Source organism: Pongo abelii, chromosome 3, assembly GCF_028885655.2.
Source record: "Pongo abelii isolate AG06213 chromosome 3, NHGRI_mPonAbe1-v2.0_pri, whole genome shotgun sequence".
Lineage (NCBI taxonomy): Eukaryota > Metazoa > Chordata > Mammalia > Primates > Hominidae > Pongo > Pongo abelii.
Genome location: NC_071988.2, coordinates 155,344,858 through 155,489,036, shown reverse-complemented (window position 1 = coordinate 155,489,036; position 144,179 = coordinate 155,344,858). Strand labels below are relative to the sequence as shown.

The 144,179-nt window shown below is 34.3% G+C and overlaps 1 long non-coding RNA gene across 1 annotated transcript; it reads right to left on the bottom strand.

Moving 5' to 3' along the window:
* Window positions 1-30,629: 30,629 nt before the first annotated feature.
* LOC129059081 (uncharacterized) lies at window positions 30,630-131,840 on the bottom strand. The gene is made up of 6 exons (XR_008524768.1): window positions 131,601-131,840; window positions 128,653-128,801; window positions 125,202-125,300; window positions 68,487-68,587; window positions 35,111-35,347; window positions 30,630-31,243 (listed from the first exon to the last, which is right to left on the bottom strand). It is a non-coding gene; the product is annotated as an uncharacterized LOC129059081 (long non-coding RNA).
* Between the last annotated feature and the right edge of the window lie 12,339 nt (window positions 131,841-144,179).

The window sequence follows — 144,179 nt, the reverse complement described above, 5'->3', positions numbered from 1 at the left end:
TTTTTAACAGTGTTAAATAAAATATTGTGCTGAAAATCTTAATTTCTAATTTAAGATCTAGTTTTCTGTCACAGCCAGATTTACTTTATTCTCATAAATGAATGGTGATTTAAATGTAAGCAGAAATGATGATATAATTATGGTAATTCCAAATCTATACAATGTATGACATAAAATTATATGTGATGTTTCCATATTCATTACTTTGCAAAAATATTTGTTTCTATCCATAAATTTGTACGTGATTTGGTGATGATTGCAGCAAATACTTGCTTTAGCTTTGAAGAATGTATTTTGGCTTATTCACATGCAGACAATTGGTACCACATACAAAATGATGGATATGATCTGTTACTGGAGTTAAATGTAGGTTAATGGAGAAATGATGAGAAAATGAAGCAGAGGGCTCAATAAAGCTAAAAAAAGAAGAAGAGAGAAAAGAAAAAGAAGGGAATTAAAATGTTGCTGGCCAAGCCGGCACTTGTACAAATGAACACAGTGAACTATATGGTGTGCAAACATATTCCAAGTGGGTTGTAACAATTCTTAATGCTAGTCATAGAAAGGATAAAATTGGAATAAATAACAAATCAAATAAGTTAAAATGAAAGTCTTTCATTAACAATGTGCTAGTTTTAGAATATTACATAAATATAAATTAAAAGTTCAAAAAGTTTTAAATAAAATCCCATTATGGAAAAAGTAAACCCAGAAATGTCAGAAATAATTACAGATGAATTTTTAATGTATGCAAATACATATTTTTCTGTATTAGTGACAGGTGCACTGTTATTTTTTAATGGAGTAAAACATTGTTTATTAGAACTTGTCAGGTGCTCCCAGCTGACAAACATGCTTAAGGAACATGTTTCAGCACAGCATACTCAGTAAGGTTCTCTGCTCACATTTTCATTTTAATCCATTCTTAAGTCAAGCAAATCTGAAAATATTCACCTGAAAAATTAATAAAGTTTCATGCAGAAGACAAAAGCTTTCAAGTAGTCCTGCATCTGCTTTTTAAAAAACAAGTGAGAAAGCATTACACTATTAAAAATACAACATGTCTATGGTGTTATATACACATTATGGCTCCTATTAATGTGGTTCATCTGTTTCAAAGTTGGTACATCAAATTGCTTAGTATCACTTGACCTGTGAATAAATGCTTACATGACATAATTAGTTTCGTTACTTGAAATATTTAACCCTACTGTTTCAAACAAATACTAAATAGAAAAGGTAGAACCATCTCTTAGAAATTAAAAAAACTTTCTGTTTAAACATATGATATCGAATATATAAACTATGTGAATAAGAGAATGAAAATTATCTCATAAAAAGAACAAAAAATAAATTTACAATAATGACCAATTAAAACTGGAAATGTCTGTAATAGCATACTTTAAATTGCATTCCAAGGTATCAAAAATCAGAGTGACAATACAAATGATAAAGAGTTTGCTAATGCCTTTTCTTATAAAAATACAGGTAAACACAATTCAGAAATAGTAATTCAATGCATTCATCATGAACCTAGCCATCTGTTCTGTAAGTGTGTGTTTATTATTACACATTAATTTATCTCAAAGTTGAAATAAATGTTGATAAATAGCAAAGGAATAAAATAAAATTTTATCTGTACCTGAAAAGACTTTAAAAAATTCATTGTCACAAAAATGATACAAGGCACAATAACACTGTAGTTGAAATGGAGTATTCTATTTTTTCAAAGTTGATTTAAAGAATTTGGGTAGAAATTACTTCATTTTATATTAATTCAGAGTTGTTTTCTGTTGGATTTGAGCTCAGACAATAGTGGAACTTTCTTAGTGATATTTTTGTATTTTTTGTATGTCTGTATTGCCTTATGTGATTAATTGAAAAATTAGAAAAGACAACCTTATATGCACTTAGGCTAGTACCATTTTAAACTAGAAGTCCTATTAAAGGAGGAATAGCAAGGGGGAAATAAAATTTGATGATGTCTCATGAGGATCACTCTGCCGTGCAGCAAAATTAATAATAATTTTTATAGATTAAGTTAAAAATAAAACAAAAAGAAGAAAAAGATCTAAAACTAGAAAGAGTCAAAACCAACAAAAGGCTGTTGAGACAGCTCCTGGTTTATTCCATGGAGTATGAATATAATAAAATAAAAACAACTTTATATAACAAAATATCAGGAAGAAAATTAAGATGCACTTTGAGAAATATTTACTATAAATATAATTAAAATGGTTAATGTTAAATAATTCTTCATAAAGAAGAGGAAACAGTTATAACCAAAAAATGACAAAATATTTTCATACAAAATTTCCAAATGTTTGAGAATAGGCTTAGTTATGAATATTAAAATATAATTTAAAACTGTATCGTTTTGTTGTTGTTTTGCTTATCACTTTGACTTTCTAGCTTGTTCCATTGTTCTATATGTCTTCCCTCATTTCAATGTCACACTGGCTTGATTGGTGCAAATCTATATTCACCTTGAGATATAAGTCCTCAATTTTGTTTTAGTTTTTTTCTCACCAAGATTGAGTTATCTAGAACCTTTACATTTGCACGGAAATTTTGGAAATAGCTTGTTGATTACTACCAAAAAAAGAATGAAAGGTCCTGGAATTGTGACCGGGATTTTATTGAATCTGTGGTTCACTAGTGAGAATTGATTTTTCAACATTATTAGATCTTCTTAACCATTTATATGGAATGACTCATCATTGTTTTAGATTTTCTTTGATTTCTCATATTTATGGGATTTTTTTTCATTATACAGATTTTTCTCACCTTGTGCTTAATTTATGGCTAACAGAATTATGAGTTTTGGCACAATTGTATATAAAATGTTTTTTAATTTAATTTTATTTTTTCTGTTTTATGTTAATATTTGAAAAGAAAATTATTATATATTAAGCTTGTATTCCGCAATTATGCTGAGTTGTTATTTCTAGTTGCTGTTGGTATATTTCTTAGATTTAATATGTAAACAGGCATGCTTTTAGCAAACAGAGACATCTTTACTTTTTTCTTCCTGATCTAGGGCCAGAAGAAAATGATAAAATGAAATGGGAGTATGTATCCTTAAGAGCAAATGTTCAATATTTCACCATCAATTATGATGTTAGCTGTAGATTTTTTATAAGTTATTCATTAGATTGAGGAAGTTCCTTGATATTTTCAGTTTACTGAAAGTTTTTAACAGAGATTGGTGTTGATTTTTTAAAAATTATTTTTCTGTGTTAAAAACAAGCTTGTGTTACTGAGATAAGACTTCCTTAGTCATGGCGCAATATTTTTAAAATATGTTTTTGGGTTCAGTTACCAATATTTTAAAGTATTTTTGTACCTACATCCATAGCAGTAGTAGACCATAATTTTCTTCATTTTATTGTCTGTGAAGTCAGAGGATTATGACTTTGCTATCCTCATAAAGCAAGCCAAAAGGTATACTTCTTTCTTTGTTTTCTGAAGAAGTGTAAGATAGGTATTATTTTTTCTTCAATATTTGTTAAAATTCACCAGTGAAATCTGAATCTGAAATTGTCTCTGTGGCAAAGTTTTTGATCACGAATTCAACTACTTTAGTAAATACAGGTCTATCAAAATTTTCTGTTTTATCTTATATAAATTTTACTCCATTGCAATTTTTAAGGAATTTGTTTATTTTATCAGAGTTTTCTAAGATTCCCTGACATTCTGGCTTCCAGAAGTTCTGGAACATTGTAATGCTCCCTTATGTTTCCTCCTTCTAAGACAATGTACCTTGCCTCCCTTTCTCTAGAGATCTGTTTCCCAACAATCCTTGCTAAGTTTCACATGTTCCACCTTGGGCACACACACATGCAACAGCTTTGACCCCTGATCTTAGTCACAGTCAGTTTAGTCTCTGCTCTAAACTGCTTCTGATTCAGCTCTCCCTTATTATTTAGTTGTCTTTTTGGGGTTCTGTGAGAATTATTCTGTCTCCTGTAGTGTGTATTATCTGTAGTCTATTAGCTGCAGAGCAAGAACTACAATTAAGAGCTCCTAGTTACTTATGGTGCTGGAGTTTATCCTAACAACATGCACTCCTAGTCAAGACTAAATGCCGGTTTAATGAGTCAATGATTAGAATAACGTTTATATTAAGTGTATGATCTATAAATCTCAAACTTTTGAAAACAGTCACATAAAAAACCGTTGTATATAAAATAACATAGAACTAGAAGGGGTAGAACAAAAATGGGGAAGCTAGGCCTTTTTTTTTCAGAAACATACAGGCAAAGATGAATATCAAATTAATTAGAACTAACTCTAAAACTGTTATTTCTTGGGTAGGAAATCTTGAGCTCATCATTACTCTTTGAAACGTCATACCTTATTAAAATGTGAGCTTAAAAATAATACCCATTTATAGATTCATGAAAATTAATTTAAAAAATATATAGAAGTCTTATGAACTTCTATATAAAATTAATAAAAATAACAGTAATTATTTGTTGAGGGTTGTGGATTGTGTAATGCTTCATAAAAACATAGAATTTGAATTTAATCTTGAAGAAGTGATACAATTTTTAGCAGATGACGTTATAATTGCACATTCAAAGATAACATAATAAAAAGAGGGGCTCCAGTTTAGGATTTGAGGACCTAATAATCTCATTATATCTAAAGAAGAAAAGTAGGAACTTATATCTGGATAGCTATGTTGAGAACTGGGCGTTTATCTAGCTTATTAATAGCCTTTCTCATCGATTTATTGTAAATTCTATGAAAAATTTATATTTTTGTGTTTTTAATACCTATGACAGAGGTACTACATTTTGAAAACAATAATTCAGTAATTAAATAGAACTAATAAGTAACTGCAAATCTTAAAAGTCAAGTAAGGTATTGAATTTGATAGTTAATGGGGTGATAGTTGAAAGGATTTTTTTTTTTTTTGAGACGGAGTTTCGCTTTTGTTGCCCAGGCTGCAGTGCAATGGCACGATCTCGGCTCACAGCAACCTCTGCCTCCTGAGTTCAAGCAATTCTCCTGCCTTAGCCTCCCCAGTAGCTGGGATTACAGGCATGTGCCACCACGCTTGGCTAATTTTGTATTTTTTTTTTTTTTTTAGTAGAGACAGGGTTTCACCATGTTGGTCAGGCTGGTCTCAAACTCCCAACCCCAGGCGATCCACGCCCGCCTCAGCCTCCCAAAGTGCTGAGATTACAGGCGTGAGCCACCGCGCTGGCCCGGGTTTTTTTGTTTTTGTTTTTGTTTTAATAGGAGTGAGTATTTATGACAAAGCTGTGTAACTTCAATTTATCTGTTTTTTGTTTGTTTGTTTTTTTCACAATAAACTGTGTCCTTCCAGTTTTAAGAGCAAGGTAAAATTTAAGAATGCAGTTACTATCAGGAAATTGCTTTATTCATATGGTCAAATGCATTATTGTCACTAAAACATTTTATAGAGATTGTTATTTTGACAGAAATTATAACAGTATGACAAATAAGAGATTCTAATTATTAAATTACCAATTTACAAAACTAATATCATTGTAGAATCTTTGGAAACTGATATATCTAATTAAATAATAATTTAACCCCTAATTGCTATGGCCACTGTAAAGGAATCTTACATCCAATGTAGCCTAGATTAAAATGTAAAATATTTTTATAACATAAAAATAACATTGGTAATCAACAATTTGTAAAGTGTTTGTCCTTGATTACGTGAACAGGTAGTTTCCCTATATCTATACCAAAATAATGTATTCATATTTATTACTGAATTATCACATAATTACTAACATATATCTTCACTTTCTTAGAGAGGTCCTAATTTATGGCAACAGAAGACCAGCAAACTTAAAAATCACTAAACATTTAAATAGTTGCTACTTAATCTGCTGGTAATTTGGTATAACGGAATCAACAAATATGAATGTACACATCCAAAACCTATCAATTATCTCATTCATGAAGTGTTGTTTTGATATAAATGTAAAAATTTTAAAAATAATGTTTTGACTTTAAACAAATATTTGAAGTATACCTTTTTACATTTATATAATGTCAAAATATTCCAAACTGAAAAAAACGAAAAAGAGAAGGGAAAAGGGGCCACAAAGCCCTGTTTAGTCTATTTATTGTGCTTTCAAGTAAGACATTTATTATTTTAATAAATCAAAAGTTTATATTTTTCTGGAGTAATAGAGCACACATTTTCCTTACCTAATACAGATCTCCCACAAATTGCTTCCCTTTAATGCTTTTCTTTGCTGCTGACAAGAGATGGGTCTATTTATATTCCATTTAATTCATTTTTCAAAAGAATACTCTACCATCTTAATTCACAGAAAATAAAACCATACACGTTCCCAGCATATGGTTTAAACCACACACACACACACAAACACACACACGCACACACATGGAGATTACTTTGAACAAAACGAAAGAACACTTGAATAAGCCATGAATAGGGAATTTCAGAAGACAGCACAATGCTCAATCTATCAACAAAAGTACATTCTGCCTCTGGCAAAGCTGAGGGCAGACATATTTCATATACACTTAACAGTTTTGAATACTGGTTAGATGAAAATTTTATTACATTAAATGTCAGCAGAATAAACAAAAAAATCCTATTTCAGATTGTGTTCATTACTAGTATAGCATATCTACTAAGAATATAGACATCTCTGAATTTAGTCATTAAAATGCGGTCAGATCATTCAATTTAATAAGCCATATTTGTGTTCTAAAATATTAATATTTTAAATAATTTTTATATATGATTCTCATATAAAACATGGCTTAAAATCATTTCTTTTATTTTTCGTGATATACATAGCAGATTGTTTATTTGGCTTATAGTTCATAGAAAATATTGAAGCTCCTGGCTCATAGCACACATAGAAAACTGCAATTCCCTCCTGTTTGGCATCACTGCCTCTCCCAGATGCCTTCCCATCAACTAGTCACACTGAAATAAAAATGATCTTTCAACATGCAAACATAATCGTATACATTTTATACCTCTCACAACTTTCTAAGTTGTTAATGTGCCATTGGCCTTGGAATATTACACATATCTTAGGAAAGGATCTCTACATGAACTAGCATTTGCATTCTCCAGCTTCAAACCTGATCACTCAACTACCACCCACCTTCACCATCTTCATGATTTTTACTCTAGGTAGACTAAGTTTTTTACTCCAGGTAGACTAACTTATTTTGCATTCTGCAGTTTCGTGATCTTTCTCCCTTGTTTGGGGTCCATTTATATGTACTGTATTTTCTTCTGCAATACTCCTTTTTGTATATATCTCTTTCACTTGAAAATTTTTTACTTATATTTTATTTCTTATTTTATACGTCATTTCATCGAATAAGACTTTTCTATTTAAAAGTTACTATTTCTTTTCTCATTACAGCATTTATTATACCATACCTCTGTCCGTGTACTTGTTTGTACTCCTTTCTGAATTTAGGTGTTTCTCAAGAAATACTTAAGACGCTTAACGATTATATATCTATTACCTAGAAGAGTAACTTGCCGAAAGTTACTGAATGTGTACATGTTGAATTCAGTAGAGCTCATAAAGTGTCACCTTACATTCTAAATGTAATTTCTACATGGTTTTAATATATACTGTGCATAGAAACACAGCGTCTTTGCTATTCATTTATTCAAAATATCTGATTTTAAAAAAGATTGTTATTTTCTATGTTAAATGTCCATACCATTGAAGTAAGATCTTCTGATATGCTCATCTGTATTAATTTTTAAATATTCACTTTTATTTTACCTAAGTTCTCCTATAGAAATATCTACCTAGACATGAGAACACAGACATATGTTTTAAATAAATTTTCTAAATAAGATTTTTATCATTTTATTAATCAATTTATCTTAAAGACAATTTTTTAAACTTTGAATTTTATTCATGTATAGTACCAGCAATAGGTACGATCTATAGATCTGAACATGCTGTTCCATTTCTAATGAGAAGGATTCCTATGGCAACAACAAACACATCATCAGTAGGACAAAACTGTCCTGTATCACCATTGCCTAATCACAGCTCACATTCTTATTAATGGGTGAACAATCCCACCCTTAGTGAAGTCTGCTTCACAATGAAGAACCAATATTTTACAACAAAGTGCTAATATCTAAGGACCAAACAAACAGTGGCATTGCCATGAATACTTAGCCACCACATTGCAGTGATCTCTGTGATACATTTTCTGACACCTCCTGCTTAAGATCCCAGTGGTCAGAAGGATCATGAAGATCATTGAGCCTCACTTTCACCATCTGTATCCATAAAGAAAAGTCAAAATCCATCAGAAGTTCTGCCTTTCTGCTCATGAGATGTTTCTGTCTCCCTATGCTTACCTTAAAATTCCTGCATTACCATTTGGAAGATAACATCCCAGTTTCCTAGGCTGAGGTGACTAATCCAGCTATATTTAGCCCAATAGTTAGTGTGGCCAGAATATGATATCTATGGCCTTCCATGGAAAAAAAAAAATAGGGCCACCTGGAATTGTTCCCTTGGGAATTTTATCTAAGAATTTTTAATGAGCTGATTTTCAGGATTGATAAATTGATGCAACTAAATGAGCCTTATGTACAAAAATTCCAGAGAAACCATGATAACCAACCCTATGACTAAGAAAATTTAAATTTGGTAGACAGAAAAATAGATGAGATTGCAGAGTGGGCTATGAAGGTCACATAAAAATGAAAATAATTCATATACACAGAAAGGGAAGATAATTCTTTACCTATAGGCATGTTATTGGATAAATTCAGTATTTTCAAGGTACAGAAACAAACTATGTGTAACAAAATTAGGAAATAATTTATTGAAGTAGAGCACCAAATTGAGAAAGAGGCTGAAAGAAATAATTAAAATATGGAAATTAACATTTTATTTGTTAAGATTTAACATCTAGTTCTTGGAAGAAATCACAAACTAAATTGATATATAATAAATATAATGGTAAAAATAAGAATAAAACAACCTGTAAAAAAGTAGAATTGAACATGGGAAGAACAAATTATGTACATTTTTACTTTTCCTACAATGCTTCTGTGCACTGGACTGGAAAATATGCAGGTGAATTTGGTTATCAAGCAAAAGAAACATACAGATAATCTTTGAAGATGATATAAAGAAATACATCAGCACCTAACCTATCACAGGAAATGAGCTACCTAGCACCAGTGGTCATGATTTTAAGAAAACTGAAACCTGAGTTTCCTAGAAAGCTAGAAAATTACTTTCACATTGTTCATAACAGTAGCCCTATGTGTACCATTGTCCCTTGAATAACACTGGTTTGCATAGCACTGGTTCACTTATATTGAGATTTTCTTCCTCCTTTGTCACCCCAAGACAGCAAGACTAACCCCTCCACTGCGCTCCTCCTCTGCCTATTCAATGAGAAGAAAATGAGGATAAAGACCTTTATGATGACCCACTTTCACGTAATGAATGGTAAATATACTTTCTCTGCTTTATGGTTTTCTTAACAACATTTTCTTTTCTCTAGCTTACTTTATTATAAGACTACAGTATATAACACATGCCACATACAAAATGTGTGTTAATTGACTGCTTGTGTTATTGCTAAGGTTTCTGATCAACAGCAGGCTATTAGCAGTAAGTTCTGGGGGAGTCACAGATTATGAGTGGATTTTCATCTGTGTAGGGTCAGCACCCACAGCCTCTGTGCTCTGTGTTGTTCAATGGTCAACTATAGACTCTCTCTCTCTTTCTCTCTCGCTTTCTTTCTTCTTTCTTTTCTTTTCTTTCTTTTTTTCTTTCTTTCCTTCCCTCCCTCCCCCCCTTCCTCCCTTCCTCCCTTCCTTTCTTCTTTCCTCCCTCCCTCCCTTTATTCCTGTAGCTTTCTTTCTCTTTCTTTCTTTCTTTCTTTCTGTTTCTCTTTCTTTCTTCTTTCTTTTCTTTCTTTCTTTTTTTTCTTTCTTCTTTCTTTTCTTTCTTTCTTTTTTTTCTTTCTTCTTTTCTTTCTTTTTTTTCTTTCTTCTTTCTTTTCTTTCTTTCTTTTTTTTCTTTCTTCTTTTCTTTCTTTCTTTTTCTTTCTTTCTTCTTTCTTTTCTTTCTTTCTTTTTCTTTCTTTCTTTCATTCTTTCTCTCTTTCTCTTCCTCTCTCTTTCTCTTTCTTTTCTTCTTTCTTTCTTTCAAGCTAACACAAAGTCCCCAAAAGTAGTTTTTATATTCAGTTTGATTTCCCTGACTATCGAATACCTTTGTTGGCAAAATATATGCCAGTATATTCAGCTCTGGGTTACCAAATAACATCTGTAAAAATAAATGTATACCTAGATACAATGAAGTAAAACCATAGCTCAAGAAGCACATTATTTTTAAAATGAGAGAGAAAAGGCTGATTATTGCCTATAAATATATGATTTCTCGGTACAATTCCTCATTAGCAAACATACACATACCAGAAAAGCATGTAGTAATAGTTTCCAATTGTTGGGGTTTGGGTGGGGGGAATAACACTCAGTTAAGATTTTTACATCTAAATTAGCCATCATTTAAGAATGAAGTCAAAATATACTTAATTTTTTTCTTTTTGAGACAGTCTGACACCCAGGCTGGAGTGAAGTGGCACGATCTCAGCTCACTGCGGCTCAACCTCCTAGGCGCAAGCAATTCTCCTACCTCAGCCTCCCCTATAGCGGGGATTACAGGCACGTGCCACCACGCCTGGCTACTTTTTATTATTTTTATTATTTTTAATAGATAACAAGGTTTTGCCACGTTGGTCAGGCTGGTCTTGAACTCCCGGCCCCAGGTGATCCACCTGCCTCAGCCTCCCAAAGTGTTGGGATTACGGGCGTGAACCACCACACCAGGCCAGAATATACTTAATTATTAATGTGAAAAAAAAATTAGAGAATTTACCACTTAGGGAACCTCACTAAGAAAACTATCATAGAAAATCCTTTACAGAGAAGAAAAATAACCCAAAGGAAAAATGGGTGGCTTCTAGCTAGCGTACTGGAATTCCTCATTAAATCTGCTACAAATGAGAAACAGAGGTGATTTTACAAAAAAAAAAAAATTACACTTCTTTTAACAGATGGCAAAAATTTGAGAATTCATGGATTCCTCCTTTGCCTAACAAGTACAGCAGACATGATTTAATGACAATCCTACACAACTTCTCAGAATTTTAGAATTTTGAAAAAAAGTAAAAGTTTATATATCCAGAAACAAAACAAGAATTTCTGATTATAGATCTTAATACTTTCTCTTGTACTATGCTGCTATTTATGAAGAAAAGATTGTATCTTACCACCCACTAGAGGTTGTCCTAGGATGAATAAATTATCTGAAAATATTTAAGATAAGTTTGATTCTGCTGTATTATTTCTAAAGCATGAGTGATAACTAAATGATGAGTTATGTTAACAAAAACTTTGCCAAAATTAAAGCAAATAAGTTATTTCTCATGAGCAAACAAAATCACAGTTGCTTTACTGATATCAAGTTGTTATTTTTAAACTGAAATGATTCAAAATCGTTTGTCTAAATGGGCACAGCCCTATTGCGATGTAGCACACAGAATTGGGGAAAAAACTGAATTAAAAAAAAGTATTTCTTCACCACCAGAAAAAAAATACATACATACATATATATATATATATATATATATATAAAGTTGAAATTAGAATGGTGTCAGCACGAACTACATGTCTGTTAAACAATTCTGTCTGTAGAAATCGAAATATATTATTTGAAAGTGTTGTCTCAATGGGCAAGACTTATTGTTTAATTTCTTTAAGCTTTTAGCAATAAAGTGGAGTAGAATACACGCCTGTGAAGGTCATAATGGGAAACCAGAAGTTACAATACAAAGCCACTCATTTCACTGTGTTTTATTAACATGTAATAAAACTCAGCATAGGGCACGTGGCAATTACAGACACATGTGCACTGATAGCTATTTTAACACAAGCTGAAGAATTGAACTTATATTAAAAATGAATTAGTTATAAGAGTCAATCTTCAGTTATATTTAAAGGAGTTAATTTAGAGCAGATTAATCATAAATGTCAGAATCAATATCATTAATTAAAGAAAAAACAAGTTGCTAAATGTGTTATAGAACATTAGAGACTATTGCAAATAGAAATAGGAAAAAATAGGGAATCTATGGGTATTTATTGAAATATATATTATGTAGTTAACAAAATTAATAGTGTTGAACTACATAGGCATATAGTCAGAAATAGTAAAATACAGTAATATAATAACCTCTCAATTCTGTTGCTAACCCAAGTCACAAGGTGTGATTTTGTAATATATTTTAAAGATTGTTTTAGTTTTGCACAATTGAAAAGGAAGCATAAAAATGTAATTTACTGAAGTGCCATCAAAAACTGTCTCTCAATTTTAAGTCATGAAATTTGAGATTGGTCCATTTCACCTTGGAGCATTCAGAGAGTTAACTCATTTTTATTTTCTGAAGACTATTGTTTTAAATTAGAAAGTCTTACCTGCTTGTCTGGTTGAAATGTACTTTAATATTTGAATTAAATGTACAAAAATTTTTCCTAAACGTTCCTTTTACCACATTTATTAAAAAATAAATAGGCTGGGCACGGTGGCTCACGCCTGTAATCCCAACACTTTGGGAGGCCAAGGAAGGCGGATCACGAGGTCAGGAGTTCAAGACCAGCCTGACAAACATGGCGAAACCCTGTCTTTAATAAAAATGCAAAAATTAGCCGGCCATGGTGGCACACGCCTGTAATCACAGCTACTCAGGAGGCTGAGGCAGGAGAATCATTTGAACCTGGGAGACGGAGGTTGCAGTGAGCCAAGATCGTGCCACTGCACTCCAGCCTGGGCAACAGAGCAAGACTCTGTCTCAAAAACATAAAAAATAAATAAATAAACTATTGGATTATATATATATATATATATATATATATATATATATATCTACACTGTCATTTCATTTAGAAAGGAATCCATATGATAATTTGGACTGTTTGTCATCTGAGAAATCTTTAAATCTTTAGATTGTTTTATGTTGTGTTTTTTTTCCATCATTGCCTGTAGATGTTTCAACAGTGTTTTCATTAGGGCTTTTGTTTTCTCTTCCCTTTACTTTTTACTCCATTTTCAAAGTATCTCTCTTATGAGCTAACTTGGTTTCTGTGCAATCTGTCTGGTATAACCTATACTATGCAGTGCCCTCAGCAAATTTCCTTCCTGAGTCCTTTGAAAAAGCAGCAAGATTGGTAACAAGAACTTCATTGTTTACTCTTTTTTTCCCTGCTACTTAAAATTTGGAGAAAATATCATGCACAAAACATTTTGTGTGACCACCTTCACTATGCCCCTTGGTGTATTTTAGGAACTTATTCTCAAAGCCTTCATATGGCCTGAAATTTTGCTAACATATCGAATAAAGGCTTGAAAGTTCTTTGCTGTGTGTCCCCAGTCTCTAAGACAAAATTTGTGGATTGCTTTTAAAAGTCAATTTTAAAACTTTAGCCCTTGGTAAAGACTAAATTAAACACAGCTTGAAAAGAGTTGAACATGACAAAATAATAGTTCAAGGAGATTTAGAGATACTGTCAGAAGTTATGCTGAAGTTAGAAGAAACAATTTAAAGGTTATTCCGAGGAACTTTCAATTCTCATTTTAATGCTAATGAACCAAGAAATATTAGGCTAAGGGAGTTAATCTTTATTCAGAGCATTCTAATAAATTAAATGAAAAAGGTGCAGATTTGATGCAACTTGCAAATGCTGGTTTCAATAATTGTCACAACAGCTGAGTACTGTATTTATCCCATCAGCACTACTAAATTTACCTTTCTCACTAATATTGATTTTCTTTTTATCACATCATTTTAACAGCATTTTAGTCAAAATGAGGATTTCCTCCGAAGCACTTGGGGAAAATAGTATAATGTCTTTATTTATAGAGCAATATACTAAATGATAGAAACTATTGAGGAGTCATTTTAAAATGCACTGAACTTACGCTTCTATAATCAAGAATTATCCCTTTGAAATACTTATGAATGTTAGTCTTCTTAATTTTCTTCATTCTAGAATGTTGGTTTTTCAAACAGTGTTTGCAAAATTATTACTAGTCAACAACAATATGTATTCTATTGCATTGTACCTAAGTAAAATAATTTCTATAGTACCTTCTTTTCTGTATTTCACTCTGAACTCCCTACCAATTTCCCATGAATCCTCTTCTTTGCATCCAAGGGGTCATTAATTTTTTTCTTGAATTTGCATAATGATAAAACTATACATCCAAATATTAGAATATGGAACAATTTCTCTGAACATTTTTCAAATGTTTTACTCAAAATATCTGTATAATACTTGAGTATAAATATGAGATTTCTTCTGATGTGAGGCAACCAGCCCATGCCTCCAGTAAACCCAGGCCCTCAGAACAAAGTTATCCATATGTTGGCACAGATGTAACTCACTTTAGGCATACCAGAAATCAAATGTAATAAACAAGTATTTATAGTCTTTTCTGGGGTAGCTTAAATTTTTACTTCAACTTGAGCTTCTTAAGCCTTCTCTGCATATTGTCTCACTTTCTTTCATAAGAAGGAAAAGAAATACTTCAGTTTGTCATTGGTTGATTTATTTATAGTACTTACAATGTATTTGTAAAAGACATCACATTAATGTTATAATCCCCTATGTGACATGTTTCAATGAAACCTTCTTGGAAAGGTTCTTAATGCAAAAGAAATTTCACAGAGAATACTGAGGATAATAAATATGAAAAAGGAAGCCATTTTAGGTTTAGGGATAAGTGTGAAAGTGGGACAGGGCCTGCTTATATTACTAGAAAATAATTTTCAATTTGGAGGTTATAATGAACTATCATTTTTTATAAAAGTGACCTTTATAAAAAATGAAGAGGCGTGCCTTCTCCTTTAGCAAGAATATTGCATTAATAATTGTCATCCTGCAATTAAAAGAAGAGTAGGCTTTCAATTCTTATAACTTTTCTCTAAAAGGTTGGCACATGAAAAGAAGTGCCCTGGACAGATGTCATAAAAATCTATAATAGATAGGCTGTTGCTGTCAATCTTATGAAGCTAATTACATCACAATGAATTTTTCTGCAAATTACCATGAACTTACAAGGGAAAATATTATGCTTATGGCAAACAATAGAAATATTTTCTTTCAATATAATTTTTTAAATATTTTTAATTATTTGCTAGAATAGAGATGTGTTTATTACTACTGTATGATAATGTGATATAATTTTTTTTCAAGACGAAGATGTGTGTATGAAGGCAAGAGTATTTAACCACTACCCTGCCTAAAGGTCACTCTTTAGTTGATACTTAGCTACCACTCGGGCCAAATGGAAAAGCCTGACTTCCACATTACCACTTCCCTGAAATGTATTCACTGTCCTGGGTCGCTGAAACATGGATAGCCTATATAGGGTGCATTTGGTAAGACAACAAATTATGGATCAAAAGGAGGCATCAGAACTCCTTGGACAATTAGTGGTCAACACGCTTGTTGCCATCAAGGAGAAATCCTTAATAGTTTGCAAAAAGCAGGCAACTAATGTATATTAATAGCATAGATTATGTTTGGTACTCACAAGAATGGCAAACAGACTCAGTTCCTGAAGGCATCCCTGATCCTGGGAGTGCATTCTTAGATAAGACTTGTTGATCTCATGCTATTGCCTCTTCTGTCATATTAATGATGTTCCTCTCTCTTCCCTTTCTCTAGTCTAGCATTTGCCAATCTCAACACTATTGTTATTTTGGATCAGATCATTCTGTGTTGTGGAACTGTCCTTTGCATTGTAGATGTTTAACAGCAGATCTGACCTCCACTAGCCAGATGCCAATATAACTCCCCACTCTCAGTTGTGACAATCAAAAATGACTCCAGACATTGCCAAATGTTCCCTAGCAGGGGGTGGGGGGCGGTTTCTGCAGTTGATATTCACTATCTAGCTCATGGAATTTTTTTCTGTCTGCATGCAATATAAAGATTTTCATCTTATATCTATATTGTATTTGCTTCCAGAGTGACAATAGTCCCCTTGAGGAAATGGTAATTTGGCCTAGCTGCCTGAATTTGGGTGAAGAATAGAGCTGTGAGAATTCAAGTGGAAAAATGCAATTAAAACAATGAGTTAATGCTTAAAGCTTCCTGCCCACAATCCATGCATGCTTCCATATGAAAATACTGTGTTCACTACAATTTAAATGTAGAATCCATCCATTGAACTACAAAAATAGATTTGATATATAAAGTCTGTTTTGATACATACTGTTTTTTGAGCACTGTGACCTTTTTAGTAACTAAAACCTTTTTTATAGCTCAAAAGTAAATGATAAGCTACTCAGTCAACTGCAGCTTGAAAGTATTAAATTAAAAATTCCAAAAATAAACAATGTATAAGTTTCAAATCACATTATCTTCTGAGTAGCGTAATGAAACTCATGCCATCTCTGTTTGTCCCATCCGGGATCTGAATCATCCTTTTGTCCAGCGCATCCACACTGTCTACACTACCTGCTCATTAGTCTCTTAGCTTTCTTGGTTATCAGATTGATTGTCACAGTATGGCAGTGCCTGTCTTCAAGGAAGCTTTAGTTTACTTAATAATGGCTCGAAAGTGAAAGGGTAATCATGCTGGCAATTCAGATATTCCAAAGAGAAGCCATAAAGTGCTTCCTTTAAGTGAAAAATTGAAAGTTCTCTGGTTAATAAGGAAAGAAAAAAAATCTTATGCTGAGATCGATAAGATCTACAGTAAGAATGAATCTTCTATACAGGAAATCGTGGAAAAGAAAGAAGAAATTTGGGTATAGTGTACATATAATTTTTTACCATCCATGGTTTCAGCTGTCCAGTAGGGGCCTTGGCCACAGAGAATGGATGACTACTGTATGCTCAGTGTAATACATACTAGTTAATTAGCAATCTCTTCAATATAGTTTTGAAAAAATATAAATACAACTGTATGTGTTCTATATGTATTTATGCACATCTGTATACATGTATTTATGTATGCATATATACATGTCTATATTACATATATAATTTTCAAACATTCGACTTTTTACATTTTAATGACAATAATATTAATAAAATCGCTAAGACTGAGATGTTCTGTTTTGTGTAAAACCACTTCAAATATCATCTGAAATCATATCCACAGTACACCTAACAAAATAGATGTCACAAGATGATGTTATCTGTGCTTATACATCATATACTTATCCAGTATTATTAACTTTATAGCATCTACCTATACCAAAGAATATTTCACTTCTCACTCCTAGATCCTCTGTTAATATATGTGTCAAATATGTGCTTTGAAGTTCATTAAAAGTAGTTAGAATCCTATTCACTAATCGAGATTACATATGCAACAGTGTCTGTCATGTAAGATGTTCCTCATGCTGATAGTATCTTCAAACATATGTATGTATAGTAAATGGACTCAACAGATTTTTAACAAAGAATTTACTATCTATGAAATAAATTTCTTGCAAAATTAAACAAGATAGCTGATATGTATTTATTCTGCAATAATTATAAGAAAAGTATGCATTCATATTCATGTATATTCTATGGGCATAATGTTCTATTTAAAAGAAAACATTTTAAACAGCTTATAATAAATATGACATTTTTTGATATCTTTAACACACGTTGTCTCCACAGAAGTAAAAGGAATTTTATAAAATCATTATGATCACTGCAAGGAAATTCCCACTTCTTATTTAAGTTTGAGCTTCCATATGTCCCTTTTACAGCATCTCAGAGAGTGTTGATGGAGTGAAGCACCATGTTCCTCACTCATTTTCACGTTTCACATTTTCATATTATCTCCCTGCCATTTGAATCACTCTATCTTGGGCTCCCAGGACCTCCTCTTCTCCTCATGTTTTCAAAGGCATATTTAAGGACTTTTTTTTTTTTTTTTTTTTACTACTGAACATATGGGAAAGTTTTTAGTTTGAATTTTCTTGTTCACTCAATATTAACTTCTGAAACTTTAGCTTATTGATTTTTATGAATAGCTTAGTTTTATTTTTAATTAATGATAAGTTAAAAAGAAATAAAGCTTTTTCAGGAAACAATTCCTATCTACTAGAGTTAAGAGTAAATATATATATATATATATACATGCACATATATATCTGTGTGTGTGTATATATATATGGAGAGATACATATATGCAAATATATATAAAATGAATGTTAGATAAATGAATAAATATGTATACATACATATGTGTATATATATTTCATATGTGTACATATATTCATATATTTTGTCAAACATTTATTAAAAATATGCAATATGCAAGATACAAATTAGGCTTATAAGTAAAATCTTCCCTGAAATTATAGTCATGCACTGCATAATGACTTCAGTCAACAACAAACCACATATATGATGATTTTTCATAAGATTACAGTGGAGTTAAAAAATTCCTATTGCTTAGTGACATCACAGGCATCATTAAGTCACAGCACAATTCAATACTCATGTGTTTGTGGTGAAGCTGGTATAAACAAACCTACTGCACTGCCAGTCCTATAAAAGTATAACACATACAATTATGTACAGCACATACTTGACAATGAATGACTATTGTTGCTGGTTTATGTATTTACTATGCTGTCGTTTTAACCATTATTTTATGGTATACTCCTGCTTATCAAAGAAAAAAGTTAAATGTAAAACAGCCTTAAGTAAGTCCCTCAGACGGCATTTTATAAGAAGGCATTGTTATCATAGGAGATGACAGCCTCATGTATATTATTGTCCCTGAAGACCTTCTATATTGGTCAGTTTTCATGATGCTGATATAAACATACCCAAGACTGGGCAATTTAAAAAAGAAAGAGGTTTAACTGCACTTACAGTTTCATATGGCTAGAGAAGCCTCACAATCACGGCTGAAGGCAAGGAGGAGCAAGTCACATCTTACATGGATGGCAGAAGGCAAATTGAGAGAGCTTGTGCAGGGAAACTCCTCTTTTTAAATCCATCAGATCTTGTGATACTTATTCATTATCACAAGAACAGTAAGGGAAAGACCTGCCCCCCCATGATTCAATTACCTCCCACCAGGCTCCTCCCACAACACGTGGGAATTCAAGATGAGATTTGGATGGGGACACAGCCAAACCATATCACCGTCCCATTGGACAAGATGTGGAGGTGGAAGATAGTGATATTGATGATCCTGAAACTGTCTAGGTCTAGGCTAATGTGTTTGTTTGTGTCTCAGTTTTTAACAAAAAGTTTAAAACATTTTTTGAAAATTTAAAATTTACAAAATAGAAAATAGCTTATTGAATAAATATAGAAAGAAAGAAAATATTTTTGTACAGTTGTACAACGTATTTGTGTTTTAAGCTGTGTTATCACAAAAGACTCAAAAAGTTTAAATAATTAAAAAGTTTGTAAAGTAAAAAATTATACTCATTTAAGATTAATTTATTATTGAAAAATTATAAATTTAGTGTAGCCTGAATATACAGTGTTTATAAGGTCTATCATAGTGTACAGTAATGCCCTAGGCTTTCACATTCACTCACCACTCACTCACTGACTCATCCAGAGCAACTTCCAGTCCTGCAAGCTCTATTCATAGTAAGTGTTCTGTGTAGGTGTACCATTTTTATCTTTTATAACTGTATTTTTACTGCACCTTTTCTATGTTTAGATACTCAAATACTTACCATTGTGTTACAATTACCTACAATATCCAGGACAGTAACCTGCTATATGGGATTGTGGCCTAGGAGCAATAGCCCTTACCACACAGCCTAGCCCTTACCATATAGCCTAGGTTATAAAATTTAGGTTTGTGTAAGTACACCCTATGATGTTCCTACGATGAAATTGCTTAATGACACACTTCTTGGAATGTATTTCAATATTTAATAAACAATGTATGACTATATTTGAGAAAGATTTTAAAGTATCTTAATGGGCCAAAGTTTTTTAAATGCCTTAAATGCTGACCTAGGTACTTTTTTTAGGTCTCCTGAAAATATGTTTTTTACATTGCATCAAAGTAAGTCTGCCACTGGCTTGTGGTTAGTTGTTCAAAATATCATTTCTAACATTCTGATAGGGAGGATGGAGTTAACTCTGAAAAGACATTTATTTAAAAATTAGAATAATCACAGTTAACTCTTTCTGAAGAGTATTAAGCTGACTATAAAGACAAAAATCTATAAATTATGTAAATTAAACTAATTAATTATATACATATTATGTATGTGTTTAAACACTCTGCATATTATATAGATATGCACAGGCATGCAGATATTATTTCAGATTCATTAAAGCAAAACATAAAATTTACTGTATGTTTCATTGCTTCATGGCATTACTATCTAGATATGTTTTCAGTTAAATCCCAATTTTATACAAAAGCTTACTTTTCATATTCTGTTTTATTTCTAGACACTTAAATTGATAGAATGGGCCAAGTTAAGGGCATATTTGCAATTTTCTTTTGAAGAAAATGATGTTAAACTATGAACATATTAAAGGAATTTAGTAAAGCAGTGTAACTGCTTTCATTTAGTAAGGCTCAGCTAATTAAGGATGTTGTGAAGGTCACCAAAACAGATTTTGAGCTGATATGAAAATGCATATATTCAGTGCTGATAATGTTCACAGTTTCTTTAGAAAGATGAAATGTAAACCTATAAAACCTCCACAGCCAGTAATGAATAATCGGCACTTTGGAAAAACCAGCTTTTCCAAAAACACTTTCCCATTGTTTTCTTGACTAAATAAGGTTAATTTGCTAGATCCCCTCCATAAAGAGAACATAATCACATGTACTAAAGTCATATTTTAGCACATGATTTCAAAATATTTAAACTGCTAAAGATAATAACAGCCACTGGTTTGTTAATGTAATAGTGTAGTCATGAGAGATACATTAGTTTTGTATAATTTTCTTCCTAAATTAGAAATTTAGTCTTTATGATTTTTAGATTCAATGAAGGGAAATTTTTTTTGTTACTACACACTAACCCCTAAGTAGTTGTCAGTTCCCCTTGTCAATTTTACTTAGACAATGAGAAATTTCATCTTGTGTTGGTTTGACACATACCTTCCAGGTGACTCCAGAAAAGCTGAAGCCAACCCTTGCTGCAATGCTGGGCTCTGAGTCAGTCCTAGTGATCTTAACCCTTTCAGGAGTTTTGCATTTGGGTCAGGAAATACATAATCTAGTTAATACATGGCATTAAATTAATGGCATTATGGGTTAGATGTAATAGACAACCTGAGATTGTCTTAAAAATTCAAGGAAAAATATTTTATTGTTAGAGTTCTTTTCTCTTTCCAGGTAGATGTGAACATATACCTCTCTAACTTCAGTAGCATCTGCTGCCCCATGAAACCTTGAGGGAAATCATCCTGGGGCTGAAACTCATATAGAGGGAGGCAGAGCTGAAATAATCCCACAGAAATCGTTCAGAATTGATTTTTTTCCTGAAATTCCACTTTTTGCAGCTGAAAAAAATTCTGACAGTGATAGATTATCATATTGTTTTTATTACCCCCAGGGGATTGATTAGGGAGAATGCAGCTAATAAGGTGGTTTATTTTCTTTTATCAGAATGGGTAAGAAAGCAGTATCCACATTCTTCAGAGGACATTCCCAGTGTTGGAAGCTCCGAAATAACTTTGGACTGGATTGGATGTGTGTTTGTCATAAATGAATAGTTGTTATTAAGAAAAGAATATACATTTTTTAGAATTCTGCAACTTGGGAGGAAAACTACAGAACATAAAAGTCTTGCATTTCTCCAACTATGAAAGTGAACATGGCTTCTTTTGATTAAAAATAAAAAGTGAGACAAGTTTATTAGGTAAATTTAGAATGTTTATTGTGTCCTGGTGAATTGAAACCTTTGTCATTATATAATGGCCCTTTCTAAACCTGGTAATACTATTTTTACTTTCAAGTCTATGTTGAAGACTAAAATTTAACCACAGAGGATTTCTTTTCAATTATCTTTTCCCAGTATAACTTTTTACAGTTCTTATACTGTACTGTTCACATTATCAAATATGATATCATATTTTAAAATGTCAAAGTTGAATTCTGCTGTTAATAGCTTCTAATGTCTTTAATGATGTATTCCGCATTTTTTTCCACTTTTTGTTAGTTGATATTTAACTGACTTAAATGTTTAACAATCATGAGGGCTATATTTTCAGGCTGAGTTTCTCCAGATATAAATTGTATTTACATCTTCTGAAGGACCTTGGACACTATCAATTTGATTTTATTTTAGCTTAATCTCTACCTTTTAGCTTTTCTGTATTTTACATGAATGTATATTTGGATCCCAAGCCTGCATGATAGCAAAACTACAGATTGACAGGTGGATGAAAATCTCTTCCTTCCTTTCTTCCTTCCCTCCCTTTCCTTCCTTCCTTCCTGCCTGCCTCCCTTCCTTCCCTTTTCTCCCTTCCTCTTTCTTTTTTTTCTCTCTCTTTTTAAAAATATTTTCTTCTTGAGTGGATGCCTAGTTACTATAGACCCCTGATAATCACCCTGTGCTTCTATTTAATTTTATTTTCTCTTGCCCGTTGTTATACTGGGCAAGCTAAGTTTTTGAGAAACCTGGGTTTATATAGTGTTATGGTTTGGCTCTCTGTCCCAACCCAAATCTCATCTTGCGGCTCTCATTATTCCCATGTGTTGCAGGAGGGACCCAGAGGGAGATAATTGAATCATGAAGGTGGCTCTTTCCTGTGCTGTTCTCGTGATAGTGAATAAGTCTCATGAGATCTGATGGTTTTAAAAATGGGATTTCTCCTACACAAGCACTCTCTCTGTGCCTGACACCACCCATGTAAGATGTGACTTGCTCCTCATTGCCTTCCACCATGATTGTGAGGCCTCCCCATCCTTGTGTAACTGTAGATCCATTAAACCTCTTTTTCTTCCCAGTCTCTTGTATGCCTTTAGCAGCAGCGTGAAAATGGACTAACACAATAAATTGGTACCAGGAGTAGGTGCTGCTGAAAAGATACCCGAAAATGTAGATGCAACTTTGGAACTAGGTAACAGGCAGAGGTTGGAACTGCTTGGAGGGCTCAGAAGAAGACAGGAAAATGTGTGAAAGTTTGGAACTTCATAGAGTCTTGTTGAATGGCTTTGCCAAAAATGTTGATAGTGTTACAGACAATAAAGTCTTGGCTAAGATGGTCTCAGATGGAAATGAAAAACTTGTTGGGAACTGGAGCAAAGGTGACTCTTGTTATGTTTTAGCAAAGGGATTGGAGGCATTTGCCCCTGTCTTACAGATTTGTGGAACTTTGAAGTTGAGAGAGATGATTTAAGGTATCTGGTAGAAGAAATTTCTAAGTAGCAAAGCATTCAAGAGGTGACTTGTGTGCTATTAAAGGCTTTCAGTTTTAAAAGGGAAACAGAGCATAAAATTTCAAAAAATTCACAGCCTGACAATGCAATAGATAATAAAATCCCATTTTCTGAGGAGAAATCCAAGCCAGCTGCAGAAATTTACATAAGTAATGGGAAGCTGAATGTTAATCACTAAGACAATGGGGAAAATGTCTCCAAGGCATGTAAGAGACCTTTGCAGCAGCCTCTCCCATAACAGACCCAGGGGCCTAGGAGGAAAAAATGGTTTCATGGTCTGGGCCCAGGGTCCCCATACTGTATGCAGCCTTGGAACTTGGTGCCCTGAATTCCAGCCTCTCCAGCCATGGCTGAAAGGGACCAACAGAGAGCTTAGGCCATTACTTCAGTGGGTGAAAGCCCCAATCCTTGGCAGCTTCCACATGGTGTTGAGCTTGCAAGTATACAAAAGTCAAGAATTGGTGTCTGAGAACCTCCACCTAGATTTCAGAGGATGTATGGAAACACCTGGATGCCCAGGTAAACATTTGCTGCAGGGGTGGGGCCCTCATGGAGAACCTCTGCTAAGGCAGTGAGGAAGGGAAATGTGGGGTTGTGCCCACAGAGTCCCTACTGGGACATCATGTAGTGAAGCTGTGAGAAGAGGGCCACCATTCTCCAGACCCCAAAATGATAGATCCACCAAGAGATTGCACTGTTCACCTGGAAAAGCCGCCGACACTCAACCCCAGCCCATGAAAGCAGTAAGGAGGGAGACTGTACCCTGTAAAGACACAGGGGTGGAGCTGTCCAAGACCATGAGAGCTCACCTCTTGCATCAGCATGACCTGGATGTGAGACCTGGAGTCAAAGATCATTTTGGGGCTTTAAGATTGACTTCCCTGCTGGATTTTGGACTTGCATGGGGCCTGTATCTCCCTTATTTTGGCCAACTTCTCCCATTTGGGATGACTGTATTTTCCCAATGCCTGTACCCCCATTGTATCTAGGAAGTAACTAATGTGCTTTTGATTTTCCAGGCTCATAGGTGGAAGGGACTTGCCTTGTCTCAGATGAGACATTAGACTGTAGACTTTTGAGTTAATGCTGAAATGAGTTAAGACTTGGGGGACTGTTGGGAAAGCATGATTGGTTTTGAAACGTGAAAACATGATATTTGGGAGGGGCCAGGGTGGAATAATGTGGTTTGGCTGTGTGTCCCTACCCATACCTCATCTTGAATTGTAGCTCCCATAATTCTCACATGTTGTGGGAGGGACCTGGTAGGAAATAATTGAATCATAGAGGAGGGATTTTCCTGTGCTGTTCTTGTGATAGTGAAAAAGTCTCATGAGATCTGATGGTTTTAAAAATGAGAACTTCCCTGCACAAGCTCTCACTCTTTGCCTGCTGCCATCCATGTAAGATGTGACTTGCTCCTTCTTGCCTTTCACCATGACTGTGAGGCCTCGCCAGCCTTGTGTAACTAGAAGTCCATTAAACTTCTCTTTCTTCCAAGTATCAAATATGCCTTTATCAGCAGCATGAAAATGAATGAATACATATAATTTTTTCATCTCCAACATCTCATTTGAGTGAGTACAAGACCTCAACTTCTTAACTCTATATGACCATTAAAACTAAGTGTGCTTTTTCACCCGTGGTGATGAAGAGGTATCTCTCCTTGTAGATCACATTCTCTCTTTTAGTTCCCTGGAGGGTAATAACACAAATATTGGAATCCATGCTTGTCAACGTATTTAATGCAGTCCCAGACTTTTTTCTTACTTTTTCTTCTGGATGTCTTATTTTCTGTGTCTATTAATTTAAAACTGTAACATCAAATTTAATTAAATTATTTCCAATCTTTTCAGTTTACACTTAATGTCATAATTTATGTAGCCATAGTGTGGAAGCAGAGCACAGTATTTTTATTGTCTCTTTCTTCATCTTTCCCACTCATTCTTTTCTTTCTGCATCTATTTTCCTTCTCTGGTATAAGCCTAGGAGGAGGGATTAGGGTAGAGCTAGTGTGCTGCTTGTAATCTATAGCTCAAAAAATTTATTTAATTTTGCAGTCTAGTATAAAGAATTGGGAAAATACATTAATCAAGCCTTAATAAAATGCATATTTCAGGGTTATAACATACATTATAGTACTCAAAGGAAAGATGATGTACAAATAACATCCATAGAATACTGTACATAAAATCAATTTATTGGCTGCAGCAAGTTAAAAAAATACAAAAATGGAAATAAAATTTTGAATTTTTGAATGTGTCTAGATGGTTAAAAACCTTAGAGAAGTAAATGAACTTTATTCCTAATGTTATTTCCTATTAAAAAGAAAATTTAGATTAGTTGATCTCTAATACTCTATAAACATATAATCATAATTTTGTCATAAATTACATTTATTCTTAAAGTGCAAATATTTCCATTATATTCTATAATAGTATAAAAATGAGATCTGCACCTCTTAATAACCAACCAGTAATGTGAATAGCTAGCAGACAAACCATATAAATATGCACTAGATAATGATTTGAGATTATTTTTTCCTTTCCTCTCTAGTTTAGATAATTAGAACTGCTACAGATGGCCCAAGACTTATAACGGTTCAACTTATCATTTTTTATTTTATGATAGTGCAAAAGTGATATGCATTTAGTAGAAACCATACAACCATTCTGTTTTTCACATTCATGCAAGATTCAATAAATTACATGAGATATCCAACACTTTATTATAAAATAGCCTCCATGTTAGATGATTTTTCCCAACTGCAGGCTTATGTAAGTGTTCTGAGCATGTTTAAGGTAGGACAGGCTAAGCTATGATGTTCAGTAGATTAGATATATTAAATGTATTTTTGAATTATAATATTTTCAATTTACAATGGTTTTATCAGGATGTAATATCATTGTAAGTTGAAGCACATCTGTATATGCCTATCCATCAAGGGAAAAGCAAATTGGATCCTCCCTTCCAAAAAAAAATAATCTGAGAGTCTTGTTATTCTTTTGAAATTGGCAGGATTGCTTCTTCTTTCAATATTAAAATACTCAGCAAATGCTGAATCAATTTAAGCACTTTTATTAAAATTAAATGAAAGACTAAGGCTAAAATTATGCAACTAAAGAAATTATTTCAAATGTTTTAACTCTCTGAATCCAGGTGAAAAACCATGTTAAGCTCATAGGAAATATTCTTAATGGTTCTAATATAATTGTCAATTATCAGGGTAAAGCAAATTGGATGCCAACAATCTTGTCCTATCTTTTGTTAAAAAAAACTTCAGAGGCCAAAGTTGGAAATAATTAAGAAAAAAAATGAATTCAACTAGGCATATGTGTGTGTATATATATACATATATTATGTGTGTATATATATATACACACACACACACATATATATGCATACACATATATATATGCTTGCTTTATTTTCCACTTAGATATTTACCTCAGCTTCATCATCAAAGAATATTTTCAAACATTGTTTAAAATATTCTTGATACATAAATACTCTCATGTACTTTGTTTTTTATGAGTTTCAAAATAGCTCAAATTCCATGTTATTGTGACTTAGGTTGGGAACGTGTTAAAAGTTTGTAGTTATTCTATGAGGCCAGCACTATTCTTACACCAAAACCTTGCAGAGACACAATAAAAAAGAAAACTTCAAGCAAACATCCTTGAAAAACATCAATGCAAAAATCCTTAATAAAATACTTGCAAACTAAAACTAGCAGCACGTCAAAAAACTAATTCACCACAATCAAGTATAGGCTTCATCTCTGAGATGCAAGGCTGGTTCATCATATGCAAATCAATAAATGTGATTCATCACATACACAGAATTAAAGGCAAACACCATATAATTATCTCAATAGATGCAGAAAAGGCTTTTGATAGAATTTAACACCCATTCATGTTAAAAATTCTTAATTAACGAGGTATTGAATAAACTTAGCTCAAAATAATAAGAGCCATCTAGGACAAACCGACAGTTAATATCATGCTGAATGGGCAAAAGCTGGAAGCATTCCCCTTGAAAACCAGCACAAGACAAGGATACCAAATCTCACCATTCCTATTCAACAAGTTATAGGAAATCCTAGCCAAAGTAATTAGGCAAGAGATAGAAATAAAGGACATTCAAATAAGAAAAGAGGAAGTCAAACTATCCCTATTTACAGACAACATGATTCTATATTTAGGAAACCCCATAGTCTCAGCAAAAAAACTCCTTCTACTGATAAACAACTTCAGTGAAGTTTCTGGATACAAAATCAATGTACAAAAATCAGTCTCATTCCTGTACAGAAAACAGCCAAATCAAGAGCCAAATCAGAAAGGCAATCCAATTCACAATTGCTACAAAAACAATAAAATACCTAGTAATACAGTGAACCAGCGAGGTGAAAGATCTCTACAATGAGAATTACAAAACACTTCTCAATGAAATCAGAGATGACACAAGTAAATGAAAAAAAAAATCACATGCTCATGGATAGGAAGAATTAATATCATTAAAATGACCATACTGACCAAAGCAATTTACAGATTCAATGCTATTCCTGTTAAACTAAAAATGACGTTCTTCATAGACCTAGAAAAAAATCTATTTGAAAATTCAAATAGAAACAAAAAAAGACTGAATAGCCAAGGCAATCCTAAGCAAAAAGAACAAAGCTGGAGGCATCACATTACTGCCCTTCAAACTATAATATAGGGCTACAGTAACCAAAAAAGCATGGTACTGGTACAAAAGCAGGCACATAGACCAATGGAACAGAACAGAGAGCCCAGAAATAAGGCCACACACCTATCACCATCTGATCTTCAATGAAGCTGACAAAAACAAGCAATGGGGAAAAGACTCCCTATTTGATAAATAGTGCTGGGATAACTGGTTAGTCATAACCAGAATATTGAAGCTGGACCCCTTCCTTGCACTTTATACAAAAATGAACTCAAAATGGATTAAAGATTTAAATGTAAACCCCAAAACTATAAAAACCCTGGAGACAACCTAGGCAATAACATCTGGGACAGAGGAATGGGCAAAAATTTCATGGCAAAGGCACTGAAAGCAATCACAACAAAAGCAAAAATTGACAAATGGGATCTAATTAAATTAAAGAGCTTCTGCACAGCAAAAGAAACTATCAACACAGTAAACAGACAACCTACAAAATAGAAGAAAATATTTGCAAACTGTTTCTGAGAAAGGTCTAATATCAAGCATCTATAAGGAACTTAAACAAAATTACAAGAAAAAAACAAACAGCCCCTTTGGAAAAGTGAGCAAAAAACATGAACAGACACTTTTCAAAAAAAGACATAATCCAAGATAATTACCTCATCTCAAGATCCTTAATTTAGTCACATCCATATAGTGCCTTTGCACATATAAGGTAGGTACATTCACAGAATCTGGGGATTAGGACAAGGGTATCTTGGGGCAGAACATTATCTGCCTACCACATCACTGCCTTTCTTTTTCTCTTTTACTCCTTTCTTTCTTTTCTTTCTTTCTTTCTTTCTTTCTTTCTTTCTTTCTTTCTTTCTTTCTTTCTTTCCTTCCTTCCTTCCTCGTTCCCTCCCTCCCACTCTCCCTCTCTCTCGATCTCTCTTCCTCCCTTTCCTTTCTTTCTTTCTCTTTTTCTTTCTTTCTTCCTTTCTTTCTTTCTTTCTTTCTTTCTTTCTTTCTTTCTTTCTTTCTTTCTTTCTTTCTCTTTCTCTCTCTCTCTTTCTTTCTTTTTCTTTTTTTCTAAAATCTTATAAATACCCCCCATGAAATTTAGGATATGGGAAGTAAATACAAAGACTCATCAGCTACATGTGATTTTTGTTCTATCTCATATTTTCATCTTTCCTATGAAAATGAACAATGAAAGAAAAACTAAGGAAAATAAGAGAGAAAAAATATAGATTGGTACTCAAAATATCGTAGAGAAACATATGTTAATATTCAGAAAAGCTAAGAATAATTGCTGTAAGAAACTAAAATTACGTAACACTGAAACATCAAAATCTATAACACAGATAATTGTAACATCTTAATTATGTTAAAATGATGTCTCCATTAGTTAAAGCAGAATTGAAAGTAGAGCACTTCACAAATGCAGATAATGAATATGGGTAATCAAATCCCTTAAATAAATTTACCTTATTACACAAATTATTCACTTAATTATCAGTTTCGCCTATTGTCTTTAGATGATTACTCATTTCTCATGTGTGCAATTTTCCTCAGTTAGAACATGTAACTAATATGATAGAGATGGAGTTTTCTAAATGTTGGTGTATTGGAATTAGTGCCCAGTGCTAATTCTTTTTGGCACATCATGTTGTTTCATAATTTTTTTAAGGATAAATTGTTTCCTCTGCCTGAAATCACCTATTGTTGTTATGGGAACTCATTCCCAGAACCTAGCCCAGTGCTAGCACAAACTAAATCTCCAAACTTATTGAACTAAATAATTTGAAGAAACCTAATAAATAATGTATATAAATGGTCAAAACTATGAAATGACTATACAATTATATTAGAATAACTGATACTTTAAGAGAGCCAATCAAATACTCTTTCTTCATTTTATTCAAAACTGAAATATTTTGCATTTAGCTTTAAGGTCATATTACTCAAGAAGTGCTACGGGAGTTTTCAAATTTTTATGAATGAAATTTACTACTTTGCAGTTAATCCTAGAATATCTCCCTCAAAATACATCTCTTTCCTGTAGAAATGCATTGTACACAAGAAGCCACCAAAAAGTGAGCTTATCCCATTGGAGAATGCAGAGCAATTGAAAATTTGTGAACTCTGTATAATAAAAGATGTGGGAATGTTCTATTTCTTAATAAGAACATTTTGTATGCCTACATATAGCATTCTTAGTTAAAAACAAGGTCTTTAAATCACTTCAAAATATCTCTACATTAAAGTTATTTTGTCAAATGCATATTAAAATATATGTTTATGTACTACACTGGACAATGAAGAACAGTAATAAAAATGTAAACCCAGGCACAATCCGTACTAAAATGGTATTTTGTCATTTAAATTTATTTATATCCTAAACTACTCATGTAAGATATTTGAAACAAAGCTACAGCTATGAAAAGAGTAGTTGAAGGCAAAGACTAAGGAAGCATTTTGCTTTTCTGAGGCTATTTTCCATTTTTTTATATACGCCCTTATGTAATATGTAGACTCCTTTCTCACTTCAGACCATTTGCCCCTTTGTCAAACAAACTTGAAATTGTTAAAAGAATTTAAGTGATTTAGTATGATAATCCTTCTGAAATGAACTTTAATATTAGTTTCACAGAAACATGATTTAAAAAATATAATGTGAAATGTTTTACTGTCATTTAATGTGAAATCTAAAGTGGAAAAATGTAACAGAGATTTATTTTATCTATCACCCTACCTGTGACTTTAAAAAATATATATAGATAGATAGTGGTAGGCTGGAGTGGTGTCCTCTGAAGAGTAATTTTCCCCCTATCTTCTCAACTCTGTATTCTATGAAATCACATGAACAGGCTGGGCGTGGTGGTGCATGCCTGAATCCCAGCACTTTGGGAGGCCAAGGTAGGCAGATCACCTAAGATCGGGAGTTTGAGACCAGCCTGGCCAACAGGGTGTAACCCTGTCTCTACTAAAAATACAAAAATTAGCTGGGCGTGGTGGCACACATCTGTAGTCCCAGATACTCAGGAGGCTAAGGCAGGAGAATTGCTTGAACCTGGAAGACAGAGGTTGCAGTGAGCTGAGACTATGCGACTGTACTCTAGCCTGGGTAACAGAGCAAGATTCTGTCAAAAAAAGAAAAAAAAAAAAGCAATCACACGAACAGCTTTAAATCAGCAACTTTGGGGGTAGTTTATAAAGCAGCAGATGCTATGAATCTCCCACTGGAGAACTGATTGTTAACCATTTATCACCACACCGCTTAAGTATACAAGTGATCTCTGTATTGCCTTAGTCCCTAGACTATACGCCAAGATGAAATGTTTCAAACGGACAGTGCAGCCTCTCGTATTTTTTGAATTAATATAATTTAATGATTGTGAGCAGGTAACTTCTTTTGTGATAAAAGATGATGGAGTTAATAGAAAAATGCTGATTACATACCTTTTCTATTCCATTATTGAACTTGTCAATTTGAACGTATTTTCCTAAAAAAGTCTAATTAATGGAACAAACGGGAGAGACCTTAAACTTAAATTTCTTATCAGTAAAACTGAATAGTGAGAGAATCAACAAGACCCTGGATGAAAATGAAGTCAAATAGAATATTTTTTATTGGATGTTTATTTTACAAATTTTTGTTGAATACAAATGAAAAATATACACTATGCTATTCATGGTGGTTAATGAAATGTTACTAAGCTGAAGAGACCAACCCCTAAACCAATATTTATAGAACGTTGTACTAACTACTTTTATAAATGCCTAGAGTGTTCTGGAAAATCTAAGAAAGTGGCACTTAGGTTTTAGTAGGTTTTAGGAGTATTTGATAAGGGGAACAATATGGCTTTTAAAATAATTCCCCAAATAACTTAAATTCTCCCATTTGACTTTACATTTGTAAAAGTATCCAAGACAAAGCATCATCTTGAACTATCATGATAAGTAATTTTTTTCTTTTCTTTTCTTTTTTTGAGACAGAGTCTCAAAAGGCTGTTGTGCAGTGGCACCATCTCTGCTCACTGCAACCTCCGCCTTCTGGGTTCAAGCGATTCTCCTGCCTCAGCCTCCCGAGTAGTTGTGACTACAGGCATGTGCCAACACACCTGGCTAAGTTTTGTATTTTTGGTAGAGACAGGGTTTCACCATGTTGGCCGGGCTGGCCTCGAACTCCTGATCTCAAGTAATCTTCCCGCCTTGGTCTTCCAAATGATCAGTGACTGCGCCCAACCAATCATTAAATTCTTAAATTAAGTAGTTTGTCAGTTTTATTCTGTTTATGAAGCAAGTTACTTACAATGTTCGTTCAAGTTCATTGCAAAACAAACAAGCAGACAAAAATGCAATCTCTCCTTAAAATGACTTAATGACTGCATTTATCTTACACTTAAAACCTAAATTTCTCTAAAAATTACCAGTGTGTACATAGCCGAATCAGTTATGCTAACTTGTATTCTGCTGTCTCTGAGCTTTTTGCCCCCCATGCATTTAGAAGTTCTTTATCCATTAATTTCCCCTCAGCTATATGTGAGGTCTCCATAATGTATCTTATAGACCCATAAATCACTGGACTTATGAAAAGGATTAAAATGCACTGTCATCTGCTATGAAATTTTTCCTTTTGCATTTTTAAAAGTGATTTTTAAATGAGTGTCTCATCTTATTGTTTGAAGGTTAAAACATATGCAGAAAAGCACACAATACTGAAATAGACAGTTTTATATATTGTCACAATATTGACATACAGTTTATCCACCAATTAGATCAAGGAATACAACCCTGACAGGATCTCAACAGACACCCTGTGCCTACTTTCTATCATTGTGCTCCTCCTCATCCCCTACCTTAGTTATCATTTGCATTTCTATCCTTCAGGTTTTTTTTTTATATTTTTAAAAACTTTACATACATGGAATATTACAGAATGTATTATTTCATGACTGTTTTACTTTGTTAAATGTTACATTTGTAAGATTAACCCGTATCTATAGTTTTTTTTTCCATTTTCATTATTATACAACATCACATTCTATAGCTATGTCAGGATTTGTTTATTAATTTTACAGTTTATAGGCATTTAGTCTCCTTTTATATTCTAGATATTAGAAGCTATGTTGTTTTGAACCTTCTTTGAAGTCTTCTGATGTACATGTACACTATTTTTTATGTATGAATGCATAGGAGAGTTGTCATATGATTTATTAATACTATGTAGATATTTATTGCTATAGATCGATAGATGATGAATTTTTTTATGAATTTAAATTTCCACCAACAGTATTTCAAAATTTCAATTGTTTTTTTTGTCCTTGGCAATGCTTGATACTGTCAGTTTTGTTTGTTTGTTTGTTTTGGAGACAGAGTCTTGCACTGTCACCCAGGTTGAAGTGCAGTGGTGCAATCTCAGCTCACTGCAACCTCCGCCTCACGGGTTCAAGTGATTCTTCTGCCTCAGCCTCCCGAGTAGCTGGGACTACAGGCACTTGCCACCACACCCAGCTAATTTTTGTATTTTTAGTAGAAATAGGGTTTCTCCGTATTGGCCAGACTGGTCTTGAACTCCTGACCTCTTGGTCCACCCGCCTCGGCCTCCCAAAGTGCTGGGATTACAGGCATAAGCCACCGTGCCCGGCCCAGTTTTATAAATTATAAATTTACTAGTGAATATATATTATATTTTAGTGATATTAAACCTTTTATTAAAATAACGTATACTCAAAAGCTCCCAACTACTAAATATACAGCTCCACAAATTATCACGAAGTAAACATATAAGAAATGATAACTTTTTTTTTTGTTACAGCTCCAACATTTAAAGAGTTGTAAGGCCTCAATGTTATCTTGACAACAAGAAAAAAAAGCTGAAAAACTGAAAATTAATAACTTTTTTTAGACTCATTTGAGATTTTATGTAACAGAACAAATCTGAAAGATACACAAACAAAGAAAATCACAGCCTAGATCATCTTACATGGGGCAGGAGCTACTGAAGCTTTAAACTGGTAGTAACACTTACATTACAATTTTGAGGAATTACTGGAAAACCAGTGTGCTTTACCTTAAAAGTGAGAAACTCCTTTTAGACCAGTTTTAGGAGATATCATCACATTTGTGGGTTTTACTTTCAGGACCTGACCAGGTTATTAAGGTGAAGACCTGAAAAAGACTGCTCCATGTTTCTGGCACAGGAGCAGAGAAGTAACTACTTTGAAATATATTCAGAGAATCGTCCATAAAAACAGTCTGCTCTGCATAAGGAAAGACATTAGCAGAGCCTTATCTGGCCTGAGGAAAAGAAGGCTGCCCTGTAGTCTTCCTGATTCACTGAACGAATTTGGAGGAACTAAGAAAGACTTATCAAAGTCACAGCCCAGGGATGCAGGCTCATTAAAAGACTAAAATTTAATATAAGATTATAGAATGTGCCCCCTTTTCCATACCTTGATACTTCAGAGACTTAAGCAACAGGTCTCTAGTAAAATAAATGTGGATTGAAACTGGGATTGCTGCACAACACAAACTGTTTAAAATGGAATTCTTAGGGAAATCCAAAGACAACAGAGGAAGCAAAATCAAGGACCCTAGAGGAATTTGAAGCCTCTGACACATACAACTACAGAAAATATTAAACAAAAGCCTAATTATAGCCAGAAACACACAAAACCTTTCACTAAAGCCTGACTTACCTAGGTTCCTATTACCAAATACATCATGTCTAGCTTTCTACAAAAAAATCACAAGGTATGATAAAAGACAGGAAAAGATAGTATGATGAGACAAAGTAATCATCAGTATCTGATTCAGGCATGACACAGATTTTGCAATTAGCAGACATTAAAGTTTTAAAATAACAATGATTAATATATTAAGGACTCTAATGGAAAAAGCAGACATGTGAAATCATATGGGCAATGTAAACACAGCAATTACAACTCTAAAAAATAATCAGTAAAAATGCTAATAATCAAAAATATAAAATAAGTAAAGAATACCTTTAATGGCCTCTTCAGTAGACTGGATGTTATGGTTTGAATGTTCGTATCAAGACTTATGTTCAAATTCTATTGTAATTGTAACAGTATTAAGAGGTGGGGTGCCAAGATGGCCAACTAGAAACAGCTGTGGTGGGAAACTCCCACCAAGAAGAACGAAAATGGCAAGTGAATGCTGCATCCGCAAGTGAGGTACCTAGGTTCTCTCATTAGGGTTGACTAGGCATTTGGCGTGACCTGTGGAGAGCAAAGAAAAATAAGGTGATACGATAGCCCACCTGGGAGCCCCACAGAGCAAGGGGAGCTCCCACCCACAGCAAAGAGAGGCGGTGAGTGATGATGCTACCATGCCCAGGAAACCACATTTTTTCCACAGATCTGTGCAACCCGTGGATCAGGAGATCCCCCTCATGAGCGCATGCCACCAAGGCCTTGGGTCCCAAGCACAGAGCTGTGCAGATTCTCAGCGACCACACATCTGGAGATTGCCTAAGACTACGAAGTTCCTAGGAGGAGGGGCAGCAGCCATCACTGCAGCTCCAATCTGCTGTTTCCCCTGCCGGTGCTAAGGAGACTAGTTGGTTTGCACCCAGGAGGAATTGCCAACAGTGCATCACAGTGGCTATGGCAGATCATGGCCAGACTGCCTTTTTTTTTGTGGTGGGGGGACGGAGTCTTGCGCCCAGGCTGGAGTGCAGTGGTGCGATCTCGGCTCACTGCGAGCTCTGCCTCCCAGGTTCACACCATTCTCCTGCCTCAACCTCCCGAGTAGCTGGGACTACAGGCGCCCACCTCCATGCCCGGCTAATATTTTTTATTTTTAGTAGAGACGGGGTTTCACCGTGTTAGCCAGGATGGTCTTGATCCTGACCTCGTGATCCACCCGCCTCGGCCTCCCAAAGTGTTGGGATTACAGACGTGAGCCACCACGCCCAGCCTGCCAGACCGCCTCTTCAGACAGGACGCTGACCCATTCCTCGTCACTGGGTGAGGCCTCCCTGCAGGAATTTTAGCAACTCTAGCCATGGATTAGGGAGTAATTCTGATCTCCCTGGGACTGAGCCCTTGCGGGGAGGAGTGGCTGTGGTCTCTGCAAACAAGCAGACTTAGTCTTTTGTCCTGCTGACTCTGAGGAATCTGGGCAGTCCAGACGAGGGGGATTCCCCCCAGTGCAGCACACTCCCTCCACCAAGGGGGAGGCAAAGCGCTTTATTAAGTGGGTCCCAGATCCCATGCCTCCTGACGGGGTGAGACACCTCAAAAGGGGTACAAGACACCTTGTACGGAAGCATTTCCACTGGCATCAGGTCAGAGTCCCTCTGGGATAGAGATCCCAGAAGAAGAGGCAGTCATCTTTTCTCTTCTGCAGCCTCCACTGGTGACATCTCCAGGTGTGGGAGAGACCCGGGAAATTCAGGTCTGGAGTGCACCCCAGCAAACTGCAGCAACCCTACTGAAGAAGGGCCTGACTGTTAAAAGAAAAACAAACAAACAAAAAGGAACAACAACACAGCATCAACAAAAACTTCCCACGAAAACCCCATCCAAAGGTCAGCAGCCTCAAAGATTGAAGCTAAATAAACTCACAAAGATAAGAAAGAATCCATGAAAAAAATGCTAAAATTCAAAAAGCCAGAGTGCCTTTTCTCCTCCAAAGGATCAAACACCTTTCCAGCAAGGGCACAGAACTGGGCAGAGGCTGAGATGCATGGCTAGACAGAAGTAGGCTTCAGAAGGTAAGTAATAACAGACTTTGCTGAACTGAAGGAGTATGTTCTAACTCAATGCAAAGAAGCTAAGAACCATGATAAAACATTGCAGAAGCTATTATTCATAATAACCAGTTTAGAGTGGAACATAAATGACTGGAAGGAGCTGAAAAACACAAAATGAGAACTTCACAATGCAACCACAAATATCTATAACCAAATAGACCAAACAGGGGAAAGAATTCCAGAGCTTAAACACTATCTTGCTAAAGTAAGACAGGCAGACAAGATTAAAGAAAAAAGAATGAAAAGGAATAAACAAAACCTCCGAGAACTATGGGATTATGCAAAAAAGACTAAACCCATGACTGATTGGGATACCTGAAAGAGAAAGGGAGAACAGAACCAAGTTAAAAGATATACTTTAGGATATTATCCAGGAGAACTTCCCCAACCTAACAAGACAGGCCAACATTCAAATTCAGGAAATTCAGAGAACCTCAGTAAGATACTCCATGAGAAGATTAACACCAACACACATAATCATCAGATTCTCCAAAGTCAAAAAGAAGGAAAAAATTGTAAGGGCAGCCAGAAAGAAAGAAAGGGTCACCTACAAAAAGAAGCCCATCAGACTAACAGCAGACCTCTGGGAGGAAACCCTGCAAGTCAGGAGAGATTGGGAGCCAATATCAACATTCTTAAAAAAAAGAATTTCCAACTAGAATTTCATATCCAGCCAACCTAAACTTCATAAGCAAAGGAGAAATAAAATACTTTCCAGACAAGCAAATGCTGAGGAAATTTGTGACCCTATGACTTGTAAGAGCTCCTGAAGAAAACACTAAATGTGGAAAAGGAAAACCATTATCAGCCACTGCAAAAACACACTGAAGTACACAGAACAACAACACTACAAAACAGCTACATCAACAAGCCTGCAAAATAATCAGCTAAAATCATGATGACATGATCACATTCACACATAACAATATTAACCTTAAATGTAAATGAGATAAATGTCCCAATTAAAAGACACAGAATGGCAAACTGCATAATAGTCAAGACCCATTTCTGTGCTGTATTCAAGAGACCCACCTCTCATGCAAAGACATACATAGGCTCAAAATAAAGGGATGGAGAAAAATTTACTAAGCAAATGGAAAGCAGACATTGACAGGGGTTGCAATACTAGTTTCTGACAAAACAGACTTCAAACAAAGATCAAAAAAGACAAAAAGGGCATTACATAATGGTAAAGAGATCAATTCAATAAGAAGAACTAACTACCCTAAATAGATATTCATGCAAAACAGAAGCACCCAGATTCATAAAACAAGTTCTTAGAGACCTACAAAATACCAAAACAGCATGGTTCTGGTACAAAAACAGACACATACACCAATGGAACAGAATAGAGATACCAGAAATAAGACCACACATCTACAATCATCTGATCTTCAACAAACCTGACAAAAACAAGCAATGGAGAAAGGATTCCCTATTTAATAAATGGTGGTGGGAAAACTGGCTAATCATATACAGAAAATTGAAACTGCACCCCTTCCTTACACCTTGTACAAAAATTATCTCAAGTTGAATTAAAGACTTAAATGTAAAACCAAAACTATAAAAACCCTAGAAGAAAATCTAGGCACTACCATTCAGGACATAGGCATGGGCAAAGATTTCATGATAAAAACACCAAAAGCAATTACAACAAAAGCAAAAATTGACAAATGGGATCTAATTAAACTAAAGAGCTTCTGCACAGCAAAAGAAACTATCATTAGAGTGAATAGACAACCTACAGAATGGGAGGAAATTTTTTCAATCTATCCATCCGTCAATGGTCTAATATCTAGAATCTACAAAGAACTTAAACAAATTTATGAGCCAAAAAAAAAATCCCATTAAAAAGTGGGCAAGGCCAGGCTCACACCTGTAATCCCAGCACTTTGGGAGGGTGAGGTGGGTAGATCACAAGGTCAGGAGTTCAAGACCAACCTGACCAGTATGGTGAAACTCTGTCACTACTAAAAAGTACAAAAATTAGCTGGGCATAGTGGCATGCACCTGCTACCATGTCCCAGCTACTCAGGAGGTTGAGGCAGGAGAATCACTTGAACCCAGGAGGCGGAGGCTGCCATGAGCCAAGATTGTGCTGCTGCACTCCAGCCTGGGCAACAGAGTGAGACTCTGTCTGAAAAAAAAAAAAAAAAAAAGAAAAGAAAAGAAAAGAAAAGAAAAAACGTGGGCCAAGTGCATGAATAGACACTTCTCAAAAAGACATTTATGCAGCCAAGAAATACATTTAAAAAGCTCAACATCACTTATCATTAGAGAAATGCAAATCAAAACCACAATGAGATATCATCTCATACCAGTCAGAATGGCAATTATCACAAAGTCTAGAAACAACAGATGCTGGCAAGGCTGTGAAGAAATAGGAACACTTTTACACTGTTGGTTGGAGTGTAAATTAGTTCAACCATCGTGGAAGACAATGTGGTGATTCCTCAAAGACCTTGAGGCAGAAATACCACTTGACCCAGCTATCCCATTACTGGGTATGTACCCCAAAAAACATAAATAATTCTATTATAAAGATACATGCACATGTATGTTCATTGCAGCACTATTAACAATAGCAAAGACATGGAATCAACTCAGTTGCCCACCAATGATAGACTGGATAGAAAAAATGTGGTTCATATACACCACGGAATACTAGGAAGCCATTAAAAGAAATGGCATAATATCCTTTGCAGGGATATGAATAGAGCTGGAACTCATTATCCCCAGCAAATTAATACAGAAACAGAAAACCTAACACTACATATTCTCACTTATAAGTGGGAGTTAAACAATGAGAAGACCTGGACAGAAGGAGGGGGAACAATGCACCCTGGAAACTGTTGGGAGGTGTGGGAAAAGGGATCAGGATAAATAGCAATGCATGTGGTGCCTAATACCTGGGTGATTGGCTGACAGGTGCAGCAAACCACCATGGCACATGTTTACCTATGTAACGAACCTACACGTCCTCCACATGTATCCCAGATCATAAAATAAAATAAAATAAAATTTAGAGTATGATCTTTTACCAAAAAAAAAAAAGGCATGGCTTTTACAAAGTGTTTAGGTCATGAGGGCTCTGCTCTTATGAACAGATTAATGTCATTATTGTGGGAATTGTTTAGTTATACTAACAGCAAATTGTTCTAAAATAAAGTTCACTCCTTTTTCTCTCTCTGTGTATATTTTCCCTCCACCATGCTATAATGTAGCAAAAAGACTCTCCCCAGATGTCTACATCATGCTTTTAGAATTCCCAGCCTCCAGGACTATGTGACACAAATTTTTTTTCTTTATAAATTACCCAGTTCATGGTATTCTGTTGTAGCTGCATAAAGTGAACTAAAACACTGCACAAAGCTGAGAGAATAATTAGGGATCATGATGACATGTAAACAGAAACTTTCTAAACTGAAATGCAAAAAACAAATAAAAAAATAATAGTATCCAAGAACTGCAGGACAATTTCAAAAGGCAGAGCATGCATGTAATTGGAACATCAGAGAGAAAAAACATAAAGAACCTTGATGAAAAATATTTGAAGTATTAATAATAATGGCCAAGAATCTTTAAAAACTAATTACAGACACAAAATCACAGATCCAAGAAGTTCAGATAATACCAAATATAATAATTACAAAGCATTTCTACCTAGGTGTAACATATTCAGAATGCAGCAAACTAAAGACAAAGACAAACCTGGTTAAAAAGAACCAGGGTAAGCAGGATACCTTTCCAATAGAAGAATAAGAATAATAATTACATTGAGCTCAATTTCAGAAACTATAAAGCAAGAAGAGCACAGGTTGAGATATCTAAAATGTTCCAAAAAATACCTGGAATCCTAGAGTAAAATAAATTGTTCTTCAAAAATGAAATAGGCCTAAAGACTCTCAGATAAACAAAAACTGAAAGACATTTTTGCCAGGAGGTTTGCCCCAAAATAAATGTTAAAGAAGTTCTTTAGAGGAAAGGAAAATTATATAGATCTGTAACTTGGGTCTACATAAAGAAAGAGCAAGTGTCAAAGAAGGAATAAGTTAAAGTAAAATACAATATTTTATTTTTGTATTCTTAACTGATTTAAAAAAACTCTTGTTCTAAATAATTACTGTAACAATGAAGTCCTTGATTATAGCATATGGTTAAGTGAAAATGAATGACAGTAATATTATTAGAAGTAGGAGTGAGAAACTGAAACTATGAGGCTGGGGTTGCCCAGAGCCTTAGGGGCCCATCCCCAACCTACAGTGTATCCAGAAGGCAGGACATAGACTGAAAGATTATTTTTATGCCTCAAGATTTAATGTTTGCTTTGGGTTTTAGACTTACTTGGGAGATGTTACCCCTTTATTCTTTCCTAGTTTTCCCTTTTGGAATGGGAATGCCCACACTATACCTGTCCTACCATTGTATTTTGGAAACACGTAACTTGTTTGATTTCACAGTTCACAGGTGGAGAGCAATTTGCCTCAGAATTAATCATACTTCGAATCTTACCCATATATACTTTAGATGATGCTCAGATGACATTTTTGAACTTAGACTTTAAAATGAATGCAGGAATGAATTAAAACTTTGATGCTATTGAGATTGAATAAACGTACTCTGCATGTGATGTAAGAAGAACATGAATTTGGGGAGGCAGGGGTAGAATGCTGTGTTCTGAACATGTTCCCTAAAACTCTTAAGTTGAAAGTTAATCACTAATGTGATAGTACTAAGAGGCGGGGCCTTGAAGACATCATTAACTCATGAGGGCAGAATCCTCATGAATGGGATTAATGACCTTATAATTCCTTTTAATTCCTTCCAACATGTGAGGCCACAGTAAGAAGTGCCAACCTAAAGCAGATAGCAGCCTTCACCAGACAGTGAATCTGCTAGTGTCTTACACTTGATCTTAGACTTCCCAGCCTCCAGAACCATAAGAAACACATGTATGTCCTTTATAAATTACTCAGTTTCTGGCATTATATTACAGCAGCACAGATGAACCTAAGACAACATATTTGAATGTTGGCATTGATTGGAGGTATATATTATAAACTCTAGTAAAACCACTAAAATAAGATTTTTTTAAATTAAATAATTTAAATAATTAACCAATAAATTAGATAAAGTGGAATTATAAAAATCTCCCATTTACACGAGAAGGTAGAATGATTAAAAAAAAGTATGACAGAAAAAGCTAAAAATAGCTAACAAGAGGGTGCATTATAATTCAGTCATAACAATAATCATTTTAAATGTAAGTGGTCTAAACAGAACAGTTAAAAACATAGGTTTAAAAAATTACGTAAGAAAAGAAGTTTCAAGTGTATATATCTGCGAGAAACCCACTTTAATATAATAACATAGAGTGGCTAGAAGTAAAAAGATGAGAAAATATTTCTTGCAAACACTAACCAAAAGAAAGTTGGCATATTTATACCACTATCGAAAAATTAGACTTAAAAACAAGAAATATTATTATGAACAAAGAATATTATTATGCATAATGAAAAAAGAGTCAATTTTTCAAGAAGTTGTTAATGTCCTAAATATGTATGTACCTAAAAACGGAGCCTGAAAGTACATGAGGCAAAAACGAATGAAATTGAAAACAGAAATAGATAAATATAGAATTTTAGTTGGAGCCCCAAACATTCCTCTAAGTAATTTTTAGCACAAATAAATATAAAAACAGTAGGGATATGAAAGACCTGAAAAACATTGGAATTCAGTAATAGATAACTGGAAAATTCCCAAATATTTAAAAATTAAGCAACAAACTTCTAAAAACCTCATGAATCAAAGATAAAGTCCCAAGGGAAATTTTTAAAAATATACTGAATAGAAATGAAAACACAACATAGATATTTTTAAAAACACAAACGGTCCAAATTTAGGATATGCAGCTAAAGCAGTTCTAAGAAGGAAATTTATGATGTTAAATGCTATAATAGAAACAATAAAAGTTCTCAAATGATAATCTAAGATTCCATTTTAAAACACTAGGAGAATACAAGTAAATCCAAAGCAAGTAGAATAATGAATATAACAAAAGTTGAAATCAAAAAAATTTAAAACACAAAAACGATAAAGAACATTAATGCAACCAATAGCCCATTCTCTAAAAGTATTATTCAAATTGAGAAAGGTCTAGCCAGAGTGGCAAAAAAATAAAAAATTGAAGACACAAATTACCAATATCAGATACAAAAGAAGGGATATCACCACAGACTCCACAGAGGTAAAATAATAATAAGGGAATGTCATGAATAACTATATTACTATAAGTTCAAAATGAGGATGAAAAGACCAGCAGTCCCCAACCTTTTTGGAACTAGGGACAGGTTTCATGGAAGACAATTTTTCCACAGATGGGGGTGGAGAGATGTGGGGAGATGGTTTAAGGATTAAACTGTTTCTCCTCAGATCATCAGGCATTAGCTTTTCATAAGAAGCATGCAAACTAGATCCTTCACATGTGCAGTTCACAACAGGATCCATGCTCCTATGAGAATCTAATGCCACCACTGATCTGACAGGAGTTGAAGCTCAGGCTGTAATGCTTGCTCACCTCCTGCTCTGCAGCCTGGTTCCTAACAGACCACAGACCAGTACCAGTCCATGGCCCAGGGGTTGGGGATCCCTGAAATAGACCAATTTCTTAAAAGACACAAACTAATAAAACTGACCCAAAATAATATATATATATAATTTTAATAACTCTATACCTATTAAATAAATTGACTTTCTAGTTTCTAACTTTTCTGTAAAAGAAAAACTCAAGGGTTATATAGTTTCACTGTCAATTTCCACCAAACATTTAATGAAGCTGACTTAGGTCAGCTCTCTTCTTTCCCATCAGCTTCAGTTTGTTTATGTAATGCATTTATAGTATAGTTAAATTCACCTGTCATAGCCTGAAATCAGTCTGTACCCCTATGTCCTGGTTGATTTGTTGAAAAAATATTACATACAACAAAATTTAGACATTTTGGTGGATAATTGTATGGGTTGTGACTAAGTTATAAAGATGTACGGCTACAGCTACAGTTTCATACAGAACACTCTCAATGTTTAGTATGTGTATGTGTGTGATAATTTTATATTTATACACTACTTGCAAAAATGGCACAGAATTTTCATGTACCATTTACTCAGCTTTTTCTTCATTAAAATGTTACATAACCATAGGAGATTTATCAAAACTAAGAAATTAACTTTGTCATGATGCTTTTAACTATAATATAGACGTTTGGATTCAGCCAGTTCTTTCCACTTTAATTTTGCTGTTTGAGGATCCAGTCTGGTATGCTATATCACATTTATTTTATTCTTGGTTTCCTTCATTCTGTGATCATAACTCAGTCTTCTCTTGTCTTTTATGACCTTTGCACTTCTGAAGAATACTTGTCATTAATTTTATATAAAATGTCTCTAAATTTGGGGTTGTATATTTTTCCTTTCATGATTAGAATGGAGGTGTTCACTATTGGGAAAAGTAAAACAAAAGTACTGTGCCCTCCTTATTCAGGAGGTATTTGATATTTACAGGTATTGCTAGAGGTCTTGACCTTGATCATCTGACTAAAGTTGATTCACTATGGTGAAATTATTATTTTTCCCTTTGTAATTAGTAAGTATTTGGGAGAAGATACTTTGAGATAATTCAAATGTTCTAGTTCTGCTTAAACTTTTCTCAATAATATTACCATCCATGAGTAGTAGTTACTCCGTCTGCAGTAACTTTCTTCTATCTCATCAAGGAACCTAGCTCAAATGACCTACAACATATTTACTTATTTGTTCAAGCATAGTATACAAAAACAATTGTTTCTGAACTTCTAAACTACATCTCTGTGAGAAACAATTTCCTTACTGTAATAATAGGTTACAGTATTATTGTTCAGTTCTTTTTATCTTTAGCCATTTGATATCCATTCAATATCCTCACTGATACAAGATAATGAGTTGATATTATTTTCTGATGATAATTTATAGTAAGGCTATGTATTTATATCAAGCTCTATTGTTACCTGAAATGTATTATATGGATTAAAGAAATTATTTTCATTTTTTTAACACATGGGGTCTCACTTTGTCACCCAGGCTAGAGTGCAGGGGTGCAATCATGGCTCATTGAAGCCACAGACTTTTGGGTTTAAGAAATCCTCTCACCTCAGCCTCTTGAGTAGGTGTGACTATAGGCATGTGCCACCGTGCCTGGTTATTTTAATATTACTATTATTTGTACAAACAGAGTCTCACTACATTGCTCAGTCTGGCCTCAAACTCCTGGACTTGATCAATGCTCCTGCCCAAAGTGCTGGGATTACAGGCATAAACCTCCGCATGTGTCCAGCATTCTTAATTATTATATTGTCACATCATATTCTTGCTCATGATAAGGCACCTATGTTCAAATTATTAGAAAGAATGCATTTGTATATGAAAATAAGTCACCAAACTTCACATGAAAGAAAGAAAAGTAGAAAAATTAAGCAGCAATTTTACATGGGTGATTTTTTAGTGGAAAAAAAAAGTCATTTAAAAAGACATAAGTCTGCCATATATCACAGGATCTATGTTGAACACAATTACCAAATCTTCTAAATTTTAAGTAAAAGAAAATGAAATTAGGTTCAGATTCATCTCAGATTGTCTTTATATAATGATATATATATGTGTGTGTGTGTGTATGTATATATATAGTACACATTTATATAAGCTCTTTAAAATCTTTATTGCTCCCTGAAATTTATTAAAGAATAGTCGTAGATATCTAAGCTTTGTAGATAAACGGCTCTTCAGAAATTGGACCAAGTACCAAAAAAAATCAGATAAACAATATCAAGGCAATAAAGTGAGAGAACAAAATCATTGTCACAGCAAGTAAAGAGAGATCAATGTTTTCCGTGTAACATAAGATAAAAACATACAATCAGGCTTAGTTTTTTTTTTTTCTTGGAAATATTGCATTAACTTTAACTTTACTAAAATATGTGCATAGACAAATATATAATGATATAAATAAGTTCGAACATTAGACACTTTCAAATAGCATTTGTTTTGACTCACTTGCTGTCTCTTTTTTTCATAAACTATACTGAACATGAATGAGAAATGCTATTGTATTTATGAAAACTAAAGATGTTTTAAAAAGCCTTGAAAAAGCTAAGGCACTAAAAATACTTGCTGGGGAATAGATGTGGGTGACACAACCAGAAAGGATCAGAAATGTTAAAAATATACTGCATTTAGTATATTTTTACAAGAGTCTCTAAATTCTCACTTCACTTTAAAAAAACTGAAAATGAAAATTGCAAAAAGTATGACATAGGTATGTTTTGTAAAGAAAAAGTGATCAATATTTGCACTCAAAATAGGGAGAAGAAGCTTGGCCCTATATCAAAATATAGCAGAATAAATATATTTTTATATATTTGACTTTTTAGAAAGTTAAGATGGTTTACATTTTCATTTAACCCAAACTCCTAGTTCAGTGAATAAGAGAGCTTCTGCCCTTCCTTCATTCCCAGACGTGAGGGACAAGGATTTTCATTTCATGCCATTTGTTTTCATACTTGTCTTTTTTATTACTTTCAAGTACGTTGCTTTTGATTTTCAATATATATATTTAATATTTTAGTGTTCTTTCTTGTACCTTATTTCACTAAATTGTTATATATATGCATTTTTTCTTATTTATTATATTTACTTTTTATCACATTTAGTAGAAGACTTTTTTCTCCTCCTGTTTTGATTTGTTTATTTAATTTTATTCTCTTATCATCTTTGACTATTTCTTCTCCATGGGTGATTTTTCTGTATATTTTTCTTAGTCTTTGTATCTCATTTTTCTATAGAAATTTTGGAATTTGTGCTTTGTCATTCATATGTAAGAACAGAATATAATTCTAAAAATATAATGGGGAGCTCTGTGTACATATGCAGAATTTATGAAATATCCAACTTCACTTTAGGACAAAGGAAAAAGGAATCTGCCATTGTGCTGGTGATGTTTCAACACCACAAAGAGAAAGGGCCAATGCTAACATTAGAATTCTCAGTTGACTGCCATTTTTTTCAATATTAGAAAATAATTTTTTATGTTGTTTTGTTTTTAATTTTGCCAAATGGTTATTTATTTGCCTGTTTGGGGTCCAGGGTTACATAGTTAACTGCTAGTGTTCTGTGCGATACGTAAAATAAGAGTTGGTTTAGATATATCAAGTTTACTTGTTCCTGTTCAGCCCACATCTCAACATCGTTATATTCAATTCTCCAAAGCTCTCTGGAACAGATTTGCTCCCTATTTTGATGCTATGCTCTTAGGTAATAAGTTAGGCTGTGATCTCAGCTGCTCTGCCCTCTTTCTTTACCATAATTTAAAGAAATTGCATAAACTACATGAATACTTTTGTTCTTTTTGCCTTCTTGAATAAAAAAACTTTCACGTTTACTTTTAAGTCTCTACTGTTAAACATCTACTAACTTATTTATACATTTCTTTTTTAAAACAAAATAAAAGTTTTTTTTAATTTTAGATTATTTCTTCTAAAAAATGGGATACATGTGCAGAAATGCAGGTTTGTTACATAGGTATATGTGTGCCTAGGTGGTTTGCTGCATGCATTGACCTGTCCTCTAAGTTCCCTCCGCTCACCCCCTGCCCCCCAACAAGCCCTGGTGTGTGTTATTCCCCTCTCTGTGTCCATGTGTTCTCATTGTTCAACTCCCACTTACGAGTGAGAACATGCGGTGTTTGGTTTTCTCTTCCTGTGTTAGGTTGTTGAAGATGATGGCTTCCCTGGAAACCATCATTCTGAGCAAACTATTGCAAGGACAGAAAATCAAACACCACATGTTCTCACTCATAGGTGGGAATTGAACAATGAGAACACATGGACACAGGGTGGGGAACATCACACATGGGGGCCTGCGGGGGGGGTGTGGAGAGGGGGGAGGGAAAGCATTAGGAGATATACCTAATGTAAATGATGAGTTGACGGGTGCAGCACACCAACATGGCACATGTATACATATGTAACAAACCTGCACGTTGTGCACATATACCCTAGAACATAAAGTAAAATAAAAAAAAGACTCAAAAAAATAAAAAAGATGATGGCTTCCAGTTTCATCCATGTCCCTGCAGAAGACATAATCTTAATCCTTTTTATGGCTGCATAGTATTCCATTGTGTATATGTATCACATTTTCTTTATCCAGTCTATCATTGATGGTTATTTGGGTTGGTTCCATGTCTTTGCTATTGTGAATAGTGCTGCAATAAACATACGTGTGCATGTGTCTTTGTAGTAGAATGATTTATATTCCTTTGGGTATATACACAGAAATGGGATTGCTGGGTCAAATAGTATTTCTGGGTAAGATCCTTGAGGAATCGCTATACTGTCTTCCACAATGGTTGAACTAATTTACATTTCCACCAACAGTCTCAAAGTGTTCCTATTTTTCCACAGCCTTGCCAGCGTCTATTGTTTCCTGACTTTTTAATAATTGCAATTCTAACTAGTGTGAGATGGTATCTAATTGTGGTTTTGATTTGCATTTCTCTGATGATCAGTAATGTTGAGCTTTTTTTCATTTGTTAGTTGGCTACATAAATGTTTTCTTCTGAGCAGTCTGTCCATATACTTTGCCCACTTTTTCATGAGGTTGTTTTTTTCTCTTGTTAATTTAACTTCCTTGTAAATCCTGGATACTAGACCTTGGTAGATTGTAAACATTTTCTCCCATTCTGTAGGCTTCTGGTTCACTCTGATGATAGCTCCTTTTCCTGTACAGAAGCTCTTTAGTTTAATTAGATCCCATTTGTCAGTTTTGGCTTTTGTTGCCATTGCTTTTGGTGTTTTTGTCATGAAGTCTTTGCCCATGTCTATGTCCTGAATGGTGTTGCCTAGGTTTTATTTTAGGGTTTTCATGGTTTTGGGTTTTACACTGAAGTCTTTAATCCATTCTGAGTTAATTATGGTATAAGGTGTAAAGAAGGGATCCAGTTTCAGTTTTCTGCATGTGGCTAGCCAGTTTTCCCAGCACCATTTACTGAATAGGAGATCCTTTGCCCATTGCTTGTTTTTGTCAGGTTTTTCGAAGATCAGATGGTTGTAGTCCATTCCATTGGTCTATATGCCTGTTTTGATATCAGTACCATGCTGTTTTGGTTACTGAAGCCTTGTAGTGCAGTTTGAAGTCAGGTAGCATGATGCCTCCAGCTTTGTTCTTTTTGCTTAGGAATGTCTTGACTGTACGGGGTCTTCTTTGATTGCATATGAAATTTAGAATAGTTTTTTTTCTCATTCTGTGAAGAATGTCAATGATAGTTTGATGGGAATAGCGTTGACTCTATAAATTACTTTGGGCAGTATGGCCGTTTTCATGATATTGATTTTTCCCATCCATGAGGATGAAATGTTTTTCCATTTATTGTTGTCCTCTTATTTCCTTGAGCAGTGTATTTGGTTCTCCTTGAAGAGGTCCTTCACATCCCCTGTTAGCTGTGTTCCCAGGCATTTTATTCTCTTTGTAGTGATTGTGAATGGGGGTTCATTCATGATTTGGCTCTCTGCTTGTCTATTGTTGGTGTAAAGCAATGCTTGTGATTTTTGCAAATTGATTTTGTATCCTGAGACTTCGCTGAAGTTGCTCACCCATTTAAGGAATTTTGGCCTGAGACGATGAGGTTTTCTAAATATAAAATCATGTTGTCTGCAGAGACTATTTGACTTCCTCTCTTTCTATTTGAATACCATTTATTTCTTTCTCTTGACTCATTGCCCTGGACAGAACTTCCAATATATGTTGAATAGGATTGGCGAGAGAGGGCATCCTTGTCTTGTCCCAGTTTTCAAAGGGAATGCTTCCAGCTTTTGTCCATTCAATATGATATTGGCCATGGGTTTGTCAGAAATAGCTATTATTATTTTGAGATATGTTCCATCAATACCTAGTTTATTGAGAGTTTTTAACATTAAGGGATTTTGAATTTTATCAAAGGCCTTTCCTGCGTCTATTGAGATAATCATGTGGTTTTTGTCTTTGCTTCTGTTTAAGTGATAGATTACACCTCCCAAGACTAAACCAAGAAGAAGTCGAATCCATGAATAGACAAATAACAAGTTCTGAAATTGAGGCAGTAATTAATAGCCTACCAACCAAAAATAGCCCAGCTCCAGACAAATTCAGAGCTGAATTTTACCAGAAATACAAAGAGGAGCTGATACCATTGCTTCTGAAACTATTCCAAACAATAGAAAAGGAGGGACTCCTCCCTAACTCATTTTATGAACAGAGCATCATCCTGATACCAAAACTGGAAAGAGAAACAACAAAAAAAAGATAACTTCAGGCCAATATCCCTGATGAACATTGATACGAAAATCCTCAACAAAATACTGGCAAACCAAATGTAGCAGCACATCAAAAAACTTACCTGCCACGATCAAGTTGGCTTCATCCCTAGGATGCAAGGCTGGTTCAACACAATACATTTCTTAATAGTATTAAATCACATAATTTCAATCTCCCCTTAGTCTTCTACATAAATAATTTAAACTTGTTCAACTACAGAGACAAAGTTATCCGAATGATGTTTGCTAAGATTTGAAAATAATGCCTTCTGTCAGTGAATAGAAAACTGCCTCAGGACTTCCAAAAGCTATCCAGTTTTGCCTACTTGATTGTAAAACCATTCTAACAACACTCAAAACTTGATGCACTTGTAAGTTTGCTTGTCAAAGATAGATACAGCCAGATACTACTTAAAGTGGTGAAATCACTTTATTCAATAACTACACACAGAAGGGGAAAGAGCTGAGCTCCAACCTAATTTGTGCAGAGGTGACTGCATGGGTGTTTTAAAGGAAGAATGAGAGAGTAAAGAGGAAGAGTGACTGGGGACTCACATAGAATAAGAGAAGTGAAAAATAACAAAGCGCTGATCACTGTGAGCGTGAATAGGTCAGTTGCGTCTGGTAGATGAGAATCGTGGAGGTTAAGATTCTATCCTCTCAGGGTGACTGGGAGACAGAGGCCGTGTCCTTACTGATGACTGCATTTCCAAGGTATGGCTTTCAGGTCCTTGAGAAAGACATTCCTGAGTTGTAAGAGATAAACATAAATCTCAAAGAGACAGAAGAAGGATTCACAAGTGTAAGAAGTTGTTGGTAAGTGCTCTAGAAGATGGACGTCATGATCTGTCCTCAGATGTTGGCCTAGAGAAATCAGTAAATCCTTTCGGCAGCCCTGAGCTATCTCAGAAAGGAACTTGATTTGAGATGTTTCAGGTATTCCACATTAGGCTACTAGATACCATAGTGGGGTTAGTCAAGTCTCTTAGTTCAGGGATTTGGTGGTAGTCTTTATGTACCAAGGGTTCTTTGCAAATCTCAATCAAATAGTTTAAAAATTCATTAATTTTTTTCCTTAGTAAAAAAATTACACTGAGGAAAAAAATGGCAGGTGAAATGGATAAATAACATTCTGGAAATATGAGAAATGTCTTTCTAACCTTAAATATATGAGCATTAAGATAAATAAAGCAGCAAAGAAAAAATATTGTTGGCTTTTTCAATTTAGGAAAAATGTTGAGTATCATGCAATTTTATAAAATCATGTGCTTTCCATTTAAATGTGAAGAAATACAGCACATTTCATTCTTAAGCTTCTTTGTTTTTGTTTAACATTTGTCTTTGCTGATTAGGTACATTATTAAAGCCCACTCATTTATTGAACATCATTCAAGCATTATGGCATTACTTCTTGCTCATCTGTTTTTTTTTTTCATCTGACTCTTTTGCCCAGGCTGGAGTTCAGTGGCACAATCTTGGCTTACTGCAAACTCCACCTCCTGGGTTCAAGCAATTCTCCTGCCTCAGCCTCCTAAGAAGCTGGTATTACAGGTATGGACCATGATGCCTGGCTAATTTTTGTATTTTTAGTAGTGATGGGGTTTCACCATGTTGCTCAGGCTGGTCTTGAACACTTGACCTCAAGCAGTTCACCTGCCTTGGCTTCCCAAAGTGCTGGGATTACAGATGCAAGTCACCAATCCCAGCCTGTGTCTTGCTCATCAGTTCTAAAATTATATGTATTCTACTGAATGGGCAAAAGCTGTAAACATTCCCCTTGAAAACTGGTTGATATGGTTTGGCTCTGTGTCCCCACCCAAATCTTACATTGAATTATAATCCCCAATGTTGGAGATGGGGCCTGGGGAGAGGTGATTTGATCATGGGGGGGTTCTAATGGGGGTGGTTTCTAATGGTTTAGCACCATCTCCCTAATGCTGTCTTGAGATAGAGTTCTCACAAAATCTGTTTGTTTAAAAGTCTGTAGCACCTCCCTCTGTGCTCTCTTTCTCCTGCTCCTCCATGTGAAGATGTGCTTACTTCCCCTAAAACTTCTGCCATTATTGTGTTTCCTGAGGCCTCCCTAGCCATGCTTCCTATCCAGCCTGTGGAACTGTGAGTCAATTACCCCTTTTTTCTTAATAAATTACTGAGTCTCAGGTAGTTCCTTATAGCAATGTGAGAATGAATAATACACCAGTACAAGATAAGGATGCTTTCTCTCCCCACTTCTATTTAGCATAGTACTGGAAGTCCTGGCCAGAGTAATCAGGCAATAGAAAGAAATAAAAGGCATCTAAGTAGGAAGAGATGTAGTCGAACTATTCCTGTTTGTGAACAATATGATTCTATACCTAGATAACCCCTTAGTCTCTGCCCAAAATCTCCTTGATCTGATAGACAACTTCAGCCAAGTTTCAGGATACACAATCCATATACAAAAATCAGTAGTATTCCTATACACCAACAGCATCCAAACTGAGAGCCAAATCAAGAATGCAATACCATTCACAATAGCCACAAAAATAATAAAATATCTAGAAAATATGGCTAACCAGTGAGGTGAAAGACCTCTACTAAGAGAATTACAAAACACTGCTCATAGAAATCAGAGATGACACAAACAAATAGAAAAACATCCTATGCTGATGGATAGGGAGAATCAATGTTTTTAAAATGGCCATATTGTCCAAAGCAATTTACAGATTCCATGCTATTCCTATGAAACTACTAGGGACATTCTTCACAGAACTAGACAAAGTATTTTAAAATTCAGGTTAAACCAAAAAAGAGCTCAAATAGCTAAGACAATCCTAAGCAAAAAGAACAAAGCTGGAGGCATCACATTACCCGACTTCAAACTATACTAAAAGGCTACAATAATCAACACAGCATGGCATGGTACAAAAACAGACATATAGAGCAATATAACAGAATAGAGAGTCCAGAAATAATGCTACACACCTACAATTATCTGATCTTCAACAAAGTTGACAAAAACAAGCAATGTAGAAATGACTCCCTATTCAATAAATCGTGCTGGGATAACTGGCTAACTATGAAGAAGATTGGAATGGGATGCCTCCCTTAAACCATAGACAAAAATGAACTTGAGATGGATTAAAGACTTTAATGTACAACCTCAAACTATAAAAACCCTGAAAGATAACCTAGAAAATAACATTTGAGACATAGAACTGAGAATTATTTCATGATGAAGAACCCAAAGGTAATTGTAACCTAAACAAAAATTGAGAAATAGAAACTTATTTAACTAAAGAGCTTCTGCACAGCCAAAGAAACTATCAACAAAGTAAACAGACAATCTACAGAATGGGAGAAAATATTTACAAACTATTCATCTGATGAAGTTCTAATATCCAGAATCTATAAGAAACTTAAATCAACACACATAAATAAACAACCACATTAAAAAGAGGGCAAAGGACATGAACAGAAACTTTTCAAAAGAAGACGTACACGTGGCTGAGAAACAAATAAAAATATGCTCATTATCACTAATCATCAGAGAAATGCAAATGAAAACCACAGTGAGATACAATCTCACACCTGTCAGAATGGCTATTTTAAAAAATAGAAAAATAACAGATGCTGGTGAGTTTGTAGAGAAAAGTGAACACTTAATACTGCTGGGGGGAATGTAAATTATTTTAGCTGTTGTGGAAAGCATTTTGGTGATTTCTCAAAGAACTCAAAGCAGAATTACCATTCAACCAAGCAATTCTGCCCTCTGATATGTACCCAAAGGAATATAAGTCGTTCTACAATAAAGACATATGCGTAGAGACACATGCACACATACGTTCTCTGCAGCACTATTCACTATAGCAGAGACATGAAAACAGCCTAAATGCCCATCAAAAGACTGACCAGATTTTTAAAAATGTGGTGCATATACATCGTGGAATAATATGCAGACATAAAAAAAGAACAAGATCTTTGTAGCAACATGGATGGAGCTAGAGGACATTATTCTAAGCAAACTAACACAGGAACAGAAAACCAAATATCACACGTTCTCATGTATAAGTGGGAGGTATACATTGAGTACATATGGACACAAAATAGAGAATAATAGGGGCCTACTTCAGGGTGAAGGTTAGGAGGAGGGTGAAGATTAAAAAAAACTCCCTATTGGGTACTATGCCTATTACCTGGGTGGCAAAATAATTTGTACACCAAACCCCTGTGGCATGCAATTTACCTATGTAACAATCCTGTATATGTATCCTTAAACCTAAAAGTTGAAAAAAAAAATATGTTCACAAAAATCATTGTAATTACTAATAGCTGTAATGTGCTTAACACAAAGAATGGCACCAAAATAAGCAATCAATAAATGTTAATTGTTTTGGTTGTTGCTCTTATTATCAAACTGATTAATTCCCAGGTCCCTGGGAATATGACTATTCTTCATAGTTTTCATTTCTTCTTGTCTTTTCTTTCTACCTATAATCTCCTGTCAATAAGTTCACCCCCATGGCATCAACAACCCATGCTGATTTTTCACTCAGACATCTGCTCTTTTCCATTCCATGAATTCAAACACCTAAAAGCAACTCACATTTAACATAACTAGTATTTATAATTTAACTCAAAATTCCTCCTTACAAGTCCCATCATCCTTCTGGAAGACTAACTAATAACCCTTTCCTCTCCCTTCCATTTGAATTGCATTGAATTTTTCAGAAATATCAAACAATTTGCAGTTTATTTTTGATTCCAAACTTTTAAATTAGCTACACCACATGGCTGGGAAAAAAATAATGTCTTCATTTGTTTCACCAGGAGCATTTCTACATTTTTCCTTATATTCTTCTATGTGCCCACAGATGTGTGGACACATTCCCATCCTAATACATTTAAAAATTTATATTTTAAGTGGTTACCCAATAACTGTCTAGTAACCAGATATTAACCTGCCTGTATCTGAAACTTGAGCACCAAGATCCAAATTATGCTTCCAAAAATACTTCTTAAGAAGTGGATGAAAAACATGGAGCTGATCATCAGCACTGATAAAATGTTATACTTCTTAGACAACATCAAAGAAGAAAGGATTTGCACATCTGCCTTATGACATTATAATTAGTAGCTATGCATAAAATTACGCATAATTGTGGTATGACATTAGACATTAAAGATGGGGACATGAATATGTCTTTATTGGAGGTTATTAAGCCTCATTATGCATGGCTCATGCAATCCCAAATCCAGCTTTCACTTTTCCATACCAACTAAAGCTCCTTTTTCTCCCCCAAGCTGGCTGTATGCCCAGGTTATCAGATATATTTCTCAAACTTTCTTGGATAACTAGAGTTATCCAAGTGAAACAGTTCTAGCCCACTAAACAAAAGTTTAAGGTTTCTGAGAATATTTTGCTTTTCACCACTTCTGGCTTGTTGCTTCTTTTTTTCTTTTTTTCTAAGTGGCATATAGAAAAAAAGGATGAAATAGTTGAACTGTCTTTATGTACATTTCACAGTTGTGATACACCTATTAAAACTATAGTAGCTGAAAGACAGAAGATGAATGGGATATTAAGACATGTCCCAGCCTTGGGTCACCTACCTTCAAACCTGGTAAGTGAAAAAAAAATCCACTTTTGATTAAGCCACTGTAGTCAGTGGTTTGTTATATATGTAGCTGAATAGACCCTTTAAAAATTCAAAATATTATAAACTGAATTAACTCACTTTGGCAATTTTTCAAAATATTTGGAGATATTAAATGTGGAGACTGTATTTTCTATGTTTATTAGAAATTAAGCAAATTCTAATATAAGTAATAAAAACTAAAGTTTGTTTTATATATTATATATTATATTTAGCATGCTTGAAAACAAACTAAATTCACAATCCCTTCTTAAGTAAAAGATCAAATTTAAATCTTGCAAAATTAAATTAGAAACATCCTTTATTTTTGAAGTAGTTGTAAAATTCCCTAATAAACAGGAAGATATATCTTACTAGGTACAACTATTGTCTTTTCCAAATGCCTGCTTAAGTCTCCATAGTTTTAAACATTTCTTGTATACAAAACATATTTCTCTGTTTTGGTAATTTCAAAAAAATATAAACTAGTTATCAAAAATCCAAATAATTCCATCATGAAACTATATAGATTTTTGTACATTTTTAATTAAAAATATAAGTACAGAAATGTATAACATATACATATTTCTGTTGATATTCATAATTATATGCATCTTGTTTAAGCGTTATGTTTCAAAATTATTTCTCCCTTTAAAGATTTGATAACTTTCTAGCCACCAAGGTTTAGTATTTTATATCTACTTCCTTGTTCTCATCATGTTCAAATGCCTGACATCTTTCTCAGAATCCTTTCATCCCCTTATCAACTTATTAAAGCAATTCTGAGATTTTTTCTCTTTTGAGCCCAACAGCTTTAGTATAACAAAATTTACCTTTGCATTCATACCTTACATTAGCATTCATACCTTACATTAATCTATACTTGAATTTTTTTTTTTGCACATTCTTTTACTATACTTTCTTGTTGCCTAGATACTCCTTTAAGACAGGTCTCATATGCCTTTCTTTATTTTCCATCTTCTAGGTAAAAATATACTGTAAACTTAAAACATATATAAAAGTGAATTTTAGATTCTAGAGAAAACGAACATCCATATAAAGGAAACATAGATGTTGAGATTGAGAATCACCTTTTTTCTGATAATAGCATTATTCCCAAAAGGGTGCAGAACAAAGGGTTTTCCCCAGGCTTTAAACAGAATTTGTAGTTTTCTCTTGCTGGATAAAAAAATCACTACAAATTTAGCAGCTGGATGCAGCACTCATTTATTATCTCATAATTGTATATGTAAAACATCCATGTAGAGCATGGCACAACTGTGTACTCTGCTTAGAGTATCATTCAGCTGGAATCAAAATGTCAACAAAGCTGTGTCCCTTTTAGCAGGTTCTGGATCCACAGCCAAGGTCATTTAGGTTGCTGGCTGAATTCAGCTTCTGCTTGTGTTCGTAGGTCCCCATTTTAATGCCAGTGGTTAGGTAGAGTCCAACCTTTGCTCCTACCAGCTGCCACATTTCTTCTCATGCTTCATCTGCGGCCCATGTCCAGAAGGTTACATCTCTTTCATACTTGTAATCACCGTGACTTCTTTTGCTACACCTCTTTTGACTCCAGCCAGAGAAAATGCTCAGTTTTAAAACGCTCATGTGATTAGATTGGGGTCACATAGATAATCCAAGATATTCTCCTTATATGAAAGTCCATAACCTTAGTTATATCTTTTAAATCCCTTTTAAAGTGTAAGGTAACATAATCACAATTTCCAAGGATTAAAATTCGACATGCGCATGGTGACGGGGGGCAGTGGGGGACATTATTCAGCCTATCATTCTCACCCATGAGAAATATCTGACCACCAGAAACACACCAGTAGTTAAATAAATTGGGTTTATCATGCTTTGCAGTGACAGAGAACACATACTGTGATGAACCAAGGGGTGTCTAAGTAAGAAAGTGTTAGAAAGAAGCTATTATAGGATTTAGGGGCTGTTGTATAAATTTGGGGAGAGTCTAGAAAAGCAAGGGTTTACTCTAGATTGGATGCTATCAGAAAGAGGGGACAATTCTGTGATAGGTCATCACAATAATTCTTATGCACAGAAATGGGAGACTAGAACAAGAACTAAGTTGTAATTAGTTAAGAAATAGCAGTCGGGGCCAGGCACAGTGGTTCACACCTGTAATCCCAGCATTTTGGGAGGCAGAGGGAGCGGATTACCTGAGGTCGGGAGTTCGAGACCAGCCTGATCAACATGGAGAAAACCTGTCTGTACTAAAACCATAAAAATTAGCTGGGTGCATGCCTGTAATCCCAGCTATTTGGGAGGCTGAGGCAGGAGAATCGCTTGAACCCAAGAGGCATAGGTTGCGGTGAGCCAAGATCACGCCCTTGCACTCCAGCCTGGGCAACAAGAGTGAAACCCTGTCTCAAAAAAAGAAAAAAAAAAAAAAAAAGAAATAGCAGTCATTCATTTTGCCAAGGAGGGGGTGGTATTTTTAATTTTGGAGGGTTTATGATAATCTTGTTTTCATGGTTACATGAAAATACGCAATGGCCCCTATTTGTCTCATTTTATCCTTGTGTCAGAGCCAAGTTGCCTGAGGCTGATGCTGTGTGAGGTAGTTTATATGAAATACAAAAATAGGATGGCTAAAATATAAGTGCCAGTCCATCTACCGAATATCAGGGGCTATTGCTTTTTATTTTTTATTTTTTTGTACCTTTCTTAATTCTGCTGTGGGGAATATCCACTCCTTATGTACCCAGGGATTTCTTGAGACGTGGTATTGAACAGTGATCCAATTAGTTTTGTACATGGTCCAAGCCAAACGATTGCCTAGAACTGTTCCCTGTTAAGCCAGTATCTGAATGGACAGTCTAATTTCATTTAGAAACTCTTTAAACATAATGCTAGTGTTGGCCAATCAACCAAATGTCTGCTGAGGAAAATACTTTGCATGGATAATTCCTAAAAATAATTCAAGAATATTTAATCCAGTCTCAATTGCAGAAGTACTGGACCATTTAATCTATATTTTTGCACCGACTTTCACAAAAATTGTTACACTATTGATAAAGGATGTATTGATATCCATCATCTTCTAATCAATTACCTTAAAATATCCATAGATACATGTAGGCTAAATGTTAACGATGGAAACATTCACTCATAATAGAATAAAGAACTTAAAGGGTTTTCTTCCTATTGTAAGGAATATTATATTACATATATATTGAAAATTGTGTGTATGCCAGATCTCATTTAAATGGCAATTGGCAGAGTATATGATCTCTTGCCATCACAAAATCATCATTGTTATCATTTCAATTATTGAAAGGAAAGTGTAATGAGATTTAAAGTATGCATATTTAATGTTAGAGAGGATGCTAAAGCAAATACCACAATTTTAAAATTATGTGAAGCCTGACTTCAAAGCATTCACAAATCTTCACTGAGATTCTAAATGATCACATAAGGAATTAAATGCAAAGTAATACTCTAAACATTCTTCAGGGGATGATATTTTGTTTTAATGTGTCCCATTGGGTAAGGAATTACTTTTAATGTAACAACAGGGGTAAAACAGTCGCAATGGAAGTCACTTAAAATTCTGTATATTTCTTCCTTGGTGGAGTAATCAAGGATTTAAGGTAACTGCTGAGGAAGATGGGAGGGAAAGTGTTTTTCTGGCTCTTGTTAACAATGAATTTTACTATAACGTGGGCCTGTAAATAAGAAAGTAAATCTTAAGAGCTTGAGGTTAAAACAGGTAATATTTAAATATTAGGTCTACAATTAAGATTAATTACAGGTTTTTCCACTTCTATTAACATGTTTCTGGCTTGCCAAAAGTCACAGCCAAAAAGGAAATGGGCTATAAAATCTATCTAAAGTGATATAAATGCTGCATCAATGACTGAGAGCCAAAATTAAGAACAAGGGTGATAACAACCTGCTAATGTGAGCATGTCAAGGAGTATAACAGACATCTAATCAAGAGAATGGACCCTCTGAATGTGATCATATTCTTCCTGATATTTTTCATATATTTCCCCACCTATCCAGAATATGGATGCCATCATTTCCACATGCAATGTCAATAATAAAAAGCAAATTTTAATAATTGTTAGTCTTATTCTCTGTTCTTTCCATTTGTATTGAATTATGATTCCTGGATTTTATATATTAAGTGCATATATACATATATGCTTTATATAAATGCTGTTTATATATAAAGTTTCATATATACATAACTTTTTAATATATATTTTTTATTATACTTTAAGTTCTAGGGTACATGTGCACAACATGCAGGTTTGTTACATATGTATACATGTGCCATGTTGGTGTGCTGCACCCATTAACTCGTCATTTATATTAATTATATCTCCTAATGCTATACCTCCCCCCTCCCCCCACCCCACAACAGGCCCCAGTGTGTGATGTTCCCCTTCCTGTGTCCATGTGTTCTCATTGATCAATTCCCACCTATGAGTGAGAACATGCGGTGTTTGTTTTTTTGTCCTTGCGATAGTTTGCTGAGAATGATGGTTTCCAGCTTCATCCATGTCCCTACAAAGGACATGAACTCACCATTTTTTATGGCTGCATAATATTCCGTGGTGTATATGTGCCACATTTTCTTAACCCAGTCTATCATTGTTGGACATTTGGATTGGTTCCATGTCTTTGCTATTGTGAATAGTGTTGCAATAAACATACGTGTGCATGTGTCTTTATAGAAGCATGATTTATAATCCTTTGGGTATATACCCAGTAATGGGATGGCTGGGTCAAATGGTATTTCTAGTTCTAGTCCTTGAGGAATCGCCACACTGCCTTCCACAATGGTTGAACTAGTTTACAGTCTCACCAACAGTGTAAAAGCATTCCTATTTCTCCACATCCTCTCTAGCACCTGTTGTTTCCTGCCTTTTTATGATCCCCATTCTAACTGGTGTGAGATGGTATCTCATTGTGGTTTTGATTTGCATTTCTCTGATGGCCAGTGATGATGAGCATTTTTTCATGTGTCTGTTGGCTGCATAAATGTCTTCTTTTGAGAAATGTCTGTTCATATCCTTTGCCCGCTTGTCGATGGGGTTGTTTGTTTTTTTCTTGTAAATTTGTTTGAGTTCTTTGCAGATTCTGGATATTAGCCCTTTGTCAGATGAGTAGATTGCAAAAATTTTTTCCCATTCTGTAGGTTGCCTGTTCACTCTGAGGGTAGTTTCTTTTGTTGTGCAGAAGCTCTTTAGTTTAATTAGATCCCATTTGTCAATTTTGGCTTTTGTTGCCATTGCTTTTGGTGTTTTAGACATGAAGTCCTTGCCCATGCCTATGTCCTGAATGGTATTGCCTAGGTTTTCTTCTAGGGTTTTTATGGTTTTAGGTCTAACATTTAAGTCTTTAATCCATCTTGAATTAATTTTTGTATAAGGTGTAAGGAAGGGATCTAGTTTCAGCTTTCTACATATGGCTAGCCAGTTTTCCCAGCACCATTTGTTAAATAGGGAATCCCTTCCCCATTTCTTGTTTTTGTCAGGTTTGTCAAAGATCAGATAGTTGTAGATGTTGGTATTATTTCTGAGGGCTGTGTTCTGTTCCATTGGTCAATATCTCTGTTTTGGTACCAGTACCATGCTGTTTTGGTTACTGTAGCCTTGTAGTTATGTATATAACTTTTAACTTTTTAAAACAAATGTGAAAGTAAATTTTATCTAAATTTTGTCAAAAATAGTTTTTTGTCTTTGTCAACTAGAATCTGAAGAATCTAGGATTGATGTAACATACATTTCCAACAGAGCTCAAATAATCTTGCTCTAGCTCTTAAAACAGCTATTAGTAAGCATTGAAGGGAATCCCTTCTACAGATATCTCTTCCTCCAATGTCAGCAATTAGAAGTCATTATATTTAATATGCATTAAAATATGAATGACCAATCATAGACATCTTCTAGACAATTTTTAAGTTTAACTTTCACCTGAGATCAGTCATCAAAAACTAGAAGTTTTGATATGAATAGCAGTGAATAGTGATCTTAGGGAAAAAAAGTGCAACTTTGGTGACATTTGTATTTCCTAGAACGGTTTAAGGGTACTCTGTCCAGTGGATTTAAGAATAATGTTAGAAAGGAACAAGGCTTGTTTTGAAATATAAGAGGGTAAATACTCTAAGCTACTTACATTGGCAGTAGCCAATATACTATTAATAATTGACTGTTTATTTATTGATGTTGATGTTTAGACATCAGAACTCTGAAAGACTTAAATCTCTGATTGCAAACAAATTAGTCTCCTTGAGCAAGGTTAACTCCATATACTTCAGCAGTTAAATTAGGTGTTTATTTGTCAAAGCCACTTCCTCCTTTGACATAAATTACTCTCAACTTTGAAATGAAAAGCAAAGTAAAAGACAAAAGTGAGCAGTAAAATTTATTTATATTCCAAGGAGCTGTTTTAAGCTTTACCTCAGAGTCACTCTGATTGGTGTTAAATTTCCCGGGGTGAATACTGATTACCCCAAACAAACAATTTCCTTATAGATGATGGGTACTAGAGGAAAAGCTCTTGAAGGGAAAAGAAAGACTTAAAAGGATTTAAGTAAAGACATCGAAAACTTTTGCAGTTTGTTTAGAAATCATGAGTAGAGCCAGTCTAATGAACCAACAGACAGAAGAGCATAGCAAACACAGGTGGGCCCTTGACCAAATCTTTGCATTAAAGAACTCTGGAGCTACCCTCCATTAGGACTCTCTCTCGTATAAACTAGTAAAATTTGCCTATTTTAAAAATATTTTCTAAAGAGTATTGCTATTTGTATCTGAAAGCATCCTAATCTAACTTGTTCCTCTTCACTATTATTATTTCTGAGGAACTTTATTAAATGCTGTTTATCTCGTCCACATAAATATGTACCCCAAAATTTTGAAAAATAAAATCATGAACAGAGAAGAGAAAAAATAATGAATTGCAAGTTATCAGGAAAGTCTTTAGGTATATAAGGCTTAAGGATTGTGTTTGATAGATTAGACTGTACAGAGAAAATGAAAGAATAAAGAAGATATATATGTGTCTGAAAACCCTGATTTGATAATTCCATGATAGTACATTTCAAGTATATTGCTTATATGTCAATATTGCCTATTTTTATGTACTAAAAGAATTATCAATGATCTCTATTACTCTTATTTGGTATTTCAAAGCTTCTAAAAGGTTGAGTTTTGTTTATTCCATAGGGTATAAAATATTTACTGTGTTACAAATTCTCATCTAGATTTTCACACTAATAATGATACTTATTTGATATTCAGAGCTTATTTGGTATTTGGTATTTCAAAGCTTCTAAAAGCTTGAAGTTTTGTTTATTCCATAGGGCATAAAACATTTATTGTGTTATAAATTATCATCTAGATTTTCACACTAATAATGATACTCTGTTTCAAATCAATGTTAATTAAAGCAAAAATATAATGCTAAGTACATTTTGTGAACACAGATACTAAACTCCATTGATTATATCACAGAAAAAAATCTCAGTAGTCATGAGAACACTAGAGAAGAAATAGAAAGATGCTCTATTTATGGATATTTTAGTAAGTTTTCAAAAGAAATAAAAATTTGAGAGATTTCAAAAAATCTGAGAAACCAGGCAACATATGATTTTAAGTTACATTTAAATTTCAGTTATTCAATTTTAGGATTCACTTTTTCTGGTTGTTTTTTCACTGTATATCAGCCCATATCTTAGTATTTTCATAGCTTAGCTTTATATTTATATATTATTAAAAATATTAAATTAACATATTTACAATGAACAGTTTTTAAATTAAGTTTATATTTGCTTGCATAAACATGTGCATTTGTGTTGTAGGACAGGTTTATACACTAGAACAAATCAGATTACATATAAAGTTAAAACAAGTAGTAATTTATGTAGACATGTCAATGAAAAACATTTCTTTTGTTGAGCTTTTATAATTAAGAGTGAATCCCCTTCTATTAACAATAAAATCAAGTTTAATTTTCAAAATTATAGCTATATTTTGTCACAAAATATAGTAACATAAGATATGGGTTGTTTAGTATAAGTTCACCCTAAATGTTATTAAATCAGATTCTAATTGCCAAATATTTCTTCTTCATCCAAAATTATCTTCTAAAAATCACTTAAAAATGTATAAATTTCAATATTATGTTGTATTTATTTATGAGTATTAATGGACTAATATTAATTCCAATCAGCTAACAACAATACATATTTAGTACAAATAAAATTAAGTTGAAAAAGCAAATACAGATGTAATCTCTAACTTAAAAGCAATTATATCATTCTTATGATTTACCATATGATTAATGAAACTCAAGAAACGTGAATATTTTGAACATTACTATATCAATATTAATTATCAACTGCAATTAAAAACCTTCCTGATTAATATTTGCAGTTATTACTTGTATAGATTCTTTTGATATTTTCTTCTGTGTGTCACAGTACACTTAATTCCCACACTTTTATCCTAATGTGTTATTTTAATTGTTATAGATATATTCAGATTTACTTTGAGGCAACACAACACCATAAAAAATTAAAAATCTGTAAAGTATTGATTATTTTTCTAGCACCACTAGATCATTTAAAAAACTGTAGTTACATGTTAGGTCAATTTCGTATCTTACATATAATAAATATAGACAAATACATATTGACATATAAACAGGAGGGCTTATGGTAATATATATATTTCCATAATATAATAAAAATTGTAATAATACTTAAAAGTACTGCACTATACAGAATATTATAATTATGAACAATACAATTTACTCTGTCCTAAACTGTTAAATTTTCTCACTTGTTAATTGTTAAATAATATTTTTATTTCCAATTGATGTTAATATACTGCCACATTTTCTTCCATTTATATGTTTTGGAAATGTATCTATGTTGATACTGGTAGTTTAAATTTAATTATTTAAAAATATATAGAACATTTTATTTAAAAAAATTATCAATTTTATTTGCTTTGTCTTATTGACCACTGGGTATTTTAATATTCTTCTCTTTTAGAAATTATACAATAAATATTTTTAAACATGGATAATCATTCCCTTACACAAGAGTTTCTTTATGATTTATATTCAGAAGTGAGATTCTGTGGTTTAGGTTATGGGTGTATTTTTGAATATTGAGGAAAAAACTATCAAATCTGTTACTTTTTCATACATGTGCCTTCATTAAAAAAAGTATTGTATATATTCCAAGTATAGCACATGATGTTTAGTATACATAGGTATCGTAAGATAATTACTTCAGGAAAGCAAATTAACATATCCATAGTCATTTGTAGCTACTGCTTTTTTGTTTGTCAGTGGTAAGAGCACCTAAAATCTATTTACTAGGCAATATTTTCATAAGCAACTAAGGACTATTAACTATAGTCTCCTGCAGTACATTGGCTCTCTAGACTTACTCATCCTGTGTAACTCCAAGTTTGTTCTTTTTTACCTACATTTCTCCCTTTCCTGCTTCTCCCTGCCCCTAGAAACTACCATTCTATTGTTTCTATGTATTTGACATTTTTTTAGATGTCACATACAAGTGAGATCATGAGTATTTTTCTTTCTTTGTCTGACTTATTTCACTTAGAATAATGTCTAAAGGTTCTTTCGTGTTTTGTAAATGGCTAATATTGCCTTGTATATCAAATTCACAATTTCTTTATCCATGCATCCATTGATGACCAATTAGGTTTCCATAAAGTGTTGATTATGTTGCTATTATCACTGGCTATTGTGAATAATATTGCAGTGAACATGCTAGTGCAAATATCTCTATGAAGCGCTGATTTCATTTCCTTTGGCTATGTACCCAGCAGAGGCTTTGTTGGGTTATATGGCAGCTCCATTTATAACTTCTTGAGGAACCTCCATACTGTTTTTTGTAATGACTGAATTTCAACAATGTGCAAGGGTTCCCTTTCCTCCACACCCTCACCAACACTTATTATCTTTTGTTTCTTTCATAGTAGCCATTTTAATAGTTGTAAGGTGATACCTCATTGTGGTTTTAATTTGCATTTCTCTGATGATTAGTGCTATTGAGCACATTTTCATATATCTGTTGGTGATTTGTATGTCTTCTTTGGAAAAATGTCTTTTCAGTTTCTTTGCCCATTTCTTAGTTTGGGTTATTATTTTTGTGCTGTTGAGTTTTGTGAGTTATGTGTACATTTTGGATATTAACTCCTTATCAGAGATACAGTTTGCAAATATTTTCTTCCAATCGATAGGCTGCCTTTTCATTTTGATGATTGTTTTCTCTGCTGTGTATAAGCTTTTTTTACTCACATTCTCACAGAGTATAAGTTTTAATTATCAAAAATATTTCTCACACTCAAAGAAAATTTGAGGAAAATTTCGATTATGCCTACATGTAAAAATCCTAGATTAATATTTCTAAACTGAATCCCTTTAATCTTGCATACTCTCTTTATATTGAAGCAAAAATTAGATTGAGCTAAAATTCATAAAACATTATTATTTATTTCCTTCATAACATTATGGATATCGCTTCCCTGAATTCTGATATTTAGTGTTCCTATGGAGAAATATGGGATCAAGCTACTAACACTTTTGTTCCCTCCCTCTATCAATGATATAAACATGGGTTGAAGATGGGTTTTTGTATTGTAATGTTTGCATCTTTTTTACAAAACTTCCTTTCTCTGATTGTTTTCTTTTCAATTTTATTTTTTTCTCTCTCTGTCTTGGAACTATTCATTTTGTGCATGCTGGAACTCCTTTGTTTGCATTCTAGTTCTACAATTTTATTTTTATTTTTATTCATATCTTCTGGTCTTTCTCCAATATTTAGCATGGTTTTCAATAGATATTTTACACATTAAGTTGGTTTCTTTTGGCTTTCAATGTTATGTTAACATGTATACTAATACTCTTTTTATTATTCTCTTTTATTTCTTTACTAAGCTCTGTCAACTTGTATATTTTTTCTTTAAAAACAAGCCTCATCATTGAGCCATTGCTATTTTCTATACTGTTTTGCTTAGTAGTACTATGCTATTCATAATTTTTTTGAGTTATTGGAATTACTAGTTTCTTTAAAAACTCTTTCTGTTATATAAGTTCTTTAACTTTTGTACAGTATACATAATTATATCTTGGAGAATATTACTTTAATGTAAATACAGTCAGCAATTTCCTGAAAAGATTTTTTAAAGAGTGTTAAAGAGGAAAAGAGCTGAGAAGTGCCCACAAAAGATTTCTGTTTGCTGTTTGAAATGCATTCCCATTAAATGTGTTATCGCCTTAGCTTAGCAAGAGGACATTTCGAAAGTTGGTGTCGCTCACAGGAAAGCACTAGATTGCTTTGTTTTTCCTGGATGTCTCTGCGTGGCCTTCTTTTTTTTTTAATTTAAATTTTTGGCAGGCATACTAGGATGACAGAAAGTACGTTTAAGAATGGTGTATGCTTTTGCTTTGTCTTCTTTTCTCTATCATGTTATATTTTATAATCTGACCAGAATCATAAGACACCCCATTCTAATCAGTGGAATTGAAGATGGACTTTCTATGAATAATGATGATTTCTAAAATTATGTGCATCTTGTTGTTTTTAAATTATTTTCATATTTGTGTACTTCGTTTTGTTTTGACCCTTCTTTTTATATTTTGTTGTAACTATCTCAGGATTAGGAAAATATCTCTATAGCTTAGAGTCTCTTTAGCTGTTTATATGTTTTAGGGATGTTTTTCTTTCAGACTTTTTGTGTCTTTTTTATGAGTTTCAAGAGAGATAGATAAAGTAAACATTATTTTAGACAACTATGTTTCATAGAAGTTTCAAATACCAACTTTGAAAATATGTCTTTCCTAAATCCTTGCATTGAGATAGTAGCCTGTAATAAAGCAATGAAGGAAAAATTACTTATATATGCACATGTGTGCATGCACACACACACACACAGGAAACAGTGCTATCATACAGTGGCTGTATGCAATAACACTATTACCATGTCTTCCTCAAGATGGAAAGTTCTAATCAAGTTTAATGCCATTGTATATCTTATTAACAAAATAAATTACAATGTGTGGTTGATGCCTAAAGCTGTAACTAAAGTCGTTAAATGAAGTAAGAATTAAACATAAAACATTCAATAGGAAAATACATGCAGCCATCGATTCTGAAGCTATGTGCTTATACATTTACTTTCCATTTTCAATAGCACAAGCTATATGTGACTGTTACTTGCTCTTTCTTCCATGCGTCCACAAAGGTAGACAAGTATAAATTACTCTTACTCCAAGAGGAGTAGGCAAATTTACTTCAGGTATTTCAAACTTGGCATATTAGTTTTACATAGTTGAACCATATAAATCAGGAGATATACTTACTGTAGCATTCTGGATTCAAGTGTATATACATATCCTCATACCAAAAAAATAATTAACCTCTCTTTAACTACTTTGGCGTATCTACTTTATTTTCTAAGTCTCTCTGTTCTCTCTATATTTTTAATAATCAATATCTAGCTCATAGACTATCATTTTAAATGTGATGAACTCAATTACCTTATCACATTGTCCATACAACAGACCTATCTAGGTCAAGGGCAGTGGCTCATACCTGTAATCCCATTGCTTTAGAAGGCCAAAGTGGGAGGATCATTTGAGGCCAGTAATTCAAGACGAGCCTGGGTAACACAGCAAGACTCTAAGACTACATCTCTACAAAAGAAAAAGAAAAAAAAAAAAAATTAGCTGGACTTGGTGGTGTGCACCTGTAGTCTCAGCTACTAGGGAGGCTGAGGTTGGAGGTCTTGAGTCCAGGAATTCAAGGTTACAGGGAGCCACTGCACTTCAGCCTGGAAGACAAGTGTGAGATCCTGTCTTACACACCCACAAAACAAAAAACAAAGAAACAAAAAAACACAATCTTAAATAAAAATACTTACAGAATGCAAGTCTACCTTGTTAGAGGATATTTGATTATGCAGACTGGTTCCTTTTTAAATTCATGACCACTAAATTCAACAGACTGTGAACGATGTTCCAGATCCATCTATGTTGCTCTTATTTTCCCTTCCTTCCTTTTCTTTCTTTCCTTTTCGTTCCCTCCTTCTCTCCCCACTTCCTTCCTTCCTCCCTCCCTTCTCTCCTTCCTCACTTCCTTTCTCTCCTTTTCTTTTCTTTGCTATGATTATTTCAAAACATCTCCCATATTTACCTAAAACTCCCCTTTGAGAAAATAACTCACTTTCCACTCCAAAAGAAATTATGAGCAATAACATAGTAATCCCCTCAAATTCTACCTCTGAGCAAGATATTTACTTGCACATGCACATTTGTTATTTTTATTTATTACAATATATAATATTATTCTCTTTCTTGTCAGACGAATTTTTTATCCCTAGGTTGTAATTTTCATCTTTGCTTTCTTCTGAAGAACTTCACTTTGACAATGATTCCTCTCTTCTCTATCTTAGTCTCATGCTTTCTAATGACTCATTCTCATAGGCTTTTACACATTCTCTGATCTATTTAAAAAAAAAAAACCTAAAAAACAAAAAACAACCCTATGAAAAGTCCTGAGCCATGGAGATACTTACACATGTATAAATTTTCTCAGAACTATCCATTTATTTGTGTCACAGGCAGGTCAAGATCTACATTTGTAAAACAGAAATAGTTGATACTTTTTTTTATATCTAGTCCTACCCCATTCCTTCTTTTCTATTTCCTGTCTTAGTGAAAGTCATGATCATCCAGGCAAATGGGTAAGAGATAGATGTCGTTTGGTATGATATATACATATTTTATAAAATTACATGTAAGTATGAGGTGATAATTTCTGGAGTTGAAGGGATGATTTTTAGGTTAAAAAGAAATATATCAAATTAGAAAAAAAAATTACCAGGCTATTTATAAAAAAGGACATTTTCACATGTACAAGTTATTTTACAATTTAACATAATATAAATGCAAAGGCTGAAGACATTTTTCTCTGTGAAGGATTATTTGCATATGTAATTTTAAAATATTATAAATTATATTTAAATTCGAATAATATATATGCTATTTTATACATAATTTTAAAATTCTAGAGTCTTTTTTATTATTTTTCGATATTGTAAAATGTGGAAAAATGGCAAGGAAAAAGGTAGCCAAAAGTAAAATTAGCCAAAATGTTAGTTTACAGCAAATATAAACACATCAATTTATAAAAAATTCCAAGTTCAAATATGGACATCACATGAAAAAGATAAGCTTATACATCTACCTTGTAACATAGGAATTTATATATGTCAGTCTTAAAAATATGCTTATAGAGGAGAAGCATAACTTTCCTTTGGGGCTGATTATTTTTAAACCGTATACTCTAGATGAATATTCCTCATACTTATGATTCTCCTATTGTTAGGAGAGTGGTGTTGTAATTACCCATAGAAAAGGTGCTGAGTTAGCAGATTGATCAGTATGCCAAAGAAAAAGTATTACAAGGATTTGACAGAGTATGGGGAGCAATATGCTTTTTTTAAGCACTAAGTAACTTTAATAAATCTGAGTAAAAATTTAAGACCTGAGGCTAGCTTGCAACTGGGTAAGTGATCAATTTAAAAATCAACTCAAATTTGATATAGTCAATACTGACAGCATCAACCTAAAACAGCTGCCTCACTGCTGATGAAATAAACAAATTAATGTGGTTTCCAATGCAAAGCAATTCATTATTTCCAGAAGACTTTGAAATCAATGTTTGAAGCTGCACATATTTTCAAAGTAAGGGAGTTTAAATAGGAACTCATAAATAACACCAAGCCAACAAAAGTAATTTTGCCCTTAGTGTATAGACATTCACAGGCTTGTGTTTTATGTTTGTTGGTTTGCTTGAGTGTTTGGGATAATACATTGATTACCATCATACATATGCCTTGCATTTCTAAACACATTCAAAATGTTAAAAACTTCTAGAAAAGCAGGCAATGAAAATTTAGTTAGTCCATAAGTTAGAGTCAACCAGACATTATTGACTGTTCTAATATGTATAGGAATATAAAAATGAATTAAACCCATTCCTTGCCTTGAATAATGTAATGACTGAAGACATATGTTACCAATAATTACAATAATAAGTAACAATTTCACATAGCAATTGGCTTGAAGGACAGAAAACAGTTTCTTAGGGGAAAAACTACAGAAATGCATTTCAGAAAAATGAGAACATTTAAAAACATGCAAAGTTGTATAGACATGATTGAAAATGGCATATTTAGGAAATAATAAATAGTTATGGGTGGCCAAAGGGCGGGATGTGGCCATTCTGACAGAAAAGACTCTAAAATAGTTGAGAAAACTCATGAAGACACTTGTACAACTTCACTCCATAGGGAATCATGAGATAGAGAGTAAAAACACGATCCAGTTTTTATTTTAGAGAAATAACAACAGTGAAGATTATTTGGAGACTCAGGCTATATATGCAAGGCGATTATTATGAATAGACAAGACAAAAAATCCTAAGGATTTTCACTAAATCTCGGGGTTTTGAGTTAGAAAGGAAAAGGGATTTTTAACAAATATTAAAGGCACTTCTCCTGTCGTTGATATACTTTTTTTGTGTTTTCGGCATGCTGCGTTTAAACCAGTAAAAAATGTAGACTGAAACAAACTTAAATGAAATATATTCTTTAAGTCGTATATCATAAAGGTTCTTTCAAACAAACTGCTCTTTAAGTGTATCAATCATTGAGGCAGATGTGTCATTGGTGTAAATTATTTTTGTAATCTATTTTTATTTGGCCTAATTCCTTGTAAATCTTTATATAAAGGTAAATATTTAACAGACAGCAGTGCTTTTTATCAAGTTTGCTTTTTCTGGGCATCAGAATCTTATATGAAGTTGTAGCAAAATAAAAGAGGTTACAGCTGGTCTGGAGATCCATCTATCTGCCACGGCCGAGGAAGGCTTGGCCCTACAGTCGTTAGGTGTCGACAGGATTTGCAGCACATTACTGAACACTCACCAAAACGTGAGAATGATTTCCAATTTACTGTCAGTCAAGTGAAGCAAATTTATATGAAACAAATTATTTGAGATTCTTGTTATATAAATTTTCAATTTTTCCCCATTACAATGCCACTACAGCCAAGTGAATAGTTTCTATTTTAGCCAGTTTATATTTCTCTTTTTTATTTTTGCATAGTATTTTCATGTTCTTATATATTTCTCCATTTGTCTTCTCTGGGCTGTCATTTCCAATATTAAAGCCTTCTTTGTTCTTCATAGGAAATATTCATGTTCCATTTTTGTCCTTGCATAAAGTATAGGAATCCAATCTTTATCAAAGGTTGTGCTTTCTTGGGTTTTCTGCCATGTATTTTCTTTGTTAGTCAAGAACTACTTTTACGTCCTCTCCGTTCCCTCTCTCCCTCCCTATGGAGATCCAGGCTTTTTATGCCCCGTGTCTATCTGCCATTCTATTAGGTGTGCTCATGACACTGGCTTCTCAGACTTGTGAGGACTACAGTTAATGTATTATTTGGTTTCTAATTTAGTATTAGGTGAAAATGGCTTTTGCATTACTTTAAAGCACCAGATCCATTGTAATTCCCATAAAAAAACTAAAAACATCCCCGGTCTTATAGCACCTTTTGTGGATTTGCTATTTAAGCATTCATATACTGTACAACATTTTTGTGAGCTCTTTGCACATTGATGATAAAGTAACACGTGCCTCTGAAGAAGAATGACAAAACAACCTTAATTAGTACTATAACATACAATGTCAAGAAACCACATAATAGTAATGTGAAATTTAACTGTCATTTTTATTGAGTGTCCAGACAAAGGCTTTATGTCACTAAGAATAAAGTTAAAGATATCTAAAAATAAGAGGATATTGGGATGTTGTTTGGCACTCTGTTTGTCTCACTTATTCAAAGTGACAGCAATTATGTCATGGTTTTACTTCCAATAGTTCTCTCTAATATGTTCAAATATAAAGATATATGATGGCTCTTTAGTCACCATGATTTTTTTGGTCATAATTATGTGGACACATAACTTTATTTGTTAACATGTGTGAAGGAAGATAAATCTTGTGGCCCCCAAATCACTAAGCTAAATAGAAAAGTCAAGCTGGGAAATGCTTAGGGCTAACCTACCTCCAATTCTATTCAAAGTCACCCCTCTGCTCACTGAGATAGATGCATAACTGATTGCCTCCTTGGAAAGGCCAATCAGAAACTCAGAAGAATGCAGCCCTTCCTCTCTCACCTATCTGTGACCAGGAAGCCTCCCTGATTGCCTCCAGTTCTGCCTTTGCTTCAGGTTTTCCTGCCTTTCCAGACTGAACCAATGTACTTCTTACATATATTTATTGATGTCTCATGTCTCCCTAAAATGTATAAAACTAAGCTGTGCCGTGACCACCTTGGGCATATATTGTCAGGGCTTCCTGAGACTCTGTCACGGGCACACATCCTCAACCTTGGCAAAATAAACTTTCTTAATTAACTGAGACCTGTCTCAAATTTTCAAGGTTCACACATGAAGAAAAATAAATATTTATCTTCCAAATAATGCACTTTTAAAAATCAGCATAGTATGATATTACAAACTACTGCATAGGTGTTAAAAATAAAATGTTTCGGTCAGGCACCGTGGCTCACACCTGTAATCCCAGCACTTTGGGAGGCCGAGGCTGGCAGATCACGAGGTCAGGAGATCAAGACCATCCTGGATAGCACAGTGAAACCCAGTCTCTACTAAAAATACAAAAAATTAGTCGGGCATGGTGGTGGGCGCCTGTAGTCCCAGCTACTGGGGAAGCTGAGGCAGGAGAATGGTGTCAACCCGGGAAGCGGAGCTTTCAGTGAACCGAGATGGCGCCACTGCACTCCAGCCTGGGCGACAGAGCAAGACTCCGTCTCAGTGAATAAATAAATAAATAAAATAAAATAAAATAAAATAAAATAAAATGTTTTTTAATCTTATAGAATTTAGAATTTCAAGTTAAATATTATTAAATTTTATACTATAATAAGAATTTAAATATCAAGTAGAACATTATTTATCTTAACATCTCTTAAATATGTGGACCTATATATAGAACTACAGAATACATGTAATGTTTAACATATTTAAAGAGTGAGAAGTTTTGAATTTTCTAAGACTAACATTCTGGCCCATTTTAGAATATATCTTTCAATTATACTTAATCACACATTGAAATTCCAAGTAACATAAAAATAAGACTCTGGAGTCCAGTTGAACTAATGTAGATTATTTTGATAGTGTTTTTTTACTGGTATAAATAAATATTACAATAACTTGCAGATCATAAGCAAAACGCATACATAAAAAGACGTCCTTAATCTTTCTGATGAAGATTGCTACAATAGCAAATCACATAGTGTCTCGATGGGGCCCATTAAAAATTTGCAGAGTATTTTAAAACTATTTTGTGCATGATGATGATGGGAGAGTCATTATTTATGACCAAAGTTTCACTATGACCTTGGGAAAGAGAAGGGCTATAAATATTTATTTTTAAATGTTATGATGATATTATCTAATGAAATGTTTGTCAAATTGCAGATCTAGACTCTTAGTGGATCATGGATTTAATGCACTAGTTTGTGACTAACATTTCAATATGAAATAGACTGGAATAAAATAGGAGACAGTGGACCAAAAAACAGTGTACATTTTTAATACATAGAAGAAATACACTTCATAAAATTTTTACTTGTTTTACATATTCTTTTTTTCCTATTTAGCCAGTAAAAGCCAGTATGACCATACCAGTTGTTTATGTTTGACATTTATACAAATTTTTTAATCCATGTGTTGTGATGCTGGATTCCATTCCATAAGTAATGTTAAACGTCTTCAATACAAAACCTGGATATTATTTACATAATTTTAATGTTTATAGGTCACATATTCTTCTTACTGTTATTCATAATCAAAAATGTTAGAGCTTGCGACTACAGTGAAATTTTCTATAATAATGGGAGGTGATAATGAAATTTGTTAAACATACTGCATTAACAAATGGCACCAGCTAACAAAGTTAGTTTCTAGCAAAAAATAAAAGCAAAACTATTGCAATATTTTTAAAAGTAGATTTTTCACTCTGAACATCTTGATGGTATACATTCTGGAGGATATTTAAGAATTAGAGTATTATTCTTTTCTATTAACTAGCATGCTTTCTGTTTATTCTCTTATTCCAGTTTGAGGTCAATCCAAAAACTTCATGGAGCTGAATGTTTCCATTTTCCAGTAATGCATAAGAACATAAACCGTATGAATTATGAATAGATAAAAGTGAGTGGCCAAGAGTATTACCATCTTGAAGGCTCCTGCATTTAAAGAGATGGTGAAATAGTTATAATTCAGGTCAGCATCCTAATGCAAATTATATCCATTCTAGAGAAGAATTGGGTATTTCCAGCTACTGCGTGTTTTTGTGTACAAGTAGAAAACTGAGAAATAATGTTCTTGCCATCAGAAAAAGCAGCTCTATCAACTTGTTCTATTCTATTCACAGTGTTGTATAATAATCCCATTCCCTCTCACCCTGAAAAAGACAGATTATTGACTACATTCCACACTTATTATTTCATTTTCCCTTTAGAAATAGTTACCCCCAGGAGTTTTTTAATATCAAGCTATAAACTTATGTGAGAAAGTTAAGTTTATAAGGCAATATCTATGTGCATATATGTGTAAGGTTATGAAGCTTTATTCTGAATAAAATTTGAATATATCTTAGAGGACAGTTCTAATCAATTCTTAAATAAAGTGACAACTTTAAATTATCAGCCAGTGTTGTTGCTTATTGCAATGGTCTCTCAAATATACAGAAAAACTTTGAAAAAGAAAGTGACTTGTTCCACATTATGTATCTTGGATATGAAACACAATGAGCTCTTGTAGATCTGACAGTCACGAAGGAAATATTATTCATTATGTATTTACATTTATTGGATTAAAACTCTGTATGTGCCCTGTTCAATTAATAATAATATAGAATAGAGTGAACTATGAAATACAGTGTGCCTTTTTAAAAGCCCTAATATGGAAAAAGACAAGCAGTTTGTCCTAATGAATGCATCTAATTGGTGCACTTTATTACAAAACACTGGAGCAGCATTTTTCAAGAGGCAGTTCTATTTGTAACTGGCTGTCTTCAGCATGTCATGGTGTAATAAATGTGCTGCCGACTACAACTGCTGATTAGCATTTCTGGAATCACAAGAAGTTAGTAAAAGCTGTTTGCCATTAAAGAAAGACCTTTTTAGCAGTCTTCTGAAAGAGAGCTATAGTCCAATGACCTGTGGTTGTTATTCAGTGTAAGTAACTTCTGGAAGATTTCCTATAATCTATTTGGTGATCTATGCACATGATCAAAAAGAAAGAAAATGCTAATGAGAAAATTATGTTATATTGTTGTATGTTACAATATTTCAATATTTCTACATAAGTATGTTTGAAACATCTATTGCAAGGAGTAGCCTTCACTATAATTATCTAAAACACATTATTATTATTTTTGCATTTTGTTTTATGCTTCTCAATAACTCAGAGTCAACAACAAATGTAAATAAAACACCATTGAAAAGTAAAATGAATAAGAACTAGATATTAATAGAGTGGAGAATGACAAGTGAGGCCAAACCCAAATTCTCTTAATAGAATTTGAATGGCACACTAAAAGAAAAATGTTATTCATTTTTTAATAGAAAATATAATACAGTGCAAAATTGTTGAGACATCAGGTAGCTATTAAATCCTGAAAATATTAAAACTATGCATTTAATAATCATTTTTAGGATTCAAAATGGGAGTAAAGACACAAATCATATGCTGCTAAATAATAACTTTCAGTGCTTTCAGACTATTAGTATATTGTTACTCTTAATTTTTTCCATTAATTATTTCTAAAAGTTGAGTCTCATAATTCACCTATTTTTAACTTCAATTTAAACAAAATAGTTTTACATAGCTGGATCTCCTCAAGTTTTTGAGAATAAAGTAAATATGTATGTATTTTTATATTACGAAAGGAAGTTATTTTTAACAACAGTCCTCTGAATTGAAAACCTTGATAACTTAAAATACAATGCATATGTCAGTGGACAAAAAAGACACACTGAATTCTTGGTGAATAGATATGGTAACAGACAAAAGATATTTTTACATAGTTTAAAAAGGGAGAGGGAGAAGGGGAGAGTATATTGGCTCAGAGACTAAAAGGAGGGGAAAAGACAAAGCATTGGAATAGAATTAACTACAAACTGACTTTCAGGCTTCCAAAACTCTTGCTCTAACTATTGTGTTTTTTTCTTTTTGCTTCACTCCCTCCCACTGTAGTCCAATTTGCTATAAAGTCACCTCCTTCTCCTAAGAATCATGTGTTATCTATGTAACAGTTGGCTCCCCATTTTAAAATCAAGATAAAGAAATAACTGGCCATATTTAGTAAGGTGCTTACAGATAGAATAACCAACTTGGATAAACTAAGATCAGCTGGTGAAGTATTTTATTAACATGGGTCAGTTCCATAAAAAGAAGTGCATGTGAGTAATATCAGAGAAAACAACAAAATAGGAAGTGCCAGGAACTGTCTCTCCACCTAGACATTAATTATACTGGCAGAAACCATCTGACGTGATTGTTGTGGAATTCTGAAGTCTACTTGAATGCTTGCAGCTTCCAAGTTAAAGCTCGACTGTAAAATTACCACTAATATCAGTAAATATCAGCATGGTAGTAACTATCCATCTCCCATTCCTTAGTGTTGAGTCAGGCAGCTATGGGGCCACAACCCACAGGGACAGCTACAGGAGTTAGGGCAGGCAATAAGGACCTTATCCTCCTTACTGGGATTCTGTATTCTAGTTCTACTAGTGATTAAAGAAGAAGTAAAAGCACAGAAGATGGCTGACATTGTTTCAACACCCACTGGCTGAGCAGCTTCTAGGGAAAAGAAAGGGACTACACTTTCCTTTTTGAAACTTCAAAAACAATTGCACGTAGAGTAGAAATTGAAAAGTGATGAACTTTTCCCTGCATGGATGCACAGAAAAAGACACAGGTTCAGAAATAAATCTGAGAATGTTTTCTTTGCTATGCAGAAGATTTTAGTTTAACATATTTCCACTTGTCTATTTTTGCTTTTGTTGCCTGTGCTTTTGGGTCATATCCAAAACATTATTGCCAAAATCAATATAAAGGAACTTTTCCCTTATGTTTTCTTCTAGGAATATAGCAGTTTCAGGTATTATGTTCAGGTCTTTAATTCGTTATGAATAGATTTTTGTGTGTCGTATAAGGGGCCAATTTTATTCATTTGCATATGAGTATTCAGTTTTTCCAACACAGCTTATTGACAAAACTGCCTTTTCATTATTGTGCATTATTGACATACTTGTTGAAGATCAATTGACCATATATGCATGGGTTTATCTGGGGCCTCTCTATTCTGTTTCGTTGGTCTATATATTTGTTTTTATTCTAGTACATTTTGATTACTGTAGCTTTGTAATATATTCTGAAATCAGGCAGTGTGAATGAAGCCTTCAGTTTCGCAATGGTAACAACCAACAAAATAAAAACAATCTACAGAATGGGAGAAAATGTCCGCAAACCATCTGATAAAGTATTAACTCTAAAATATATAAGGAACTATTTCAACTCAGTAGCAAAAAATTCCCCAAATAACTCAGTTGATGACAACAACAATTTTAAAAATTGGCAAAGGAACTGAATTGAATACATGTTTCTCCAAAGAACATATACAAATGGCCCACAGGTATACGAAAAAAGTGCTGAATGTCACCTATTATCAGTGAAATGCAAATCAAAACCACAATGGAATATCATCTTACATATCTTAGATGGCTAATATTTTAAAAAATAAGAATAAGCACTGGCAAGAACATGGAGAAAGGGAGCTCTTGTATGCTGTTGGTGGGGATATAAATTAGCACAGCCACTAAGGAAAACAATATGGGGGTTTCTCAAAAAATTATAAATAGAAATACCATATCATTTAGCAGTTCTACTTCTGGGTAAATACACAAAATAATTAAAATGAGGTTCTCAAAAAGATTTCTGCATTCCTTGTTTCTGCAATGTTTATTGCAAAATTATTAACAATTGCCAAAACATGGAAGCACCTTAATGCCCATTGCCCGATGAATCAATAAAGAAAATGTGGAACATATATATAGTGAAATATTATTCCATGTTAACAAAGAAGGAAATTTTGCCATTTGTGACCATATGGATAAACTTGGATGACACTTATTCTAAGTGAAATAAGCTAGACACAAAAGAACAAATATTACCAGATACCACTTATAGGAGAATCTAAAATAGTCAAAATCATAGAAACAAGTAAAATGATTGTTGCTAAAGGCAGAGGAAGGAAGAAATGGGAGTTATTAGTCAAGGGGTATAAAGTTTCAGTTACTCAAGATAATTAAGTCCTAGATCTACCATACAGTATAGTGCCTATAGTTAATAATCTTATGTTGCATACCCTGAAATTATTTAATGTGGCCATACATTTTTTTATTTTTTTAATTAATTTTTTATTTCTATAAGTTATTGGGGAACAAGTGGTATTTGATTACATGTGAGACTTTGGTGTACCAATCACCTGAGCAGTATGCAATGCACCCAATTTGTGGTCTTTCATCCCTCACCACCTTCCCTCCCTTTCCCCCCAAGTCCCCAAAGTCCATTGTGTCATTTTTATGCCTTTGCATCCTCATAGCTTAGCTTCCACTTATGAGAACATACAGTGTTTGGTTTTCTATTCCTGAGTTACTTCACTCAGAATAAGTCCCCAATCTCATCCAGGTCACTGCAAATGCTGTTAATTTATTCCTTTTTATGGCTGAGTAGTATTTCATTTTATATATATATATATATATATGCACACACACACATATATACATACATATATATGTATGTGTGTATATATATAATATATATAATATATATATAATGTACACATACATATATGTATATACATATATACATATACATATATACATATACATATGCACATATATACATATATACATATATGTATGTGTATATAAATATATATGCACACACACATATATATACATATGTATATATATAACAAAATTTCTTTATCCATTTGTTGATTGATGGGCATTTGGGTTGGTTCCACGATTTTGCAATTGCAAATTATGCTGCTATAAACATGTGTGTACAAGTATCTTTTTCAAATAATGACTTCTTTTCCTCTGGGAAGATACCCAGTAATGGGATTGTTGGATCAAATTGCAGTTTTACTTTTACTTCATTAAAGAATCTCCACACTGTTTTCCATAGTGGTTGTACTAGTTTACATTCCCACCAGCAGTGTAGAAGTGTTCTCTGTTCACTGCATCCACACCAACGTCTTCTGTTTTTTTATTGTTTTATTATGGCCATTGTTGGAGGAGTACGGTGGTATTGCATTGTGGTTTTAATTTGCATTTCCCTGATCATTAGTGATGTTGAACATTTTTTCATGTTTGTTGGCCATTTGTATATGTTTTTTTGAGAATTGTCTGTTCATGTCCTTAGCCCACTTTTTGATGGGATTGTTTCTTTTTTTCTTGCTAATTTGTTTGAGTTCATTGTAGATTCTGGATATTAGTCCTTTGTCATATGTATAGATTGTGAAGATTCTCTCCCAATCTGTGGATTGTCTGTTTACTCTGCCAACTGTTCCTTTTGCTGTGCAAAAACTCTTTAGTTTAATTAAGTCCTAGCTATTTATCTTTGTTTTTATTGCATTTGCATTTGGGTTCTTTGTCCTGAAATCCTTGCCTAAGCTAATGTTGAGAAGGGTTTTTCCAATGTTATCTTCCAGAATTTTTAAGTTTCTGGTCTTATATTGAAGTCCATGATTCATCTTGAGGTTGATTTTTGTATAAGGTGAGAGATGAGGATCCAGTTTCATTACCCTACATGTGGCTTGTCAATTACCCTAACACCATTTTTTGAATAAGATGTCCTTTCCCTACTTTATGTTTCTTTATGTTTTTGTTTGCTTTGTTGAAGATCAGTTGGCTGTAAGCATTTGGATTTACTTTTGGGTTGTCTATTCTGTTCCATTAGTCTATGTGCCTATTTTTATACCAGTACCGTGCTGTTTTGGTGACTATGGCCTTATAATATGGTTTGAAGTATGGTAATGTGATGCCTGGAAAACCTAGCCAGACCAATCAGACAAGAGAAAGAAATAAAGGGCATCCAAATATGTAAAGAGGAAGTCAAACTGTCACTGTTTGCTGATGATGTAATTGTTTACCTAGAAAACCCTAAAGACTCCTCCAGAAAGCTCCTAGAACTGATAAAAGAATTCAGCAAAGTTTCTGGATACAAAATTAATGTACACAAATCTGCAACTCTTTTATTTACCAACAGTGGCCAAGCTGAGAATCAAATCAAGAACTCAATCCCTTTTACAATATTTGAAAAAAAAATTTGAAAAAAATACTTTTGGAATTTACCTAATCAAGGAGGTGAAGACCTCCACAAGGAAAACTATGAAACACCTCTGAAGGAAATAATAGATGACACAAACAAATGGAAACACATCCCATGTTCATGGATGGGTAGAATCAATATTGTGAAATTGACCACACTGCCAAAAGCAATCTACAAATTCAAGGTAATTCCCATTAACACATCACCATTATTCCTCAGAGAATCAGTAAAAACAATCCTAAAGTTTATATGGAACGAAAAAAGAGCCCACATAGCCAAAGCAAGACTAAGCAAAAAGAAAAAATCAGTATATCTAAGGATTTACTAAGAGAGTAGTTCTTATATTAAAAGCTCTTGACACATATAATCACACATTTAATAATTAATAAATAAGGGAAGAGGGAATTTTTGGAAGTGATATACAAGTTTGTGGCATAAATAGTGGTGATGGTTTGATAGCTGTGTACTTATCTCTAAATTCATTCTAAATTCATCAATATGAAATTACATGCATTAAGTATGTACAGTTTTCATATGTCTGTCATACATCAAAAAGCCATTTTAGAATCACCTGAAAAGTAATCCTCAATAAGATTATCAGTATTTTTTTATTAGAAACATTGGAAGCCAGAAGACAGTGGGCTGATATATTCTAAGTATTGAAATTAAAAAAAAAAAAATTAAAAAGTCAACTAAGAATTTCATATCCAGCAAAAATGTCCTTAAAATATTATGGAAATGTTACAATGTTCCCAGACAAACAAAGTCTGAAGGGGTTAGTTACCTAAACATTAATTCAAAGCTTAGTTATGAATAAATAAGAACTCTGGTAAAGGAAAATACATGAGAAGTTATAACACCTGGTATTGTAAGTTTGGTTTGTAACTCCATATAATTATAAAAGAAATGCATACAAACAAGTATTATTCTATGCTGTTGGGTACACAATGCAAAAAGATAGAATCTGTGAAATCAGAACAGGGATGGAGTGCAGAGCTTCATAAAAACATAGTATTTGTATAGCACTTATGATGTAGAAATATGAAATAGAGAACTCTAAAAATAATGGTTGGAGACTTTCAAACCCTTCCTATCCTACTATTCAATAATGGATAGATGAACAAAGCAGAAAAGTAAGTAAATGAAGGATGTATACAAAACAATAAATTACAGAACAGGGGAGGGGTACAGAACTTCATAAGAACAGTTTTTGTATAGCATTTATGATGGTTACTTTTATGTGTCAACTTGACTGAGCTAAGAGATGTCCAGATAGCTAGTAAAATATTATTTTGTTATTTTGGGGAATATCTTTGAAGGTATTTTCAAGACAGTTCAACATTTAATTTGTAGGCTGAATACAATCTATTCAGAGATAAGGAAGGGAAACTGTTATATCTTCTTGAGCTAGAACATTCATGTTTTCCTGCCCTTGGACATCGGCAACCTTGGTTCTCAAGTCACACTAGAAGTTTTATCGTTAGCCTTCCAATTCTTGAATATTTGGGTTTGGACTGGGACTTACCTCATTGGCTCCTCTGACCCTCAGGCCTGTGAATTTGGACTCAGTTACCCCTCTGGCTTTCCTGGTTCTAGCTTACAGAGAGCAGACTGTGGGACTTCTCAGCCTCTATAATAATGTGAGTCAATTTCTATAAAAAATTTCCTCTGTCTTTCTCTCTCTCTCTCTCTTTGTGTGTGTGTGTGTGTAATAAGAGCAATAGAAACAAAATAGAGTTGAGTATACTAATATAAGAAAACAAATTGACTTTACATTTTAAAAGACTACAAGAAACAAAGGACATTAAATATTAATAAAAGATTCAATACCTTCAGAAGATATAATGATTATAAACAGTTATGCACCCAACCACAAATTATCAAAATATATGATACAAATGGTGACAGAAAAAAAGGGAGAAATAGAGAACTCTATAATAATGGTTGGAGACTTTCAAACCCTTCCTGTCCTACTATTCAATAATGGATAGATGACCAAAGCGGAAAAGTAAGTAAATGAAGGATGTATAAAAAACAATAAATAATCCACCAAATAACATTAGAATATACATTCTTCTCAAGTGTACATGAGGCATTCCTTGGGATATGCCATACATTAGGCCACATCTCATCTCAATAGGTTTTAAAAGTTTTTAAAAGATACACAAAATATTTTTTCCAACCACAACACAAGTAAGATATGAATAACAAAACATTTAAAAATTCACAAATATGTGGAAATTAAACAACAGACTGTCAAACAACTAATGGACCAAAGAATAAATTACATAGGAAATTAGAAAATACTCTGATATGGCTCAAAATGAAAAGAAAACCTACCCAAACTTATGTTAAGTACAAAAAAAATTAATGTTGAGAGGGAAATTTATAGCACTAAATGCCTACATTAAAAAAAAATCTAAAAGTAATAACCTAACTTAACAATTTAAATAACTGGAAGAATAACACCAAAACAAAGCCAAAACTAGCTGTAGAAAGTAAATAATAAAGATTAAAGTGGAAATAAACAAAATAAAGAATAAAAACAATAGATCAATGAAACTGAAAGTTGATTCTTGGAAAACATCTAAAAATTGACAATATTTTAGTTACCATAACAAATGAAAAGAGAGAGAAGACTCACATAAGTAAAACCAAAAGTGAAAGTGCAGAATTTGTTACAGAGATAAAATGATTATAAGAGCATAGTACAAATGACTGTATACCAACAAATTAGATAACCTAGAAGACATAAACAATTTTCTTGAAATACACAAATTACCGAAACTGAGAAAGTAACAGAAAATCTCACCTAAACTATAATAATCAAAGAAATTAAATCAGCAATAAAAAAACCTGAATAAATTTCCGGGATGATATGCATTCACCAATAAAATCTACCTAATATTTAAAGAATTAACATCAATCCTTCTCAATCTTTTGCAAAAGAATAAAAAGAAGTTGATATTCATCTGAGGTGGGCAGACAGGAGAGAAAGAAAGAAAGAAGGAAGGAAGGAAGGAAAGAAAGAAAGAAAAGAAAGAAAGAAAGAAAGAAAGAGGGAAAGAGGAAAAGAAAGAGGGAAAGAGAAAGAAGGAGAGAAGGAGAGAAGGAAAGAAAGAACGGGAAGGGGAAGGAGAAGGGGAAGGGAAGAGAAGGGAGGGAGGGAGGAAGGAAGGAAGGAAGGAAGGTTCCTAATTTATTCTGTGAGGACAGCATCATCTCATGCCAAAGCCAGATAAAGAGATGAGACAGAAAGAAAAAGAGAGAGGGAAAGAAGGAAAGAAGGAAGGAAGGAAGGAAAGAAAAGGGAAGGGAAGAAAGAAAGGGAAGGAAAGAGGAAAGGAAGGAAGGAAGACAAAAAAAGAAGGGAAAAAATAGAAAATTATAAGCTTCAACAAAATATTAGAAAAGCGAATCTAAAAGCATACTAAACAATTATTCTCCATGACCAACAGGGATTTATCTCACAAATGCAAGGACAGTTGAACGTCAGAGACTCAATCAATGATATGTTATGCTACATAACATATTAGCAGAACTAATGGAAAGAAAAAGCATAATCATCTCAATTGACACATAATGTTTTTGAAAATTCTAATGCTCTGTCATAATTTTTTTAAAAAACTATTCACAAAACTCAGAGTAGAAGGAAAATTTCTCAACTTAATAACTTAACAAAGGATGTTTTATTAAAAAAACCCAGCTAATAATATACTTGGTGGAAAACTAAAAGATTTCCCCCTAAGATCAGTAATAAGGCAAAGAGGGTGACTTTCAGTGCTCCTACTCATCCTATTCATCATTGTACTGGAAGTTTTACCTAGAGCTATTTAATAAGAAAAATAAAATAAAATACATCCAAATTAGAAAGTAAGAGGTAAAACTATCTCTATTTATAGATGGAATGAATCCAAAGAATCCATAAAAAGCTGCTATTACTTATAAACAAATTCAGTAAGGTTGCAGGGTACAAAATTGACACAGAAAAATGAGTTTTTTGTACTATAGCAATAAACAGTCTGAAAAGGGAATTATGAAATCAATTCCATGCACAATAGCATCTAAAAGAATTAAATACTTAGGAATAAACCTATCTAACGAGGTGAAAGTCTTTCACACTGAAAACTATTACTAACTAGATCATTACTTTTAATGGCAAAAACCACAATTACTTTTGCACCAACCTATACAAAATATTGCAGAAAGAAATAAGACTTAAGTTAAAAAAAAGACATCCCATATTCGTACATAAGAAGACTTAACATTGTTAAAGTGTCAGTACTATAGAAATTGATCACCAGATTCAACTCAATTCCTATAAATGCAGCATTTTTCCAAAAAATGGGAAAACCAATTCTTAAATTTATATGGAAAGTTAATAAGCCCCAAATCATCAAAACTATCTTGAAAAAGAATAATAAATTTGGAGGACTCACACTTCCCAACTTTGAAACTTACCACAAAGCTACAGTGATTAAAACAGTATGGTACTAGCATAAGAAAAAACAATGGAATAAAATAGAAAGCTCAAAACTAAAACCTCAACTATATTGCTAATTGATTTTTGTCAAGGGTGCCAAGATCATTTAACGAGGAGAGGACTGTCTTTTCAACAAATGGTGCTGGAAAAACTGGATATCTACCTGCAAATGAAGAAAAAGCTGAACCCTTACCTTAAGCCTTATACAAATACCAGCTTAAAATGAATAAAAGAGCTACATTTTAGAGCTAAAACTACGAGGACCTTGGAATAAAACATTAGGGAATATCTCTACGACCTTGGATTTGGCAACAATCACATAGCCATGGCACCAAAAGCCCAGGCAACAACAACAACAACAGGATAAACTGTAGTTCATTCAAATTAAAAACTTTTGTGCATCAAAACATATGATCAAGAAAGTGAAGAGACAGCTTACAAAATGGGACAAAATAATTTCAAGTCATGTAATTGATAATAGATTAACATCCAGAATATATAAAGAACTCCAGCAATTTAACAGTAACAATGATAAATAAATAGGCAAAAGATTTGAATATACATTTCTACAATTAAGATATACAAATGGCCGCTAAACATTTATATGTATATAAGTGCTATAAAATTATATATATATACATACATATATATGGAAATATGCTCAATTTTGTTAGTCATTGAAGAAAATGTAAATCAAAACCACAATGAGCTACCACTTTATACCTACCAGGATGAGTATAATAAAAAAAGAGGGGAGAAATAACAAGTCTTGTTGAAGATATTGAGAAATTAGAGCCTTTGTGCATTGCTGGTAGAAATGTAAAATGCTGCTGCTGCTGTGGAAAACAGTTTGGTAGTTTCTCAAAAGGCTAAACAAAACTACCATATGACCCAGGAATTCAACTCCTATATATCCCAAATAACTAAAAGCAGGGACTACAACAGACATTTGTAAATAAATATTCATGGGAAAATCATTCACGATAGTGAAAAGTTGGAAACAACTGAAGTGTCTGTTAATAGATAAATAGATAATAAAATGTGACATAGACATGCGATAGAATAATACTCAGCCATGAAAATGAAATGAAATTTTGATATAAGCTACAATAGGAATAGGCATTGAAAACATTATGCTCGGTATAATAAGCCAGATAAATACACAAGGACAAATACTACACGATTTTACTTATATGAGGTACCAAAAATAGGCAAAACCACAGAGATAAGATATCTTATATCTTAATATAAGAAGGATGGCAAGAGTTGTAAGGAGAGGGGAACAGGGAACCATTTTTTAACAGATACAGAGTTTGTGTTGGGGATGATGAAAATGTTTTAGGGGTAGATAAGAGTCATGTTACACAACACTGTGAATATATTTGATGCTGTTAAACTGTACGTTTATAATGGTTAAAATGATAAATATTATAGCATGTGAAGTTTAACACAAGAAAAAAATTAATAAAATATTTTTTTAAGTGTAGCAATTTTTTAGGACTCTGAGCAAGTGATTTATAGAATTGCCTTGGTTTCTATTTTAAGCTGTACACATTCAGTAATAAATATGGTTATTATACCAAAATAACACACATACAAACAAATGTCTATGCACACTTTAATCACTACAAATTAATAAAGCTCCTATTTTAGAATAGTCTGTCTCAGATAACAGAAATTATAGGCAAAGGCACCTGTTCAATATTTTTAAATTTTTGTTTCTGCTTGTGTAGATCATATCATAAATTCACTCAGATTGATGACATCTGGGCCTTTTGTTCAGGAAAGTAAACTCCCCTATACACATCACCAATACACACACACCACAGATACACACTGTAATCAGGAGCTATTTGAGTTCAAATACTCTTTGTGTTTCATTAATGGGTCTCAGTTTCAGAAACTTTTTTTTTTTTTTTTTTTTTTTGAGACGGAGTCTCCCTCTGTTGCCCAGGCTGGAGTGCAATGGCATAACCTCGTCTCACTGCAAGCTCCACCTCCCGGGTTCATGCCATTCTCCTGCCTCAGCCTCCCAAGTAGCTGGGACTACAGTCCCCCGCCACAATGCCCGGCTAATTTTTTGTATTTTTAGTAGAGACGTGGTTTCACCGTGTTAGCCAGGATGGTCTCGATCTCCTGACCTCGTGATCCGCCTGCCTCGGCCTCCCAAAGTTCTGGGATTACAGAAGTGAGCCACTGCGCCTGTCCTCAGTTTCAGAAACTTTATGTAATTCTCTCACAAAAGAATAAGGAGGTTCTGATAAGAAAATGTGATAACTAAAAACACTCCATTGACCGGAATGTGAAAGTGGCCATGTCATCCTTTCTTCTCTCCTGAAAGTATGATATACAATACATATTCTAATTATACATTCTAGCTTTAATTGAGAGTAAAACTCAATTTGATTCTACTATACATTAACTTATGGTTATGAAAACAAAAATGTAGAAGGGAAAGGTTTTATTTTTTGCGGTTCTTAACTAATGTTTTAACTTTTCTGGAAGAAGTAGTAGTGATGATATATCATGTATTTGGAAATAATAAATTTGTCATTTCAAGAATTTGTTTAGGTTTATTTTTAATTGCCACATATGTGTGTATTTGCATAGCCTTGGCATTTAAATATTTTTAGACATCTCCTTCAAAGTTACAAAAAACATTAATATTTGTCATTTGCATACTGAAACTATCATTTACAATTCAATCCACAAATTTATTCTTCGTAGAACTTCTTATAAAGAATTATCTTTCATTCCCTTACAATTGCTCTTTCATTATACTCTTCTCAGACACCAGTCAGATTTATCAAGTGTAGCCTTAATAGCATCTAAACTTTATTGCCATAACTGGAAATAGCGAGGGATGTCTTAGAGTACAAAGCCATTAACACTAACTGCTCATGAAATTCAGTGCCTTACAGAACCTAATGGACTTGCAATAATTTCTAAGTAGCTAAAAAGCAGCAACCACCAGTGTGTTTCATGTTCAATTACTTATTTCTCATACATAATCACTTTTATCTTTGAGGTTACAAACTTAGTACTACTCAGCTATTTACTCTTCATAAACAATCTAACCACACTTATGAATGTCAAGTCAAAATAGAGATTATAATACATGAGGGCTTATAATAGGCTTATTAATACAGCCCATTACATTCTTACTATTGTTCAATATTGACATCACCAAAGTGAATGACGATAATTATGTTTCAGAGTATTTAATAAAAATGCACACAATAACATAATAAAATGTTACTATGTACCAAAAGGAAGAGAATAGTTTTTGGTATGAAACAGTTGAATCATTAAAAATGTTGTGAAAATGATTTCAAAGATTTTTTTGTGACAAAAATATAATACCAGATAAAACCATGACAAAAAAGTTACATGAAAAACTAAACTAGGGCATTTCAAAACATAAAACCTTGTAAAAGTGTAAATAGCTAGAGGATATATACAAGTTTCTATCATACTCAAATATATAAACAAATGTGCTTTTTTTAAATAAAAATCTTACATTTAATGATTCTTTTCATAAAATAGCTTGTATTAAGCAGGCCAGATATGACTTGTTTAGATTTGTAAATGATTCACAATTATGACAATTCTAAGAAAATTGTTGATGATTATATTTCAATAGGAAATGGAGGTCTTATACATCTTAGCCAGTTATCATAAGTCATAACTGAAAGTCAACCTAAATGCCAGTTTAGATAGGTAGATACTTGAAACGTGCCTTAAAACATATATGTATAAAGCAGGATAATGTGGAGTCACTAACTAATGAACATGAAAAAGAGTCAGATTAATAAAATTCATAAAATGTGATGTAGGAGTCTTGTTATAAAACACTTTGTAAATCCTCAAAAAAAAAATCTAGAATGTGTGGGGACAGGTCACTTGGTTAGGAGTTTGTAGGCACATATTAAAATGGATGTTGGATATCAGGCCAGTATATGGTTTTACTAACATGCTCAAGGAATATTTGTTCTAAAAAAATTTTGTGGAAAAATATCCTATCTTAAATCACTTTGGAAACTACAACATAATACATCCTCCTCTATGACCATCAAGGTTACATTAGCATATCAAAGACTGAGAGATCCTGATGAAAATTTATTTAACTTCATTAGCCTATCATTTGCCAAACTCATTATAATAATTATTTTATTTTATATAATACACTTTATTTTACTATTTATATTAGTGTGTCACTGTTTGGGAGGTGTATGTATTACAGACAGCATACATTGACTTTTTAAAACCTAATTTCATTGATTATTAGAGAGACTATCTGCTTACACTGTTATAAAAATGAAAAGTATTAGATTTCCTTGGACTTAATTTTGTCATCCTACTTTATTCATTTCTATGCTTTTCTCATCCCTTTATTACATTGTTTTACCATATGGGATGTGCTGTAAGTATTTTTCTCTTTTTTTTTTAATTATTAAGAAGAATAGGAATATGCCACCACAATATATACCATCTTGGTGTAAGGATTATTTTAAGCTGAAGGCAACTCAAACATAACAGATGTGAGAAAGCTTTCTACCATTCCCCTTTCTGCATAAAGGCAAGGTATAAATTTCCTTTTGTGAAGTTGCCAGTCCTCATCACCAGTAGGAAGAGGAAATTACTTAATTACTAAAGACATTATTATCTATATCTTCATCTTTTGTCAAGATTGAGTTTGCTTGACAAATCTTACCAAAATAACTCATTGTTTTGATTAGTTTCTTCACACAACATCTTCCCACAATTTACTTGCTCTAGAAGATGTTGCAGGAAGTCAGGGACCCTAAACGGAGTGACCAGCTGGAGCCACAGCAGAGGAACATAAATTGTGAAGATTTAATGGACATTTGTCAGTTCCCAAATATTACTTTTATAATTTCTTATGCCTGTCTTTACTTTAATCTCTTAATCCTGTTATCTTCGTAAGCTGAGGATGTACATCACCTCAGGACCACTGTGATAATTGTGTTAACTGTACAAATTTGATTGTAAAACATATGTGTTTGAATGATATGAAATCAGTGCACCTTGAAAAAGAACAGAATAATAGCGATTTTTAGGGAACGAGGGAAGACAACTATAAGGTCTGACTGCCTGTGGGGTCGGGCAAAAAGAGCCATATTTTTCTTCTTGCAGAGAGCCTATAAATGGATGTGCCAGTAGGGAAGATATCACTAAATTCTTTTCCTAGCAAGGAATATTAATATTAATACCCTGGGGAAGGAATGCGCTCCTGAGGGGAGGTCTATAAATGGCTGCTCTGGGAATGTCTGCCTTGTGCAGTTGAGATGAGGACTGAGATATGCCCTGGTCTCCTGCAGTACCCTCAAGCTTACTAGGGTGGGGAAAAACTCCACCCTGGTAAATTTGTGGTCAGACTGGTTCTCTGCTCTCAAACCCTGTTTTCTGTTGTTTAAGATGTTTATCAAGACAATACATGCACTGCTGAACATAGACCCTTATCAGTGGTTCTGCTTTTGCCCTTTGCCCTGTGATCTTTTTTGGACCCTTATCAGTGGTTCTGCTTTTTCCCTTTGTCGTGTTCCCACAGAAGCTTATGATCTTTGTTAGACCCTTATTAATAGTTCTGCTTTTTGCCCTTTGAAGCATGTGATCTTTGTACCTACTCCCTGTTCTTACACTCCCTCCCCTTTTGAAACCCTTAATAAAAACTTGCTGGTCTGAGACTCAGGCAGGCACCAAGATCTGACCAATATGTGATGTCACCTCTGGTGGCCCAGCTGTAAAATTCCTCTCTTTGTACTGTCTCTCTTTATTTTTCAGCAGGCCGACACTTATGGAAAATAGAAAGAACCCACATTGAAATATTGGGGGTGGGTTCCCCCAATAAGAAGACAAACCTCTTTTCTCTAGTAACCTTATACATCCCAATTTATTGTCCTTTGTTAAAATGATATATAGCCCCTGAGTCTAACCTCTTACTACTTGGGTCTTCACTTCTTTTCTATGAAGACCTGCTTGCTTATGCATATGTAATAAATGTGTTCTCCTATTAATTTGTTATTTGTCAAGTGGACAAAGTATATATATATGTGTATATATATGTGTGTATATATGTATATATGTATATCTATATAATACACACACACACAAAGTATATATATACACACAAATATATGTATATGTGCACACATATGTGCACACACACACAAAGTGTGTGTGTATATATATACTTTTTTATATATAGACATATATACTACATATATCTATATATCTATATCTATGTATATAGATATATATATCTATAGGTACTTTTTTTATATACAGATATATATACTGAGAATAATAAATGTATATACACACACACTAAGGATTTTACTGACAACTTTGAAGCTTTAAAAAATGTTTTAATGCGAACTTATCAAATTAGTTGTAATATCTATAAATGAGTGTCTGCTAGGAACTAATTAGACAATAAATACATATATAGGTATTTAGGATCTAATATATATCTATAATATATTATACATTATACATTAATATATAACACATAGTATATTAATATATACTATATAATGTATATTCTATATTAGCCTCTTTCCCTTCCTTTTCTGGCATAAATTATAGTTAATATATTTTGTCATTTACAATAATTCACTTATATTTTATAATATATTTTGTGTATCTACTTTTCAAGAATATCAAAAATAAAAACATTGTTCTGTAGTAACTTTTTAAAATGTTAATATATCTTCTATCCAATCAATTTCATTGCTCAACATTTATCCTTTTCATAACAGTGGCTCTCACTATTTACTAATGTCTGTAACACTTTATTTTCTAAAAATATGCCATTTTACCCTTACCACAGGTCACTGAAGTTAGTGCTTTATATTCTCTGTATCCCATAATAAATAAAGAAGATAAAATAATGTCATTTAAATCACAAGCAAATTTTAGAAATTATGCCAATATTTCTGATACCTTCCATTTACATTTAATGTAACGTAGCTTCTTCTACGACTTGATACCAACGTTTAAGAAATAAAGAATTAATTATGAAAATTGAACTTAAATGAAAAAATAAAGTCTAACGTCTTAAAAACATTCAAACAAATGTGTATTTACTATTGGGTGTTTTCTTATTTTATTTACATTTAAACTTATTAAATTATTTATCTGACAAATTCACTTGTATATTTGGTTTCTTCTCCACCAGATAGATGACATCAATTTAGCACACTGATATTCTTATGTTTCACAGACCAAAATTGTATCTATTTTCATAAAATTACCAGCAATGCATTTAGGTCATATTGCATTAGTTTTTAGAACACATATAAGCTACCAAGTTTTTAAGATATATAAAGGCCTACTTTGTTTTATTGTGCTTCACTTTATTATGCTTCCCAGGTATTGCATTTTTTTTCATTGAAGATTTATGGCAACTCTGAGTCAAGCAAATCTATTGTTGTCTCCATTTTCCCAACAGCATGTATTATTACTTCATGTCTCTGTGTCACATTTTAGTAATTCTTACACTGTTTCAAATTTTTATTACTATAACATTTGTTACAGTGATCTATCGTCAATGATTATTAACATTACTATTGCAATCGTTTTGGGTGACATAAACCACATCCATATAAGACAGCAAAACTTAATGGATAAATGTTGTGTGTGCTCTGAATGTTCCATGATCCAGCCATTCCTCCATCTCTCTCTCACTTCTCAAGCCTGCCTAATTCCTGAGACACAAAAGTACTAAAATTAGGTCAATAAGGCTACAATGGACTATAAGTGTTCAAACGAAAGAAAAAGTTACACATCTCTAACTTTAAATAAACAACTAGAAATAATTAAGTGAGGAAGCTATGTTGAAAGCTGACATAGATTTAAATCTAGGCCTCTTGTCCCATACAGTTAACCAAGTTCTGAATGCAAAGGAAAAGTTCTTGAAGAAAATTAAAAGTGCTACTCCAGTGAACAAGTGAATGATAAGAATGTGAAATAGCCTCATTGCTGATATGGAGACAGCTTTAGGGGTCTGAGTAGAAGACCAAACCAGCCACAACATTCCCTTAAGCCAAAACCTAAGACAGAGAAGGGCCCTAATCCTCTTCAACTCTATGAGGACTGACAGAGTTGAGCAAGCTGCAAAAGAAAAGTTGAAAGGTAACAAAAGTTGGTTCGTGAAGTTTAAGAAGCCATCTTCATAACATAGAAATACAAAGTGAAGCATCAAGTGTGGGTGTGGAGGCTGCAGCAAATTATTCAGATCTGAGATAATTGATGAAGAGGGCTACCCTAAACAATAGATTTTCTAAAGATGGAATACCATTCTGATGGAAGAAGATGCCATATAGAATTTTCAAAGTAGAGGGAAGAAAACAATGTCTCTTTTGTTATGGGCTAATGCAGCTGGTGACTTTAAGTTGAAGTCAGTTCTCATTTACCATGCCAATAATTCCACAGCCCTTAAGAATTATGCTAAATTGACTCAGCTTGTACTATACAAATAGAACAACAAAGCCTGCATGACAACACATCAGTTTTATCATGGTTTACTGAATATTTTAAGTCCACTGTTGAGACCTACTGCTCAGGAAACAAACAAAAAAACAGAAAGATTCCTTTCAAAATACTGCTCATTGACAATGATCTTAGTCAATCAAGAGCTCTTATGGAGATGTACAAGGAGATTAATGTTGTTTTCATTCCTGATAACACAACATTCATTCTGTAGCCCATGAATCAAAGAGTGATTTTGGCTGTTAAGTCTCATTATTTAGGAAATACATTTGTAAGGCTATAGCTGCCATAAAGCGTAATTTCTCTGATGGATCTGCACAAAGTAAATTGAAAACCTTATGGAAAGAATTCATCATTCTAGATGTCATTAAGAATATTTATGACTCATAGAAGATCAAAATATCAACATTCATAAGAGTTTGGAAGAAATTGATTTCAAGTCTCATGAATGACTTTGAGGAGTTAAGGATTTCAGTGGAGGAAGTAACTGCAGATGTGGTAGCAACAGCAGGAGAACTAAAATTAGAAATGGAATTGGAATCTGTGACTGAATTGGTGCAACCTGAGAATAAAACTTTAAAGGATAAGAAATTACTTATTTTGGATAAGCAAAGAAAGTGGTTTCTTGAGATGAAACCTCTTCCTGGTGAAGATGCTATGAGCACTGTTGAAATGACAACAAATGATTTAAAATATTACATAAAATTTGTTGATAAAGCAGTGGCAGGGTTTGTGAGGACTGACTCCAATTTTGAAAGAAGTTCTACTATAGGTAGAATGCTATCAAACAGCATTGCCTGCTACCAAAATTTTATTTGTGAAAAAAAAAGAGAGAGTCAGTTGATACAGGAAACTTCATTGTCATCTTATTTTTAAAAATTTGCAAAGCTACCCCAACTTTGAGGAATCACCACCCTGACTAGTCAGCACCGTTCAACATCAAGGCAAGACCCTCTACCAGCAAAATGCATACAGTCGCTGAAGGCTATATTGATTATTAGCATGTTTTAGCACAAAAGTATTTTAAATGAAGGTATACACATTTTTAAGACATAATGCTATTGCATGCTGAATAGATTACAGTATAGTCTAAACATTACTCCCTGAGAAGCCAAAAAGTCCACATGACTTGCTTTATTGTGATATTGGCTTTATTGTGGCGATCTGGAACCAAACCTGCAGTGTTTCTAAGATATGTCTGCATGCTGCTGGATGATACTTTTTGTAATCCACTGACTGCTCTTTAAATAGAGGGAAGGAGGTATAGGCCAGTCCATTAATTTGGATACCTTGATTAAACAACCTCATTAATAAGTTCATTTATCTGATATATAACCTCAAAAAATGTCCTTACATCCTCATAGAGTTATCATATTTGAAATAACTTATTTAAACCGATTATGTACTTACCACATACATATAGCACATAGTATGATTTAAATAAATGTTAGCTATGAGTATTCCAAAGTGAATAAAAGTAAAATTAGTTTTTAAACATTTTTAAAGTGTTGAAAAATGATTCTTACTTTTGGTAGCACCCAAGGAAAAGATAATGCTACTCAGTACAGATTTGCTTAACATTCATTTTGAAAGCAGTCTAGTCTTGTCTCACTAAAAAGGGAAACAGGAAAATTCAAGCCCTAATCATTTCTGTATGTTGTTTGAAAAAGTTAAAGATAAAAGAAGTATTAATCAAATAAATATCAGAAGTAGAAAGTTATAACAACATAATAGGAAATCAAGACAGTAAATATATGAATTTATATACCTACAACATGTATTGCTAGGATAAATATTCATTATAATAGTTTTATTCTAGAAATTTCTTGAACATTTTTATACAAGTGATCTTTTTTCAGCTCATGGAATGCTGCTATTCATTTTTAAAAGCAAGAAGAAATGAATAGTACAGTAAAGCAATTTCTTTTATTTAGATATTCTTCAAAAAGAATCAAATTGTTTTTTAACTTCCCTGGCACTATTGAAAGGTATATATCAAGGAATATGTATTAGTATTGTAAAAAAAAGCCCTACATAGTAACAATGTATATCTTATGGCAAAAATACCTAAAATCATAAGTTTTGATTTAAACTCAATCTTTCATTTGCTAGCTTTATGATACTACCCATATCTCTTTAAATAAAGAAGTCAGTTTTCTTACCAACAAAATATGAAAAAATAATACCTACTTGGTTTTACCAGGATCCAGAATTCATAATGCATGTCCATTTTTATACAAAAAGGGCAATAAAAATAGGACAGTATGTGAATGTCTTTTTCTCTGCAACTCTTCCTTATTTTAGATAATTCATTGCTAACATCATTTTGCTAATTTTCACAGAATGTTTTTTGCAAAGAATAATAACCCTGTGAGAAACAAAGTAAATAGGACCTATACAGATTTTTTTAAAAATAGTGGTGTACACACAGCATAGAGAACCCTATAGTGAGTAAGTAGAAATGATTCCAGATTTGTAGTTTGTAAGACCATTCATTTTATCAGGTAAATTCTATCACATAAAACATATCCAGAAAAAAAAGTTTTCAGGTCAACAGTTTTGTTTTTCAATACTTTTCAGTCACTAGCTCTATAGGTCAAGTGAATTCTCTTTAAATGGATGCATTGTTTTCAGAAAAAAAGGGGGAAAACTCAATTACTATACCAACATTCACAGACATATAATACCTCATATAAGCATGACAACAAAAACTTAATAAAAGGATTGTGGATTTTTTTAAGTGAAAGTCTTAAGGTTGATCAAACTACTATAAAAATTAATCAATCAATAACTAAATGAGCTTCATTTAAGGTCAATATTTTAATACTACTTTAGGAAATATATCACTGTTACCTGGAACTAGAGAGATAGGAACATTTATGGTTAGACATGGTGGCTCTAGAGTCAAAGTTTAAATAGGGGTATGGCTAAGCTTATGACAGTACATTTATATAGAAATTGTAAATAGTTCATAGGATTTCACTGTTACTTTACCAAGAGGTATAACATTAAACAGTTAAAAAAACACTAAAATCTGTTGTGCTTAAACACTACCCTTCTTTTTTACTGTTAAACAATAATATATCGAGGATTGTGCTGGATATTTGTTCTAAGTATCTATAATTTCTTCTTTAGGATGTCACAATAGAGTATAACATAAAATGTGTAGATTGAATATTTTCAGATATATATATTTTTAAAATGTTTCATAAATTAACTTAATTATTAGAAATAATATAAATAACAAAGATACAATTAAGAAAAATGAGATATTGCCTCATTGACTTTTTATGCACCATTCTGTAAACTTATATACAACCAATAACCAATTCTAGTCACTATTTTAAGCAAATACACAGGCAATGAATTATTCAAAATGAGTGTCTTAGACATACCATCCACCTGAGAGTCTAACAATTTACTGATTTTCATTGCTTTAATATGATCTATTCAAAGGAAAGTGCTCAGAATTCTGTGCATATTTCATTTATCTTCACATCACCTAGAGACTCATTGTTGCCTTTTGTCTCTATTCAAGTAATTTATTCCGTTCTTTTTTATTTTTATTTTTATACTTTTATGTACAGAGATGTTTATTATATTATCATAGCAGAATACTAGAAAGTATAACTAATAATATAAAAGTGTTAAATCATGGTACAGATACAGAATGGCATTTTAGGTATCCATTAAAGATTTTTATGAAGATTTTCAACCCCATATGGAAATATATATCACATAATTTTAAATTTAATTTTACATTTTTTCTTACAAGTTTTAGATTCAGGGGGTAAATGTGCAGGTTTCTTACATGTGTAAATGGTGTGCCACGGAGGATTAGTGTACAGATTTCATCATGCAGGTCATAAGCATAATATCCAATAGAGAGATTTTTAATTTTCACCTTCCTCCCACACCCCACCTCAAGTAGGGCCCAGTGTCTGTTGTTCTCTTGTTTCCATGCCTGCTCAGTGTTTAGCTTCCATTTAAAAGTGAGAACATGCAATATTTGGCTTTCTGTACCTGCATTAATTCACTTAGCATAGTGGCCTCTAGCTGCATTCACGTTGCCTCAAAGGACTTGATTTCATCTTTTCTATGGCAGAGTATTATTCCATGGTGTATACATACTAGTTTTTTTTTTTTTCCTGCTCCACCATTGACGAGCATCTAAGTTGATTCCAAGTCTTTGCTATTGTGAAGAGTGCTGTAATAAGCATATGTTTACAGGAGTCTTTAAGGTAGAACAATTTATATTTCTCTGGGTATAGAGCCAATAATGGGATTTCTGGGTCCAATGGTAATCCTGTTTTAAGTCTGAGAAATCTCTAAACTGCTTTCCACAGTGGCTGAAATAATTTACATTCCCACTAGCAGTGTATAAGCATTCTCTTTTCTCCACAACCTCACCAACCTCTGTTATTTTTTGACTTTTTAAAATAGCCATTTTGACTGGAGTGAGATAGTATCTCATTGTGATTTTGATATGTCATGTGTATTTCTTCTTTTAAAAGGTGTTTGTTAATGTCTTTTGCCCATATTTTAATGGGGTTGTTTGTTTTTTGCTTGTACATTGGTTTAAGTTCCTTATAGATGCTAGATCTTTGTCAGATGCATAGTTTGCAAACATACTCTTCCATTCTGTACATTGTCCGTTCGTTCACTCTGTTGAGTTTCTTTTGCTGTGGAGAAGCTCTTAAGTTTAATTAGATACCATTTGTCAATTTTTGTTTTTGTAGCAATTGCTTTCGGCATCTTCATCATGAAATCTTTGCCATTCTGCCTGGTGTGAGATGGTATCTCATTGTGGTTCTTATTTGCCTTTCTATAATGATCAAAGATTTTGAACATTTTTTCATAGGTTTGTTGGCCACATGTATGTCATCTTTTGAGAAGTGTTAGTTCACAGTTTCTGCTCAGTTTTTAATGAGGGTGTTTGGTTTTTGCTGGTTAATTTGTTTGAGTTTCCAATAGTTTCTGGATGTTAGACCTTTGTCAGATACATAGTTTGCAAATATTTTCTTCCATTCTGTAGAGTGTCTGTTTACACTGTTGATAGTTTCTCTTGCTATGTAAAAGATCTTTCATTCAATTAGGTACAACTTGTCTATTTTTTTTGTTTGTTTTTGGCCAGGCACAGTAGTTCATGCCTGTAATCCCAGAACTTTAGGAGGTCAAGGTCTGAGGACCACTTGAACCCAGGAGTTCAAGACCAGCCTGAAGAACACAGAGATACCCTGTCCCTATTAAAAAATTTTAAAAATAGCCAGGCATTGTAGCACACAGAAAATAAAAATTAGCCAGGCATTGTGGCATATGCCTTCAGCCTACTTAGAAGGCTGAAGTGGGGGGATTGCTTGAGCCCAGGAGATAGAGGCTACAGAGGCTGCAGTGGGCAATTATTACACCACCTCACCCCAGCCTGAGTGACAGAGTGAGACCTTGTCTCTCAAAAAAAAAAATGGTTTTGATGCCATTCCTTTTGGAGTTTTTGTTATGAAGTCTCTTCCAGGGCCTATGTCCAGAATGGTATTTACTGGGTTTTCTTTAGGGATTTTTATAGTTTTAGATTTTACATTTAAGACTTTAACCCATCTTCAGTTTATATTTGTATATAGTGAAAGGAAGGGGAACAGTATCAATCCTCTGGATATGGCTAACCAGCTATCCTAGAACCACTTATTGAATAGAGTCCTTTCTCCATTGCTTATTTTTGTTGACTTTGTCAAAGACAAGATGGCTGCAGATGGAGCTTTATGTCCAAGTTCTCTATTCTGTTCCACTGTCTATGTGTCTGTTTTTGTACTAGTAACATGCTGTTGTGGTTACTGTGGCCTTGCAGCATAGTATAAAGTTGGGTAGTGTGATGCCTCTGGCTTTGTTCTTTTTGTTTAAGATTGCTTTGTCTAATTGGGCTCCTTTTTAGTTCTATATGAATTTTAGAATATATTTTTTTAATTCTGTTAAAAATGTGTTGGTATTTTGATAGGAATAACATTGAATCTGTAAATTGCTTTGGGCGGTATAATCACTTTAACAATATTGATTCTTTCTATCCATGAGTATGAAATGTTTTTCTGCTTGTGTCATCTCTGATTTCTTTAAGCAGTGTTTTATGGTTCTCCTTGTAGAGACATTTTACCTCTCCAGTTAACTCTGTTCTTAGATAGTTTATTCTTTTTTCTGCTATTGTGAATGAAATTACATTCTTGATTTGGCTGTCAGTTTGGACATATTGATGTATAGAAATGCTACTGATTTTTGTACATTTATTTTGTATCCTGAAACTTTGCTGAACTTTTTTTTTTATCAGATGTAAAAGGCTTTGGGCAGAGACTATGGTGTTCTGTAGGTATAGAAACATCATTAACAAAGAGAAATAGTTTGACTTTCTCTCTTCTTACTTGGATGTCTTTTAGTTCCTTCTCTCGCCTGACTGGTCTGGCTAGGACTTCCAGTACTGTGGTGAATAAAGGGTGAGAGTGGGCATACTTGTCTTGTTCTGGTTCTCAAGGGGAATGCATCCAGCTTTTGCTCATTAAATATGATGCTGGCTGGGGGTTTGTCATAGATGACTCATTATTTTGAGGTATGTTCTTTTGATGCTTAATTTGTTGAGTGTTTTTAACATGAAGAGACGTTAAATTTTATCAAAAGCCTTTATCTATTGAGACGATTGTGTGGTTTCTGCTTATGTGATGAATCATAGTTATTGATTTTTGTGTATTGAATCAACCTTGCATCCCCAAAATAAAGCCTACTTGGTCATGATAGGTTGGCTGTTTGATGTGATGCTGGATTTGGTTTGCTAGTATTTTGTTGAGGATTTTCACATCCATGTTCATTAGAAATATTGGCATGAAGTTTTCAGTTTTTGGGGGGTGCTTCCAGATTCTGGTGTTAGAACAATGCTGGCCTCATAGAATGATTATAGAGGAGAGTTCCTTCTCTTCAACTTTTTTTGGGGGAATAGTTTCAGATTCCCCAAATAGATTTGTATCAGATTTTTACAATATATCTGGTAGAATTTGGCTGTGAATCCTTCTGGCCTAGGCTTTTCCTGGTTGACAGCTATTTGTTACTGATTTAATTTCCAAACTTATATTGTTCTGCTTAGTGTTTTATTTTCTGTTTCAACATTGGGAGGTTGTATATTTTCAGGAGCTTATCTATTTCTTTTAGGTTTTCTAGTTTGTGTGCATAGAGGTGTCTGCAATACTCTTTGAGAGGTTTCTCAATTTCTGATGGGTTAGTGGTAATGTCCCCTTTGTCATTTCCGATTGTGTTGATTTGGAACGTCTTCATTTTTTTAATTATTAGTCTATCTAGGGGTGTATTATTCTTATTTATTTTTTCAGATAGAAAACTTTTGGTTTTGTTGATTTGTTGTATATTTTTTGTCCCTTAATTTTATTCCATTCAGGTTTTATTTTGATTATTTATTTTCTTCTGCTAGCTTTAGAGTTGGTTTACTCTTGCTTACTCTAGGTCCTCTAGGTGTAATATTAGTTTGTTAGTTTGACTTTTTAACTGTTTAATTTTTGATGTAGTTTTTAGTGCTATAGACTTCCCCTTAACACTGGCTTAGCTGTGTACCAGAGATTCTAGCAGGTTATATCTTTGTTTACATCTGTTTTGAATAATTTCATGGTCTCTACTTTATTATATTGTTTACTTAAAAGTCTTTCAGGATCATATTTTAAAGTTTATATGTAATTGTATGGTTTTGAGAGATCTCTTTGACATTGTTTTCTATTTTTATTGCACTGTGTTCTGAGAGTGTGGTTAGTATGACTTAAATTCTTTTTAATTTGTTGCAAAGAATTGCTTTGTGGCCAAGTGTGTAGTCAATCTTAGAATACGTGCCACGTGCAGAGGAGAATAATGTGTATCCTGGTGATGTTGGAAGAAGTGTTCTGTAGATGTCTATTAGGTCCATTTGGTCAAGTGTCAAATCTGGGTTCTGAATAACTTCATTAGTTTTCTTGCTCAATGATCTGTCTAATATTGGACAGTGGAGTGTTGAAATCTCCCACTATTATTGTATTGTTATCTAACTATCTTTGTAGGTCTCTAAGAACTTGTTTTATGAATCTGGGGCTCCCATGTTGGGTATATATATATTTAGGATAGTTAAGTCTTCTTATTAAATTGAACCATTTATCATTACATAATTCCCTTCATTGTTCTCTTTTCTTGTTGATGCTTTCAAGTCTGTTTTGTCTGAAATAAGAATAGCAACCTAAGCTCTTTTTTGTTTTTCACTTGCTTAGTAGATTTTTCTCTGTCCCTTTATTTTGAGTCTGTGGGTGTCATTGCATATGAGATGGATCTCTTGAAGGCAGCACACAGTTGGGTCGTGTTTCTTTCTACAACTTGCCACTCTAAAATTTAAGTGGGGTGTTTAGCCCATATATATTCAAGGTTAATAATGATATGTGTGTATTTCATCCTTTCATGCTAGCTGGCTGTTATATAGAATTTATTGTGTAGTTGTTTTATAGTGTTAATCGTCTATGTACTTGTCTATGTGTCTTTCATCTATGTGTCCTTGTGGTGGCTGGTAACACTCTTTTGTTTCCATATTCAGTTCTCCATTAAGGACCTGTCGTAAGGCAGGTGTGGTGGTAGCAAATTCCTCAGCATTTCTTAGTCTGAAAAGGATTTTATTTCACCTTCATTTATGAAGCTTAGTTTGGTTGGATATGAAATTATTGGTTGCAATTTATTTTCTTTAAGGATGCTGAATATAGGTCCACAATCTTTTCTGGCTTGCAGGGTTTCAGTTGAAAGGTCCACTGTTAGCATGATGGGGTTTGCTTTGTAGGTAACCTGCCCCTTCTTTCTAGCTGCCTTTTATATTTTTTCTTTCACGTTGACCTTGAAGAACCTGATGAATATGTGTCTTGGGTATGGTTGTCTTGTAGGGTATTTCACAAGGCTTCTCTAAATTTCCTGAATTTGAATGTTGATCTCTCTAGTGAGCTTGTGGAAACTTTTATGGACACTGTCTTCAAATATATTTCCAAGTTGCTTGCTCTTTCTCCCTCTCTTTCATGGATGTCAAGGTGTCATAGGTTTGGTTTTTTTACATAATCTTATATTTCTCAGAGGCTTTGTTCATTATTTATTCTTCATTTTTTGTCTGATTGAGTTGATTCTAAAAGCCAGTCTTTGAGCGCTGATATTCTTCCCTCAGCTTGGTCTAGTCTGCTGTTAATATTTCTGAGTGTATTATGAAATTCTTGCAGTGAATTTTTCAGCTCTATTAGATAAGGCTGGTACTTTGTTTTTTTCCTTTGTTTGTTTTTAATTTTCATTTGTATTACTTCTAAAAAAAAAACGCAATACATGTGCAGAATGTGTAGGTTTGTTATGTAGGTATACATGTGCCTTGGCGGTTTGCTAACAGGCCCTGGTGTGTGTTGTTCCCCGCCTCGTATCCATGGGTTCTCGATATTCAACTCCTGCTTATGAGTCAGAACATGCAGTATTTGGTTTTCTGTTCTTGTGTTAGTTTGCTGAGGATGATGGCTTCCAGCTTTATCCGTGTTGCTGCAAAGGACCTTTATCCATGTTCCTGCAAAGAAGACCCTGTATAGCCAAGAACATCCTAAGCAAAAAGAACAGAGCTGGAGGCATCATGCTACCTGACTTCAAACTACACTAGACTACAGTAACCAAAATGGCATGTTACTGGTACCAAAACAGACATATAGACTAATGGAGCAGAACAGAGACCTCAGAAATAATACCACACATCTACAACCATCTGACCTTCGATAAACCTGACAAAAACAACCAATGGGGAAAGGATCTCCTATTCAGTAAATGATGCAGGGAAAACTGTCTAGCCATATGCAGAAAACTGAAACTGGACACTTTCCTTACACCTTACACAAAAATTAACTCAGAATGGATTGAAAACTTAAATATAGGACGAAGGTTCCAAGATGGTCAAATAGGAACAACTCCAGTCTACAGTTCCCAGCGTGAGCGACGCAGAAGACAGGTGTTTTCTGCATTTCCAACTGAGCAAACAGCATACCAGGATATTTTATCCCGTGCCTGGAACGGAGGGTCCCACGCCCACTGAGCCTCACTCACTGCTAGCACAGCCATCTGAGATTCAACTGCAAGGTGGTAGCAAGGCTGGGGGAGGGGCATCTGCCTTGCTGAGGCTTGAGTAGGTAAACAAAGCAGCTGGGAAGCTCGAACTGGGTGGAGCCCACTGCAGGTCAAGGAGGCCTGCCTGCCTCTGTAGACTCCACCTCTGGGGGCAGGGCATAGCTGAAGAAAAGGCGGCAGAAACTTCTGCAGAATTAAACGTCCTTGTCTGACAGCTTTGAAGAGAGTAGTAGTTCTCCCAGCACGCAGTTTGAAACCTGAGAACTGACAGACTGCCTCCTCAAGTGGGTCCCTGAACCCGAGTAGCGTAACTGGGAGACATCTCCCAGTAGGGGCCAACTGACACTTCATACAGCCAGGTGTCCCTCTGAGATGAAGCTTCCAGAGGAAGGATCAGGCAGCAATATTTGCCATTCTGCAATATTTGCTGCTCTGCAGCTTCCGCTGGTGATACCCAGGCAAACAGGGTCTGGAGTGGACCTCCACCAAACTCAAACAGACCTGCAGCTGAAGGTCCTGACTGTTAGAAGGAAAACTAACAAACAGAAAGGACATCCACTCCAAAACCCCATCTGTACTTCACCATCATCAAAGACCAAAGGTATATAAAACCACAAAGATAGGGAGAAACCAGAGCAAAAAAGCTGAAAATTCTAAAACTCAGAGCACCTCTTCTCCTCCAAAGGAACACAGCTCCTCACCAGCAACGGAAAAAAGCTGGATGGAGAATGACTTTGACGAGTTTAGAGAAGAAGTCTTTAGACAATCAGTAATAACAAACTTCTCTGAACTAAAAGAGGATGTTTGAACCCATCGCAAAGAAGCTAAAAACCTTGAAAAAAGATTAGACGAATGGCTAACTGAAATAAACAGTGTAGAGAAGACCTTAAATGACGTGATGGAGCTGAAAACCATGGCACAAGAACTACGTGATGCATGCACAAGCTTCAGTAGCCGATTTGATCAAGTGGAAGAAAGGGTATCAGTGATTGAAGATCAAATGAATGAAATGAAGTGAAAAGAGAAGTTTAGAGAAAAAAGAGTAAAAAGAAATGAACAATGCCTCCAAGAAATATGGGAGTATGTGAAAAGACCAAATCTACGTCTGATTGGTGTACCTGAAAGTGACAAGGATAATGGAACCAAGTTGGAAAACACTCTTCAGGATATTATCCGGGAGAACTTCCCCAACCTAGCAAGGCAGGCCAACATTCAAATTCAGGAAATACAGAGAACACCACAAAGATACTCCTTGAGAAGAGCAACTCCAAGACACATGATTGTCAGATTCACCAAAGTTGAAATGAAGGAAAAAATGTTAAGGGCAGCCAGAGAGAAAGGTTGCGTTACCCACAAAGGGAAGCCCATCAGACTAACGCAGATTTCTCAGCAGAAACTACAAGCCAGAAAAGAGTGGGGGCCAATATTCAACATTCTTAAAGAAAAGAATTTTCAACCCAGAATTTCATATCCAGCCAAACTAAGCTTCATAAGTGAAGGAGAAATAAAATCCTTTGCAAACAAACAAACGCTGAGAGATTTTGTCACCACCAGGTCTGCCTTACAAGAGCTCCTGAAGGAAGCACTAAACATGGAAAGGAACAACTGGGACCAGCCACTGCAAAAACATTCCAAATTGTAAAGACCATCAATGCTAGAAAGAAACTACATCAACTAACAAGCAAAATAACCAGCTAACATCATAATGACAAGATCAAATTCGCACATAACAATATTAACCTTAAATGTAAATGGGCTAAATGCTCCAATTAAAAGACACAGACTGGCAAATTGGATAAAGAATAAAGACCCATCAGTGCGCTGTATTCAGGAGACCCATCTCATGTGCAAAGACACACACAGGCTTAAAATAAAGGGATGGAGGAACATCTACCAAGCAAATGGAAAACAAAAAAAAAAAGCATGGGTTGCAATCTTAGTCTCTGATACAACAGACTTTAAACCAACAAAGATCAAAAGAGACAAAAAAGGCCTTTACATAATGGTAAAGGGATCAATTCAACAAGAAGAGCTAACTATACTAAATATATATTCACCCAATACAGAGCACCCAGATTCATAAAGCAAGCCCTTAGAGACCTACAAAGAGACTTAGACTCCCACATATTAATAATGGGAGACTTTAACACCCCACTATCAACATTAGACAGATCAACGAGACAGAAAGTTAACAAGGATACCCAGGAATTGAACTCAGCTCTGCACCAAGCAGACCTAATAGACATCTACAGAACTCTTCACCCCAAATCAACAGAATATACATTCTTCTCAGCACCACATTGTACTTATTCCAAAATTGACCACACAGTTGGAAGTAAAGCACTCCTCAGCAAATGTAAAAGAACAGAAATTATAACAAACTGTCTCTCAGACCACAGTGCAATCAAACTAGAACTCAGCATCAAGAAACTCACTTAAAATTGCTCAACTACATGGAAACTGAACAACCTGCTCCTGAATGACTGCTGGGTACATAACGAAATGAAGGCAGAAATAAAGATGTTTTTTGAAACCAATGAGAACAAAGACACAACATACCAGAATCTCTGGGACACATTTAAAGCAGTGTGTAGAGGGAAATTTATAGCACTAAATGCCCACAAGAGAAAGTAGGAAAGATGTAAAATTTACACCCTAACATCACAATTAAAAGAACTAGAGAAGCAAGAACAAACACATTCAAAAGCTAGCAGAAGGCAAGAAATAACTAAGATCAGAGCAGAACTGAAGGAAAGAGAAACACAAAAAAACCTTCACAAAAATCAATGAATCCAGGAGTTGGTTTTTTTTAAAAGATCAACAAAATTGATAGACCACTAGCAAGACTAATAAAGAAGAAAAGAGAGAAGAATCAAATAGACCTAATAAAAAATGATAAAGGGGATATCACCACCAATCCCACAGAAATACAAATTATCATCAGAGAATACTATAAACACCTCTACACAAATAAACTAGAAAATCTAGAAGAAATGGATAAATTCCTGGACACATACATCCTCCCAAGACTAAACCAGGAAGAAGTTGAATCCCTGAACAGACCAATAACAGGCTCTGAAATTGAGGCAATAATTAAGAACCTACCAACCAAAAAAAGTCCAGACCAAACGGATTCACAGCTGAATTCTACCAGAGGTACAAAGAAGAGCTGGTACCATTCCTTCTGAAACTATTCCAATCAATAGAAAAAGAGGGAATCCTCCCTAACTCATTTTATGAGGCCAGCATCATCCTGATATAAAAGCCTGGCAGAGACACAACAAAAAAGAGAATTTTATACCAATATCCCTGACAAACATCGATGCAAATATCCTCAATAAAATACTGGCAAACCGAACCCAGCAGCACATCAAAAAGCTTATCCACCATGATCAAGTTGGCTTCATCCCTGGGATGCAAGGCTGGTTCAATATACGCAAATCAGTAAACATAATCCATCATATAAACAGAACCAAAGACAAAAACCACATGATATCTCAATAGATGCAGAAAAGGCCTTTGACAAAATTCAACAGCACTTCACGCTAAAAACTCTCAATAAACAGCATATTGATGGGACATATCTCAAAATGATAAGAGCTATTTATGACAAACCCACAGGCAATATCATACTGAATGGGCAAAAACTGGAAGCATTCCCTTTGAAAACTGGCACAAGACAGGGATGCCCTCTCTCATCACTCCTATTCAACGTAGTGTTGGAAGTTCTGGCCAGGGCAATCAGGAAGAAGAAGGAAATAAAGTGTATTCAGTTAGGAAAAGAGGAAGTCAAATTGACTCTGTTTGCAGATGACATGATTGTATATTTAAAAAACCCCATTGTCTCAGTCCAAAATCTCCTTAAGCTGATAAGCAACTTTAGCAAAGTCTCAGGATACAAAATCAATGTGCAGAAATCTCAAGCATTCCTATACACCAATAAGAGACAAACAGAGAGCCAAATTATGAGTGAACTCCCATTCACAATTGCTTCAAAGAGAATAAAATACCTAGGAATCCAACTTGCAAGGGATGTGAAGGATCTCTTCAAGGAGAACTACAAACCACTGCTCAGTGAAATAAAAGAGGACACAAACAAATGAAAGAACATTCCATGCTCACGGATAGGAAGAATCAATATCAATGAAAATGGCCATACTGCCCAAGGTAATTGATAGATTCAATGCCATCCCCATCAAGCTACCAATGACTTTCTTCACAGAATTGGAAAAAAACTACTTTAAAGTTCATATGGAACCAAAAAAGAGCCCACATTGCCAAGACAATCCCAAGCCAAAAGAACAAAGCTGGAGGCATCACGCTACCTGACTTCAAACTATACTACAAGGCTTCAGTAACCAAAACAGCATGGTACTGGTACCAAAACAGAGATATAGACCAATGGAACAGAAGAGAGGCCTCAGAAATAATACCACACATCTACAACCATCTGATCTTTGACAAACCTGACAAAAAAAAGAAATGAGGAAAGGATTCCCTATTTAATAAATGGTGCTGGGAAAACTGGCTAGCCAAATGTAGAAAGCTGAAACTGGATCCCTTCCTTACACCTTATACAAAAATTAATTCAAGATGGATTAAAGACTTAAATGTTAGACCTAAAACCATAAAAACCCTAGAAGAAAACCTAGGCAATACCATTCAGGACATAGGCATGGGCAAGGACTTCATGACTACAACACCAAAAGCAATGGCAACAAAAGCCAAAATTGACAAATGGGATCTAATTAAACTAAAGAGCTTCTGCACAGAAAAAGAAACTACCATCAGAGTGAACAGGTAATCTACAGAATGGGAGAAAATTTTTACAATATACCCATCTGACAAAGGGCTAATATCCACAATCTACAAAGAACTTAAACAGATTTACAAGAAAAAATAAAACAACTCCATCAAAAACTGGGCAAAGGATATGAACAGACACTTCTCAAAAGAAGACATTTATGCAGCCAACAGACACATGAAAAAATGCTCATCATCACTGGCCATCAGAGAAATGCAAATCAAAACCACAATGAGATACCATCTCACACCAGTTAGATGCTGATCCTTAAAAAGTCAGGAAATCACAGGTGCTGGAGAGGATGTGGAGAAATAGGGACACTTTTACACTGTTGGTGGGACTGTAAAATAGTTCAGCCATTGTGGAAGACAGTGTGGCAATTCCTCAAGGATCTAGAACTAGAAATACCATTTGACCCAGCCATCCCATTACTGGGTATATACCCAAAGGATTATAAATCATGCTTCTATAAAGACATATGCACACATATGATTATTGCAGCACTATTCACAATAGCAAAGGCTTGGACTCAACCCAAATGTCCATCAATGATAGACTGGATTAAGAAAATGTGGTACATATATGCCACGGAATACTATGCAGCCATAAAAACGGATGAGTTCATGTCCTTTGTAGGGACATGGATGAAGCTGGAAACCATCATTCTCAGCAAACTATCACAAGGACAGAAAACCAAACACCGCATGTTCTCACTCATAGGTGGGAATTGAACAATGACAACACTTGGACACAGGGTGGGGAATATCACACACTGAGGCCTGTCATGGGGTTGGGGGCGGGGGAGGGATAACATTAGGGGATATACCTAATATAAATGATAAGTTAATGGGTGCAGCACACCAACATGGCACATGTATACATACGTAACAAACCTGCACACAACGCACATGTACCCTAGAACTTAAAGCATAATAGTAATAATAAATTAAAGAAAAAAAAACTTAAATATAAAACCCCAAACCATAAAAATCCTAGAAGAAAATCTACGCAACACCATTCAGGACATAGGCATGGGCAAAGTCTTCATGATGAAAATGCCAAAAGCAATTTCAACAAAAGCCAAAATTGACAAATGGAATCTAAACTAAAAATCTTCTGCACAGCAAAAGAAACTATCATCAGAGTGAACAGGCAACCTACAGATTCGGAGAAAATTTTTTCAATCTACCCATCTGACAAAAGTCTAACATCCAGAATTTACAAGGAACTTAAACATATTTACAAGAAAAAAGATCTCCATCAAAAAGTGAGTACACGATATGAACAGACACTTCTCAAAAGAAGACATTTATGTGGCCAACAAACGTATGAAAAAATGCTCAAGATCGCTGATTATCACAAGGTTGATACTTTCTTAAAATGGCTATTTTTGTTTTTCAGGGTTTATATTATTTTATTGAATTCCTTTGATTCTTTGCATTGGGTTTCAACTGTCTCTTGAGTCTCAATGATCTTTGTTATGATACAGATTCTGAATTCTGTGTTGGTCATTTTAGTCATTTTGGTCTGGTTATAAACCGTTGCTGGGGAATAGGTGCAGTTTTTTGGAGGCAAGAAGACACTCTGGCTTTTTGAGTTTCTGGGGTTCTTATACTAGTTCTTTCTCATATGTGTGGGCTGGGGTTAAGTTCCTTTAATCTTTGAAGTTGTCCTTTGAATGGGGCTTTTTGCAAGTGTATTCTTTGATGCTTTTGAGTGTTTGACTGTTAGATTTTGCACTCACTAGATTGGCTTAATTTCTGGATGATTTCAGGGGGACAAAGCTTAGCTCAGCACTCCTGAGCTGTGTGATCTTACACTGGAGGGTTGAGAACTGGCCCACAGCTCTGTTCTCTGGCCCTCAAGCTTAAGCACCTGCTGTGCTGGAGAGACAGAAATGTTCCTGGTCCACTGGCAACAATACTCTGGTTGGCGGGGGCAGGGGTGCTGGCAAGAGTGCTTCATTGGGGCAGTGATGGCTAATATAAGCAAAATGGTGGGAGGTGGCTGCAGGCAAGTGCATGTTGGCAAAGTCGTGGAGGGATGCTGTGGATGCATGTGAGCCAGTGGATGCCCATCTGCAGAAGCTCTCTGACAGGAGGGGTTACTTGTGGAGGAGCTATGGCAGTGGCCTCTGGGAAGCACTTTGTTGGGCATCTGAAACTGCCACAAATGAATGCGACCAGGCAGAGGCCTGGGAGAGGCTAGCAGACAGAAGGACACTCAGATCAGACTGGCCCCATCCCAAAGGCAAGAGGGCCCTGTTCTCTCCAGGTCTGACAGTCAACAAAGGGCAAAGCCACCTAGAGGAATGTGGCAAGACTTGGGAGATGGGTGTCCGTGGCTGTGCTGCACTTCGGCCATTCCTTCATCAAATCCTCTGGGTTCTCCACTGGCTGGAGTCCTGTTCCTTCCAACTCTCCAAGCAGCTTTTTCTGTCTGCTTAAATGTCTGTGGGGGTCATGGGGTCTCCTGCAGCCAGGATTCTGGAAGTCCATGGTGAGAGTGGGCCACTCTACACCTTTCAAACTCACCCCTTTTTCAGGAGTCACTTGAGGCCAAGAAGAAGTCCTGGTGGTTGACAACCCCATACAATGTTCCTAGCCTTCTCCCACTTCAGTGCAGGGTCTATGTTGTCCCTGTATCCACTCTCAATGCCTTCCTTCCATAAATCTGTCCAGAGTGTGCTGGTCTTCTTGGTAACCTGGTCTCTCACTGGAAGAAGATATTCCTGGCTGCATCTAGTCAGCCATCTTTGCTTCCATCAATTTTTCAACATCCTTTTTCAAACTACATTTTGCTATCTAACACACTAGAAAATCTTCTCCAACTCTTTTATGCCTATCCCCACCCCAAACAAGATTAGCCTTTTTCACTGTGATCTCCTGTTTGTATCTGTGATTACCCAATATCCCATATTCCAGATAAGGATTGTTGCAAACTGATGTTCAACCAAATATAATTAAATGATGAAGGTTCTTAAGTCCTCCTTATCTTCTTGCCTTGAATTTAGGCATTCTCTAAATTTCTAAATGTGATTCTCTTTTTTTTCATTTTGTTATCTTCTTTGGAAAAACTGTGCATTTCTTTGATTTCAATTTTTAAAATTTACCATCAGGCTTCAAGTGAGCTGACTAGAGTCATTTCATACTTGCATCTCCAGTAGAAAGAAGTAAAATAGTGAGTAGACAATCACACTTTGAATAGCTCACCCAAGGTAAACACAGTAATTCAATAGAAAAGTGACAGGAAATGCCTAAAGCAATGTAGGAGAGGAAAGGAGGCAGCATGCTCATCCAAGATTGGCTGTAGCTGAGACTGACTCCCCAATGTGGACGAAGGGTAAGTGAGAGAACCTCAGTAGTCCACATTCCAACTGTGCACTCCTGCAATCTTAGCCACAGGAGAGCCCCTCAATCCTTGCAGGCTGTGAATTTAACATTGGAACATGCTAAGAGATTGTGCAATGGCACTGTGCCAGGAAGAGATCTCACGCTGGGTTCTATACACTTGCTAAAACCTAAGCAGCTAACATAAGGTGACATTTTACAGCCGTGTCCTCAACAGAGTCCACACAATCCTGGGACACAGTGGCACTGGGGCTGAGGCTCAAGAGAAGCAAGGGCTGCTGCCCCTGGAGCTGAGGCATGAGCAAGGCACAGGCTGCTGCAGCTTGGGCTGAAGTGCAACTTAGACATGGGCTACTGCCATAGGAGCTGAGGTGCAAGCATTACAGCACTGAGGCCTAAGCTGTGTGTTAATTCTACATGTTCCAGGCTAGAGTGCCACTGGTGAATGTAGCTCCACCCTCCTCAGCGGCAAGGCAGCAAAACAGCTGTTACTATCCCCTCACCTGAACATTCTTCTGGTGGCTGAGGAATAGTCTTGACCTTCCCAACACAGCTAGCAATTGCATACGCCTTTGGGATGCCTGAGAACAACCCCACCTGACTTGGCTTCATACCCCACACATTCCAGGACATACAGTCTAGGGGCCAGAGGATTGCTCAGCCCAGTCAACCACCATTGGCACATAACCATTTCTCCTGGCAGATGGAGGATGGGACCACCCACCCTGCTGCCACCACCACAGTTTACACTTATCTGAATGTGCCACCTGCTGGCCTGGAGACTGGCTTGCTCAGCCCATTACAGCCACTGTGAACACAAAAATACATCACTTGGGAGCCAAAAGGCCAGTGGCCACTACCACTAGCATTACCCTGCTAAACTTGGCAGTCCAGAGGCCAAAGAACACATCTACCTGCCCAGCACACCACTGCCACCATTGACTTCTGAGTAAGGATCTGGAAGCCAAAGAATAGACTTGCCTGGACCCACTACACATACACCACATACACCACTCGGAGGCCCAAAGACAGGTACACTTAGCCAACCACTGCCACCCCTGTGTCCCAAAAACTGGCCTATGTGGTATTCCCATCTCCAGCAAAATGTCATTGCAGTGTCCACTAATAACCACAACTATGCTACCAAAGAAATTACAAGACAACCCTGAATCTGTTTACTGCAAAAGAAATTATATATATAGTACACCAATTTGTACACCCAGAATCAAAGTCACACTGTCCTACCCAACCAATACCACAGACACATCTTTAGGAATTTGTTTGCCCTTGTGAAAAAAAAAACTTTGAAAAATTGGAAGAAGCAACCATTTCACCAGATGCACAGATATCAACATAAAGACATAAGACACATGAAAAAGCAAAGAAATATGACACCTCCAAAGGAATACAATAATTCTCCAGCAAAAGATCTCAATCAAAAACAAATTTTAAAAATCCCAGAAAAAGAATTCAAAATATTTACACCAAAGAATTTCAATGAGATGTAAGAAAATTCTGATAAACAATAAAAATAAAATAGAAAAACAGTTCAGGATATAAAGAGAAATTCACCTAAGAGACAAATATCATTTAAAAAGCCAAACAGACATTCTGAAACTGAAGATTTTATTGAACGAAATATAAAGTACATTCTAAAACATTAACCATAGACTGGTTTAAGCAGCAGAAAAAGGAATATCAAAATTTAAAGACAAGTCTTCTGAAATAATCCAGTCAGACAAAAACAAAGAATATAGAATAAAAAAGAATGAATAAATTTTTATGACATATGGGGCACCATAAAAGGACCAAATATTCAAATTATTGAGAAGCTAGAAAGTAAAGAAAGAACAAAAGTTTTAGAAAACCTATTTAACAGAATAATGGATTAAAAAAAATAAAAATAAACACTTCCCCAGTCTTAGCAATAGATTTAGACATTCAGATACAGGAAGCTCTGAGATTCCCAGATACATCCAAGGAGGTCTTCACCACAGCATATTATAGGCAAAAATGTCTACATTCAAAGAGAGAATTCTAAAAACAGAAAAGAAAAGCATCTAATCACATATAAACGAACCTCATCAGACTGATGGTAGATTTCTAAGCAGCACACGTACAGGCCAGGATAGAACAAATGACATATTTAAAGTGCCAAAAAAGAAAACTTTTTAAAAAGCCATACCTCAAGGATGCTATACCCAGCAATGTATTCTTTATAAATGAAGAAAAAATAAAGTCTTTTCTAGACAAGCAAAACCTGAGAGAATTCATTATCTCTAAATGGCTTCTACAAGAAATTCTCAAGGAAGTCCTAAACCTGAATCAGCCACCTAAGCTGGCCCACCCTTCCTGTGCAAAGACTGTGGTGAAATGGGAGAGGGGGGTTTTTCCACTGCAGGAAGTTGAAGTGCTCCTTTGTCTTGATTAGTAGCCTAAGCTGCACCATGCCCTCTGTGCAGATATTGTGGTAAAAAAAATCTTCTATACTCCAGGCTGATTTCTAGTCATCTCAAGCACCCAGTCTCCTGTATTAGTTTAGGTCACCTCCCTCCCTCTGCAATGAACTTGGGGCCAAGGATATTTCCCAGTACTATGCCTAGTCACCCTGGGTGCTTGGTGTCTGCACATTGCATCTCCTTGGCGCTGGTGCTTGTGCCTGCCATCAGGGGACCTGTACATAGGCATGCTTGGTCTGATCAACCCGTCTTGCCCACTGCCCACCTGGGACAGAGCAGGGAGCTCAGACCACTGTACACTCCACAGATAAATCCATTGCCTGAGAGCCAAATCAGGAATGCAATCATATTTACAACAGCCACAAAAATATTAAAAGGTCCAGAAATACATTTAACCTGGGATGTAAAAGATCTTTATAAAGAGAAGAGTAAAACACTGCTGAAAGATGTATAGATGTTACAAGCAAATGGAAAAACATTCCATGCTCATGGATAGAAAAAAAATCAGTATCTTTAAAACGGTCAACTACTCAAGGCAAATTACAATTTCAACACTATTCCTTTCAAACTCTCAAGATCATTTTTCACAGAATTAGAAAATCTATTTTATATTATATATGAAACCATAAAAGAACCTGAAAAGCCAAAGCAATCCCAAGAAAAAGACCAAAGCTAGAGGCATAATATTATTCAACTTCAAACTATACCATAAGGCTACAGTAGCCAAAATGGTATGGTACTAGTACAAAAACAGACATATAGACCAGTAGAATACAATAGAGAAACCAGAAATAAAGCATCACCTACAACCATTGGATTTTTGACAAAGTTGACAAAAATAAACAATGAAGAAAAAACCCTCTATTCAAAAAATGGTGCTAGGATAACGGGCTAGTCATAGGCAAAAGAATGGAATTGGACTCTTACGTTTCTCCACATACAAAAACAAACTCAAGATAGATTAATAATTTAAATATGAGACCTCAAACTATAAGAATCTTGGAAGAAAACACCATTTGTACATCACCCTTGGGAAAGAATTTATGTTTGTATTCAAAAGCAATTGCAACAAAAACAAAAATTGACAAGTGGGACCTAATTAAACTAAAGAGCCTTTGCACAGCAAAATAAACCATCAACAGAGTAAACAGACAACCTATAGAATGAGAAAAAAAGTGTTCTCAAACTATGCTTCTGACACAGGTCTGATATGCAGCATCTATAAGAAACTTAAACAATTAAACAAGCAAAAAACAACCCTATTAAAAAGAGGGCAAAAGACCTGAAGAAACACTTCTTGAAAGAAGACATACAAATGGCCAAAAATATATGAAAAAAATGCTCAACATCACTAATCATCAGAGAAATGCAAATTGAAACCAAAATGAGATACCATCCTACACCAGTGAGAAAGGCTATTAACAAAAAGTCAAAGGCAAGGCTGTGGAGAAAAGGGAACAATTATAAACTGTTGTTGAAATGCAAATCATTTCAGCCACTGTGGAAATCATTTTGAAAATTTCTTAAAGAATTAAAACAGAACTACCATTTGACCCAATAATCCCATTACTGACTATATATCCAAAAGAAAATCAATTATTCTACAAAAAAACACATGTATGTGTATGTTTATCACAGCACTATTCAAGTAGCGAAGACATAGAATCAACCTAGGTGCCCATCAATGATGGATTGGATAAGAAAAATATGGTATATATACACAGTGGAATACTATCTATCCTTAAATAAGAATGAAATTATGGTCTTGGAAGCAACATGTACACAGCTGGAGGCCACATATGTTGTGAATTAAGTGAATTAATGTAGGAATAGAAAACCAAATACTACATATTCTCATAAGTCAGAGCTAAACATTGGGTACTCATAGACCTAAAGATGGTAATAATAGACACTGAAGACTACTAAGTGAGAAACAGAAGGAGTGGGACAGGTGTTGAAAAACTAACTATTGGGTACTATGCTCATTACCCAAGTGACAGAATCAATTGTATTCCAAACTTCAGCATCACACAAGATACTCATATAAAAAATCTGCACATATGTCCCTGAAACTAAATTAAAGGTTGAAATTATTAGAAAAGAAAATTGATGTATGTAGATATCTCACATTTTTATATGTGTGTCTATATATATATAGACACACATATATATACACACTCAGCAATAAAAAGGAATAAAATCCTGTTATTTACAACAACATGGATGAAACTAAATGTCACTATGTTGAAATAAGCCAGGACCAGAAAGACAATATCACATATTCTCACTTATACCTGTGACCTGAGAAATTTGATCTCATGGAGACAGAACATAGAATGATTGATACCAGAGGCTTGGAAGGGTGTAAGCACGGGAGGGGGAAATGTAGAGAAGCTGGTGAATGGGCACAAACATAGAGTTAGATAAAAGACATAAGCTATATTGCTTGGTAGCATATTAGAGTGACTATAATTAGCAACAATATATTGGATTTTTGTATAATACAGCTAGAAGAGCCAATCTATAGAAATGATAAATACTCAAGGCGATTGCTATCCCAAATAAAATACTCTGACTTTATTATACATTTTATGCATGTAACAAATACTCATATGTATACCATACATATGTAAAATATCATGTATCAAAAAAGAAAAAAATTAAATTAAAATTAGAAAGTACTATAGTATCAAAGAATAACATTATAGCTATGTAAAAGAATAATTTATTTTGAACCTCTGATTTTTTAAAATCACAATGCATAGGTTGCTTTTAAAATTCTATGTCCTTCATTTTGTGTCATTCCAGGTATAATTTTAAATGATATAATTTTTTAAATTAGAAAATATACTACGGAGACACATCTCAGTTACTACACGTTTATGTTTTCTTTATACTCTTAGAGATCATCAGTTTAGAAGACTGTATCTGCACCCACAATGTAAGGTGAATATATGAGACAACTTTTTAAATGGCGCTGCTTTTTTCTTTACTAAATGATATTATGTCCTAAAATATACAAATAATTAAATTCCAATCATATGTTTTAGCTTTAAAATGTATCATAATAGAATTTTGACATCTCCCTAGAATTCTGATTATGAATTCTAACTGAATGCTCGATGTTTTTGTCTAGAAACTCAATCGAACAGATGGAGAGACATTTAGAACAAATACCATAGCTTTATTATTTCTTATTCTTAGAATATTGTTTAGGTTCCCAATCTATTTGATAACCTCAAGAGTAAATAACCAAGTTTGTTATCTTCCAAACTTGCTTCTACTCTTGACTTCTTAATTACTACCATATCCCCAGAAATTAGTCCAGGTAGCTCATAATCATTATCTATCTATTGCACGCTCACCCTCCTAGATAAATCCTGTAATTCCTACTTCCCCAAAGCTTTTTTACTATGTTTTTTCATTCCTTTCTCTTATTTTATGTTCATGTCATCATATTAAGTAGAAACTTTCCTACATTCAACCTAGAAATCTCTAACAGCTTCTTTCCTGTTTATTTGTAATGTTTACTACATATATTTCCTGATTGGTTACATAAGATTCAAAATGATAAATGTCCTCCAAAATTTGCATTAATCATATTATTTTATTCCCTAAAAATGTGATTTTTTTCATGACTTATAGTATTATCTGAAGACCAAAAAATAAAACTTTAAAAACACAGTAAATCTCAAGGTAAAATTGTCTTCAAAAATATTTGAAATAATATTAAGTAAAGATTTAGAGTCCTATTAATGAAAGTATGGAATAGATTCACCTGGAATAAAGAGGAAAAAATAACAGAAGGACAATTGCAGTAAATACAGTAAGAAAATACAATCTCAACCTGATCACATTAGGGAAGATGTTATTTAAGACCAACATAAAATCATAAATTTTGAGTCAATTGCACTGAAATCAAATTGCCTTTTCACTACATCTAAATTTTCAGATTTAAACCTTCTTAAAGATTTTATATGCTTATAAGTATACTTTGCAATTATTAAATTTGTCCTATTCAATATGATACAAGTCAGTGGAGTACTGTAGCCCAAACTAGCAGGTTTTGTAAGCCTAAGAGGAATTTTGGTTGTTACACAGATGGGCTGAGCTGTTGAAGTTTATAGGTTAGGACTAGAGTTACTAGCCACCATATCCTGTATAGGGCAGTCCCATCTCTGAATATTTTCAGATGTTTTAGGAAATGGTTTTATAAGTTAAAGGGCTATTTTTAACATTTCAAGACTTAGCTACACTTGAATATTAATATATACTATTTTTGCATGTTTATTTCCAAATATACTTTGAAGTTTTTAGTGAGGAAATTATAGCAGGCCCTCAAAAAAATTCATCTAGTTCAATGTTATTTTATTATGACATTGATGAGAAAAGAATAATAATGATACTTCACTAGGGCCTCTGTCTGTGTGGAGTTTGCCCATTCTCCCCATGTCTTCCTGGGTTTTCTCCAGGTATGCTGGCTTCATCCCACATTCCAAAGATGTGCATAGTAGGTGAATTGGTGTTTAAATTTTCCTGGTCTGAGTGAGTGTGGGCCTGTGTGTGAATGTGCCCTGTGATGGAATTGGTTTCCGTTCAAGGTGAGTTCCTTCCTTGCCTCGTAAGCTGCCCAGATAAGCTTTGGCTACCCAGTATCCTGAACTGGAATAACTGGGTAAATAATTATCTGACTTGTTTTTATTTTTTTATTTTTATTTTTTATTTTTTTATTATTTTATTTTATTTTATTTTATTTTATTATTATTATTATTATTATTATTATTATTATTATTATTATTATACTTTAGGTTTTATGTTACATGTGAGCAATGTGCAGGTAAGTTACATATGTATACATGTGCCATGCTGGTGTGCTGCACCCATTAACTCGTCATCTAGCATTAGGTATATCTCCCAATGCTATCCCTCCCCCGTCCCCCCACCCCACAACAGTCCCCGAAGTGTGATGTTCCCCTTCCTGTGTCCATGTGTTTTTATTAACCTTTCTTAAATGTATGTATAGCTCACATTTCTTTAAATGTTTAATATCAGAAATATTTTGGTCTTTCTTTAGAAGTTTGGTGATGTTTTTGTGACCAGAAATATGCCATAAAAGCATAACTCTTGTTTAGATCAATTAGCTTATGGGAAAATTGGTTTAAGTACACACTATTTTACTTAAAGTTGCCATTTCCAAGACCTTAGGTGAGCACTTACTGCACTTCATAAATTGAAAGGAGACTTTTGTTTCAAATGAAATTTTACCAAGTTTATTTCAGATTTCAGAAAAATCATCGTTTTGGTGCCACCAGTATTTGTGATATTTGCATCACTCATAAAATCTCCTGATATCAGTCTGTGTTCATAGCTCTTATGTTCTTAGCAATAGTAGTTTAAGTACAAGCATTTGATTTCTGCATAATAATATCAGGCTTAGTCAAACTCAAGCACTTATACATTGCAATACAAATTATTGCTTAATAAGTTACTTATGTTTTTCCTTTATGTGATAGAACATGTACTTTCTTTGTTTTAGGTTATACACATTTCATCCATGATTTTCTTAGGATATTAATGAGAATTTTTGTAAAATATTTGTTATGCAAGGGAAATAATCTGACACCAAATGCTGGTGAGGATATATGTCAACAGGAACTCTCATTAATTTCTGGTGGGAATGCAAAGTCTTACAACCACTTTGGAAAATAGTTTGGAAATTTCTTATAAAATAACCTATCATCTCCAAATTATCCAGTGATTGTACTCATTGATATTTACCAAAATGAGTCCATACAAAAACATTCAAGAAATGTTTATGGCAGCTTTACTCATATTGTCAAAAATTGGAGACAACCAAGATGTCCTTCAATAGGTGAAAGAACAAACCATGGAATAGCCATACAGTGTAATATCATTCAGTGATTTTTTAAATGATTTACCAATCTACAAAAACACATGGATGAGCCTTAAATACACATTAGTAAAAGAAACTAGTCTGAAAAGGCCATATACTACATGATTCCAACTACGTGAGATTCCACAAAAGTAAAAATACCCGAAAAAGAGATCAATGGTTGCCAAGGTTTCAGGGAAGAAGGAAAGAAGAGATGAATAGATGTAACACAGAAGATTTTTTTTAGGGCAGTGAGACTATTCTATATGATCCTGTAATGGTGAATCCATGACATTATGCATTTGTCAAAACCTATAGAACGGTACAGCACAAAGAGTGAACCCTAATGTAAACTATATACATAAGTTAATAATAATGTATCCATATTGGTTCATCAGTTACAACAAATGTACCACACTAATGTAAGATAATAATAGGAGAAACCATACAGAGGCAGGAGGTTATGTACAATATGTACTTTCTCCTCAATTTTTTTCTGTAAGCCTAAAACTGCCATAAAAATAAAATATATTACTTTTTTGAGAAAAAGGCTTAATGGTCTGATATAGTTGAGATACCACTCTTTTTAAAGTCAGGAGGAAACTAAGTAATATATGGAGTTTTTTAAACTCATTTTTGTTATCCTACATTTTTCAGGCAATATAATCGGGGAAGCATAAGATTTTACAACCAATGCTATTGTTTGAATGCTTATATGCCACCAAAATTTGTATGCTGCAATAAAATATCCAATATGTTGGTATTAAGAGGCAGTTCCTTTGGAAAGTGACTAGGTGGTGAGGCGGAGCCATCATGAATGGGACTGGTGTCTTTATAAGAGAGGGCTGAGGGAGCTGGTTTACCCTTTTGCCCTTCAGCTATGTGAGGACACATAGCAGGCACCATCTATGAGGCATGAGCACCCACCAGACATCAAATTTGCTGATGCCTTGATCTTGGACTTTCCAGCATCCAGAACTGTGAACAATAAATTTCTGTTGTTTATAAATAACCCAGTTTAAGGCTTTTTGTTACAGCAGCCCAAACAACCTAAGACAACTGGTTTAAATAATGTTTTCAAGTTGAGTTTCTAGATTAGCTACAAATGGTTAATTAACGTCTAACAGGGCCATCGATTTTCAGGGTTATCTGTTCCACTGAACAGAAATTATCTGAAGGGCTACTGTATAAAATCTATGAGTTATCACGTAAATTTAATAGATCTGGGAATTTTCCTTAATACGAAACAGTGAGGTTAACTAAGTATATATTTACACAGATGATAGTTGAACAGATGTTAATTCATGTGACATTGAAATGACATGCCACCCATCTTCTTGCGTTACTCCCAAATTTCACATACTTTTTTTGACCTCTTTTAAATCTGAATTTATTAAAGAGGTTTATAGGAACACTCTTGTTCCTTAAAATGGTTTTCCCTTTTTTAGAAGACCTAAATTTTAAGTTTTAGTTGATTTAAAATTTTGATTTATATAACAACACTTTGATGAGTAGCTAGAAATTTGTTACTGATTTCCTATATAAACATTCCTTCACTTTGATCCCATATCTTTTACTCTATCAAGTAAATAAATTGAAAAGGTGATATCTATAAGAGTATGAAATGAAGGCTGACCAACCACATACGGCTCTGAAATGGTAAATGTCATAAAATAGCACCATATTGACATTAGATGGAATAAATGCTTTAAGTGTTAATATTTGAAATAATTTCAAAAATTAGGGAAAAAATTAGGAGTTTATTTAAAAATAATTATTAATATTCACAATATATTCTTACAAAAGATCAAATTTTAACATTACATTATATCTTGGTTAACTGTATTTCTACTTCAGTGTTCTCTTGGATCACTGAAATTGGATCTTTATTATTATTGTTATTAGCAAAAGTAGTAGTAGTAGTATCGTTATTATTTGGTTCATGGTTAACTACCAAAGTTTGATCAAGATACTATAAAATGGAATTCAATTTTTATCTCACATAACCCATAAAGGAAATACCAACATGAGATGCCATCACTATTTTTTTCATAAAAAGAACACAACTAGTTAGTAGTAAATTTAAAATAAATCTCTAATGACTATGTCTTTATGATTGAAATTCAAATAATTTGTGTCTATCCTAAAAGAAAGCTGCTCAAAATGACCTCCCATCTTAGAGAATATGCCCATGTTGGACTTTCCCCCAATACTCTCATAGTCATTTAAACTTGTTTGATTTAAAATTGAAATTAATCTTTAGGAGAATTATTCCTTGAGAACTGTTCTAAAGTAACATTCCATTCACCTCACTGCCAACTCTCAGATTCTACTACTTGAATTATCTCAAGACCTAATGTAAATTTATGTTTTTATATATCTCCATATGGAGAATAGTTAATTTTTTAAAATGAGGAGATTCTGTGAACTGGCTGGAACTTTTGTGGGCTAAGCCTTCTCTAGAAAAAAAATAACTTTTAGATAAATTTTGGCAAATACAGAGATACTCTATTTAAATCCAACATTTTCAAAATTCCTAAAACACCATATGAAAATCAAAAAGTAAATCTAAATTTATGAGTAGCAAACATATTTAAAATGCAAGATTTTCAATTGAACTGGCAAGAAAGAAAAGACATCCACCTTCAATTTGTTGGAAGGAGATCTTTTCAATAAGAAGTTTCTATTTCATTCCCAGGTTTATTTTGTTGAACACTTCCCTTCTTTACAAACTATGAGTATAGTAAACTTTACTATAATTTATATGTTTCTTAGAGTATGAAGTAAGCTGTTATGAGCAGGCTTAGGCTAAAAAACAGGAAAGAATAATTTAGTGTTTTAAGGAAAGAGTTTGAGGTTAGAAAGATTTGGCTTCTAATTACAAAATATGCTACTTGTCAGTTACATGATCTTGAGAAATATATATTGTCCAACTTTCACTATGATAATCTTTGAAGTACATTTAATGATACATATTAGTGCATAACAGTACTTCAAGACATTATTTTTTAATTTATTAAAGTTATTAGTTTAGTAAATGAAACATGGTATCTGCTCAGTTGTTCAAGTAATGGTTGTTACTATGTCTATTGTAGTATAGAACAACTGTAACTGAGTAAGCACATCCTCTTTAATTCTAAGAAAAAGGTGTTCTAGAAGCCAACTTGAGTTTCAAAAGTTTTTTCTGCTTCATAATTTCTTTAACAATGTCCCAGAGACCATGTCTAGTTATAAGATAATGAAAGGCAGTGATATGGTTTGAATATTTGTCCCCTTCAAATCTCGTGTTAAGATGTGATCCCCAGGCCGGGTGCGGTGGCTCACGCCTGTAATCCCAGCACTTTGTGAGGCCCAGGCGGGCGGATCATGAGGTCAGGAAATCGAGATCATCCTGGCTAACACGGTGAAACCCTGTCTCTACTAAAAATACAAAAAATCAGCTGGGCGTGGTGGCAGGCACCCATAGTCCCAGCTACTCGGGAGGCTGAGGCAGGAGAATGGCATGAACCCAGGAGGTGGTGTTTGCAGTGAGCTGAGATCGCGCCACTGCACTCCAGCCTGGGCGACAGAGCGAGACTCCATCTCAACAAAAAATAAATAAAATAAAATAAAATAAAATAAAATAAAATAAAATAAAATAAAAATAAAAAATCAAAAAATAAAAAATAAAAATAAAAATAATAAAATGTGATCCCCAGTGTTGGAGGTGGCGCCTAATGGGAGGTGTTTGGATCATGGCAATAGATCCCTCATGAATGGCTTGGTTCCATCTTCAGGGTAATGACTGAATTCTCTCTCTATTAGTTCCCATGAGATCTGATAGTTAAAAAGACCTCTTTCTTGCTCTTTTGCCTCCTTTTTTGCCATTCCATATAACACGTCTGTTTCCCCTTCATCTTTTGCCATGAGTAAAAGCTTTCTGAGACATCACCAGAAGTCAGGCAGATGTTTGTGCCATGCTTATACAGCCTGAAGAACTAGGAGCCAAATAAACCTCTTTTCTTTATAAATACCCAGTCTCAGGTGTCCTTTTATAGCAATACAAAATAGACTAACACAGGCAGGAATTGGAAAATAGAGAGGAAAGGCTATAGTAAGCTGTCATCTCCCTCTTTTACACCTCCAGCTTGCTTTCCACCAAAGCAAATTTAGACAGAATAACTAAGGCTCTAACCTATTACCAACTTGCCTCTTTTTTGACTCAGATGCTCCAGGGGAGTAGGCCAACAAAAAGAATGCAAATTCATTGAGATTTTCAACTGGGGAAGAGAGACTTCAGCCTTGAAACAAAAATAGAACATCCTTTTCAGAGTTTTTTGGGACAATTAAATAGCAGTTTGAATTTTCCTTGAAGCCAGAAAAGCGAGAAAATTCTCCAATAATATGTGCATAATTATTATCTCCCCAAATGCACTATAAATACTTTCAAAAATTAAGGACGTGGTTGGGACACAGTGGCTCACACTTGTAATCCCAGCACTTTAGGAGGCCAAGGTGGGCAGATCTCTTGAGTTCAGAAGTTCAAGACCAGCTTGGTCAACACGGTGAAACCCCATCTCTAGTAAAAATACAAAAATTAGTCAGGCATAGTGGTGGTTGGCTATAGTCCCAGCTACTTGGGAGGCTAAGGCGTGAGAATCTCTTGAGCCCAGGAGGTGGAAGCTGCAGTGAGCCAAGATCACACCACTGCACTCCAGCCTGGGTGACAGAGCAAGACTCTATCTCGAAAGAAAAAAAATAAAAGAGGTAAATGTTACTTGATAAGCGCTGGGACATAAGAAGGTAAAGGTCGACCAGGCGCAGTGGCTCACACCTGTAATCCCAACACTTTGAGAGGCCGAGGCGGGCAGATCATGAGGTCAGGAGATCCAGACCATCCTGGCTAACATGGTGAAACCCTGTCTCTACTAAAAATACAAAAAATTAGCCGGGTGTGGTGGCGGGCACTTGTAGTCCCAGCTACTCGGGAGGCTGAGGCAGGAGAATGGTGTGAACCTGGGAGGCAGATCTTGCAGTGAGCAGAGATCACGCCACTGCACTTCAGCCTGGGTGACAGAGCGAGACTCTGTTTCAAAAAAAAATAAAATAAATAAAAATAAGGTAAAGGCCATCAATTAGATTTATTTATTTTCCTAATGTGAGTATTCTAGGAACATAGTCATTAGTCATGTGATTGTTTTCAAGTTTGTGGTCAAGTTAATTTAAAAACAAATCATTCTTGGCATTTTTCTATGAAAATGTTATGGCCTTGTGTAACCCAGACATACCATTTTGGCCTAAGGATCATTATGAGCTAAAGGCACTTAAAAACAACAACAACAACAACAACAGTGCGAGATGGAGACTCTGACTCTCCCCTCTTTTTTCCTGAAAGCAGAGAATAAAACCCTTGTGTAGATAACTCCCTGTACCAGAAGGAGAGTAACATTCTTATCAAGAATGGGAAGTGGGGGCTAAGATAATTCTGTAAAAAACAGATCTTATTAGAATAATTTTTTATCAAGTCTTAGCCTTCTCACCTGGTTTAGCTACTTTCCCTCAATTGCCTCTGTCTAACCTATAATCAAAGCGTGTAAGTTTTGCCACTTCTTTGGGTCATCATTTCTTTATGAGAGCTCCCATGTTCTATAAAACTTAAATAAATGTATATGCTTTTGTTAATCTGTCTTATATCAATTCAATTATCAGGCCCAGCCAAAAACCCTAAGAGGTCAGAGATAAAATATTGCCTCTACTACAGGACAATAATACATAAAGCAAAAATTTGAAGAAAAATTTTAAAAAGCTAAACTTTGAAAAGTGTGTGCTATAAAGACTAACACTGACAGATGCTCCGTTAGAAGTTGATGCTGTTAAATTCTTTGTATTCAACCATATTTAAAATTTAAAAAGCTCCCTCATTAAATAATAACATAAAATAAACAGCAAAGAAAAACACACCAAAGCTAATCATTCGTTTTAAGGGATTTCAAATTTGGCCTCTTTTTGTTCTATTTACGACGTAATTTATTTGCAAATATTCTCTATCATGAGGAATAGTTTCAAAAAAGTGTATATTATGGTAAAATGATCATTAAAATGAGAACATATTTGCTTTCATGGTATTGTATTATTTGCTTAACAATTTACCTTAATAATATTTTGTATACCAAAACTCAGAGACAACACAATATTGCCAGGCATTAGTTACTAAGTTAGATTGGTTTTCAATCTTGAACTTGGCACATTATATCTCAGCATCCAGTTCTTCCTCACACAAACAGTGATAATAAAACAAAGCCTATCCTGCCTATCTCAGATGCAAGGTGAAGGTAGAGTACAGGATGATGTATATGAGAATGACTTGCATACCACGCTACTGGGAATTATTTTAACCAATTTGTCTGATGAATGAGAAGGGTAATGGTAGGGTGGTAGAAATAGATTATTTTTAAACTGTTTGGATTTGAAGGAAGAAAATTACCAATTGCTTTGTTTATTGCAATTCCTTCTTTATCTACATATGCTTTTATGTTTTAAACTTAAGCTTCTTCAATTTAATCAATTCAGGTTAAAATAAATTGTAAGCAATACATTTAAAAGACTCAGATAAAAATGATTTTAAATAAAAAACTTGTTATACTATTTTGCCTAACTAAAAGCTGAAAGTTCAGCACTTGAAGCATTGAACTACTATGTTTTTTATTAGCAAAATAAATTTAAAATATTAAAATATTTGTAATCTTTTAGCACCCTTGTATTTTAAAATATAATAAAAGTAAAATTAAATTTCAAGAGAAATGTGATGTCATTTGGCATTATTAAATTTAATAAATTAATAATTATTTAGAGAACATGTATTTTAAAAGGGAAATTATTAATTTTAATTTTACCAAATTCAATATTTTCTAAGTTCATGCATAATTCATCTATGCAAACAAGTTGCACAACTTTAGAAAAAATATTTAAATATATAATTAGTGAATGATAATATTTGGGTTCTCATTATTTTAATACATTAGTTTCTAAACATATTTAAATAATTTACTTCAAATTATGATTCAAAAAATCTGCTTCAGGTTATATTTTTGCTTTATAATACTATCTAAAGTTTGATGATTTCTATGGAAAACACTATTTCTTTTTTTAGAAAATACATGGATTTTTAGCTTAATAAAAATCATAATTCTAGGCCAGGCACGGTGGTTCATGCCTGTAATCCCAATACTTTGGGAGGCCAAGGCAGGTGAATCGCTCGAGGTCAGGAGTTCAAGACCAGCCTGGCCAACATAGTGAAACTCCATCTCTACTAAAAATACAAAAAATTAGCTGGGCTTTGTGGCGGTTGCCTGTAGTCCCAGCTACTTGCGAAGGTGAGGCAGGAGAATCGCTCGAACCCGGGAGGTGGAGGTTGCAGTGAACCGAGATCGTGCCATTGTACTCCAGCCTGGGCAATAAGAGCAAAGCTCCATCTCAAAAGAAAAATCATAATTCTAATAATCTAATTTCTATAATATTTACTCACAGTTGAAATACTTAATCAGTTAGAATGTGTTTTAATTTTTACCTGTCTCTGACATGTCTCTAAGGTCTTCTAAGACAAATTTGACTTAAGCAGTTACTTTGCTGAATGTAATGTCAAAGGAGGCTTACCGATTTAAGAGTTCAATAAGAAACCCATGAAGGTCCATTATTTGAATGAAGTCTCAGGGAGAGCATGTTACAGCAGAGACAATTCAGCATTTGATGAAATTGTAAGTAAAGTTTGCTTTCGCATATCCAACAATGTTCAAGTTGTCTTTCTGTAAACATTAAAGAAAGTATTTGAAACTATAAAATACCTAGAATAATTATTCAACAATTCCTTGCACATTTTATTCAGATGTGAGTAAATTAATAACCAGTGAGGTAGAATTATGTTTAGAAATTGATTTATAAGCAATATTTTCATACCTTCTTGCCTAATATTATGTATTTACCTCTTTCCTGGATGAATAAACTCAGACCCCTCATCTTCCATTGTTACCTCCCATAAGGAAATTGAGTAGTAATTTTAGAAATCTTCTCAACGAAGTATTGAATTGCTTTTATAAGTATTTAGCACATAGTAGTAATCAATATTTCAAGAAAGAAAGTGGTATAAAAATACCAAAACCTTGATATAAAAGTTTGACACCCAGTAGTGATTATAGTGAAATTTAAAGAAACATAGAGATGTTTTCCTTCATTTTCTTCTTTAACTTAGAGGCAAAAATTAAGGGAAAATATGTTATGTAACATTTAATTATTTGTACTACCATAGGAGCCTGAGATAAAGCAACTAATTATGCAGGAGGAAAAAACTCTTTAAATACAGTGAAAAAATTTTTCAAGGGAGAAGAAGAAATACAGTTTTATCAAATGTTGTTAATAGGTCAAATAAGTCTGACATTGGATTTAGTGACCTCCTTCGTAATGGAGAGTTCCGTGGATTAATGGCAAAAGCCTAACTGAATATTTTCAAAAGAAAATGGGAGGAGGGGAATTTAAAACTGTGAGTGGAAAATACACAAACACACACACACAAATACACACACACCCCCCCCCCCCATACAGTTCAGTTTAGTTGTAAAGGAAAGGATAGGAATGCAATGATAGGTAAAAAGGAAAGAGGGTCTAGAGTAATGTTATTATTATTTTTAAGATTGGAAAATAAAATGCCACATTTGCATACTAATGGAAAAGTCTGAGAAGAAAGGGAATACTTGGAACCTGGCATATTTGTCAAGTTCCTTTGTAAGGTTCATTGCAGGGGTTCCTTGGTGATATCATGTCCTCCCACTGGGCCAGGACTCCAGATGACCCAGAGAGTCTAAGGTTGCAAAGTCACTGCAACCAGCACTATAAAGTCAGCAAGGAGAAGTCGTGCTGCCAGACCCTGATCTAGGACTGGTGACTGGAGTGAACTGGAACTGTGGACGGCACCTGGCTTTTCACTGTGATGTTGGCCAGAACCTGGAGAAGGTCTCTCTGCAGAGATCTATGTTTCATTTCATCTGCAGCTACTGTAGACAGTTCTTCAAACAAGCTGAAAATGCCCTACTCAGGCACTCACCACAACCCTGTGCTTAGCCGCTCCAGACTTCCTAAGCCTCTTCAGCTGGTTCCACCTGTGTTCAGAGCAACTAGGAAGTGAGAGAGGCAGAGGCAAACCTCCACAAAGGGAACAAAACAGATAAATCCTCCCCTGTCTTTAGGAGAGATAATTCTGGAGTACATTCCAAAGTTCCTGGACAGGCCCGAGGAGGATTGAGCCCCAGAGGCCAAAAGCACTTAGCTATAAACCCCTCCCCCATTTGCTCTTTCCCTTCCTGAGCTGCCTCTACCTGCTCCCTCTGACCTGCTTCCTGAGTTCGCCTCCTTTGTGGAACACCTGCACCAGATCTTTGTCCTGGTGCAGGTGTTCCTGCAATTTGTCTAATTTGGATGAGGCATCCAAATTAGACAATGTCCAAGGATTTTAATTATAACATTACTTGCAATGACAAAAATAAAGCCAACATTTAAAACAGTGCAGGAATAGGTAAATATTGGATATAGCATTATTAAATATTCTGTAGTCACCAAAATTTTTTTGGAGAAAGTATAAGACATTCACAAAAGCTAAATCTAGGGGTGTATATATGGTTTGGTTTTATTCTATTAATTCTTTTCTCTTATTACAGTTTCTTAAGTCATTTATGCCATCTTTTTAAACATGAAAATACAATATATGTTAATTATGGAGATAAATACCATCAGCAAAGCATAAAATACAAAGAGAAAGTCTGCATATCCTTTTTCTTAAGTGCAGGCAAACTGAATAAATGATTACATTTTAACTGGTTGAAAAGCTACAGTAAAAAGATAAAATATATTTCAAAGAACTGGAATTATAGCAAATATGCAAAGAAAAGAAATGTAAAGTTAATAGCATCTTTTAAAATTTTTGACTCATTTTAATTTATGTAATTGTATTGTATTGTGTAGTGACCAAAATGATATATTATTGAAGGTAAATACCATACATGTGTAAAAGTACATAAAAAGATTGTCCTCTTGCAGTCTTGTTATCTACTTTAGTTTATCGAACAAATATCCATATTTATTTAATGACACTGATATCTTCATCGTTTTAATTTCTTTAGTTGATGACTAATTTAGAAGCCACCCACAGATCTAAATCATTACGCTGTTTCTTTTTATGTTTACTGTTTAGTCCTTATCTATGCCATACATCAAAATTAATGTTTTTATGAGAGGGTAAGTGCATTATTAGAATCATGGCATGCTAATAAAAATGCAGCATGTTCTTTTATTATATAAATGGGTAATCTATCTGCATGTTGCCAGAGAAATCTTTACAATCTATTATTTTAATAAGTTAAGGGTATAAAGTCTTCAACTGAAGATAATGAATTAGAGGAAATAGTAGATGACAGAAAGATATTTAACCATCTTATTTCAGTAAGAAATAAGGTGTTTTAAAGAACAGTAACAACATTCTCACACTGTTTGTCCTCATAGGATCTTTGCATTTGACTGTATAATAGAGATTGAGAAGATAACATGATGCCACGTACAGTGGCTCAAGCCTGTAATCCCAGCATTTGAGGAGTCCAAGGTGGGTGGATTGCTTGAGCCCATGAGTTTGACACCAGCCTGAGCAACATGACGAAACCTTGTCACTACAAAAAATATAAAAATTAGATGAGCATGGTGGCGTGTGCCTGTAGTCTCAGCTACTTGGGAGCCCTTGAGCTCAGTGAGATGGAGGCTGGAGTGATCCGTTGATGGTGCCACTGCACTCCAGCCTGGGCTACAGATCAAGACTCTGTCTCCAAGAAGACAAAAACATCATATATTAGACCATAATAACCCATTTGTCAAATTCATAATGATTCCATGGATATTTGGAATTTCTATGACATAATATGAATTCTATTTCTGCTTATATGCAAAATATAAAACATAATTTCCCAACTAGATAAAACAATGAATAACATTTAAAAAGGGAACAAAAATATTATAGAATTTCATTAAATAATAAATTCATTAACTTTTTATTGTTTACCTTTTATTCTGCAAATATTTACTCAGCACCCGGTAAGTTGCAGACACTGTTCGGGGCACTAGATTACAGTGGAAAACAAAACAGGACAAAGTTATTGTCTTCAATTTAGTGAAAAGACCACGTGCAAGCTAAAATTAGAGAACAATTGAGAACAATTAGAGAACAATTGTGTGAGCAGGAGAATAGCTGTGGAGAAAAGTAGGGTAAGGAAGGGGGATAGGATGGGTAGAGGGCCAGAGCAGCACTATAATTTTTAAACAGAGTAGTAAAGGATGGCTTTACTGACTGAAATTAGTGCAAAGGCCTGACAGAGGGGAGAGAGACAGCAATGGAGAAGAATTCTCCGAACAAGACAGTGGAAAGACCCTGAGGTAGGAGCTGATTTGGTGTGTTTGAGGACTAGCAATGAGAGCTCCTGATTTTAAAGCAGAGTCAACGAGGGAAAAAGAGGCAGATGTCTTTGAAGAGACAATGACGGATTGTGTTGGATTTTGTAGACCACTGCAGGAAGTAGCCTGTACTAGTCACTCAATTACTCCTTATCAGAGTACTTACAGTTACAAAATCATCCTTTGCTTTTCCAAAATTGGGACTTGGAGTCTCTATCAGTTAAACAGAATAATCTTCATAAAGATTCAAGCCTCTTCATTAAATGAAATAAATCAAGCAACTGTGATCATGCAGTATCATGTTTGTACTGAGAAGTGTCACTATAATAACCTTAAGTTTCCTGATCAGAACCATCGTCAGCATGTGGAAATTAGGTTTGTCTCTATCCAGAAATTTTAAGCACTATTAAATTCCATGCATTTATAAAATTCCAACTAATTTCAATTTACTATCATCAAGGCAAAAACTTTTACTTAAACTACCACCTTTGACAATTGCAATCTAAACACTCGTACAAATTATAAATTTGCTAAACTATGTTCATTCATTGGAGATCCCAGCAAGAGATACACATTTAGAATGCTAAATTCCTATTAAAAATAGGAACAAGGAAGTTCACATTAAAATGTGAATTTATTTTATTACTTGTTAATTATTATTTAAAATTTATGTAAATATAAAGATATAAAACACAAATAAGTAATTGCTATTATACAGCATCTGTTATGTGTAATGCGTTGTACAAATCACTTTACATTTATTATCTCATTCCTTAATCACAATAGGAAATATATTTTTAAATAAACTTTTAGAACAGCTTTGGATATTCAGAAAAATCTTCTGAAGACAGTATAGCAAATTCCTGTATAACCCAGTAACTAATAAATTTCTCTTATTATTAACACCTTACTATAATTATATTTGTTGTAATTAATTACATTACATTAAATAAAGTTTATATTTTATTTAAATTTTCTTAGCTTTTAACCAACATCTTTGTCTATTTCAGAACCCCATCTAGAATACCACATTACATTGTATTGTCAGATCTCCTTAGATTCCATTTAACTGTGACAGTTTCTCAGACTTTTTTTTTGCTTTGTATAACCTTTACATCTTGAAGAGTATTGGTCAAATAAATTTCTGTAGCTTGTTTCTAAATTGAGATTTTTCTGATGGTTTTTATTATTAGAATGGGATTTTGGGTTCGGGGGAAGAAAATCGAAAGGGTAAAGTGTCATTTTCATTATATTCCATCAAGGGTACTCTTATGGGTTGAATTGTGTTCCCTCAAAAAAGACTTATTGAAGTCGTAACTCTCGTTACCTCAGAATATGATTTTATTTGGAAATAGGGTTGCTGCAGATGTAATTAGTTAAATTAAGATGAAGTCACACTGGATTAAAGGGTGGGTTTATAATTCAATATGGCTGGTGCTCTTTTAAGAAGACAGCCAAGTAAAACCAGAAACAGAGACAATGTCATGTGATGACTCAGGGAAAGATTGGTGTGATGCAGCTGTAAGCCAAGGAATGCTGACGATTGCCTTCAACACCAGAAAGTAAGAGAAAGGCATGGAACACATTCTACCTTAGAGCCTTCTAGAGAGCATGGTCCTGCCACCTTCATTTTGGGCTTCTGATCTGTAGAACTGTGAGAAAATATATTTCTGTTATTTAAATCACTTAGTATGTGGTACTTTGTTACAACAGCCCTAAGAAACTGATACAGTTACATAGTATTCATATGACTTATTGATGTTGATGTTAACCTTAATCCCTAGTCTCTTGTAGTGTTTGTCAAACATAATGATGCAGTATTAAATCCTAGCTACATAAAATTAACTGTAGTAGTAAGGTATCACTGCAATAATTTTGTAGCCACCCTCTATTACTATTGTGGTGAGCTCACTGTTGCAAGTATCTGCTTAAAGCATCATGTGATGCTAATCTTCTCCACATGAGCAGTTCTCCACAGTAAATTGCATATCTCAGTAAAAACTGTTCTCTCATGGTTCTCAAGTATTTTTTGTTGTGTTTAGTGCAATACTGTAAACCGTGAATAACCATGAAACCAAAAGGAAGTGCCAGTAGTGATGCCGAAAGTACTTCCAAGAAGCAGGCAAAAGTAATGACATTACAAGAAAAAGTTGAATTGCTTGATATGTACTACAGATTGAAGCTTGCAGCTGTGGTTGCCCATTATTTCAAGATAAATAAATCTAGGGTAAGGACCGCTATCAAAAAGAAAAAAGAAAATAAAATTTGTGAAGGCATCACTACAGCTGTGCAAGCAGGTGCAAATACCTTACACTTTTCATGAAATATCTTTTCATCTCAGAAGCTTTTATGTGGGTGCAGCATTGTTATAAGAAAGGCATATCCATAGATTCTAATATGGTTCAAGAAAAAGCGAAGACATCATAGACAACGAAAAGCTAAAGGTTTTTCATTGTAATAATACAGTATATAATCCATATACAAAATATGTGTGAATTAACTGTTTAATCTAGTCATAAGACGGCTTCTGGTTAACAGTAGACTATTAGTGGTTAAGTTTTTGCAATCAAAAGTCATACATGGGTTGTTTAATATGCAGAGGGTCGGTGCTCTTAACCCCTGCGTTGTTTAGGGTCAGATGTGGCTACATACACACACACACACACACACACACACACACACACACCTATGGAAAACTTTTAAGCATTTTCATAATTTTAAATCACTTATAATTTGTTTTGACTTTTTTATTTGCCAAGTTCTGTCATTCTTCATTTAGTTTATTTGACATCTGTACTCTTATTCCATGATTATTATCAGAAGTTAGTTAAGTTTCTACTTTAGAAGAATTTATTAACTTTTGTCTGGACCTTGAAAATAATTTCCTAACTAACTTCTTGTTCATAGCTTCCATATCCACTGATGTCACACACATATTCGTAAAATATAATGAACATATCAGGCGCTCATGGGAAACAATACAGGATACATACTGATTTTCCATTATCAACCAAATAAACCTTTTCCACTCTGACCCAAGGTTTGCACGACCCAGTTGCATAGAAAATTTCTATTGTCACCACCCTATGTACTCTTATCTAATTATCAAACTTTAGCAAATAAAATTTGCACAGGCCTACGTAGATACGCTATATTTTCCCAAATATGTATTCTTATTCACATTGTTTTCACTATCCAGAATAATCTATTGTCCACAGCCGAATACCTGGATCATACTTGTCCTTGCCAGACAAGAACAAATGTAGTTCGCTTGATAAAACCTTTCCTCATCTTTCCAGTTAAAAGTACTCTTTTTGTTCTCTGAACCTCCTGACATTTAAGTGTTTCCTCTTTTACACACCACTCTTGATCTTATATTAGAGAAATTCATGAATATACGATTATTGTAAGCAGGATACATATCTTAGCACTTTTAAAAATCCTCCACAGCACCTAACACTGAATCTTCCATATTTAGTTTTATGTTTATCATGAATTCATGCGGTGTAAGTTAAGAAGAATAGAGTTATTTTTAACCTTCTGCCAAATTGACAAAATTTACAAGTCTTTTTTCAGTTAAATCAAATTACACAATAATTTATTCAATATCTCCTTCATATCTAGCTCTCTATTTTCCACAAGCTATCTAATGAAGCTTTTTCTAACTTGGGCTAATTTATAAAATCAGATATTGTTTTAGCTCTCCCTCTTTCTTCTCATCATTCTTATATTTTAGTATGTATCTGCATTACCTATTTTTCTCTGAGAATATATTATATCATCGATTTGAATGTGAACATTGTACTTATTACCCTTAGAATCATTTCCTCTCAAAGTGAAAGAAGAGAAGAATCTCCCCAATAATCTAGAGTTAAAAAAGAAGTCTAGAGAAATACTTGCAAATGAAAGTGGTAACTGTCTACATAACCCCATTCTCTAACTTAGCCAGTTTTAAGTATTAGGAAAAAGTTTAGTTTTCTGCTAAGAAATTATATAAAAACTGATAAATAATTTAGAGCATAGATTGGATAAAGAAATAACTTAAAAGCTGGAACTAAAATGGAAAAAAACTAAATATAAAAATGCCTTATCAGAAATAATCAAGACAATAGCAAAGATTAATGTTATCATTAATAGAGTTCATGTGCCTATTGCTGATTCTTTCCCAGACTGGTCAGCACTTCTCCATATTTTTTGTTTGTTTGTTTGTTTATTTATTATTTATTTGTTTATTTTTGGAGATGGAGTCTTGCTGTGTCACCCAGGCTGGAGTACAGTGGTGTGATCTCGGCTCCCTTCAACCTCCACCTCCCTGGTTCAAGCAATTCTCCTGCCTCAGCCTCCGAAGTAGCTGGGACTACAGGCTTGTGCTACCATGCCCAGATAATTTTTGTATTTTTAGTAGAGATGGCTAACACCAAGTTAGCCAGGCTAGTCTTGAACTCCTGACCTCAGGCAATCCGCCCACCTCAGCCTCCCAAAGTGCTGGGATTATAGGTGTGAGCCACTGTGCCTAGCCCACTTCTCCATATTTTTTATCCAAATACCTAAGTATTTTTCTAGAAGCATATTCTTTTGCAATGATTCTTCCTTCAAGGACAATGATCGATAGTTTTCTACAAGGTAATTTTTGACAAGTTACCCAGATAAATCACATATACAACAGTATTTGCATTGAGCACTTGATGTGTGTCTGGTGTGTTCTACACACTTTTGTACTACTATCCTAATAAGGCATTGTTATACCCTCATTATTTGAACCTCCTAATTGAATGGACAGAATATAAGGAAGTTAATACATAGCTTTTTAGATATTGTGAAATTGTAATAATTCTAAATAAAGATAATATATGACAGTGTAGCTGAAGGCTGGAAGGGCAGTGTGTTTGTCTGTATATGTATGTGTTTGTGTGTAGATGTGTATGTGTGTGTAATTAGAAAGGTCAAGAAAGGTGTCTTTCATATGTACCATTTAAGCAGGAAGCTTGAATGCAATGAAGGGGTGGGCTACATAAACATCTAGCATTGGTACAATCCTTCTTTACTGATCACTTTCCAGATGCAAAACACTGTATTGTTTAAATAAGGTAAAGGAATTTGAGCAAGAAGAGTATTTGAGATAATACTTTGACTCTATTTTGCATACCCTGTAAGGTTTATAGCTTAATCCAGAGCTATTTGTATCTTTGCATCAACATGCACATTGATTGCTTAAGAGATATAGAATCTTGCAAGTTTTTAATATTAGACACTCTTTCTTAGAATTAGCTTTTGTTGATATAAATGAAAATAAAATCCATTTCAACCCAGAGACAGGTAGTTGTTCCTTATTATTTAAGACAGGTTTGAACATAATATCTTCATTCTAAGGTGGCATCATTTTTCTTTTTTTGAAATAGCATCACTTTAAAAACAGCTTAATAGAAGAAATGTTAGCATTGTGTAGAATATAGATATAAATATATATTAATGTGTATTAACATATATGTAATATTAACAACGTTAATATTGTGTAGAATATATATATGTACACATGCATACATAAACTGTATAACTGGGGAAAATCTTGTACTTTTTTTGGTTACTTGGAGTGAATATCATAATAAATGTTTGCATCTAAGCTGTTGTGTGATTTTTTTGCATACATACAAGAATAATAGTGTTCAACAGTGAAAGAAATAATAGCAACAACCCCTCCCATGAAGGGGGAAAAAACTTCAACATTTCCAAGACATTTGTTAATTTATTTGCCTTTCATTGTGTTGTCTGATATATAACTTTATGTGTAGTTAGAAGAAAGTTTCACTTTAAGATCATCAAAATATTTTCAGAAGGCATTTTAATGTTCTTATTATCAAGAATTAGGGTTAAATCTTTAAATTAAACTTCAATTTGGTTCTGTTACCCATGCAAATAAGTCAAGCACAGTAAAAATCAGTGGATGATATACATTCGTGTATTACAACCTTCAATCTGGTACATAATTTATTCCTGTTACGTATAGAAACTACTCATTAAATTCAGAGCAGACATACAGTAATAACTCTTTATTTTTTATTATTGCTGATTGTATTTAATACTTTTAAGAAGTACAATATACCCTGCTTGGATTGCTGTGTATATTTTCCAACAGCCCAGGACTCCCATGCCATTCATAAAGGTTCATTTCAGCTTTCATGCACTGAATGAATACTGGTGTCAGATGAGTTCACTTTTGTAACTACTTCTTAATGCCATATTGTGTTGTGCTGAAAATCAACTAAACATTGGTCATCTGGTTTCCCTGATTTAAACATCTCTTGCTGGTCTCATCCTAGTCAGGCCTCATTGTTCTTCAAGAGCACACGCATTCTCTCAGTGCTGAGGTCTAACTTAGATCTTCGATATGGCAGCCATTAAATTACAATTTTAGACTCAGTTATCTTTCTTCTTTCTGCCTGCTAGGATCAGTTCCAGTAACTTCTACTTGAGAGACTCTTAAAATACTCCCCCACATTTTTTCTCATGTATAAACAGAAGTAGTCAAACTGCTTGTCTGTCTTAATTTTACCCCCTTTCTCCAAATACTCATCCTGTGCAGGGGGAAACATTTAGTGATTTCTGTGAACCTGAACTTTCCTTACTGTGATAACTTTCATCCAATAACTTGAGTAGACCTGCTGCCACTTTCTCTTCTAATGGAGGCCAATCTTGGTGTGATGGTTAATTTTAGATGTCAACTTGACTGGTCAAAAAGATGCCCATATAGCTAGTAAAACAATGTTCTTGAATATCACTAAGAAAGTAGCTTTGAAGTGTTCTTGCCACCAAAAATAAGCATGTGAGACAATACATATGTTAATTAGCTCAATGTATTCATTCCAAAATGTATACATATTTTAAGACATTATATTGCACACAATACAGATGTATAATTTTGTTAATTAAAAATGAATTTAAAAATAAAATAACTCCACATTATTGTGGGTGTACCTATGATAATGTTTCCCAAAGAGATTAGAGTTTGAATCGGTAGACTGAGTAAAGCAGATGGCTCTCCCCAATGGGGATGGGCCTCATCTAACCCACTGAGGTCCTAAATAGAAAAAAAAAAAAAAATAGGAAGAAGAAGTGCAAATTTGCTTTCTATTTCAGTTGGGACATCCATCTTTTCCTGCCTTTGGACATCGTCAGCACTCCGTATTCTCAGCCTTAAACTCAGACTGAGACTTACACCAACACCAACACCCGCCAAATCCCTACTCTTCCACCTCTGTTCTCAATTTAATCTCCTGCACTTGGGTTGAATTACACCGCCAGCTTTCCTGGTTCTGCAGCTTGCTAACATTAATAAGATCATAGGACTTTGTTTTCAGCTTCATAAGCACTGGATGAGCCAATTCTTATAATAATCTCTCTCTCTCTCTCTCCCCCCCATCCGTGTGTGTGTGTGTGTGTGTGTGCGCGCGCACGTACAGAGATGCTGGTGGCATCAGCTAAGATATATATATTTGTTCGTTGTTTCTGAAGAAGTCTGCCTTAACGAACTTGGTGTTTCCAAGATAGCATTCTGTGCATGTATGCATTCTTATTAACTACTCTCATTAAAGAAAAGGAAGTGCAAACACATATAGGTGTAATCTCTGCCAGAATATCCCCTCTAGTAGTTTCCCTACAGTGCTTCTCTGCCAAGAGCCTGGCAAATTTATTTTGGCATTCATTACAAGATATCCTGATTTCAGAAAAAATATGAGAAATGTGTTACTTAGACTTTGGCAACATATTAGGAAGAGTCACCACTTTCATATTACGTCCTCCAGCTGAATTTAGAACTGCTGAATTGTGTCCTAAAAGAAATTGAATGGGAAAAATAAGAGATACATTTTTTGATTAGCATGGTCAACTCGTCTCACTCCTTAAGGGAAAGTGGCACTGTTATCTACTCTTTTATTCAAGCCAGGAAACTGTATCATCAGACTTCTGCCTTTTCGTTTTTCCTGTCTCCTACACCTAATCCATCACCACATCATGTCAAGACTGTCTCCTAAATATGATTCACACTGGTCCATTTCTTTTCCATTTCTGCTGATATACTTTAGTCCATGCCACCAGCATCTCTGGCTTGAATTGCACTAATGGCCTCCAACTAGTGTTTCTGCCTCCAGTCGTGTTTGCAAATCAAATCCATTTTCTACACTGTAGCCAAAATGTTCTTTTTAGACTATAAATCTGATCAAGTCACATCTCTAGTAAATTATATTAGTGGCTCCCCAGTGTTCCCAGAATAAATCTCTGTACAGCTTACTAGTCTCCTCATGTTCTGGGCCCTATTCACCTTCCCAGCTTCAACCCCTAGCACTTCTCTTCCAATACCCAATAATACAGTAAACTGAACTTCTCTCCCGGTAGTTTCACACACTGTTGATCTCTCTGAATGGAATGTCCTTCTGCCTTCTCTCTCTATCAAGCCCTGACTGGTCCTTTTCATCCTTAACTAAGATGCCATTGCTTTAGGAAAACCGTCCCCAACTCTGCTGAGTTTGTCCCGATGCATGTCCTTAATAAAATATTTATCATTTTGTGTTTAGATTGCTGGTTTTACTAACTTCTTTTTATCTATAAGCAAGCTGGTATTGGATAGAATGCAATAAAAAGACCTTTGATTCTGTCTATAAAAAAGGAAGTAGTAGCAAAAGTGAACTAATCTGACACCAGTATTCACTCATGCATGAAAGCTGAAATGAACCTTTATTCATATGTATTTATTGATATTTATTTTAAGTAGTCTGCATGTCAGTGCCATTAAATGGATTGTATAATCTACCATTTTCCTCAGTCTTCACTACAGCCTTTCTTCTGTACCTGCTCTCCACTTTAATCACTTACGTTTCTTCTAGAGATATTTAATATTGTGACCCCTACATGAATGTGTTAATTCTTTGGTGCTGTTTCCCCTTTAGAGTTATATTCCCTGTTTGGCTCAAAAAATATTTATTGAGTAAATGAATTATCATCAGTGTAAGTTACACATAAATAACTTTTTCATATTACCTATAGTTTATTAACAGAAAAAATATGCTTATCTCAAATGGCAAGACTTACATCTGTTTGCTTAATTTTCTTTGTGGACATAAAGTGAATTTTTTTTTACCACCAATTATAAGTTGCATTATTCTCTACAGCAGTCAGTTCACAACAGTCTTTATGTTATTAGGGGTAAAAACCAAAAGTGGTGGGAGGGAGTTTAAAATTGGTAAATATGCTTATGAGAATTTTGAGAATGTGAGTAATACAACAGACATCCCCCCCCAAAATTTGCTTACCAAATATCTACATTCTTTATATTAAATATGAAGCAAAAATATCCCTTAAAATTTAAATTATATTTTGTGTGTATGTTGCTGGTTTTACTAAACTAACCAGCTTAGAATAACTTGGAATCAAAACAGCTTAAATTAAAAAATGATGTTTACTTTTCAATATTTTTTAAACGTTGGAATTTCAATTATTTATATGAATTAAACTAGAGTAGCATGAGCAACATTTCTTTATAATGCTTTGAGACAATTTTTACAAAATGTCATGTAATAAATATAACCTTTAACATCTAGTATCTCTCATTTTGCCCACTGGATTGGGTTGAATATTGTTCTGCAAAACTTAATATCTACTTGGTACCTCAGAATGTGACCTTATTTGGAAATAGCATTTTTGAAGAATTAATTATTTTTAAGGACCTCAAGATGAAATCCTTCTTGATTTAGGGTTCTAGGGCTGGTGTTCTTACAAAAGAGAAGAGGACACACAGAAACACACAGGAAACAGGTCATGAGAAGGTGGAGGCAGAGATTTATAAAGCCAGGCAATGCCAGGAGCCACCAGGACCTCAAAGAGGCAAGGAAGAGTTCTTCCTTAGATCCTTTGGAGGGAGTGTGGTCCTGCTGACACCCATGATTTTGTACTTCTGGCTTCCAGAATTATGAAAGGATACATTTCTGTTGCTTTAAACCAGGGGTTTCCAACCCTTGGGCCATGGACCAGCACCTGTCCATGGCCTTTTAGGAACTGAGCGGCAAAGCAGGAGGTGAGCGGCTGACCAGTGAGCATTACCACCTGAGCTCTTCCTCCTGTTAGATCAGCAGCAGCATTAGACTCTCACAGAAGCACTAACTCTGTTGTGAACTGCGCACACAAGGGATTTAGGCTGCGGGCTCCTTATGACAAGTAAATGCCTAACGATCTGCCACTGTTTCCTATCACCCCGAGATGGGACCGTCTAGTTACAAGAAAACAAGCTCAGGGCTTCCACTGATTCTACATTATGGTGAGTTGTATAATTATTTCATTATAAATTACAATGTAATAATAATAGAAATAAAGTGCACAATAAATGTAATGTGTTTGAATCATCCCCAAACCATCTCCCCATGCCCCATCTGTGGAAAAACTGTCTTCCACAAAACCGGTCCCTGGTGCCAAAAAGGTTGAGGACCACTGCTTTAAACCACCCAGACTGTGAGAATGTGTTATCACAGCCCTAGAAAACCAATACAGCTATCAAGCACACACTCCTCTGAGGATATGTTTTATCTTCATTCATTTTCCTGTAATTTTGAAATTTTCTGTTGAAAATCATTCTATGCTTTTGAAAGCGTTATACTTCAAACAATTTGGCAGTTTTCCAATACAATGACCAACTACATTTCTAAAATAATACACAATGTTCTATTTTTATCTACATTGATAAATAGTACCATGAGAACAATGTATACAGATTTTAAACAACTGTATATAATTTCTAGCCCAGCAAATTAGAAAAATTTCAGATACACTTAAAACTTTGTTCATTCAGATGGGATGCAAATCATATTTATTTATTGAATCACTTTTTTAAATTATACTCAACTAAAATGTCTTATCTACATGATACTTTCTAGGCTCACTATTTTCTTTTTGCTATTCCATTAGAGGAAGATATACTGAAACATGCAGGAATTGTATATTTAAACCTTATATTTGAGTATCACCATATTTTTTAATTCCATTATAATATTAGGCCCAATGAAAAGGTCATGTGAAGGAACAGCAAGAAAGACACCATCTGTAAGCCATGAAGTGGGCCCTCATCAAGAAACAAATCTGTCACCTTGATGTTGAACTTCCCAGCCTCTGGAACTGTGAGAAATAAGTATCTGTTTTTAAGTCACCCAGTCTGTGGTATTTTGTTACCTCAGCCCAAACTGATACAGTAATCTAATATTTTCAATTACCAGAAGCAGTGACATTCAGCAGAAATATGAGTTGTTGGAAATAACAAAGTTCCAATATAGTGTAGGTTTGTGCTTAAGATAACAAGTTGTGGCAAATATACTCAAACATTAGCATGCACTGGAATCACCAGGGGGTCTTTCTAAGACACAAATTGCTGGGCCCTGCCCCAGAGTTTCTGATTCGGTAGGTTCTGGTTGGGGCTCAAGATTTTTCACGTGTAACACATTCTCAGGTGATGCTGATGCTGTTGGTTTGGGTGCCATACATTGGGAAACAGTAGAGTACAACATGAAGAGGCCTAGATCTGAATTTTGAATCATGACTGTTTTGTTGTTAACTCTATGATCTAAGTAAATTTTATTAATTTCCTTATCTATAAAAATAAGGACATTAGAAAATGTCATCTATCATATAGTGTTACATTAAATAAAATCACATATTTAAAGCAC